Source organism: Nilaparvata lugens, chromosome 2 (assembly GCF_014356525.2).
Source record: "Nilaparvata lugens isolate BPH chromosome 2, ASM1435652v1, whole genome shotgun sequence".
Classification (NCBI taxonomy): Eukaryota; Metazoa; Arthropoda; class Insecta; order Hemiptera; family Delphacidae; genus Nilaparvata; species Nilaparvata lugens.
In genome coordinates, this window is record NC_052505.1 from 36,339,848 (window position 1) to 36,484,026 (window position 144,179).

Below are 144,179 nucleotides of genomic sequence, written 5' to 3' on the forward strand. Positions count from 1 at the left end.
TGCTTCGTCACTGACTCCTACATTGGATTTTGGCATTGTCTGACTTGAAATTTAAGAAATGGTTTCTTCCTTTCGATCTGTATTTAATTATCTTCCAACATGAATTAATATTGCCAAAATAGACTTCGGCCTATTTTTTACTGTCTTTCTCTTGAACTTGTGTTTGTCTCAATTCATGCTTATCTCAAAGGAGATGAAGTTGTTTTTGAGTTATTATCTCTTAGTAATGTTGAGCTTGATAAATATTCTGAATAATCATTTGATTCACTCACAGCAAATATTAGTTTTCAATTTCTGTAAGGAATATTAGTGTGTCTAACCTTGAATTTTTGTCATTCGGTATTTTCAGTTTGGCGAAAGAACTTTTACGTATGAGCCGAAATTAGTTTTATTTTCTTGTTATTGATGTAGTTTCTATTTTGTAACGTATAGGAGTTCAGAATAGTATGAAACTGTATTAGTTACTTATTAGTTACAAAGCACAGTATTATAAATTAATTCTTAACTTAACTCCTTTGGTATAAATGTTGCTTCTGTCATATAGGTTATTTTGTAGTGATGCTCCATTTTGAATTTTATTATTATTGATTCTTGATAATATATAATTTGTTTGCTTATTTCAAATAGGTCTCACATGTTCAGAATAATCTTTCTCTTAATTAGTTTTCTTTCTTGACACTTGACTGTAGTATTTTATTAGCTCACTAGCAGGGTACCCGTGCTTCGCTACGGGAATTAAATGATTAGACTATTTTTGTGAAATATTTATAACCTGAATTCTACCAAAGCCGTTATAATCGTTTTTTAAATCCATCATACAAACAAAAATTGCTTGCTGAATATAACTTGAATGATAAATTAATATAGTCTCGTCACTGTCATACAATTTTGTATTCGAAAAGGTACTCTCCCTCGATGAAAATGTTATTATATATAGGACCGTTTCAAGTTTCATTCAAATACATTTCTATAATACTTAGTTACCCAAAAATCGTTGTCAGTAAGTGTGATGATTAGTTGCGTTGCTATCACCTCAGTTTGAACAACACATTCAACTGCGTATTTTAAAAAACAATCAAAAGTTAGTGATGCCTTATGGTGTCACCCAGTTGCTCTTATGCACTCATCTTGACATCAGCGAATATTTTTATTGAATCATGCAATGTTTCCAAAATATATTGCTAAATGTTATAACCACAGCTGTTGATTTTCTCTCTTCCTCTCTTTAGTTTTCAACAAACGATGGAAATTTCTGTTTCAATAAGCTGCCACTTGGATGATCAATTTTTCCTATCAAGTTATCTCAGAGATGAGACTCAGCTTGAATTTTTGTATCATGGACCTACTATTTGCTAGGAGCATCTTATGATCTGCCCTCTATCGGTAATAAATAATGAAATTAGGCCACAGCTTGGCATGAAAATTATTGAGTCCAATCATTTGAATTATTAATTGATGTGTTGGAAGTGCTCTGTAAAATAGTAGACTGATTGCAGCGAATTTTGTGGAATATTGGGCGGAGCTTAAGAGGCAACCTCGACTTTATCCATTGGCAATTAATATTTCTCGTCGACAGTTATCAAATTAGCAGTGATCATGCTATTTTTGCTTTTGCTTGATGCAATTGGAAATAGAATTCCAAATCAAGTTTATTTGGAATTGGTTGACTCTCGTATCCATGGATCTGTTGATTATTCTGGAATTTCTGGCATAGCCTATCGCTTAAGCTGGTTTACACCGAAGTTATTGACAAAATGTTGATAACTTAATCCTTATGGATTCTATTAGATTGAACAGAACTTGACTAACACATATGTTCATCAAATGTTTACATTTTGTTAATAACTTTGGTGTGAATGCAGCTTTACTCTTCGTTTCACTTATTCAGAAGAGTAGAAGCAGCCAATCCACTGATTCTTTGTTCCATGGAAGTCCATTCATATATAAGAATCCATTCATAATAATTAGTCTAACATTTAATGTGGCTGATTTCTCATTTCCTAAACTTTACTAGGCCTACCATGAATATAAAAGCGGGAATTCTCAATTAGACATTTTAATGGTAATCTCAATAATAAAATTCTGATTTCAATAATTTCTATCTAAATTGAGAACTTTAGTATTCACTTGTGATTCATTAATATTAATATCAATAGATTTGTCTTGTGTCATGTAATGACATCAATATCGGGGACCGAGCTTCGCTCTGGAGTACAGAAGAATAAAGAAATGTATTTCGAAAGAAGATATTATAATAACATTCATAGCTCATACTGAAATGTTCTATCTAATCACAGTAAATTGAGATTAATTCCCAGAGAAATGCAAAAATTTCCCTCAAAAAAGCCGGTTGAATTTTAATCCTGATTAAATTCACGTAAACCAAATCAGAGAAGACCATATCAAAAAGATGGATCCACTGAAATTTATCAGGATTGAAAATAATACGGCTTTTTTGCAACCGACACTAAGTACCTGATTGAATGATTACAAAAGTTCAACAGCTGAGTCATACTTTTGACACAGTCCCAGACACATGAACTTGCTCACTCACTTCCATCATCAACAGACGACGAAATAATTATTATCAGCTGTTTTTCCAAGGATGAATAATAATTATCCTTTCAATGTCCTTCAGTGAGTCTTCCCAGGGATGAGACCTAGTGCAATCGAATTTTAATCTTATAAACCTACTATGATCTGAATTTCGTGAGAATCGTTAGAGCCGTTTTCAAGATCTAGCGAAATACAAACATATAAACATCTAAATATCTAAACATCCAAACATCTGAGCATCTAAACATATAAACAGAAACATAGAACAACAGACAAACCAATACAACAGAAGCTGAAGAAATTAGTCGCATTTCTATCACCTCACAATAAACATCAATTCAACTACCATATGTTTGGAGAGATTTTAAATTTATTTTACTATCATCCGGTCACTTTCTGTACCTATTCTTCCAGATGTTCAATGAATACACTGCAATGTTTTAAAATAAGATCGCTAAATTTGGTAACTCAACTGAAGCTATTACAATCTTTTCCACTTGCTCACACTTTCTTTCTCACGTTTTCAACAGAGTATGGAAACGTTTTTTGATCAGCTGCTACTTGAGGGACCAATAATCCTTTCTGAAAGAGCTTCAGCGATTTTTCCCAGAGTTGAGACCTGTTCCAAAATAATTTTTTTATCGCAAACGTACTCTATTCCTGATTTAATAAAAAAATGTTAGAGGCGTTTTCGAGATCCGTCAGACATACATACATATCCGCAAACACTCATATTCAAACAGAAATTGTTCGCTTAGTATAATCATAGAGAAACAATAGCATAAGTAGATATCCCATGACATAGGGCATTTATGTCGCAACTTTTACTGTTATCTCAAGCCGATAGCCCACGTAGTTCTTTCCCGTGAAGCTTTATGACGCTGGTAGTCTCTCATATTGTGCCGTTCATACACTCTTACCCGGTCAAAACAGTAGAAATCAACAATAATCGACAGTAATCGACTTGGGATAACAGTAATAGTTGCGACATAAACGCCCTATACCATGGTATATATACTTACGCTATTGTTTCTCTATGGTATAATTGACTTTAATGATTATGATTTCATTCAATGAGAGCTTATATCACGTAATAATAACAACGGGTATAGAAAGCGAAAATGTCAAACATAATTGAAATCGAGCATTGAGAACGGATTAAAACAGGGCTGCTTCGCCTCACCTTTGTTGTTTCTGATTTTCATGCATGACAGTCATATGTGAGAGTATAGGTGGAGGCCTATCTATAGATGGTTTCAAAATAAACGCTCTTCTATACGCAGACGATATAGTAATTTTTTCAGATAACCCAGTAATGTTACAGAGAATGATCAATAATTTGAGAAGATATTGTATGCGATGGAATCTAGAATTGAACATGACCAAATCAAAAATAATGGTGTTTAGGGGAGGAGGAAGACTGAGGAGAGATGAAAGGTGGTATTATGGAGAGGAAAGACTGGAGGTGGTGAAGGAATATAAATATCTGGGAGTTACTTTCACACCTGCTCTATCGATGCGTCCACATTTTAAAAATAAAGTAACAACAGCAAAATTTGGTATAAATAGTGTATGGCGTAGGCTTATCTTAAATGACGAGGTACCAATCTCTAGCAAGTGGCATGCTTATAATGCTACAAGCAGAGCAGTGGTGACTTATGCGGCTGAGGTGTGGGGTTACGTGCAATCGGAAGAGTTGGAAAATTTTCAAAAGTTTTTTATCAAGAAATTGCTATCCCTACCAAGAAATACGCCGAACTACGTCATTTACCTTGAAGCTGGAGTAGATACAATGTAGGTGAATACTTTTGTCCTACACTTCAACTATATATTGGAAACGCTTGCGCTGCCTGAGCATAGATTTCCGCGAATCCTCAGTGAAATATTCATCAAGAAGAAATGTGGTTGGTATGGAGAATGGCTAAGACTTTGTAGAGATAATAATATAGACTGGCCACATAATCTGCAGGAAAAGCGTGAGTGGAGCAGAATGGGTCAGCTATTGGTCACTAAAATTAGACAAACGGTTCGGGGTAAGTGGTTGGATGGGGCTAATGCTGCGCAATTTCATTCCATTTATGCTCTGTTGAATAAGGAGGAAAGTCTGATAAGAGAATATATAAATGATAGGAATAAGCGGAATTTTATAAGTATTATTTTCAAAGCTAGAGGAGCTCTATTCCCGCTGAATTACAGACCGGAAAGACAGGAAGAATCACACAGATGTTCAATGTGCAATAGTCAGGAAAACGAGGACATGTTTCATTTTTTAGGTAGATGTGAAATTCTAGGAGAGATAAGAAAGACATGGTTCAATAAGTGGAGACTGGAAAGAAGAGAGGTCATAGAATACTTGGATGGAAAGGATTGGAAACTTTTGGTGGGGTATGTGAGGGCGGCTCTGAGGTATAGAAAGCAAATAATAGAAGAGTTCAATTATTAATGCTTTAATTTTTATCCTTTAACCGTTGGTCATTCTCTCTGTGATAAATGGATTGTTTTATAAATATGAATCTTCAGTCGTGTATACTACTACCGAGCATCCATCACATATAACAGTAATATTAATTAGATAAAAACTGGTGTATTTTTTTTAATTTACTTTTTTTATTAATTTTTTTATTTATTTTTTTTCTCTATCCTCATATGAATCAGGTGATTGTTCAATATTTGACATTTAAAATCTATTCTTTCAAAGACAGTCTGTTTAGTTATGAATCGCAAACCAAGCCAATTTTATATATTATTTTTTATTACTACTGTATTATATAATTTATGAAAGCATTTTCTTTGTCTCAAGAGTTAAGTAATATAATTATCAAGTTCGGCACAACTTCGGCTGACGACAAAATGCCATGCCAAATGAACTGTTTACTTCTGATTTACTGTTTATTATTATTTCAATTTGTTTCTTTGTTTTCTACATTGAGAACTGTTTGAATCGTTTTGTTGAATAAAGTTCATTTTTATTCTATTCTATTCTATTCTATTCATACTGAATAATTGAAATTTCATCGGAATTGTTTAAGCTGTTCACGCGATCTGTCAGATATACAAACAAAATTAGTCTTGATAGAGTAGAATCAATTGATAGAACTCTCGTCATAAAAGTTTGTTCTATGAAACATAAAAATTATCTATACTCCCAGAAATAGAAATAAAAATATTTATTCTTATATCTATATTTCAATATCTATAAATCTGATTACTCTTTTTAAAATTATTCAACACGACATGTTCTGGCTATAAATAATGCCATTATCAAGTGATTGGAATAGTTATTTGTGCAACTAGTGCGCAAAGTGCCACTTTGCTGCACCGAAAGAAACGTTTACGCACGTTCTCGCACGGGCGAGTGCGGAATGATGGTTTCTTGAGTGCAGCAAAGAAACTTTGCGCACGTATTGCACATTAAATTTTTCCTACAGCTACCATACAATGTGAAAAGTCAGTAATAGACGGTGAACATGTCCTATACCGAATAAAATGTTTGTTTGTGTAAATCTTTAGTATTTTTAATGCTGATAATGAATATTGCAACCATTCCACAACAGAATTGTTCCAAATTCAGTCTAAATGACAATAGAATGAATATTATAAAGTTATATGAGATTCAATTATAATAATACTTCATCCACAAGAAGTCATCAGCAAGTGTGGAAATGGCCATATCACTTGTCTGGATATGTTTTTGAGCCATCAATGAGCCTCACAAACGTTAAGCTGCGTACACATATTCGCGCTTCCAACCAGCACCGAGCACGCTCCTCCCTCGTACCACCCTCGTACCACCATCGAACCACAGTCGCACCGCCCACGCACCCATCATGAACGTTATGGAAGATGTTAGATCTTCTCGCGTTCCCCGGTCGAACCACTGTTGTTCCCCGGTCGATCATCAATCGCTCTACTGGAGTGACGTTCGGTTGCGGAGCAGAGCGAAAATCTGTACGCACCTATATACTTCACTCTTGACTAACAGTTTAATATTCTCCTATCCCAAGACACGAAAGTTTTGCAGCAAAACTTTGCTCATACTTATACGGTGCCCATTAATTTGTTTTATTGATTAATTTGTCTATGCGATCGAAGCTGTAAGCTTATGTTTTAATATTCCTATTAATGTAAATAAATAAATAAGGGGTAATATGCCCAGGACTGATTGAGGATTAGGCTAGTGATCAGCCCTCAGGACAGACTTAAGTCTAACCTGACCATTCTATGAAATTTCCATGTGTACTATTATGCAGAAGACATATAAAGGGAAAGCTAAGATTAATTTGATAAAAGTGAATTCAAGAGCGGATGCAGAGAATAAAGGTTGCTAGTGCAGGGCATTCCATTAGTGATTTGGAAGGAGAATGTGGATAATCAATGGATGAAGATGGTAAGCGTGAAGATGGTAATAATAATATATTTGATGATTTTTTTTTGTTAATCAATTGGATCGATCAACAATTGAATTTTCGATAAAGAACTTTGGTTTCAAAATTGTCTCTACTCAGTGACCAAGGCACAATCTAGAAAAATAATTTTTATCACATATACATCACTCACAATATATGTGATAGAAAGCCCCAATATGGAACAAAAGAGAGTATGGGGTCATAGTATAACACTCACATCATAGAAGCATTATAAACTGAATAAATTGCAATTTTAAAAAATATCTTAAAATATACCCAACTATTCTCTCCGATTATAGGAAAATAATGTGGAGTTTGGAAGAAATTGGAATTTACCACACATTATCCTGTTTTAAGTGTTTGAGAGTTTAATTTCTAGAATAGAAATGCCCTCCAAGTTGGTTGGAGAGGTTGTCATCCTTACGTAGTCTTTCAAACAGGCATTCAACCAATCCACTTGCCTTAGAGAATTATCATTTTTTTAGAAAGAATATATATTGTAGGGTACTTATAGTATGAATTCATAATCTTACTTTTCAATTAATGATTCATTTTTATTAAATACATTATTATTGGATCATGAAAAGTTGGTTTTCCTTTTCACAAATAAAAAATAAAGAATGAGAGATTAACAATAAAAGAACAAGTATCATTTGAGAATTCCTCTCACAAATTATAAATGAGAAATATGTGTTTCACAATACGAGAACAAGTATTCAATACAATTCTCAATAATTACTGGAAATTCCCCACGCAGTATGCATGCTTTAATATTCACCCTTATATTTTGTTGTAGTTTCTAATTAGAGAGATTAAACCAGAAAACTATTTCCTGATCAGGCCTGATATAAAAGCCATAATTTTTCTGAAAAAAGAGTTCTCCTCCTAATAATAGTTAACAATAGTTAACACTCACACTTCCTCCTAATCCATCACCTCCTTCTTCCCCTTCATCTTCCCCTTCTTCTTCTTCTTCTTCTTCTTCTTCTTCTTCTTCTTCTTCTTCTTCTTCTTCTTCTTCTTCTTCTTCTTCTTCTTCTTCTTCTTCTTCTTCTCTTCTTCTTCTTCTTCTTCTCTTCTTCTCTTCTTCTTCTTCTCTTTCTTCTTCTTCTTCCCCTTCTTCTTCTTCTTCTTCTTCTTCTTCTTTCTTCTTCTTCTTCTTCTTCTCTTCTTCTTCTTCTTCTTCTTCTTCTTCTTCTTCTTCTTCTTCTTCTTCTTCTTCTTCTTCTTCTCTTCTTCTTCTCTTCTTCTTCTTCTTCTTCTTTCTTCTTCTTCTTTTTTTCTTCTTCTTCTTCTTCTTCTTCTTCTTCGTCTTCTTCTTCTTCTTCTTCTTCTTCTTCTTCTTCTTCTTCTTCTCTTCTTCTTCTTCTTCTTCTCTTCTTCTTCTTCTTCTTATTCTTCTTCTTCTTCCTTCTTCTTCTTCTTCTTTCTTCTCTTCTTCTTTCTTCTTCTTCTCTTCTTCTTCTTCTCTTTCTTCTTCTTCTTCTTATTCTTCTTCTTCTTCTTCTTTCTTCTCTTCTTCTTCTTCTTCTCTTCTTCTTCTTCTTCTTCTTCTTCTTCTTCTTCTTCTTCTTCTTCTTCTTCTTCTTCTTCTTCTTCTTCTTCTTCTTCTTCTTCTTCTTCTACTACTACTTCTTCTTCTCCTTCTCCTCCTCTTCCTTCAGCTCCTCCTCCTCCATTTTTATCTTCATTTTATTCATCTCCATCTTATTCTTCTTCTGCTATTTCTTCCTGTCTTCTTATTCTTCTTTTTCTTCTAGGAGGAGGAAGAAGAGGAGGAGAAAAAGAAGAAACAAAGAAATAGCAGAAGAAGAATAAGGAGAAGAAGAAGAAAATGAAGATGAGAATGGAGGAGGAAGAGGAAGAGAACGTGAGGAAGATGAAGAGCTGAGAATAATAGTGGAAGAAGAAGTGAGAATAAGGATAATAATTATGAGAGGGAAAGAAAATGATCAGAAGTTCTTCTTTTCTTCTCTTCTTCTCCTTATCTGTCATATCCCATCATCACTCCTCCTTCTCTTATTATTATCATTATTATCATCATTATTATCATCATTATCATCATCATTATCATCATCATTATCATCATCTCATCCTACTCTTTTCTACTCATGATAATCAAATAATATTTTCTTCTTATTTTTTTCATTATTCTTATCATCCACCTTTCCTTCTCCTTATCATATTAAAGAACTTCTCATATCAACAGATTATAGAAAAATAGAAATATTATTATACATATTCATAATTCAGCTCTAGAGTTGTCAGAGCAGAAAAGAAAGCTACATGTCACAAAGGAATGAAATTGTTTGTCTTTTATAATAGGCCACTAATTGGCCTTTGGTTGTGCTTGCAATATTATTATTGAGGCTTCCTTAGAAATGAGTTGAAAGCCAGGCAGGCTGCCAGATGCAGCTATAAAAAACCGGATCAAAAGACTGACACTCTCCTTCCATATTCCCATGCCAGCCCACTTTTCTCCTTCCACTCATTATAAGCCATTACAAGCGACTGTTGACATGCTTATGCGATCTGGTGGGACAATGCAGAACTAACTTATGCGTGATATTATAAATGCACTACGTTGATATTCTCATTATAGGAGATTTCTCTGATATAATCCAATATACACAAGCAGTTATATTCAAACACCCCAGTTCATCAAAGCTAAGAAATGTGTTATCAATGTTGAAAATCTTTCTGATAAAAAGTGTTTTCTGTGGAGTGCTCTAGCCTATTTTCACCAGAAACCAACAAATAACACAAATAACAAACAGTGAAATATTTGAGCAAATTTGCTCACAGGCTGAACACTCGCGGAGTTAATTTCCCAACCACCGGTCGCGACATAAAGAAATTTGAAATTCTTAATACAGACATTGCAATTCATGTTATTGCGTATGACAACAAAAAGTTTTTCCCCTATCGAACAAGCATATTCCATATGCATGAATACCACATTAATCTTTTAATGTTGAAAGGCGATGCAGGAAAAACACATTTTTGTTTAATTAACACCACAAATGGGAAAAACTGATTGTCGTGTCTTCTTTCTCACCTTTCGAAAAATGCTCATCAAGTGGATGTTTGTAATTTCTGTTTTCACAGATTCACAACAAACAAATCTAAAAATTGTGATGGGAAAGCAAATGTGATGAGACATCTAGAGCTTTGATCAAAGTTCCAGTCTCAGAGAACTTCATACCCAAAACGAGGTGAGTCAATCAAATTTAGAAAACTCGGTTTGACTTTGAAGAAAAAGTATTCAATCTACACGGATTTGGAAACATTTGTTGTGAATATGGATGGTAACAAATCTGATTGTGAGGATGTACCTATCACCAGAAGTTACACCAAGAAAACAGTGTGTCATATTCCGTGCGGGTATTGTTTCGTCATAATTGATATGAATGGAGATATCGCGTACGGCCTAGTACTCTATAGATCGAGTAATATCAATGAAAAGATCATGGAGAACTTTCTCAAGGAAATAATCAAACTGGGCAATTTATTGAGTGCAGATATAAAATGCGAAATTCCGATGGAGCATTTAAGTGAGCATCAGCAATGCGAATTTCAAAATGCTGATAAGTGCGGCCTTTGCGATAAAGTTTTTACCGAAACAGACACAAAGGTACGCCATCATGCACATGGAAATGGAAAGTTTTTGTGTGCTGCTCATGTGTTGTGTAATTTAAATACTCGAACTGACGATACAATTAGCTGTTACTTCCATAATTTTAGCGGATTTGACAGCCATTTTATTCTAAAAGCTCTCGGAAAATGTCAAAAAGGAATTTCCTGTATCGCCAATACATCAGAAAGATTTTTGACATTGGCAGTGGGGAAAATTGAGTTTTTAGATTCATAAAAATTTATGAATGAATCCTTGGAAGTATTAGTGCGCAACTTGGTAGATAGTACAGATATGGAATCGAAGTTCAAATGTCTGTTTTCAGTATTTAATGACCCCGATCTCAAATATAGGCAACTCTTGTTAAAAAAAGGAGTATATCCCTATTCATACATATCTTGCCCTGAAAAATTTGCTGAGACTTCTCTCCCTCCGATAGAATGTTTTTATAACGATCTTAATGATACACCCCTCTCCCCCAAAGAATATGAGCACACACAAAAAGTGTTCTCAACATTCAAGTTGGAATCTCTCGGCAAGTATCAAGATTTCTATCTGTGCCTAGACGTCATGCTATTAGTTGAGGTTTTCCAAGAAATGAGGTCAACGCTTTTTAGGTCATATGGCCTCGATGTGACTCATTTTCTTTCGCTTGCTCATTACACTTGAAATTGTATGTTAAAGTTCACCCGGGTTGAACTCCAATTGATTAGCGATCCCAATATACATCTAATGTTTGAATCAGGAATGTGCGGTGGTGTTTCATTTATTGGCAAGCATTATTGAGAAGCCAATAACAAACACATCCCTGACACATACGATCCCACAAAACCAAGTAACTATTTGCTTTATATAGATTGTAATTTTTTGTATGCCCACTCTATGAATCAATTCTTACCTTATGGAAATTTCAAGTTCCTCTCAGAGAAAGAAATCCATGCTCTTGACTTTACAAATTTGGAGAGTGAATCAGAAACTGGTATTGCTAGTACTAAACTGCTATTGTATAATAGAGTGAAATTCCCCCTATTGAATTGTTCTCCAAATACCAAACCAATGAGAATGGTCAAACTCTGACTAAAAAACTCATGATCACACTTTTTGATCAAGGGAGGTACATTGTTCATTACATGAATTTGAAGCTGTACCTTATACTCAGATTGCAATTGACAAAAGTACATCGCGTCATTAGCTTTTCCCAATCACCTTGGTTGAAGAACTACATTGAGTTCAATACCTGTAATAGGCAAGCCGCAAAAAATAAATTTGAAGTCTCATTCTTCAAGCAGATGAGTAACTTAATTTATGGAAAATCGATACAGGGAAATTGGCATCAATGTAATGTTCAAATTATCACAGATGCCACGCATCTAGATAAGTACATTTCAAATCCCCTATGTTAATGCTGGCAGATAATAAGTTCGGATGTGATTGCAGTTTTCTCATGTAAGCTGGAACTTAAAATGAATAGACCAATCTATTCAGGTTTCTGCATCCTAGATTTGAGTAAACTACACATGTATGAATTTTTTCTACTGTAAATTGCAAAAAATCATACCCTGACAACGCATCCAGCTTTGTATGACTGATACAGATAGCTTCCTCTTATCGTTGGAGACACCCAATGTCTACCAATTGATAAGAGATAATCTAGAACTTTTTGACACTTCAAATTACCCTGCTGAGCATGAATGCTTCTCCAATGAGAGGAATAAAGTTGTAGGGAAATTTAAGGATGAGGCAGCTTCAATTCCTTTAAAATCTTTTCTGGGATTACGGGCGAAATTGTATTCATATCTTGTAAATAATGAGAAGGAGGAAACTGTAAATAAGTGTGTAGCAAAAGGTGTGAAGACACATGTAAAAAATAGAAAACTTAGTTTTGACTTGTATAAGAAATGTTTGATTGAATGATGCCAACATATAGAAAAATGTAATATGTTGAGATTCTTCAATCATAACATACATCAAATTGAATGCGCAAAGGTTTGTTTAAGCCCGTTCAATGACAAGCGCTTCATTGCAGAGAATAGAATCGATACATTACCATTCGGTCACTACAAAATAGCAAACTGATTGCACAGATCAGTGTGTGTGTAACAAGGTAGTGACCAACACATCGAATTCTGTTTCATGTGTGTCTTCACACAAAGAAGAGTAATATTAAAGCAAAATTAGCATTGGAGCTTCACTCTGCTGCACGTGTAAATTACCCCACACGTAGATATGAGTTGAAGAATGAGAACAATTTATATCAATCGGATCTGATTGAGATGGGTAGCTTATCTAAATTCAATAAAGGATATCATTATATTTCAGTTGTTATTAATTGTTTTAACAAGTATGCTTATTGTATACCTTGAGAGAATAAGACTGCACAAAGTGTTTATAATGCACTCAAACCCATTGTTCATAAGAATAAACATATGCGTTTCTCCCAGACAGATGGAGGGAAGGAGTATTTAATTAGCATGTGAAAGATTTGTTAGATAAGTATAATATCGAGCATTATTCTGTTTTTACTGATAAGAAAGCTAGTATCGCTGAGAGATTTAATCATACAATAAAATCAAAAATATATCGATCTTTAACTGAACGTGGGAGTAAAAACTGGGTTAATAACTTACAAAATATTGTAGATGATTATAACAATACAGTACACAGTTCCATTGGAATGCGACCTGAAGATGTAACTAAAAAACATTGTAAACGCGTTTTAGAATCTCTAAACTCTGCATTTGATAGACAATTCAAATTAAAAGAGTTGAAACCAAAATATAAGCTAGGTGATATTGTGAGAATTTCTAAAAAGAAACAGATATTTGATAAAAAATATCTAATGAATTGGTCACTCGAATATTTCCAAATTGTGAGCATACATCCCACAAGACCTATCACTTACTCATTAGAAGATCTTAGTGGTGAGATAGTACAGGGTGGGTTTTATCAAGAAGAAATTGGAAACTCACATTTGAATGAATCTGAAAGAGATGTTTATTTGATAGAAAAAATATTGAGACGAGATAAGGATAAGTTGCTTGTGAAATGGATTGGATTTCCATAACCATCATTTATAAATCGAGAGAACTTATTAGAGTAAGATTGTAAATAATCAAAGTAAGATCATTATGTTGTAAATAATTTACATGGTATAATTTTACCGATTAACATTGTTGTATAATATGTTGTAAATAATTAGAGTAAGATCATATGATGTAAATAATGTACATTGTATAATTATCTATCCACATTTGTTGTGAATAATTATAGTAAGATCATATGATGTGAATAATGTACATTGTATAATTATCTATCCACATATGTTGTAAATAATTGGAGTAGGATCATATGATGTAAATAATGTACATTGTATAATTATTTATCCACATCTGTTGTGAATAATCATTGTAATATTCTTTACATTGTTTTTTAAATAAAAACAACTTGAATTGAATGTTCGCTCTTTCATTTCTCATTTTGTCATGGAGAAGTGTGAAGTAGTAGCATGTGGTACATGTCTAGATGTTGAATGGGTGAGTACATGTATGTGTGTCACCTAGAAACGCTTCATTAGCGGGTGAACCAGACACATGAAACAGTTCATTCTGTTTGTATATCTCACTTTCTCAACATGAACAAACTCGTCATTGTAATAATTGCATAAGAGGTAATGATGGTGTAAGAATGGGGCATTGATACCACATAACGCTAGAATTCTCATTGTGGGCCCATCTGCATGTGGTAAAACGAATCTATTGTTCAACTTGATTTTTTCCAAAAATGGATTGAGATTTAAACATATTTATTTAAATACTAGAAGTCAATATCAAGATAAGTACTTGTTTTTAAGAGAAGTCTTTTCAAAAATGAAAGGTATTGAATTTCATGTGAATGATATTCCCAATAACATTCCACATCCAAACAATATACCACAATATTCTCTAGTTATATTTGACAATTTACAACTTAGTCACACACCTCCAATAAGGGATTATTTTACTATGGGTAGACATCGTAATATTGATACAGCATATTTAATTCAAAGTTATGGTGCAACACAAAAACATTTTACTTTAGATAATGCAAATATGATTGTTATATTCAAAATTGATCAATTATCACTCAAATTAATACATAGAGACTATGTGGGTGAAGATATTTGCTTCAGAGATTTCAGTAAATTTGTTTTCAAATGTGTGGAATTCTGAGAAGCATAGTTTTCTTACTATTATACTGAATGTGTAGCTAATAATGGAAAATATAGGCAGGGTCTGGATAACTTAATTGACATTCAGTAGAGAGTGAGTAGCAGTTAAAGAATGAGGATGTCTTGTAGAAGACAAAATGCTAGCATTGCTCTAATCGATAAGATTAAGAAATTGAGGAAAGTTCTTAGAGACAAACATAGAAGCATTGTACATTTTGAAAAGCAATCTGACGATTACAGAGAAAAACTTTTTAAACCGATTATCACACCTCTAGTTGAAATGGGGAAAACTAAATCTTCTCACCAATCCGATCAGAGTTCAATACCAAAAAAGGAGGAACAAGAAGAAGAAGAAGAAGGGGAAGACAAAGAAGAAGAAAGTATGGATCTAGGAGAAAACCATTATGATATTAGTGAAACAATAGAAGTTGCATCACCATCAGCAGCTGAAAAAGATCTAAGCATGAACGATTCAAGTATATATTATTCAACTAGGCTTGAGAGTGATACAAGCAGCAAAATAAAGAAGATAAGAAATCAAGTGCTTGCACAATATTTGTATACATTTCATAGTGAAAAATTGGATAACTCGATTCCTTATGGAATTTCCTATGATTCTGACCGGAAATTATATTTTATGGGTGAGATGGTTGTTAGCTTTGATAACTACTTCTTCTATATTGATAACGAAAAAGTCCGAATTAAACACAGTCTATTAGAACTGTTATTTTCCCAAAGACAAAGATCTATGAATAAATGATGAAAAATATGTGTAAATAATGAATAAGATCTAAATAAATACAAGAAGATTTTATCAATAACAAAAGTTCATTGTGAAATGTAACACTGGTGTAAAGTCTCGCTCAATTCAAATGCTGTTTCCTGTTAAAAAAAGCAAGTAAGAGAGGTTCAGGGTTGTGAAATTTGCAAAAAATACTTCTAGCAATAGAATTCACCAATATTATGACAACTATGATGAATTGGTTCAGAGACTTCATTTATTAAAATCATCAAAACTTGCTGGACACTCGGGTCATGATGTTGAGATTGCATCGATTATAGAAGAATTATGTGAAGGTAAAATTATTGTTTAGTTGCAGAATGAGCGTGCACAGATTCGGAGGTAAAAGCGAGAGAGTCGCTGCAGAGAAAGAGATTGTATGGAATGAACCAGATCTTGACAGTTTCAGTGAGAGAATAATCCAGGCAATTAATCAACAGGGTGTTAGTGAATCTCTGCACTCGTATTTAGATTCACAATAATCTAATGTAGTTAGAATATTGGATTGAATGAGATCGAAAAGGAACACATCTTCAGTACATTACAACAGCTATCTGACAATATTGATAGGGTAGTTAAAGAGAAATCTATCAATTTGGAGAATTCTCTACATGATCTCAAATCAACAACAGAGATATTCAGATCGCACTTGAATACAATCAATGATAATAAAGTTGACAAGAATTACTTGGATGAGAAATTGAAAGTTATCTCAGACAAGATTAAAAATTTGCAAGTATTAGATAGAAATTATCTAAATACCAGATTGAAACAGCTTAGCACAGAACTTTTTACTAGAGTGAATGAAACTCATTCATTATTGATTGATAAGGAATATTTTAATAAAACTGTGCAAGCATTGAATGACATTGTTATAACAAAACAAGAGTTTAAAGATCAATTATCCACAATGACTAATACGATAAAGACAAATCTTATGAAGGGGTTTGAACAATTTGTTTCAAAAAACGATTTAAATACATTGCTATCTACGTTTAGCGAAACTTATGTATTGAAGAATGATCTGAGTAGTGGAATGCAAGCATTTATTGAGAAAGATGAATTACAAGCTACAGTCAAATCAATTCATGAGGAAATAGCATCTTCAATTAAAAATACTGAGAATGATGAAGTGACAAGATTACAATGTTCACCTGCATTTACCAATTATCTCACTTTATTTATGAATAGAATAGCCTACCAAACAGTTTGGAACTACACGAAGGTAAGTTTTCATATGAATTGGATTGAGGCAAAACAGCATAATTTGACAGAAGATCAAGTAGGTGATTTGATTACTGATAAAATGGGTTTGAGTATCTATGGGAATGTTCTAAAACCCTCAAGTTAGAATCACATCAATCTTTAACTGATTTCACTATGCAAATTGCTTGTGAGAAATTGCATGAGAAATAGATAGCTACATTCTATTTCAAAGTGAGAGAGTGGTCTCTACTTCACAATCATTTTTTCCAAGGTGAAACAAGATTATGCATGAAACGTGCTAATGGTCGAATTCGAGATGAATCAGAGCAGAGATGCATTTGTCCTTGTAAGCTCTGTGAAGTAAAATTGCAAACGTGCTAATGATCGAGTATTTAATTAGGCCGGAACCGCATTCGTCCTTGTAAGGTCTCTGAACTGAAATTTTGAAACATGTTAATGTTCGACCGAGAGGAGAATTGGTGCGTAATGATAACATCCAAGGTTGTCTCAAAGGAAGCATGTATATGATTGAAATTAGTATATCCTTATCTATAAACGTTGCTACATTGTGCTGTGAGATGAGTGAAAACTGCAACAAGAGATGACAAACTTTGATATGTCAATTTTCAATGAACTTTCATTGGAGATATATCCCATTAAAGCATTACATAATGTTTTCCAGTTTGATTGGTTCTATGTTGAGAATGTACGATTTTGTGAGAATGGTTTAATTTATATCAATATAGATTCAGAAGACAACTTTGAATTCACTATTATTCTTCCGAAAGAATATTCAACTGTGCTGAATACACAGAACATAAAGAGTTTTAAAAGCAAAAGATGGGATTTGAATGTTATTGCTGGACATGTTTTCTTGAAAGAATGGTAAAATCTCATCCTAGTTGTCAAGTACATCTAGAATTTATGACTGTAAGAAGTTCGTTCCACTTAAATCTGGCAGAAGTTCGTTCCACTTGAATCTGACAGTAGATTGTTTCTCTCTCTCTCTCTCTCTCTCTCTCTCTCTCTCTCTCTCTCTCTCACATATCTCTCTCTGCTATAAATCATCATCAAATAGACTGTGACTAAATGTAATTGGGCATCACTGAATGTAATTGGTCATGACTATCTATAAATGAAATAGAGCATAACATAGAGAGAGAGAGGGTGTGAGAGAGAGAGAGAGATAAATGAAATGGAGCATAACATAGAGAGAGAGGGAGTGAGGGTGTGAGAGAGAGAGAGAGAGAGAGCATCATTGGTATCATCTTCTTCTTCTTCTTCTTCTTCTTCTTCTTCTTCTTCTTCTTCCTCCTCTCCTTCTTCTTTTTCTTCCTCCTCTCCTTCTTCTTCTTCTTCCACCTCTCCTTCTTCTTCTTCTTCTTCCCCCTCTCCTTCTTCTTCTTCTTCTTCTCTTCTTCTAAGGAGTGAAAGAGGGGGCAGGGGAGGTGCGGAAGGAGCGGGGGTGGTGGGGGGTATGTAGGATGGGTGCGTTGGGGGGAGGGGGGGAAAAGTCACAAAAAATCATCTACAATCAGCAAATAGAATCTACTGGTATTCATTATAGTTGTTCTACGAAAATGTGAGTAGAGATTTTTCGGGGAGTTGAAGAACTGAATAACTTTTTTTGAAGTGTGAATATTTATGTTTCAAACCTAATGGATTCATTATTGTTTTGAAAATATAACAATCACAGCTTTAGTATCACTAACACGACACGAGTAACCTAACCACAAAAGTAAATAACGATATAAAAATACTTGATTCCTTGAATATAAAAATAGTTGATAAATGTTTCCAATGTATTCCAGTTAAAAATAAGGCATCTCACACATAAAAAACCGTTCATGATAACTTGAATAGAAATAGAATACTGATATTGAATACTATCAAAACTTCTTGTTTATTTACTGTTCATTATCCAATATCTCGCGGTAATAATCAGCTGTTTTACAAAAATTTTCAGCCAGCAACATAATATTCAGGTTTACCAGCATTTCTTTCACTTTGCCGCACTCTACCAATATAAAGTGTGTTAAGTATTTTGTGTTGTTATGTTGCAAATTTGGAGTGCGGCAAAGTACTTTGCCACACTCAAATCTACATTCCCGCACTGGGTGTGGGAATAAGGTATTTTGCGTACTATAAATGATGTGGGAATGAGCACTTTTTTGGGTAACTGTAGGAAAAAAATATAGATAGAAGAAATTCGCATAAAAAATACACGCCAAAAATGTCAACAGCTGATTGGGATGGCTGCAAGATAATACACAAAGTATTAAGAGTACGCAATTAATACTTTGCGCACTAGAGCGGAAGAGAGATTCTTTGCGTTCTGTAATCAGTGCAGGAATGGTCACTTTTCGAGGTAACTGTAGGATAAATGAATAATAATATTATATTCTCAGGAATAGCTCTGATTGAAGTAGCAGTGCCCAATCAATTTTTCCCTGATAAATGCATTTTAATCTTCAACTTGGTGCCAACCTAACAAAGTTAACTCAACTTAATGCCAACCTGACAAAATTATTAATTTGGTTACCAGTTAACAACTGTTTCGAAGAGGTACTCTCTCTAGATTATAGTTCTATATTAACATAATTATGGTATGGACCATATACATATGGTATATATTATATTCCAATTATAAATGAGAGATTGAAATAAGAAGAATATACTTGCTAAAAGACTATCTTTAAACCCTTAAAAACCACCCTTAGAGTTAAAATATTGCCAAAACATTTCTTATTGAGCACCTAGGACTTATAAGGAAGCTATATTTCAAGTTTTGTTGCAATCCGTCCAGTAGTTTTCCAGAAATCGTTATCAGTGAGTCAGTGAGATAAGAATTTTATAAGTATAGATGCAATTCTAGTATTGACTGCCACTATCTAAAACTCACCTAAGTTACCATTATCTTATCTGTTTCTGTCCTGTTTGCTTAGTTCATTTGTTTGCTTACTTCATACACATCTAATAATCATATTTTCTAAATTGTTGTACTTGTAATTACTGATCTGAGAAACTTAAGCTAGAATTTCTTTGCAAATCGCTTTGTCTTTTGAATCAAGAAAATTGTTGATTTTTTTTTATGTTGGTTTTTGTAAGTAGCGGTGGACGCATCCTTTTAACTACATATGTTTTGTAAATTTTAGAATACTTAAGTGATGATAATGGTTTATTATCACTCGGGTATTTCTTACCTTTGTCTTAATGATTGTTACTGAAAAACATTTATCATTTAAGTATGGATTACTTGTGTTAATATTTTAAGGAACAAATTTAGAGTTTTCACTTTCTGTGATACTCAAACTTTTCATTTTTTTCATTATTAATCTTTTTTGAATGATGAATTGGCGAATTTTGATCTGATTATTCTTTGAATGGTCATGACCAAATTTACTTATGTTACTTGTCCCTTTGCTTATCTTATACTTCTTTTCCAAATTTTTGAGTGAGTCTGTGGAAGGGCCCGTCTACTTTCTCTCTCTTGTTACTTGTTTTCTTAGCTTAAACCTCATTTTGGCACATTTTTTTGTTCCTACTTTCACCCCAGTGGAGGAGGTTGTACCAAAATAAATTCTCAATAGTTAACTATAATTTGAATTCCGTCATTTCAATAATTAGAATCGAATTTTGTCAGTTTATAATTCATAAAAGATTTATACGTATGTATTTTGTTTTGCAAGTTGGCAAAGCTGTTGTTGAACAGCTTAACTATTACGCTGGATTCACTTCTGAATGCTACGTCACTGACTTCTACATTGGATTTTGGCATTGTCTGACTTAAAATTTAGGAAATTGTTTCTTCCTTTCGTTCTGTATCTAATTATCTTCCAACACGATTTAATATTGCCAAAATAGGCTTCGGCCTTTTTTTACTTTTATGTTTCGATTGAGTCTTTTTTTAAAACCCAGATGAGTTTTTTGATTTAATTTATGTTAAATTTATGATTAAATTGGGGATATCTTGAAACACAACCTGCTTGTATAACAAATGTTACTACTGGACCATGAAATTTGAGTAAACTGGACTAAACATCGTGAAGACACAACACAGTAAAGTACTATATATTTCTTCTAAATTGTTGTACTTGTAATTACTGATCTGAGAAACTTAAGCTAGAATTTCTTTGCAAATCGCTTTGTCTTTTGAATCAAGAAAATTGTTGATTTTTTTTATGTTGGTTTTTGTAAGTAGCGGTGGACGCATCCTTTTAACTACATATGTTTTGTAAATTTTAGAATACTTAAGTGATGATAATGGTTTATTATCACTCGGGTATTTCTTACCTTTGTCTTAATGATTGTTACTGAAAAACATTTATCATTTAAGTATGGATTACTTGTGTTAATATTTTAAGGAACAAATTTAGAGTTTTCACTTTCTGTGATACTCAAACTTTTCATTTTTTTCATTATTAATCTTTTTTGAATGATGAATTGGCGAATTTTGATCTGATTATTCTTTGAATGGTCATGACCAAATTTACTTATGTTACTTGTCCCTTTGCTTATCTTATACTTCTTTTCCAAATTTTTGAGTGAGTCTGTGGAAGGGCCCGTCTACTTTCTCTCTCTTGTTACTTGTTTTCTTAGCTTAAACCTCATTTTGGCACATTTTTTTTGTTCCTACTTTCACCCCAGTGGAGGAGGTTGTACCAAAATAAATTCTCAATAGTTAACTATAATTTGAATTCCGTCATTTCAATAATTAGAATCGAATTTTGTCAGTTTATAATTCATAAAAGATTTATACGTATGTATTTTGTTTTGCAAGTTGGCAAAGCTGTTGTTGAACAGCTTAACTATTACGCTGGATTCACTTCTGAATGCTACGTCACTGACTCCTACATTGGATTTTGGAATTGTCTGACTTAAAATTTAGGAAATTGTTTCTTCCTTTCGTTCTGTATCTAATTATCTTCCAACACGATTTAATATTGCCAAAATAGGCTTCGGCCTTTTTTTACTTTTATGTTTCGATTGAGTCTTTTTTTAAAACCCAGATGAGTTTTTTGATTTAATTTATGTTAAATTTATGATTAAATTGGGGATATCTTGAAACACAACCTGCTTCTATAACAAATGTAACTACTGGACCATGAAATTTGAGTAAACTGGACTAAACATCGTGAAGACACAACACAGTAAAGTACTATATATTTCTTCTAAATTGCGGTAAGCTGCATCATCAAATTTCTTCATTCTTTTCAACTACATATTCTCTTCTCTTCGCAAATTAGAATCTTGGAAATTATTCAATAAGTCGTGTGAAATTTTAAAGTTGTGCGCTACTTCATAAATTCATGAACTCTAAATTTAAATCTATATCAATCGTTTGTAATTCTGTACTTTGTAACTAGCATAGTTTCTTCTCAATTTTCATATTTGTTTCCAGGAATATATATTATTTTCTTGACTCTCTCAAATTTCGAATTTTCTTAATCTGATTTCTGTCATGATATTGAGCTGCTGATATGATCCGCCGACTCTGGGGTTCATTGCATTCTTTCTCTTGTTTGCAAGTAGTTCAGTTCCAATTAAGCCGCGGCCGAATTCACATTTAAAATCTAGAGGTAGCCTCGGGCCTCGAGGGCTCAAAATTAACGTGTGTGTTGAATTTGTTTGCTGTTTAAGTTTGTTAATATGTATTATTTTTCGCCGTGAGTTAATTTGAAGTAGTTTATTAATTATTTGAAGTGAATATGTCAATGTTTGTTTAAATTAGTAAGTTATCCGGGAGTAATCAGTGTAGTGAAAATTTCTAAATAGTGATGAATTTATAAATTGATCGATTGTTAGTGCCATTTTCTAGCTCATGCTAAAGACCCTTGAATGACCGAGTCCCTAGTATCATACATTTGTAATTGAGAAATGAGTAAAGTCCACGCTACCTTCGTGAACAGTTAGAATCCAAATAAGCAGTTAGCAAAATCTTACATGCAGTCATCTTGAATTTTTAGAATGTGCAATGAACCGATATAGATTATTTTTGTTATTGTCCAAATTTGAATCAGTTTTATTCATTTAATAAAATTTTTCAAGTTTAATAGAATGCTGAAGTTTGTTTTTAATAAAGTCCCATGACTCGCCCTTTAGAATTAAGGAATCTCTACCCCCATTCTGGGTTGGTTACAGTGTGATGTGGTAATACTTCATTTCATACTGTCTTTCTCTTTAACTTGTGTTTGTCTCAACTTAGTGCAGTCATGCTCATCTAAAAGGAGATAAAGTTGTTTTTGAGTTATTATCTCTTAGTAATGTTGAGCTTGATGAATATTCGGAATAATTATTCGATTCACTCACAGTAAATATTGGCTTTTAATTTCTGTAATTGTGAGGTTAGTTTAATAGAGAGATTTAATTCCAGTCCCGGTAATAGCCTAATTTTTTTTGTATTGATAATTCACATCTCTTTTGAATTCCTGATTACATATTAAATTTATTTCTACTTTGATTTTGGTACTGATATTGTTTTGTGATTTTTTGCTTGTAACGATTTTCTAGTAGACTGTGGCATTATTTCTGTTGTAGTATGTGTTACTCAACATATTGGAGGACGTTGTGTAGTCTTTCCTGTTAGTGTATTTTTTTCTGGAGTAAGTGGCTGTCGTGTACATGAGTGAACGAAGCACTACTCAGATGTTATCCTCATGATAAAGCAAGGAATATTAGTGTGTCTAACCTTGAATTTCTGTCATTTGGTATTTTTGGTTTGGCAAAAGGACTTTTAAGTATGAGCCGAAATTAGTTTTATTTTCTTGTTATTGATGTAGTTTCTATTTTGTAACGTATGGGAGTTTAAAATAGTATCGAACTGGATTAGTTACTTGAGAATATTTCTTGCGCCTAGTTGAATTCCTACTAGCGGTCGTATTGTTACTCTCTCAATTATTCATAACCTAATAATAGAAACAAAGTGCTATTTCTCGAGTAGGTAAAGTTCGGCGTTATGGAGTGTGTTAAATGTCAATCGGAGATAATGAAGGATGGTGCTAAATGTTCAGACTGTCAGTCTGAATACCACTTGACCTGCACTGGTCTTACTACTCGGAATAAAAAGTGGAAGTGTGATAAGTGTGTTACACCAGCCACAGGAACTAACAAAACAGTGGATCACGAACCATCGAACGCTGCATTAATGAAGGCAATCATCGATTTCAGGAAGGAAACAAACGAAAAGTGGGATAAAAATAGGGAAATGTGGGAACACATGGAGGAACAATTTCAGGAAATCGAGAGTAAGTGTAATGAAACGAGTGAAACCGTCAACGCATTGAAAGAAGAAAACGTCCGTCTGAAAAAGGAACTGGAAAATGTAAAAGATAACGTACAGGACCTTCAGCAATATACGCGTGAAAATAATATCCTGATAACCGTTGTACCTGTTACTCACAGCGAGAATACTCTGGAAATATTGAGTGATATAGCCCGGACCCTACAATTGAACTTTTACAACTCAGACATATGTGCGGCGCACAGGCTACAGGGTAGGAGAGGAGACGCGACACCGCCGTCCATTATAGTTTACTTTACATCTCGAATTACTAAAAACATAAGGCTTAGAGCAAGAAGACACAAGGGCACACTCACAGCACATGAACTCAGACAATAGTTTCCTGAAACTCAAATCTACCTCAATGAACACCTCTTACCTGAAACGAGGGCTACTTTCACCGCCGCTAGGGAATTGATGAAGGACGGGAAGCTACTGTCAGTATGTACATCGGACTGCAAAGTGATGGCCAAGGTTTCGCCGGAGCAGCGCCCCTTCCGGATCCGTGATGTGGCACATGTGGACAGCTTGGGCGGCGATCCAACCAAGAGTGTCAGCATCCAAGACAACACCCCCAACCACAAGCATCATTTTCCCCCACAGCAGCAGTGAGAGGTGGAAAGTGTTAAGTAGTGATTTTAGTGACTTCAAATGCCGTATCGTGAGTTACTTTTTTTTTATTTTGAGTTATCATCACATTTTTACATTTGATACTGTCTGGCTCTATCTAACAAGCAAAGTGCTATGAGAAGGGTTAACTCGAAGTCTATACTGACTAATCATTATCAGTTCAGTCATAAAATATATCTCAAAACGCTATTTAGCATGCCATTGATTAATTTGTTGTCGTTCTATATTCATACTTAGTAATAATCATCCGTATATTAATCATACCTTGAAAAAATCAATTTATAATATGCTAGAAGGCTATATACAAGCATATGCATCTTACAATATTGTTCTTATATCCTCTCTATAGCATGTTGTTCTGTACACTATAACTAGATAGGAGTAAATTAATTTATTTGATCAATAATTGAAGGATATCCATCAACAAGAAATTAACATAATTCGGATGACATTAAGCCGCAAATTATTGCATTTCTATTGATTATTAAGAGTTGCTTTGTACTTTATTGAAATTGACTCCCTAATCGCTATTCAAACGTATCCCTAGCGCTGTGCATTATAGGAAATACAATACAATGCAATAAGCTTTTACTCCGTTAAAATAATCAATCTACAACTTATTTTAGCGAGCTCCGATTTATTGTATTGATAGTCATAATATCTATATTCTAGGGGTTCCCCAAATGACAGCATGAAATCGGCATATACTTCAATTTCTTGAATGTACATATATATAATCTCTCAAAATCTCTGGCACAAGGCAGTTTTCTAAAATCTTATCTACAATACCGACGATAATTTTTCCCTTAGTATTATCACAATAAAAATGAACTATAAGTTCAGCCGATGTAAAATTGCGCATGCCTCAAACGATCATAAAAAAAAATATATGAAGTAATTTTGAAATCAAACCGAAGAAGGAATATGAGGTAATTTTGTAGTCTAGTTGTCTTGTAAATGATAATTATATGGAGCTACCTCTGTACACTCTTCTGGATTAGTAGTACTCTGTTTTTTCTAGTAATAGACTATATTACAAGCAACTTATTATTAATTTCAGACTTATTTGATTGAATAATTATAGTGAATGGAATTATAGCACTCTGTGTCTCGCCAGATGCCTCTAATCTTGAATGGCATATCTAATGAAAAAACTGTATGGAGCCTCTGTTTCGACGAATTCGTAGATGCTAATAATGATGTGTTAATTTATAATTGTGCAATAACAGTTGAATCCGTATGTTTAGTTGAGTAGCAATAATTCAATTTTCACTTTAACTTTTTTAATTATTCAAATTGGCATTGTTATTCTATTGTTCCAATCAAATAACTGAACCCAGTGTCATTTATAGCATTCAACGAGGTTTAAAATATAAAACTGCTATGAGATTCATTCACATAAAATAGCCGGTAGTTCGAGTTCGGCCAATAAGCCTTGGTTCTTGGAATCAACGTTGCTAACAACAATGAATAGTTTGAGTGATGATGAGGATGACGATGGCTCTTCCTTTTCGGTTGGGGGTTGCGCGAGCTTTGACAGTTTTTCCGAATATTCCACATTTTCCAATAGTGCCGGTCTTGACAGCCAAAAAATTTAACAGACTACAACCTTGAGAATATAAAAATACATAATTGTGATAATCCATTGAGCAACCTATGTACGTGTGAAAGCATAGAGAAAGTGGACTCATACAAGTATTTAGGAGTTGTTTTTGACAGCCGAATGAGATGGTCAGAGCACATCTACCGCCAAAAGTGTAGGGTTTGCAAATTAATCGCATGCTGATTGAGCTTTTCGCATGCTGACTGACATTCTCCATGAGATCGAAATCAAAATGGCCTACTATGCTTATATTCAGTCTCTCCTCTCCTTTGGCATCATTTCTAATTATTGCACCAATCAAAAAATGAATGATAAAATTTAGATTTATGGAAGCAATCGATTGATAGGATAATTTACAAATATAACAAATTATATCGCCTCAAGTATAGGCTAACAATTAAAATACATAAATTTAACGAATAAGAATCTCACTAGAAAATTGTAACTTTTTAGAACAAGGTCTTTATGGTGAAGGCATAAGTAGTCTGTATTTACCGACACCACATCGTTTTTTTACCACTTTTCCCCACCTCACCACTCACCCTGCACCAATTCTATGTACCCCCCACCATCCCCGCTCCTGCCACACATCCTCCGCTCCTTAGAAGGAGAAGAACCTCTCTCTCATTCCCTCCCCAGGACCTTAGAATGAACCTCTCTCACTCTCTCCCACTCTCTCTCTGTTATGCTCTATTTCATTTATGGATAGTCATGCTCAATTACATTTATAGATAGTCACGGTCCATTTGATGATTTATAGGAGAGAGAGAGGTGTGAGAGAGAGAGAGAGAGACATTCTACTACTGACAGATTTAACTGGAACATCTTTGTCTAAGACATAGATTCAAGTGAAACTCTAACTCTCAGATTTTTACCGAACCTCTATTTGTTAATTGCTTGCTTTCAATCCATCAGTTAAATTCTAGATGTACTTGACATCATTGACAAGTACGAGGGGATTTTACCATTCTTTCAAGAATACATGACCAGCAGTAACATTCAAATCCCATCTTTTGCTTTTAAAACTCTTTATGTTGTGTGTATTCAGCACAGCTGAATATTCTTTTGGAAGAATAAAAGTGAATTCAAAGTTGTCTTCTGAATATATATTGATATAAATTAAATCATCCTCACCAAATCTTACAATCAAACTGAAAAACATTATGTAATGCTTTAATGGGATATATCTCCAATGGGAGTTCATTGAAAGTTGACATATCAATGTGTCATTACTTTGTTGCTGCTTTCACTCATCTCACAGCACAATGTAGCAGCATGTATAGATAAGGATACACTCATTCCATTCATATGTCTTCTGAGAGACAACCTTGGGCGATATCATTACGCACCAATTTTCCTCCCACTTGAACATTAGCACGTTTAAAATTTCAGTTCAGAGACCTTACAAGGATGAATGCAGCTCTGGTCAAATTCATCACTTGATCATTAGCACGTTTTAAAATTCTACTTCACAGAGCTTACAAGGACGAATGCATCTCTGCTCCAATTCATCTCAAACTCGAGCATTAGCATGTTTTTCCCACAATCTTGTTTCACCTTGGAAAATCCATTACAATTGGAAAAAATGGTTGTGGAGTAGAGAACACTCTCTCTAGAAATAGAAATAGAATGAAGCTTTCTATTTCTTAATGTCATGCGATTTCTCCCAAGCAACTTGCATAGTGAAATCAGTTAAAGATTGAAGTGATTCTAACTTGAGGGTTTTTAATTGAAGATGCTATTTCCTCACGAATTGTTATGACTGTAGCTTGTAATTCATCTTTCTTAATAAATGCTTGCATTTCACTACTCAGATCATTTTTTCAATACATAAGTTTTGACAAACGTAGACATTGTTTGACAAACAAGACATTTTGACAAACAATGTATTTAAATCGTTTTTTGAAACAAATTGTTCAATCCCCTCCATAAGATTTGACTTTATCGTATTAGTCATTGTGGATTATCGATCTTCAAACTCTTGTTTTGTTATAACAATGTCATTCAATGTTTGCACAGTTTTATTAAAATATTCCTTATCAACCAATAATGGATGAGTTTCATTCACTCTAGTGAAAATTTCTGTACTAAGCTGTTTCAATCTGGTATTTAGATAATTTCTATCTAATACTTCCAAATTTTCAATCTTGTCTGAGATAACTTTCAATTTCTCATCCAAATAATTCTTGTCAACTTTATTATTGTTGATTGAATTCAAGTGCGATCTGAATATCTCTGTTGTTGATTTGAGATCATGTAGAGAATTCTCAATGCAGAGATTCACTGACACCCTGTTGATTTAATTGCCTGGATTAGTCTCTCACTAAAACTGTCAAGATCTGGTTCATTCCATACAATCTCTTTCCTCGCAGCAACTCTCTCGCTTTTACCACCGAATCTGTGCACGTTCATTCTGCAACTAAACAATGATTTTACCTTCACATAATAATTCTTCTATAATTTATGCAATCTCAACATCATGACCCGAGTGTCCAGCAAGTTTTGATGATTTTAATAAAGGAAGTCTCTGAAACAATTCATCATAGTTGTCATGATATTGGTAAATTCTATTGCTGGAAGTATTTTTTGCAAATTTCAATAACCCTGAGCCTCTCTTACTTGCTTTTTTAACGGGAAATATCATTTGAATTGAGCAAGACTTAACACCACTGTTACGTTTCACATATCAACATCTATCCAAATGTTATTGATGAAATCTCTTGTATTTATTTGGGTCTTTTTTATTAAAGAAATATGAATTTGGTATTTGGGTAAATAACAGTTCTAATAGACCATGTAATTCAGAATTTTTGGCTATCAATATAAAAGAAGTAGTTATCAAAGCTAACATTAAACTCACCCATATAATATAGTTTATGGTTAGAATCATAGGAAATTCCATAAGGAATCGAGTTATTCAATTTCTCACTATGAAATGTATACAAATATTGTGCAAGCACTTGATTCTTCATCCTCTTTATTTTGCTGGATGTATCACTCTGAAGTCTAGATGGATGAAATATACTTGAATCATTTATGGTTAGATCTTTTTCAGCTGCTGATGGTGATGCAACTTCTGTTGTTTCACCAATATCATCATGTTTTCCTCCTTCTTCCTCTCCTAGATCCATACTTTCTTCTTCTTTCTCTTCTTCTTCTTCTTCTTGTTCCTTCTTTTTTGGTATAAAACTCTGATCGGATTGGTGAGAAGATTTAGTTTTCCCCATTTCAACTAGAGGTGTGATAATCGGTTTAAAAAGTTTTTCTCTGTAATCATCAGATTGCTTTTCAAAATTCAAATCTTATCAATTAGAGCAATGCTAGCGTTTTGTTCTCTACAAGAGATCCTCATTCTTTTACTGCTACTCACTCTCTACTGAATGTCAATAAAGTTATCCAGACCCTGCCTATATTTCTCACTATTAGCTACACATTCAGTCATAATAGTAAGAAAACTATGCTTGTTAGAATTCCAGACATTTGAACACAATTTACTGAAATCTCTGAAGCAAATATCTTCACCCACATAGTCTCTATGTATTAATTTGAGTGATAATTGATCAATTTTGAATATAACAATCATATTTGCATTATATCTGGTGAAATGTTTTTGTGTTGCATCATAACTTTGAATTAAATATGCCTTATCAATATTACGATGTCTACCCAAAGTAAAATAATCCCTTATTCGATTGTTTGTTTGTTCCCTATAGAGTCGAAAACTACTTGACAGAACTGCACGAAACTTTGGGAATATGTTGTGTGAATATTGGGGATGGTTTCTGACCAGAAATTCTAATAGGGGAGCCACTAATGATTTTTAATTGATCTATTTTACAGACCTATGTTATGGAAATTTTCGGCCGAGCGGCTACCGAAGAACGGAAAGATGATCATGATTCAAGATCATATTGAGATAATATGATTTTTCATCTAAAGTTACCAGCTGTATAATAAACATGTCACCCTGTGATGAATATTTTGTACTGGTATAAGAACGGTAGTTTGGAATTGAGTTAGTGTAGTTGATTGGTCCCAGCTGTAGATAATTACTCCTCACAAGACCTTTACAAAAAAAATATCACTACCTTATCATTGAGAAACTGGAAAATGTTGGGAAAAATTATTCATCTCATGAAAGAGAGTTGTTCGGCATATTGCATTTTCTAATTTTTCTGAAGAATGACAGCCTAATTAACTCTTTTTTTATTGAGCTTAGCTTATATTCATCCTAAAATGGAATATGGAATCCTGTGTAATTCATCGTACATCACATATTTCCTGGACCATGTATTGACAGTCAACAACACTATGAAAACATTAAACTCATCTTTGAAACACTGATTCAACCTATCTATTTTTTTTTCTTTCAATTCAAAACTTTACTGATGGATATTACTATAAATTGATTGCGAAGAATATGTTTTCGGATTAATAAATGCTGCATGACTGAGCACATAGGAATTCCGTATTGCGATGTGAATGGAAATATTGATTGTCAGATAGGATTCATGATTCACCAAATGATAAAGTCAAGTGTGACATGAGATCCATTGACTTTTTGACGGTATGAAGTTCGATGGGTAAGCTAGTTAATTATAATGAATCAATTTCAATTTAAAATATTTGTGATTTAAATAAAGTGAAGCTCTTAATTGGTTTTTCAAGTCGCTTTAAAATTGAAACGTCACAGGCATATACCTCAACATAATCTTCCCCTTGGCTAGTAAAACGCCAATACATCGATGACAAATTTATTTATTCATGATTGCCTTACATTATTCCATCCTGAACTTCCGATGATATTGCTTGGAGGCCAATTCTGCTACTAGACCAAGCCGTGTCTTGAACAATTTATATGAACCTCCAAGAACAAAAGTTGATTTTTCTCCCTGATAACCCCAAGGGTGAAAAGTACTTTCATACCGTGATGAACACAACAAGAGAGAAAACAAAAATAAGGCATTTCATGCCAGCAAGATGAAACTATGATAGATAATAGGAACATAGTAGGCTACAGGTGAAAAATTTCAAGTATCCGACATGTCACATATTTATGACCAAGACAAAGATAGTAATAATAATAATAATAATGATAATAATAGTAATAATAATAATATGAATCATTGACGTGGTGATTGAAAATCATCAATTAAATTAATAATAATGTAGCTTTAGAATCATTCTTATCAACATATTGTTAAATCTTAAAAAACAAGAATGTAGTACGCATGAAATAACAGACAACATTTAGACCTGATTGCTGCCAAGATAATATTGAAAACCACTATAAATGAAAAGTAATGTCAGAAATACTCACATTAAGTACTCAAAAAGTAATGAAACCAGATTCAAAAAGAGAATTTTTAACTTACTATTTGAGGGATAGCTTTAACAAACAAATTGGATAAAATATCAACCTCACATGTCAATACATATCAAGCTCACATTAGAATCAATAATAATAATAACAATATAGCAATTCACTGAAGTTTAACATACCAGTAGAGAGCAAAGAACCAGTGAAATGAAAAGAACGGCACAAGCTTTCATGATTGTTTATGAATTATCTATTAATCTTGAGAAATGAACTCAAGAAGTTGGCAGCATTCAGCTTTATAAGAGCCAACAATTTTTATGTTTGGAGAATAAGAAACAGATGTTGGAAATCTATTCTTCTGATTATAAAAGATCTCTTTCTAGAAGTTGGTTATCTTTCCCATTATTATCATTCATAGCAATTGTTAACCTTATACTACTTATTCTTTTGTTCTATTATTCATTGTAAATCTTCAACTGTTATTGTTATACTATAAAGAACTATAATGCAGTTTACAGAACTCATTCCCCACAACCAGACTTGTTGTCTTTGTGAAGAATATTCACTATGCATATTGTCTCTGCTGCTGTATTCATTTCCTTTTTTGTGAATGAAAATTATTTAAATTTGAATTTGAAATTGGTCGAATTCTCCACAAAAGAATTTTTACACAGTAATTCTTTGAAACATTCTGTCATACAATAATGAAATATGAATCAGTTTTGTAGATGAAAACTATTGATACCTCAATATACTTGGTTGTTATAGTTGTGTTTTTATTTCACATTTTTCTAGTATGTTGATTTTTTTCTCATTGGTCAACTGGGTATTCTGTAACTTTAGTATCGGTAAAGTATTACTGACTGAAGTGAGATTCTCATTAATGAATCTGATTCACAGCATTTTATTTGGATTTTCGTTCAATAATAATTATTAATATATTGGCATTTGTAAGTTTGGGGTTGTTTCAGTTATTTGATTGTGCTGTTGCACCAACTGACAAATAGAAGGAGTCAGTGACGCAGCAAATTGGTGCGTCTGCACAAATTAAAGGAGATGGTGATAAACATTACAACATGGCATCGTACTAAACAGAGAGTACTGCTGCTGCTGCTAAACAGCGTACCACTAATCAACACTGGTCATGTAACGCTGTTTGCTTATCCAGCGCCCTCCACTACTATAAGCAGTACCAGCGACACCAGTTGGTTCGTTACACCACCTCACCAGACCACGCCACTTAATTATCAGTTGAGCTCTTTGGATGCACTGAGTGGACGCAAACGAGCAATCCACCACAATGATGCTAATTCTAATCCGATTACTTAATCCAATGTGAGCTCATATAATAATTATTGTTATTACAATATGAAGTGATAATTAAGTGTTATATTTAAATATAGTTTGGTGTTTTAATTTCTCTAAATTCAAAATGTTCAGCTTATATATATTTTTTAACGAAAATTGAACTTGAACGTTTTACAGTAGAAATATAACCTATTTTTTGGACATTTCATTAATTCATCAAAATTTGGGAATGGAATAGATTTGGGCCAAGCCTGTTGTTCCTTCCTGATCATATTTATATGATTTGTGATTCTGTCCATGAATAAATAAATAAATAAATAATTATTATATTAATGTTAGTACTGTATCACATGCTTCCTGATTACAATAAATTATTACAGTAGAGAGGCCCAGGGAACTTAATGCAATGTTTATTATGTGAAAATAGTCGGTAGAAATGAGTTTGATAGGTAATTTTTTAAAGGTATAAAAATACACGCTATGGATTTAGTGGTTTGCTTTTTTGATTTGGTCCTCTATTATTCCATCTCCCTTATTCTTTTGTCCATAACTTCCATTTTCCTGTCAAGCGTCAACAATCTTGATCTATCTTTTCAACAATCTTTTAAACCTACAGTAATGTTTATTCACTATATGATCTGAATGTGTATGTATCTGCTAAGAAATTCTTGAGCCTCTACTGCTAGCTAATGTGAACTGATATCTTCTTCTTCTTCTTCTGCTTCAATCGTCCGATTGGTTGGCAGCTTTCCATCTTTGTCTGTCCAGAGCCAGCTGTTTTAGTTGGGTATAGCTCTGGACCCCAAGATCCCGGGTTATCTGCTTCAAATATTGTAGCCGGGGCCTTCCACGAGCCCTTTTGTCCACTGATTGCACCTTGCAGTATTGTTAGCGTGAATTCGCTGTGTCTTATAATATGTCCTATCCAAGAATGCCGTCTGTCCCTAAGAGATTTCAATAGAGTTTTTTGTGTCTCTCCAGCCCTTTGAAATACTTCTTCATTTGTTATTCTATCGGTCCATTTTATTTTCAGCATTCGCCTTCAACACCATACTTCAAATGCATTAATTGCCTTTTCTTCCGCCTTACCGATAGTCCATGTCTCTGAGCCATATAGTGCAATACTCCAGATACAACTCTTTATAAGTCTCTTTCTCAAATCCAAATTCAGACTTTTGGAGAAAATCACATTCCGTTTATTGATGAAAAAGGCCTTGGCTTCTCTTATACGGCGCTTTATGTCTTCTTTGTCTTTTCCATCCTCTGAAATAATGCTACCTAAGTATTTAAATTTTTTTAATTGTTTGAGGGCGTTATTCTCTATCTTTACTATTTCAAAATCAGGATTCTTGGAGCAGATCATCACTTCTGTCTTAGCCTTATTTATCTCCATGTAAAATTCATTTTTGAGAATGTCATGCAAGGTATTCAGTGCTCTCTCTAGATTACCTTTATCTTGTGCCACTATTGCAATATCGTCTGCAAAGCGGAGCATTTGCACTCTTAATCCATTTACCTTGATTCCTGAACAATATTCCTTACATTTATTGACAGCCTGTTCTACATAGATATTGAACAAAAACGGTGACAAACTACAACTGATATAATAATCAATAATTAATAGATTATCCAAATCAATCTATCATTCACAAGAAACTCAGAAATAGAAACAATAATCCCAATATTTTTCTAAGACATGTCTGATAAATATGAGTTAGTCGGAATGTTACATAATTTTCTCACAAATGGACCAAATTTAATAATTATTAGGCTACTTTTAATTAAAAAAAAATCTGGTGTGGTACACTCACACAATTTTCCTTGCTTATTGATCTATAAGCCTCATTCTTAAACGAGAATAATTTAGGGGGATTACATTATGCCGATTGGCGGCTAAATAATTAAAACTACGATTATACTATTGTTATTGTGTTCAGAGTACATTCCCCTTTGTTCGAATTATGAAATTTTAGGATTTTTTGAAAGTTGTCAAAACAGCTGTTCTACAAATAAAATATCGACATGGGTTCTTTTTGTGCCGTGCTATGAATTTTGAAAGTTGATTTGGAATTTAGAATTTAGAAGCACACACAATATAACTTAATAAAAGGGATTCTTGATGAACATACCTAGTGCTAGAGAACGGGAATCCAGAAATGACAAGAGAGACAACTAAATAGAGAGAAGATATCAACTATATTGTCACCTCTTACAGATAAATTCAACAGTTAATGAAACAAAATGAAGTTACATCATGAAAACCGAAAATAAATTTAGAAAGTTATCTCTGATATAGATAATTTGGTAATAACCTACTTTGTCTGCTTAACATTGAAAACGTTTTAGATTGAATCATTTGAAGCTTAAAGGACTCTAATTTCAGAAAGAAGAATAGAAAGTTATCATGAATATTTCTCAGAAGTTAATCATAAATAACTATACATATGTTATGAAAAGATCAACATAAAATTCAGGAAACTCTCAGAACATCCAGAACACACTTGGAAACCTTTAAAACACTATCAAATGTTAATCATATCCATTCTTTATCTTTATAATTATTATGAAAGCAGCAAAGACAAATATTCCTAAAAAATCACATCACGGAGTTCTACCTTGGAAAACTATTCAAAAAATATATGTCATCAAAACAAATTTAGAAAAGGTTAGGGTCCTTGAAACTTCTTTTGATCCTTTACAACTTTAAGACCAAAATTATTTTAACATTAATTTATCAATAAGGGACCTTTAAACATTTCATATACTAATCCAACCTTTAGTTGTTTAGTAGATTATCAAATCTAAATTTAAAGAAAACTGAAATTCCCAGCTGGATCCTTACAGAGAAAATATGGCCTCACATTTCAATGTAAAGATACAACCGAAAATCTACTACTCAAACCAAATTAATGAAATTTGTAAACTATCCATCCCCAATAATATCTTAAAGTTACGATTTAACAAAAGTCTAATTCCGCACGTTTTAATTGATGGTTAGCACATTTTACACCCCTCCCCTTTTGAAAGTCTATGGTTACTAAAACCCATTCTATCACATCCGGAGTTCCTGGGACGTTCGTTTAATTTGGAAAAAAGTTGTTACCTCAAAGCTGTTTCTTCAATTCAAATTTAGGCTCGGTGATTGATCTCTACCATCAGGAGACAGCATACCCCAAGCTTCTAGGACTGCCATCGATTCAGAGGCGTCTCAGCGGCTTAAAGACGCACGTTCATGAACCCGTAAATTGATGGATTCTTACGTTGATCACATACTTTGATGAATCCATACTTTGACCGCTGTTAGAATAAAAAAAAATTAACTAGGATAATACAAATTATCTCAACTTCAGTTATATAATAAAGTCAACCTACTTTAGATTATTTAAAACTCAAATCAATACTTATTACTTTAAAACACAAATAGACATTACCTACTTCAATATCTTGATTTAATAGAAAAGAATTTATTTGTAATTAGGGTCATGCCCTTTATACAAAGAAGTGAGTACATAGTATCCCATAATAGGCCTACATAAATCACAAGTTGATTGAACAAATTTTCATAACAAGGTCCTTCGAGTATTGTTGTTAGTTTAGTCAGTTCTCTTACATAAATTACATATATAGTGTAATTTAAAAGAATAAATTACATGATAGGTGTTTCCTTGAGTATCAAGAAAGTTTTTCATTAGAATCAACAAACAAATAGAATCTATAACACAAAATCCTGATAGAACTCATAATAATATACTATAAACATCAGTCAATTTGGATTTAAACAACAGTAATTGAAATTTAGGTTGATAGCTTCCTCTTCAAAAATAATTTAAATCAAAAAATATCTTAACTCCTACTAATAGGTATTCTAAATTTCTACAAAACATATATCGTTCATTTTCTTCCAACATTTATCGGTTTGAATTACCGATATTAATTCAGATCAAAAGGACTATTCTCAATTATTACACTTTAATTACGGTACATTACAATAAATACTTTGATGAAAGCTTTCATCGATAATAATTTCCTTAATTATATTATAAATCTATGACGTACCTTTAGTAGCGGTTATAGGAGAAAAATCTCCATTGTGAGGTGACAATTTGATACTCTCTCTCTTCTTAATTAAAGCAACTACTGAGGTGAAAAAACTAAAAATGCTTCTGGAACAAAAGGTTCCAGAGTCAAACACTAAAAAGCCTGAAGCTGGCATGGAAGTCATGATTAACAAAAAATATTGATCAGACTACATTTTGTACTGCTTATGACAGAGGACAGACGCTGAGTGAATGCACTTCGCTTTTCTCGTCTTGCCGTGGACAGCTGTGTGATCGTCCATACTAGATAGACCTAACCAACGTTAACTGTGATTGGGAGTTACTATTTTCTAGAAAAATTTCCACCAATAGAAAGGAATGTTACAACTACAATTTAAGATACATTCTCCCACCAAGTGACAGCTATTTTTCCTTGACAGCTATAAATTCCTTGCCTTATAAGGTCCTGAACTTGACTGATACTCCAAGAAAATCGTTGATTTTCTTAGTATCGTAACTTCTATGCACACACTTACAGAGTCAACACTACACAACGCAGAAAAGCAAGGGTCATGAACTAAGCTGATACTCCAGGAAAATTGTTATTTTTCTCAGTACTACAACTTCTACGCACACACTGACAGAGTCAACACAACAAAACGCAGAAAAGCAAAACAGCAGAATCCATTTTCACAACAGGTCAACTTCTCAGGCTAATTCGCATAATTCTCATCACTCACAATTGTAACAATGAATATTGTAATTGTAACAATAAAATATCGACATGGTGTTCTTTCGAATAAACTGCTCTACCTACCTACCTCATGCACGAGAAGGAGGTTACAAAGTAAATTTCTCAGGGATGGGGTGGACCCTCTGTTAGTTTCTCAGGGAGGAGACTCATTCCAGTTGATAGAGCTGATATATAACTATACAGGGTATGGATTAAAAAAAAATCGATCAAGTCATCTTTGAGAAAATCGTGATAGAAATTTAACAAAATTCATTCTTCTCAGAAATATTACGGAGCTCCTGCAATTTTCCCAGAAATGAGACTCATGTCAGTTGATAGGGCTTTTATATAGCTATCTAGGGTATAAATTTGAAGAAATCTGTTAGAGCCGTTTTCGAGAAAACCGTGAAAAACAGGTTTTTCAGCAATTAACCGCCATTTATTCCGCCATTTTGAATTGAATTTTATTGAATTCCTTATTGTCGGATCCTCATGGTATAAGGACCTTAAGTTTGAAATTTCAAGTCAATCGGTTGATTAGGAATGGAGTTATCGTGTTCACAGACACAGACACACTCACACAGACCAACACCCAAAAATCATGTTTTTGGACTAAGGGGACCTTGAAACGTATAGAAAACATGGAATTAGGGTACTTTAAATTTTTTTGGAAAGCAATACTTCCCTTATCTATGGTAATGGGGCAAGGAAAGTAAAAATTAGGGTACCTTAAATTTTTTTGGAAAGCAATACTTTCCCTACCTATGGTAATAGGGCAAAGAAAGTAATAATATGATTTATTATAGCTTTTGAATTCAAAAATTCATTTTCAAAGTCGAAATTCCACATAAAATATTCAAGAACATTGCACTCCTTATAAAAACTTCTAAAATTGCCTATCCTTTCATATGGATATTTGGTTGGGGAATACGAATAGGACGTGATGACTTCACGTCAAATACATGTCACTATGAACTGAGCCGCTTACATTTGGAAACAAATAGGCTGCATATTATTTTGATCAGAGCGAACTATTGAGCCAGGGACACTCAATAGCAGTTTCAATTAATATTTCCCGAAATTGATTGTTTAGAGACGATCAACTTCAGCAACGACATGTTGTATGTTGTGTATCTATCAGCTTCTACATTTTGAATTAGTCAAGTGTATTTTGATTGAGACTGATTGCTTGGAACTGTGGACCTATTAAATGATAAAGACCAGACAGCTTCAAGAGAACAATGCTGAATAATTTGTTATCTTCACTCATTTATGAGAAATACTGAATTAAGTTCATCACAATCTGGAAAACACGCTCGAGACTGACAATAAGACCGACATGCCATAAAGCTAATATACGAGTTTCATTATTTTCAACTTCCGACTGGCCAAAAATAAGAGACGAATGTACATGAAAGAATCATTTTTCACTCGAAGCCACTTGAACTTATGATTATTCTCCAACATAATTGCCGTGAAGGTCGATGCATTTGTCATACCAGTGGACCAGCCTACCAAAATCCTCTTCATAGTATACTGCCGCCAAGTGACTTTAAGTAGATTATGACGTTGTTTTGGAGCTTCTCGTTAGTTTGGAAGTTCTGCCCCCAAAGTTGTTTCTTAAGTTCTGGGGGAAGGTTGGAGTTACTAAGTGACCAAGAGTGACCGAGTCTAGTTTATATGGTGGGTGATCGAAATAATCCCGATTGGTTAGTTGGAGAAGCCGTTTGGTTACACCAGCACTGAGTTGTCATTGATCACGTCGATTCCGGAAGTCATTTCAATTTTTTGAAACCAGTCACGCACAAAATCATCAATCATAATGTATCCTGTGTGAACTTGAATCATTAGTTTTATACTTCATTAGATTTATGCTGAACAATGATTTGTTAGGTTTAATGAATAATTAGATTTATTTAGATTTACGCTGAACAATTTATGCCTTTTGCTTTCAAAAACAAGTAATGCTACGCAACAACCACTTGGCAGTAGACTCAATGTTGGCAGCTATATTTCGGATCTATACTGTTATACTCGACACCATTAACTGACGATCTTGCCACACCAATTACAGGACGTTTTGTTAAAAGTATGAGCTGATCAGCTTTTCTGTGTCTTATGATATGTAATCGGACGTTAAAAAATATGACCCTCGTACATTCATTATCCTATCCGACTCCAATGTTTCTTATCTGTAACTTTATTCGTTTCTCATTAACTTATCAATTCGGGAGCGATTATGATTATTATTCCAATGGAGGTGGTGAAACAGTGGATAGCCATTTCTGAAAGGGATGTAACAGCAAAATACTCACTATCTCGCATGTTTAAACCAGTTTATTTTCAAAATCCATAAATGAATAGATGAATTAATACTGTAATCGGGAAAACTGAGTGACTCCTGTTTGTCATTCAAATCTAACCGGATTGTATTGGAATTAATCTCATACCTTCACAATTAAGTGATTTCTCTATTTTTGTTCTCTCATCTTGTACGAGTATGACAGTATAATGAAATCAACAGGATGATTCATACTGAAATAACTCAAAACGTTATTTTTCGATTAAGCTTGTTCTCACCCATTAAACATTCTTATTCCCTTTCCAAAATAAAATATTCTCAATTAGTGTGATATAATATATAAACATAAACTTTATTCATTCTGTGTACTAGTGCACTAATTTGAATAGTATGAAAAAACCATTGTAAGAAGTATCTACAATATTTTGTAGATACAATAGTTTTCAGTTTCCACAATATTTGAAGAAACTACAATCTGTTGTATCTCTATTCATTTCGAAAACATTCTTGTAAGTTTATTATTGTGTACTTCATTATTATTCAACACTATAAGATTTTTCCAAGGCGAGTATCCATTCTTCAACAATACATTTCTTCTCAACAAATCTCATCGAATTATGCTACTAGGGAGAAATCAAATGGCAGAGAGCTTGTTACCACTTAGTATAGCACCTGAAGCTTTAGACCTTGCATAAAATTTTCTCAGGTTTATTTAAAACTTTTTGTAGTTAAAATGTTTTGTTAGTATGTTTTAAGTATTCGCTATATATTTTAAGGGTGGGGACTCTCCCCCCCGTGGGGCGGTAACCCCCCCCGTAAGCCATAACCGGAAAATAAAAAAAATAACGGAATCGTATTTTACATATTATTTGAAGAAAAAAAACCTCCTTACGACTTTTCCTGAAAATGCTTTCCCTTGGAGTTACAGCGGTTTGAAAATTTGAATTTTCACCCCTCAAATCCACGGTTTTCCCTTAATAAATCTAAAAGTACACGTCAGAAAATGAAGTTTAATGGCTTAAAAAAAAGCTAATTGAAACTGGAAAAAAATCAGCTTTTTTTTTTATTTTTGCGGCTATTGGGAAAATAGTTACAGTTCATCAAAGATGGCGCTGTCACTGACAACTCTCATTTTTCACTCTTTACCCCACATTTTCTCAGAAATGGCAATTTGTACACAAAAAGTTGTAAGGACCTTTTTTTTGAATATTTAAATTTGCTTCAATTTGAGACCAGTTAGAGGTCTCTAACATTCTTCAAAGGAAAGTTATGACCAAAAAAAAAAAATCTTTTTTTTGGCCGGAAGAAAATGGCCTGTGGAAAGCGAGGGAAATTTCCGAACTGAAAATCCAAATAGCAGGTGCTTAAACATATAATTTCACATACTCACACAAATTTTGATGTACTTGCTAAGTACACTTTTTGATCCAGACATTTTATGTAATTCGAAACGTGCATTTTTTCAACGAATGTTACAGTTTTCCAGAGAAAATAAGAGTGGGAAATGTATTCAGTATACAATAAAATTACACATATGTTTGCCGCCATTTCCACGAGTTTTCCGAAACTTTTTTTCCCCGTGTAGGACCCGCGTATCTTATAACATGGCCATTCTTAGCCCTAAATTAAATTTTAAATTTTAAATTAAAAAATAAATTAAATTAAATTTTGCTCCAATTTTGTCCATAAATTTTAAGCTGAGAAGTCTTGTATTGAAAAACAAAAATACTAACGACAAGTAATTTTTTATAAATAAATTCTCAACATGAAAATTTTGTTTTTACTTCTCTTTCGTTATAAAAAAACAAGTATTTTATCTTCGGCGCCCTGTTATGATGCCGATCATAGAACGTGTTCGCTAGAGAGGAGTCTGGATTTCTATTGTTGTTGGATACTTGCGCAGTAGGGTACAAAAAAAAATTTTTATTAAAACTTTTGAAACATCGGAATATCTGTTTGATCATGCTAATACTTTCTTACTGCCAAATCGAACTGAAGAACAAATTTTTGAGGCAGGAAGATATATGGTTTTAGCCTACTATGGTGCACAGTTTCAGTCCATCAATGATTTCAGGTGCCATTCTTATATAACTGGTGTTATAAGAAATACTATCAGAGGAAGCTTGAAACTAGAATCTTTAATACCAACTGAAGATGCTTGCTTACAAAATTTTAAGCGAACATATTTACAGGTTCAAACGTGGTTAGGACAGAATCTAGACACTACCCAATGGGGTTGGGAAATGAAAAACTCTTTACTGCTTCCAATTCCAATGGAAAAAGCTGCAGCTCCTGATGAACTACTGAGAACTTTATTTTGCAATTGTGAGACATGATGTGGATCCAGATGCGGGTGTAGAAAGGGAGGTGTACACTGTTCACCAGCTTGCTTAAAATGCAGAGAATTTGGTTGTACAAACAATCCACAACCAATCCTCAACAACAACGCTGACATTCTAGAACAACAATTAGCAACTCCTATGGGAGACGATAATACTGTTTGAATATTTTAAATAATGTAACTTTTTAAACAATTTAAAAAAATTGTAAAAATATTTTATTTATTAATAAAGTGTACTTTGGTTTCATTAATTATTGTTTCAAATTATTTTTTATATCGGTACCCTTTAAAATAAAAAAAATAAAAAAATTTCATGAAAATCGAATGCAATTTAGCACTTTTGCCTTTAAGGGTTGCCCTTTGACCCATAAAATTGCAGGGAAAATCAAATTTATAAAATTTTTGTTCTAATTCTTTAAGTTGCTTCCCATTAAAACAACATTCAAATAAATTTTTATGATAATTTAACGCTACATACACATTTTGCCCTTAAGGGCTGCCCTTTGGGTTTTGGATGATGGAATATATAAGTTTCAAACATTTCAATTCATTTTTTAAATCGCTGCCCTTTTAAACACACGGAGTAAAAATTTTATTGAAATATAACAAAAGTTACCAAATGTTGCCCATAAATGTGCCCTTTTCAACCCTTACGTTGGGCTCATTTTGTATCTCACATTGGTATTTAACTAATTTTTAATATTTCAAAAAAATTTGGGCCTTTAATTAATTATTTTCGCATTTTTTTTCGAAATTTTATAACTTTTTTTTATTTTACCCATTTTTACCCCTTTTTTAACCCTTAAAGGGTTAAATTCAATTTTCCCCGCCCTGAAAACTTATAGCGTTTTTTCTAGACATCCTAACGAACAATTTGAGCTATTAAAGATTAAAATCGAGGCTGTGGTTTTTTTTTGTTTCACTTTTCGATATTTACGGTTTCAGGTGCTATACTAACTTCTGCTCGTTTGCGAGAGGCTTCCGCTTGCGAGGTATTTGCGCGTCGAATGGCGCTCAGAGGAATTCGACAAACGCCCCCTGCGATTTTGGCAGAGCGCAAGAGTGTCTCTCAATGAATAGTAAGGCGGGCGCAGCTGAAGCACGTGTAATGTATTCGGCTCTGTCTGTCCTCGGACTTGGTCGGCTTAGTTTGATTGATATCAGCAGATGGAGCAGCCAATTGCTGTAGAGGAAATCGATCCCCTTTGATATTTCCCAAATGAAAATACGAGTGCGGTTTGTAGGTCAGTGGGTATGGTGGAGGCATATTGAAATAAAGGATGAATTACAGCTGGAGTATGCCTCTCTGAAATCAAATACGATTTGTGACTTTCAAATGTGATTTCGTGTTTGGAAATAGTTTTCTTGATTTCAAACCTTATAAAATCCTATACTATTAAACGAGCAACTTCTGTTTATATGTTGTAACGTATTAAAATTCGATAAGCAAGCAAAATCGCTAATTGAGAGAATTTTATAGGTCTGGAGCAAACAGCTATTCTATTATCGCCAAATGCGATAACAGCAAGTGAAAGATTAGATAATAACGGGTACCATGGCTAAAATTAGAACAGCCGAATAGAAAAGAATTTTATTTGCTATTTATTATATTATATAAAGTATTGGAAATTTTGAGGTTAGGCTTTAATACCTACTGATCGGCAACCTAATAATCGATCAAGCCTATAATGTGAAATCTAGCTAGACACCTTGGCAAAAATTTGTTGTAAACAAATAGTATTCAACTAGAGAATTTGGAAAGCACATGGCTACTTGTTGTAGAGGGAAAAACAACTTATAAATTCCAAAAATATTCATTATCTATAATGAGCATGAATAAATACACAAAAAAAAAAAAAATAAATTAGAATATTAAGGAAGTAGGATACTCATAGGCGCATGGATACATTTGTGAATTTGCATGAACCAATCAAATTACAGTAGAAGCTCTCTCAACCGACCCCTACGGGACCGGACCTTGGTCGGATAACAAAAAAGGTCGGTTAAACCGAATAATATTGTAAATAGTCGTAATAGGTGTTAAAATCATTCAAACACGTGAAAAAAAGCTTTTAAAGACTGTTCCTAAAGTTTTAAAACTACTGTAGCCATTACTCACTCAATCATTAATTTTATTAGCGAATTATAAAGATATAATGTGGCTCTTGTTCACTGGGTAAATTAATTTATCTGATTCCACCAGAGGCCGAACCTTGAGACCTGAGAGATATATATTGAGAAATATACTGAGATCTATACATATTATTATATTGGAGATTTATGATTTATCAATTGTTTATTTTTATGATTTTTGGAAAGGAGATATATAGTGAGATTTTTAAATCGACAAGCAGCAGCAAGTCGATATCTGAGCTGCATAGAATTAATGCATATGATTAATGAATTAAAAGCACATGGTAACGTTTCGTGCTGAAGAACTAGTGAGCTAATCTGTGATATTTTATTTTTGATATATTTGTTCTTATTTTTATTATTTTTTACTTGTTGCTCTATATATTTCTACATTTATTTGTTCATTGATATTTTCTTGTACAATATATGTATCAAATTTTTTATTGTGTATCCTTTATTTATTCCTCCACTTCCATGCATGACCAATCTCATATTTATTTATCGAGTTATAATTATTGAAATATTAAGAAAATTACCATCTGACTTTATTCTTCACTGAATAAGTTGGTTCAGTCAGCGATATTTAGCATTGATAATCAAATCTTTGGGAATAATACATTCCAGAGATTTATATAAATTGTACAAGAGCAGTGAATTGCGGGAGCTCCTGAGCTAGCCTATAAGAATTTTGTCTAAGTTGTATTCTAAGAACCACAACCAGAGTCATAAAATTTTCTACTCATGCTTTACCGACTGCAGCCAAGCCAGGCAAACCGTTATTCACAAAAATAACGTTACAATGTTTATATGTTCAGATTTTTATATGTTTATGGATGTTTGGATGTTTATATGTTTGCATTTCACCAGATCTTGAAAGCGGCTCCAACGATTCTCACGAAATTCAGAACATGGTAGGTTTTATAATATAAACATTCGATTTCCCTGGGAAAACTCGCTGAAGGACATTAAAAGGATAATTATTATTCATCCTTGGAAAAACAGATGATAACAATTATTTCGTCGTCTGTTGGTGATGGAATTGAGTGAGTGAGTTCATGTGTGTGGGACTGTGTCAAAATTATGACTCAGCTGTTGAATTCCTGTAATCATCCAATCAGGTACGTAGTGCCGGTTGCAAAAAAGCCGGGTTATTTTCAATCCTGATTAATTCCAGTAGATACATCTTTTTCAAATAGTCTTCTCTGATTTGGTTCATGTGAAGTTAATCACGATTAGAATTCAACCGGCTTTTGTGCAACTGGGCTTTCGTGAGGGAAATTTTTGCATTCCTCTGGGAATAAATTGTGATAGGATAGAGCATTTCTGTATGAATGTTATTATAATTTCTTCTTTTGTAATAAATGTTTCATGCTTTTGTACTCCAGAGCGAAGCTCGATCCCTGATATTAGAAACTTAGGAAGTGAAGGTGAACATTTTTAATGAGAAAACATGAAGAGCCCAATACATAACCTTTAAACTTGAGTGTTGATAGGGAATAACATTGGGTAATACGGCAAGGTAGAACATCCGAAAGGATTTCTGTGCCGATAGAGGCCACAAGATTAAATAAAATGAATGAGATCAAATATGATAAGTTTTGATAATAATAATAATAGAAACATTAGTGGAAGTTATCAATGTTAAGGTAAGTGGAAGTTAATGAGTTAAGTTACTGAACTTATTTTTAAGTCGATAGCATCATTTCAATTTCCGAATCAAACCATATGTTCCAAACAAATATAGCGATATACATCCTAGTTCATAATGAACGATAGAGTTTATAACTCACACTGTGCCGAATACCATGAAGAAAGAAACCAGTGATGTATGGAAACATTGCTGTACTTGAAATTGTTGAATAGAACTGTGCACTTGGAGGCGAATTCGAACGAAGTATGACAAATTATTGGAAAATGGGTATCAAGCATAAGAGTAATTTCATGCTCAGGAAAAAATCAAGACATCAATGAGTGATGATGGAATTCTGAGTCTGAGTGATGATGATGAGATTCAGTGAGAAATATTTCACGGTGAGAAAAGACAATTAACACATTAACTGAATTTCACTGAACTACCACGAATCAGCACAGTTCTCTCCATCAGAGTATGGGGAAACCTGTAGTTTCAAAAACATTTTGGAGACGTATCATACCATTATTTCGTTGTCTGTACTTCGTACTGTCAATGTCTAATTCATTGTTGGAATTGGATCATTTTATCTAGGTCCTTTCCTATATCATATCGTGCCAAATGAGTCTTCTACTTCACAATTTTCTTCATGTTTCCATTGAAGACCAGTATAGGATGTGTAACGTATCAGAATCTGATGGGTAAATAAAATCCCCACTTGAAAGAAATTTATAGGTCTAAGTGGAATAAAAGGCTAATATTGCCAAATGTGATAACGTTTTTAAAGATTGAATAATATCAGGTATCATGGCTAAATTTATAACGGCCGAACAGAAATGGAAATAATTTGCTACTTATATAATATTATATAAAGTATTGAAAATCTGAGGTTAGGCATAAAATATCTATTGATTGGCGACATAATGATCGATTGAGTCGCATAACGTAAAATCTAGCCAGACACCTTGGCAGAGATTTATTGTAACTAAATGGTATGCAACTAGAGGAATCAAAAATGCACATGGCTAATTGTTATAAAGTGAGAAACAACCTATAATCATTAGAAAATTATATTGCATGTAAAAAATGTACTAAAAACCCAAGATAACAATAAATTAATGTATTAAGGAAGTAGGAGGTTCGTAGGCGCATGTATACTGTAACAAATTTGAATGAACCAATTAAATGGTAGCAATTGATGGGTGGTAATAGTGAGCCGATTCAAATATATTTGTATATATTTCTATAAATGATAAGAGTTTATGAATTATTGTTGTTCAGTTTATGTATTGGATATGGCCCGAAGACAGATATAATGTCAGAAGGGTGACATAAGTAATAATTTAATACATTGGCACGAACTATTTGAGCCTTGAATGGCGTAGTAACAAATTATTAAAATTTTATGTAAATTTGCAAGTCGGAAGTGAAAATTGTGAAAAAGAAAGTAGAACTTTCTACTAGAAGTAGGAAGAAGAAGGACTACCAGGAATTCGGATCGCCATCAGCAACTTATAAAAAATCCAGCACATGAGTAATAAATAGTTGAAATAAGAATGGGGCCCCCTCAGTGCTTTGAGTGAAATAAGGAATAAAAGCTAGCTTGTTGGAAAGGTTTTAAATATTAAGAAATTAATAAAAATACTTGCGCAAGTCTTAAAATGGTATAAGAAATATTTTATTGAATAGGAAAGAGTCAATTTATAGATCAAAGGATACATCAATTAAAAGAATATTAAGTTCTAAGCTAATAATACAAATGTTCACATGATCATTGATTTTTTAATATAATTTGTAATAATATAATGTAGCTCTGGTTCATTGGATAAATTGATTTATCTATTTCCATCAGGTGCCGAATCTTGCACCCTGAGATAAATAATTTATTATAGAGAAATTTATTGGGAGCTATAGAAATTTATATATATTTAATTATTGATTTGTCAATTCATGATGCTCTGATTTGGGAAGTAATATATAAAGTAGGATTATCCAAATCGACAAGCAACAGCAAGTTGATGTCAAAGCTACATGCAAATAAATGCATATGTTCAATGAAGTGAAAAGCACATGGTAAAGTTTCGTGCTATAGAACTGAAAAATAGTACTGCTCTGTGATATTTTATTTGATTTCGTTCTTGTTTCATTATATATTTTGTTGCTCTATATATTTGCTATATTGATCTGACTTTGAGATTATTCGTTTAATAAATGTATCAAATTTTTCATGGTGTACCATTCATTTTATTCCCCAATACCATAGGATACAAATTATATATATATATATTTTTTTTTTTTTTTTTTTTTTTTGTTAATTATCAGTATTAAATTATTGTTAGAGCTCCTGAATGAGCCTATTAGGATCTTGGTGAAATTATACCTAGAAAACCACGACCAGATTTTATAGTTATTAATTCTCATGCTCTACCGATTGATGCCAAGCAGGAGGCAAAGCGTTATTCCATCAAAAATAATGTTACAATACATACATTTTATTTTTCTATTTGAAATTCTCTATCCTTTTTTCAATAGTTCCTAATTCTAGAAATAATACTATAGCTTGCATGATAACTTGGCATGACATTTATAATATATTGAGTCAGTCAGCTGTGTCTGAGCTGCTACAAAACATCTGATCAATTGTAAACAAAAGTGTAACCTCCAAAAGTTCAATGGGCAATTCATAAATGATTTGTACTCAATTTGCAAAATGATTATAATTTTATTAAATAATTCTTTGGAAAAAATGCATAGTACAAAACGCTACTCCTATCTTAGACTCAGCTGTTGATAAGGAAGCCTTATTGCTCGGGTGCTAACTGTTCGTTTGGCAAACCTTTCATTTTATAAGGGTAATTATAATTTTTCCAGTTAATTCTCCTCTTCATGAGATTTACTCAAAAGATTCATCACACAATGTATGACAGTTAATTGATACCGTTCTAATCTACAATAGAAGGTTGCCTCTATCAACTAATTATTTCGAAGCAATTAACAATTCAAATAGAATTATATTGTTATTTTGGTGTTATCCTAATCGCAATATATTATGGGGCTCTTTGAGTGAGTTACAATAATTGTTCTTATTTGTGGGAATACTATGTGAGAGGGTGCAATAACAATAATACGAAATGAATGACATACGAGTAGCACAAGATGATACACCAATACAAATGCACTTACCATGTTGTGCATTATATTATGTTATTTATATCTTATTTCTATTGTATTTTATCATATTGTAGGATACCTTATATTTTGAAATAAGATTCCCCAAACTTACTTCATAAACTTCTGTTTATTTATGTTTTTACAACTCTCTTTTTCACACAACATAATTCTTTGAGCCCATTTCGATGAATGAATGTTTACTTTTGGTGAGTTTGTTACTTCAATTAATAACTTTTATTAATGTTAAGATCATGTGTGAGATGTTAACTTTGAAAATGAAATAATTCCTACAATCAAGTCTAGGGTGATGGAATATTCTTTTCCTTCAGATACCTTGAAAAGTTCCCATTTCTGCACTGATTGCAGGCCGCAAAGAATTACTCTTTCGCCACACTGCACAGGAAGCGGCTGTTTTCCAGTCCCTACGTACATCTGAAAGACCTTGTTTGCAGACCACTCTCGTCTGACGTAAGAAACAGGTTTCTTTCCGGCCTAGGTCGGAAAGAGTACTCTTTCCAGCCGCTAACATGGAAGTCTGTAGTTAATAAGTCATCCACTAGATTGGGTGAGTGTCAACTTTCTTCATCTGAAGTCGCCATTATTTCAGCTCGAATTTTGAATCAAACTAATTCAGCATTTGCTTCGCAACCATTTTTATTCAATTATTTATTGTCTCAGTAGGTCAGTTGAGAGCAAATGGGTCTGCTAAATGGAAGATTGATGTGGTTGTGAGTTCCAAACCATCCAGTCTCTTTTTTTTAATGAAATTATTATTCATATAATTTTGACAAAATAAATATTCAAAATTAATTAATTAATGATAGAAATATTAAAAATTTTTAAAATAGTAATAACAAGTTTTATTTTAAATTCAAATTTCTAGAATTAAGTTACAAGTTTGAAAATTTTAAATCATAAATTTGAAAATTTAATTCGGTTCAATTTTCAATTGATTATTATTTTTATACTTCAAATTTTATTATTTATTCATTATTTTAATTAATTATTCAATTGGTTGATAGATTATTCAATAATAAAAATTGATCTTTAATTGATTGAATTTTCGAATTAATCAAATAAATTATCAATTATAAATATTCTATTGAATTATTAATTTCAAAATAAATCAATCTGTTATTAATTATAAAATTACACAAACAAAAATTTGATGGATTCCAAGACATTTTACCCATAATTACTCACTTTTCATATTCAGTGGGAAAAATTTAATGCGAAATATGTGTGCAAAGCTCCTTGGTAGCACTCACCTCCGGCTCATGAATGAACATTTCTTTCAGTGCAGTGGAGTGTTCCTTTGCGCACTAGATGCACAAATAACTATTTATATTTCTTTCACAAAACAGCGATTTATTTTGTGCAGTATTTATTTGTTGTAACTGCAATTTGAAGCAATTTACACAGAATTATGAATAAGAAGCACTGCTTTATATGAATGCGGAAACAATGCAGCTTGGTTGCTGCTTTGGTGAAGCAGTTAGGCCTTCCTCGGAAAACTAAATAGCCTACTCCCGCAATTTCCCACATGTAAACAGCGTATCAGGTGTCAAGAAAACGCATTTTTCCAACATTGAACTACAGGAAAAGTTGTCGGACCACTCTCGCGCGGACACCAGTACAAGAACAGGATAGTGGAATGGTGGCTCTGGTAAATAGCCCCGTCTGCTTCCCTATCACATGCAAACTTTGAACTGTTAGCAGTTTGGAGAGACAAGGCAAATATTGACTTTATATCCGGATTATCCTGTTTGCTCTCATAGCACATTCTCGGCAGCAGCTGCTAGCCAGCCGCCCACCTGATACAATTCCAGCAGCGGCTGCCTGCTTCTGCTGTCTCCAGTTTGGGCCGATTGGGTCCGCTCCAATCAGTAAAACTGCTGAGCATTGCTTCCAATATGGTCTGCTGAAGACATATAAAGATGGCAAGTGCTGTCAGTAATGAATTACGTATTCAACTCTTATTTCCATGAACAAAATGTCTGAAAATCTTTGGGAAGGAACTCTGATCTCCCTGGTACTGTTTTTTTGAGATTAAAACATTTTCTGAGAAAGGCTACGATGGGCAAAAATGCAAATAATATGTTTGAGAAATAAATGATGATGAATTTTGTATCCTGGTCCTGTTTCTTATCAAAGACATCATCTGAAACAAACTGTAGTGGAAAGATACTTGATTCGCTATGGTAAGCAATCGTATAAAATAGTATGATGTTTGTAGTAGCAGGAGTATCATTTTTTCGGGAATAAAGATGACTTGGAGTATCCTAATGATAAAGATTTCTTCATATAATGTATGATATTCTATGATGAGCACAGAATGTGAAACGGTGTAACAGAAGAATGATCTTACTGTAACTTACAATAATGTATATAACACTTGTCAATTCATCACATTATGAAAATAAATACAGTATTGTATTCAATCAATTCATCACATTATAAAATACAGTATTGTAGGATGCAAACTCACAGCCTTCCTTTCATTTTCTGAGATTATTAGTGTTTTATTTCTTGGCCTGCATAAGAAATAAAATCTATCTTAATTCCAGTTAATAATAATCTCTTATATTTTTTCATTCTAATTTTTTTCTCATTTTACTATAATCTGAATTTGTATAAAACATTACTATCATTATTATATTCTCTTTGCTTATCTTTTTCTATCGTATTATTATTTCATTTTGTGATTGCCAGTGTTGTTTATGGAACTCTCCACACGTAGACGATGAGTCTTTGTGGAGGAATTACTTAATATTGTGTTTGTTTCTTGTTTCACTGCAAAATACTTGTTAAATACTTGACAGATTAACTTAATCGCAGATAAAGGTTACATTTTATTCAAATTCGAATTCGAATTCAAATATTCTTTTATTCCGTCAATTATTTAACAAGTATTTTACAGTATAACAAGAAACAAACACAATATTAAGTAATTCCTCCACAAAGACTAATCGTCTACGTGTGGAGATTATTGGTGTTGTTGAACATGCTGATTGATGCAACAAAGCAGACAGCAGCAATACAGTGCAGCAGCGCATATGGTGAAGAGCACATTGCTTATCAAAGTTGCAAGCTCTTTATTGTAGAAGCAATTTTTCGGCGTTGATGAATTTTTTGAGTGATAATTCCTGATCGATCAAGTCATCAAAGGAAATGTGTATTGATACGCTGCCTCAGAATGTCATCAGGCCTTTTTATAGAGAATTAATATAATTCTGATGCAGCATTAGTGATAAACGTATCCCCCTCCTCTCACTCTCTCTCCAATGGCGCTACATCCCAAATCGGACTTTGCCTCCAGCCGTCTCTATCCATTGCTGCACCCTTCCATCACCTTACATGTAGCATTTCCCTAGCGTCCTTTGACACTCTATCCTTCCATCGCTCTCTTGGTCTTAGAACAGGTCTCATTCCTCCTGGCTGTCCCACGGATACCTTACTTGGCACACGTATATCTGGCATCCGTTGCAAATGTCCTGCCCATCGGCACATCTCATGTTGGCCGATAGTGGGCATTCTCTATAGAGTGTTGCTAACTTTGCATTAGTACGCCACTGTCCTGCCTCACACACAGGTCCATATATTCAGCATATTTTCCTTAAATACATTTAACAGGTCTGCTGTTCTGGCTGTAATTGTCCATGCCTCACTTCCGTGGGACACCACTGTCCTTATAATCCATATTTATAAAAGCGAAATGGCACTCACTCACTGACTGACTCACTCACTCACTCGTAGAACTAAAAATCTACCAGACCAAAAACATTCAAATTTGGTAGGTATGTTCAGTTGGCCCTTTAGAGGCGCACTAAGAACGGATTTTGAAAAATCTCCAAAAATACGCCCAAAATTTGCGTTTTTTTTCTCAGATTTATCGAGAACAAATGAACAGAAATCGTTCAAATTCAGTACAGATGCTCAGCTAGGGTGTAATAATGTTGTGTTGGAAGGAATTTGCAATAACGTGGAAGATACGCCCAAGATTAACGTTCTCCAGCGTTTTTTGGCTTTTTCTCTGATTGATCGAAGTGAAGCTGAGGTCTTATAGTTTCGACTCGACCGGCTTTTGTCTGTTTGTTTGTACCGCAGTTACTGTCGCAGTTATTGTCCGATTTGGATGAAATTTGGTATGCAAGTTCTTTGGAACAAGGCGCAGAATCGTATGTGTAACGATTTTTGATAAGACCTCTGGTTTTTTTTAATATTAAAAAACAGCAAACTAACTTCCATCCAGAAAGGATGTGTCTTTGAAGATACAGCAATTCATTTTCATACTTTTTCGCATCCATTGTTACGAGCACATGGTAACCGAGTCGGTTAGACTCAAGGCGAATAGAGAAAGAAAAACCTTTCTCTATCCGCCTTAGGTTAGACTGTGGTTACTCACACTGTGGAAAACAGGTTTAAATCCTCGTTCCAACCAGTTTTTTTTTTTTGCAGATGATACTAATATTGTTTTATCTGATTCCAATAATCTGTCATTATAGAATAAACTATTATAATTAGATAGAATAATTAAATTGAATCATATTATTATTATTAATAATAATAATAAATTGATTTATCAAATTAATTGGACACATTATGAAAAAATCTTTATTGTATTGGAGTCCAATACTGCAGTTGTAGAGATAAATTTGTATGTAAAGGTATAAGGTAATTTTTTTCTTTTTGTGTAGTTGAGAAGTTGATATTGTGGTAATTATTCATATTAAATTAAAAAGACTGAGAAATTATCAAAAACTCACAGATTCATTGATACTTGGAAAGAGCGGTTTCGGTTAATACACCATTGTCAATCTCTGATGAAGACCAAAACTGATCTTTAAATCTCTGATGAAGACCAAAACTGATCAATAAATCTGTGGTTTTTTGACAATTTCTTAGTTTTTTCCATTTAAAAGGTAAGTATTTGATAAAATGGTACCTCCTTGATAAGTCCGGTGTCTCTGGAAACAGTGTCTCTAGCACTTTCAATGGAGAAAATAATAGATGACATGACTAAATCTTTATAATATATATACTGTACTTACTGTACTGGCCCTTCTCATTAGATTGAAAGTTGTATTAATAAGCGAGGTCGACTGTTCGCAGAACTACTAGTTTATCGAGAACAAATGAACAGAAATTGTTCAAATTTAGTACAGAAGCTAAGCTAGTGCTGTGTTGGGAGGAATTTGGATTAACGCTAAAGATACGCCCAAAATCTGAGTTTTTCCAGTGTTTTTTTGTGCTTTCTCAGCTTTATCAAAAACAAATGAACGTGAAATCTTCAAATTTACTACAGTAGCTCAGCTGGGGTGTAATAATGTTGTGTTAGAAGGAATTTGGAATAACTAAGAACGTATTTGAAAAAAATTCCAAAGATACGCCCAAAATTAGCGTTTTTTGCGTTTTCTCAGTTCTTTCATGAAGTAATAGACAGAAAATGTTCAAAATCAATACTGAGGTTTAGCTTGGGTCTAAAAACTTTGTGTTGAGGTGACTTTATCATTTCATCAGAGATACGCCCAAAATCAGCGTTTTTCCAACGTTTTTCTCAGCTTTTCTGCGTTTTTACAGTACTTTGATTTTCTTAGATCTTTAAATGAACCTTCGATGAGCAAGCTTCATTAAATTGTGATTTACTGAGGGCCCTCTTCAATAACTTTTTTCAAAATGAACTCACGTGTCAATTTTTCACAGTTATTGATGGCAATCTGGATTCGTCTCGGTGTCCTCAACCTTTTCTGGTGGGCTGCTGTCGTCCACTCCAGAGGGAATATTTTAATTTAATGACTCATGTCATACTGCGACATCACTGAGTCTTATGAAATCTATTTTTCAATTACTGAATCAAACTTGAACTTTAACAAAAATTATTTAAAAGGGATTTAGTCTGGTGCTCTCATAATTGGTGGGTGTCCCTGGTGACCTCTGGCAAGCAAGTGGGTATGGGTCTTTCCCTATTCTTCCTCAACGATACTTCCATCTTTTTGATTTTCATAAAATTTAAATATCCTCTCCCATTGGTGAATTTTAAATACTCCGCTATGACATAATTTAGTACTGTCGAATAGTCCATAACAAAACATCATATTACTATCAATTGAGTGAATATTTTAGTCTTAAACTCTTATTTTAAATTCATCACATATTTCCATACATTCTATAACGATTACAAATTTTCATGATTTTCATAAATACCACATGGAGATTTTGAATTGAATCGTTTTTAGCACCGGTCAAATACTGCATTGTGACTGGTACATCCCAAGACTGTAACATGTATTATTGCGCTTAATAAAGTTGAATCCCATTTTCTTTATCTTTTTGTTTTGTTTTTTATATTTTTGTTCATGCTCATTGATATAATACATATTTCTCTGCTTTCTTAATCACTTTTTTGTTCACATCTATTTTGCATGCTTGCTTACTAAACACTCTGATCCTAGCCTTAGTGAATGCTGTTTAGACGCAATTAATTTGCCACAAGGTGTCTGGCTAATTCTCAAATATACGGCTCGACCGATTACTAAGGTCGCTGACTAGCTAATGTCAAAGAACCTAACCTCAAATGGTATATAAATATATATTTAATATTATTGAATAAATTGCAAACAGACTTTTATTCTCATTTGGCTGTTAATAATCATAGCTTTGAGAGCCGTTATTATCTAATATCTAGACCATTGACACCGTAACTGGTGATAACAATTCCCAGCTTCTTGTGCTGAGACCTATCAATTTCTTTCCAATAATAGATCTTGGGGAATACCCAAATTTTATTGTTATACTATCTAATTCATGTCAGCACAATATCTTTCTCAACCCCACAAACTCAAACGAAATATTGACAATCACAAATCAGTTAAAAAACAAATATACACCTGGCCCTGATAACCTTACAAACCTTTCATAAAAAAAATTGCTCAATACATAACTGAACCCTTAGAACATATATATATTCAATAGATGTTTAAATGAAGGGAACTTCCCAAAAAAATTCAGAGAAGCCAGAATCATTCCATAAGCTAAAACCGGATATATAAAAAGCCAGAAAATTATAGACCTATAAGCTCAATAAGTGATCATACTGTCTTAATGAAGAGCAGTGAACTGTGTGAATCATAGTCACATAAATTGTTCGAATGAAGCCACTGTAAATGTGACAGTTGGCAATGACAGTACAAACATAAAACTCCAATGATAGTTCAGAAAAAATGAAGAGGACCAGACCGTGCATTTAGCAATAATGCCAGAAATTCATGATCAATACAATAATCTTGAAATTGGCCATCAAATTCAAGATTGGGGAAAGTGAAAAAACCAAGAACAGAATAAATAATCAATAGATTAGAGGTAAGCGCACAATAAGAAGGCATTTGATATTTTACTAAATATGTAATTGAAGAAATCAATTGAAAGGTATTATCATGACACAGAGGTACGTCCAAAAATAATAATAGCTCATTAGAAATGTTGTTTAGTGAATAAGCAAAGTAGACAAAATAAATTGAATTTGCTAAAAAACGTTGAGCAATACTGAAAGGCTAATGCTAATTTTGTATATGAGCTTAGCGCATATAATATTTAATAAATGATAGGTAATATCACAATAATGCCAAAATCAAGTTGAACTGGGTGCAACAAATCTTGAATAATTCGATTGGTAATCGAATAGGCTACAAACGAATACAGGTAAAATGAATACAAAAATATATAATTGAAAATCATGGCCAGCAATTGATAAATTAGCACTGTTGGTTGGCATAATAAAATGTATCTAAGATTAAGTTTGAAGGGCCAGCAGGGTGGCAATGGAATGCTCGAATATTTATAGGCACAAGGGCCATAAAAAAGGGTTCAAATTCAGATATGATAGTAAAATGCATAGCATAAATAGACAGTGCTAGAAGCTGTAAACATGTGTCCTTAAATGCGAGAGTAATGGGCTCAAAATCAAATCAGCTTGAGTCTAAACAAATTAGCTATAGATACAGGTGGCCAAGGAGAGCACAATGGGCTCTGAAATACATAAATTCAGTAGAATTTTGAAAATAAGTACAATAGACACGATGGATCTTACAATAATAATTATCTTGACATGAATGGCCAAGGAGAGCATGATGGGCTATGAAAATACATAAATTCAGTAGAATTTTGAAAATAAGTACAATAGACACGATGGGTCTTACAATAATAATTATCTTGACATGAATGGCCAAGGAGAGCACGATGGGCTCTGAAAATACATAAATTCAGTAGAATTTTAAAAATAAGTACAATAGACAAGATGGGTTTTGCAATAATAATTATCTTGACACAGATGGCCAAGGAGAGCACGATGGGCTCTGAAAATACATAAATTCAAGTTGTACAGTAGTATAAAATAAATGAATTATTAAAATAAGTGTCAAGTTTAGGTACTCAGCTTTGGTGTGAAGTGAGGTTTTGTGAGACAGTGTAGGCAGACTCAAGAAACAGCATTGTCTATTTGTAGCAATAAAAAAAAGAGAGTTCATATTAAATGAAAACTAGAAATATATTTGAACGTCAAACTGATTTGAGATGCCTAAAAAATTAAGCAATAATGTTAATTTGTAAGTAGAATTGAAGATGAAAAGCAAACGCCATGATGAAGCAAAACGGAGTGCAGCGTATAGACGAAGACCGGATTCATCAGGTTGGGAAATGGATTAAAAACTGAACATATGGTGAAAGGTAAGAATAAGAAAATAAATGCACCTAACATAAATATGCAATAAATGAGAATAATGAGCTACCAAAAATATAAAATATGAACAAATAATAAAATGTAAAATTAATCTACATAAATCAATTACAAAGTTGGTAAATGATTGAAGAGGCGCTGAACTAGTCGAGTAAGAATCGATACTTGTCAGTCAATCAGATGGATCGACACAAACAAGCAGACGACAAAATAGCCTCAAAACATGATATGGGCAAGTGTATTGCGAAAATTCAACAATAAGTAACTTTTCTAAAATATTGGAATAAATAATGAAAAACAGAATTATGAGTTTTTTGGAAAACGAAAATATAATAGATAAAAAGCAGTTTGGTTTTCAAAAAAATAATTCTACTAAAGATGCAGTGGATGACTGCAATGCAATAATTTTCGACAATTAGCAATAGCAATAGAAAAACTCTTGCAGTATTCATGGATCTATCAAAGGCTTTTGATACCATACCTCACAACAATTTATTAAACAAATTGGATGGGACTGGAATTAGAGTCATAGCAAATTATCTATTTGCCTCATACTTAACTTAACGTGAACAATACCTACATCTCCATGGTCAAACTGATATTAAATATACATCAGGTTTCGGCTCGCCTCATTGTTCGGTGTTATCACCAATTCTTTCTCTGTTGTATGTGAATGACCTACTCAAAATAAACCTTCAAGATTGCACCACTCTGTCTTTAGCAGATGATACTGTATTGATCGTCAGTTGCAAAAGCTGGAAAGAAACCTTTAATATAGCAAATAGAAACCTAATTACAGTTAGAAAATGGCTGCAAGACCATATCTTGACTTTTGATGCTGACAAAACTAGGTACATCGCTTTTTCACCCAATATAACCCGATAACCAGCAACATATTTGAGTCTCACAATAGGAACAGCAAATAATCGCAATGACACTACAGATAATACAGAAGTTCAAAAGACATTAGAAAGGGTGCAAACAATTAAATGTCTGGGTATACTATATTAGATCAACATATTAAATGGAACAAGCACATTGATTATCTATGCTCAAAGCTGAAATACTTAACCCTCAACTGGTATGGTGTCTTTGGGGTCACACTCAAGGTATGGTTGGGTCGAAAATGACCCCAAATTTGAAAAAAATACTCTTAGATGTATAATTAAGTATTTATATTTAAAATCAAACAAGAACATAGTCTACTTGTTGTTCCAAGACCATTTACAATATGAAATTACAGTTTAAAAAATATTTATGTTGAAAAAATCTGAAGCATGTCAAGAATGTGCAATACTATTTTTGAAAAAATAAAAAAAATACATCCTGTTGAACAAAAGTCTCTTCTGTGCTTTTATGTCATAGAGTATGAGTCCATCTCCAAAAAAACTGTAATAACATAGTTTTTATCAGTTCACAAAAAAACTGACATAGGTAAAAGTTATGTACTGAAAATTTTCAAAAAATCTTACATTTTGTATGGAAATGTTCTCTCTACTTGTGTAAATCCCAGTTTTTTTATTGAATATAATATCCCTGATGTTCTCTTTTTATGTTACATTATTTTTTATAAAAATCTTTTACACATTTTTTATAGATTCACAGATTGAATCCCCTTTAATGGTATGGCTGGGTCAAATGTGACCCAGCCAACGATTATTTTTGTTTCTGAACTTATCTTTCTGTAGAATTGTATTAGGGCCTAAAAATCATTTACCTTCATGAAAGAAGTAATAATATTATCAATAATAATAATAATAATTACACAAAAAGCCAATTACACAAAAAGCCAATCAAATTTAATTGGTATAAAATTACATCATTTGATGGAACCAATGCAACAAAATCCCAATATATGGTGATTATGAGGTTATTATATCATTATGTGATATATAAGTAAGTAAGTAAGTAATTGATTAAGTAATAAGTAATATATTATGATAATTACGGTGATTGAATTTAGTTGACCTTTATGTAATTATCTGTAAGAATAACTATTGAAAGTATGGTTGGGTCAACCACGACTTCATCCTAGTAGGGAAATTTTCCTTGAATTTAAGGTCCCGACTATAAGACATAATTATATGAAAAACATAATACTTTATATTAATAAGAATAAATCTATTTTTGCTTCACACATTTAACCCCTTAATACACATCCCAACAATAGATTCAACACAGAACTCATCAAGCTAACTATATGCAGGCACCAATTTATATATTATTGCAGCTACATTATAAATCAGATTCCAAACGATTTTATAGATAAAAAATCTCACCTAATTTACTTAAAGGTGTAGAATATTGGATTGAGCAGAATATATTCTTTAAGCTAGTAGTATTAAGTATATTATACCCAACAAGCATTATTGTTACTAGAAACTGTGAGCGATTTTTTCAGTTTTCAGTTTTTCAGGTTCAGTTTCTTAAACCATGTATGTGATATATTGTCCCACGTCATCTTACAAAAGTTTGGTTTTATTGTATTTGTTTTCTCTTTGCGAAAGATTGACAGCTGTCATGATAGCTTCAAGACGTCACAGTAATTAATTGGATTATCACTTTACCATAATAATATGTAGTATTCCCAGGTTTTTTTTCCAAGCATTTGCGATTTTTGTAAATTAGTGTAATACTTTCTTTAACATTACCAATTTTGATTTGTATATCAAGTACTTGAAGCAGAATAAGTGAACTGCAACTCACTGCCAACACACAAGGTTTCTTATGTTGGCAGTGCCAAATATTACATTGATAATATTGTCATACTCAAGTTGCAATCAATGTCTATTTGCATTGTATACTCTTGTAATTATATTGTTGAAGAATTTATTTGTAATTTTTGGCAATAAATTCAATTCAATTCAATCTTCAACTGTCAATATGAGGAAAAAGAACTTCTTCAATGATCCTTGCTTCATATTATTCTTGGAAAGTAACTTTACGAAACTCGTAGTCTGTTTATGAGAGTCATTGATAATATTGTCATACTCAAGTTGCAATCAATGTCTATTTGTATTGTATACTCTTGTAATTATATTGTTGAAGAATTTACTTGTAATTTTTGGCAATAAATTCAATTCAATTCAATCTTCAACTGTCAATATGAGGAAAAAGAACTTCTTCAATGATCCTTGCTTCATATTATTCTCGGAAAGTAACTTTACGAAACTCGCAGTCTGTTTATGAGATTCTTAAAGCTCCCATCCCAACAAAATAACCCATATTGTAATCTTGAATGTATTAAATCATATTATAATAATGTTTCAATCAAGAATACTTTGAATTTATATTTCCTTGGGAAATATAAATTTCTGATACAACTTCTATTATGAAGTGTGAGTTGATAGAACTATAATGTAGAATGGGATGATAGCTAAGTAGAAAGTTGCATAAGTATGCAGTTGTCATATTATTCCGTCTTCAGCTTTATAAGTTGACAGCATCATCTCCCAATAATTTTGAAGTGCGAATGGACTTAGTATCCGCTCTCCGATTCTGGTTTGAGGTGCGGTGGAAGTCGTTTCGCCATTTTAAGTCGGGGCGGCAAAAGTTTAATCCGCAAGTTTTCCAGATGGATGCTAATTCGATAAAAGGATTCAGTAGAAGGCCGGAAAGTTTTGGCGAAGAGGAGAGAGAGAGTGACGAAGGGGAGAGAGAGTGAGTAAGAGATTATAGAGTATCAGCCGGTTAGAACAATGTGCTGGAGCGTCGATTGTGGTCCTTCTCTTTATGAATTCAGGTTAATCGAATTCCTTGGAATAAAGCTTGAGTCCGGTGAATTATCATTGCGGCCAGGTAATGGAACTCCATCTCTTCTTTCCCACTTTTCTCCGTGGATTCTTTCCCAACCACATCCTGGCATCTCTCAAGATTAGCTATCTCCAGTTATAACTATTGTGTAAGTGAAAACACGCTCATTGGGTAACTGAAATAGAATGCTATGAACATTTTTTCGTTGCACGTTGTTTGAGATATTCTACTCCAATTTTTCTTTCTATATGAATCTGATGTAAGTAGAGAAATATTTCTTGAGTAACTTGGAAGTTATATTATAATCGTTCCTTTTGTAATACATTTTTTTCCAACTTATTAACTAAATTTTTGCTTTTAGAGTTTGATTTTTGTCAAGGTTCAAAGAACCAGTGGGCATCGTGTAGATTTCGATTTCGATCAATGATACTAACCAGCTGTTAATGATATAAACGTCCTTTCAATCGTCATCTTGGTGAACCGAAATCGAGACTGTTAACTTCCATGTTTTATAATGTGTTTTTACTACATGATGGTCGCAAGCATGACCGTTCAGTTCTTACCCAGAGGTTTTTTCGGCTGACATCAATGTTTTCAGTTTCACTGAAAAGGGAAAAGAATAATGGCTTGAATAATATTGTGAATGGTTTAATGTTTTTCAGTTCCCAACTTATTTACAAAGTGGTGCATAGCTTTTTGATTCATGAAAACCCGACTCAGACCAAAATTTAAAGACATCAGTCTACATCTATTTTAAGTGATTCAGGATACAATGAGATAATTTTTGGCTCAAATGGGAGATACAGTCTGAAATATTGAAACTGATTGAGTATTATCTTTTATTGTATTTCATCTCGGATACACAAATAAATATGATTTTGACTTCACATTCCATATGGTAGTCCTATTCAGATAAGTGAGATTTAGTGGATTTATTCAATTAGGTATTTTTGAAAACGGAATGTACGAGATCTTAAATAAATATTAGAGAGCTTGGAAATTGGAGAGATATATATTGGAGAGTATATATATATATTAATAATAATAGCTTGGAAGCTCTCAAAGTTTTCTCCTGTATCTCCAAGATACAGAGGAGTATTGATATGTCGCTTGAACGGATAGAATGATGGAAACGTTCCTGTTCATCGCAAGCTTTGGATTTCTGAGAAATGGGGATTGAATCATTCGTCATGAAAAAACATCCTACGCGCTGATTTTTCTTTTAAATCGGCGATGTCTTTTCTTCGAAAAAATCTTGAAGTTCGACCAGCGGTAGTGATTGAACAATAAGAAAAGAATGGAGGATTCAAACCCCGAGTACCACTTACAAGTAGAACACGAGAGCCGTTCATGTACATGTCCAGAGACTAGAGCTTGGACCGCTTCCAAATTCTTGTGTTCCTTTCAAAAACTCTTTGAAGCATTATCAAACTCAGAGATGCTCTCGCAGCACGGAGGCTGGATGGCCAATGCGAAATAAGCTATAAAGTTCAACAGGGAAGCGATAGCAGCCGAAATGAGATAAAGAAAATAGCCCTTGTACTCATGTTTCGAGAATAAACTCCAAAAAACTGCTTTGGACAATTGAGAGAAAATAGCCTTTGCATTCACATCCTGAGAGTGAACTTCAAAAAACTAGCTTGAACAACTGGGGAAGACTAAGCGCCAAAAGAATTTTACGAAAGCATCTTTTTTAGTAGTTTACGAAGACAGATTGATACAGATACTTAGAGATACAAGAAGTGATAAAAACCTGAAATCATTGAACGATCTCTGCAATGGAGTCAAACAGTCTCTCTTCTCAGATCGATATCTCATCTCACCTATTTTCTTACTATCTCACTTATTTCAATAATATTGAATGAGAGAATAGAAACTTAGTAACATGACTAAGCGCAAAAGAAGCTTGATACATGTGGTAGTGAAGATATTTTTTTCGTATCCCAAATAATAATTTTAGATCTAGTAGTGTTCACATAATTCAAGCAAATATAATTCAATCACATTTTTAATATAATATTCAATCTCTTAAAACTACTTCGCATTCTCGAATGCAACAAATTAAACGAACAGAAATACAATCCAAATATACCAAATAAAATAAAATTTCTTCAAGAATTATTGCGATCATGCATAACAATCCTCAAAAATCTTATATAATAACTATAAATATGACAGTATGATAGCAGTCTTCCAGAAGATTCCTTGCAGTTCAATACCACTTCAGCACGAAAACTTGAACAGCATCTGAACGTATGGGTTCTTGCTCAATATCACTTCAGCAAGAATACTTGAACAACTTCCAAACTTGGTTTGGAAGCTTAAGTTCTTGCTCGATTCTCATGCCCTTTGGATTTTAAAGAGATTGTGCGATGACAATCTTCATCGAAACATTCATTTGGTAGGTTTTCCGCCGCAAATTTTGTTTGCATGATCAGTTCTAATCAAGGAGGAATTGAGCGATGAAAGTTGGCATTTCTATTCGTTGCGTTGCCGAGACGTGTGGGTAGACCACAACAACCCTTCTCATTCTAACCGCTAATTTAGTCCTGCATCCTGAAGTGAACTCACGCATGCCTTCTCCTGAAATCCTGTCCTTCATCCACACACCTCTCACTCACTCATTCTCTCTCTATACTCCTCTGTTTCTCTCCTCCTTTCATTTCCCTTATCATCCTTTCTCTCTATCACATCTCTCCCTCTCTCTCACACACGCTCCCTCTCACTCACTATCTCTCCTATTTCTCTTCCTCACCCTCTCCCTCTGCCACTGTTCATTGCTTTTGGCCTCTTATGCGTTGAGCAATTACCTCCAAGTCTCTACATGAGGCAGCTAATTACCTCAGGAAAACACCGCATCCGAACAGATACGCCGGATGAATAAATTCACCCTCAAAGACACGGCAACTGTCTGCAGTCTGTGAACAAAGCGGCAGCTCTCAGCTCCTTCTTATTCTGCTAACAAGAGAGGTGTTAATGAACGCCTGAAAGACGGATTGACAAGATGATTCAGTTAAAGGTGGATATTTTTCACAAGAGGAAAGCTTCAGGCAGAGACCAATGTGTCCCCGTTGTGGCATTGTCCTTGACTCCAAAGGGAAGATTGGCTCCATCAAACTGGAAGAATTTTCTTTTGCAAAAGTGAGCAAATGGAGTGAAGATTATATCCTATGTTTTTCCGCCAATACTAAACCAATTTTTACTCAAAAAATCGGCAACTTTTACTTCTTCTGTCATTACTTCAAGAAGTAAAAATTTCAATACTGTTCCCATTCTTTATAAAGATTTTTTTCTATTCCTTCCAATCAATTCAAAGCTAATTCTACTCGAACTTCTCAGAATAGCAGCATTGTTCAGTAGTTTTGTCATTTTTCTATATTATCATTTAAGGTGATCGAAAAGGTGAAAAAGGCAATTGAGTTGTATGCTGAAGAACTAGATTAGTCAGAACAAGTTTTCAACTGTTATTTTGTGTTGTAATAACATCTTCTATTTTATAGTTCCTCTGTACATTATAAGTATGTGCAGTATACAAACATTGTGCCCATAACTTTGAAAAGACCAATCATCAGATTCAAATGGTAAAGGAATAATCTACATAGCCCAGTTTGAAGTCATCTCTTAAATCGTTTACACTCGCTGGCTTCTCACTTGTGTCTCAGACTGGTGTCCTTATGTAATGAGAGTCTTAACAGTAATTAAATTATCACCAATTTCATTAATCTACAACCATGTTATAATGTGAACATTACAACAACACAATCAATCCCATAATAGGGGTTTTTCTGCTATGAATTTTTAAAACTATTCTATAATGTGCACAATGCAACTACTTGAATATTATGACACAATTTCTGATTCTGATAGCAGGTTTCAGATTATCAAGAACCTATTCAGGTTGACAAGTTTTCAATTAGTTTTCAGTTCGTCAAGTTCCAAGTACATCGAGTTCTCATATTGTCAAGTTCTCATTTAGTGAAGTTTTTAGTTTATCAAATTTTCTGTAGGAACGTCAAGTTTTCACTCCGTCAATTTTTCAGTATGTAAAGTTTTCAATTCACCATGTTTCCAGTTCGACAAATTTTCAGTTTATAAAGTATTCAATCCGTCTTTTTTCAGTATTTCAAGTAGCTTCTCACCTATTTTTAATTCAATCTTTTCTAAGGTTTATTTCTAACCTTACAAGTCAGCAATGTGATACTTTGCTTGAGTGGTCGTAGATAAAATCGTGTATACCAAAGTTTCATGAAAATGATCTCTAAAGCACTCGTGAGATGTCTAAGACACGCATCCGCTCACTTGTGTCTTAACTCTTTATCTAACTCGTGCATTAAAAACACTCATTATAAAACTTATGTATAGACTACGATTTTATAACGATAACATATTTTCGTAAATTAGCTCAATTCATGTTGAGTGATTTACCAATCTAGTGATGGAAACTCGAATTTCAGAAGTAGAGAATAATTTTTCAAATCATTTTCTTGACAATTTTCATTGTAATTGCAAGAAAAACAAGTAAATATAATAATATAAAGCTGCAGAATCTTTTTTGCTCCCACTTCACCAACACTATTGTCATCTATGATCCAACTCAGTCTAGAGTATGAGGTCTGACGTACCAATTCAGGACTATTTAATTGAGCCCACATTATTCATCGTAGCTTTTCATTCAACAGACGTATTCATTTAATACTGTATTTTGATTTGTATGGTCGTGTTTCGGGTGAAATTCAAGAGCATTTATTTAGACTGTGCGTTTTGAAGGGCTCGTCTCTAAAACGCCTCTACTTTCTCCAAGATTCCAGGTGAGGCGTACATCAATTATTCGCCAACAATAAATCTCTAATTGAATCGAATAAATCAGTGCTGGCAAGTATGATAAACAGAGTGCGGCGCACCCTGCGTGAGTGATGACATCGTTCCATATTCTGTCAGTGTGAATGTAGTCTTATTTTCCAAGTGATGCTGATTTATTTATAACGTAAACTGTTCGCCGATTCTGACGTCGACTGCACTTGGGGTGCTGAGTTCGGGATATTCATTAGAGCACGCATTGTGGAAAAGCACAAAGGAATTTCCACAGACATCCTGTCACGTGTTCCCTCACTCCCTCCCAAACCACAGCCACCACTCATCCGTCGCACGTAGTTTGCCATGCAGCTAACCCCCCCCCCCCCCAAAACACACATGGTGATGCGACGTCTTTTCCTGCCAGACCGCTTTCACGCCTGCCCGCATACCTTCTTCCTTCAACATCCAAGTTCATCTCGCTGAATACCTAGCACCTCTTCTTCGATCACTTTGATTCCATGCAAAACTTTCTCTATTCAGAATGGACTAGTATGCTGATTTTCAATAGAGTCTCTATTCAATTATTGCATCCACATTACAGTACATTTTTGACCAGGAATTTATTGTGGTTAACTGAGAATTCAACCACATGACTAATAGTCTGAATTCGGAAGTGGAATAATATTGAGAGTTCGCCGGGATTTTTTCTATTGCAATCGATTTAATGATGGGTACTTGCAGCCTGCTTGAATACCATATTTACATTTTCATTTTTCTGTACTTGTATTTTTTATAACCCTTTTCTAGGAGTCCAATTGAGTTTGGATGGCAGTCCAAAACCTCCATTTCTGGGGGTGTGATCTCTATTTACCATATACATTGATTAGGTGTTTATTGCCCTTCTCATAGTTGATTAATTTCATCATCATGAATTCACGTTAATCATTGCACATATTGTATATTTGTATATTTGTCAATATTTTTACCTGTACTTAATTGCATAGCTATCTTCCTTCTTATTGTTAACGTTGTTCTTTGCTTTGCTCGAGAGCTGAGTAGATATGCCCTGCTGCGCTTGTCCTATCCCTGTCATTAGCCAAAAATGGAACTGACTTATTTCTTGTCCATTTTAGCAGATGGAAAGGCTCTTTCAATTTTCAAACTACTCATGAGAAGTATCTGTGATTCCAAACAATTTCAAAATCGATATCTTACGACGCGAAAAAAGAAGAAAAAAGTAGTAGTAGTAGGAAAAGGAGAAGATATTTCATAAATTTTCAGTAGTATGATATTGATAATAATAATATTATTATAGAATATTCGTAATCGATTTCAACCTTACAAGTAGAATAATCGAATAATTATCGGTACAAATATTCAAATGAACGCATAGAGAAAAACAGCTCTCTCTCACTTCCTCTAGCCCTCTTTCTCTCGTTGAAAAAACAGTGCCCGTTCAAAATATTAATGTATAATGCAAATTATCTTGGTGTGAGAAAGTGAGTTTTCTATTATAATTTGCATTATGGACTGAGGTTTTTTGTTGTACACGTCAGTGGTGCATTGTTGTTGTTGCTTGTACCATGTCGGGTCGTGGTTCTGGTATCGGCCTCTGACAGGAGTTAAGAGTTCAGGCATAGAAGTAGGGTACAGGGTTTACCTTGATGCTGAGTCGGTATCTGAGTCACTTTTATCGGGACGACCAGTTTTGAAGTTGAGAGAAAAAATTGCGCGCCTAAGCTGCATGACGAACGAGCGGCTCTGTATGCACTGTCCTCTCTATCATACTCTCTCACTTCATTTCTATCTATCTCTCTCTCCCAGTTTCTCTCATTCCCGAAATGTCCTTTGGTCTGAGCGGGGCCATTCATTTTCGGACTGCAGAAATTTTTCAAACTCACCATACTCGAGCATTTTATTGTTTCAACAGTCTTCGTCTCATCCTCGTTTACGGCCACTTTGTCATCTCGGCTGCGGCTCTGCCAGCCGCATCACGTCCTACTAGAGACGACACCGCTGTTGGAAAATGTTCAATTCTTATCATCCGTGAATTCAAAAGTTGAATTTTGGTATTAGTTGTTTGGATCGATGATTTTTTAAGTGAAAGGATGAGTGGAATTGAAATTATTGCAAAACAGGAACAATACACAAGAATATAGTATAAATAGATTGAAAAAATATAAATAAGGTATAATATCATTCATAGAAGTGGAAAATACTGTGGAGAAAATTATATTGATTAATTTCATTAATTTATACCATTTATTCGAATCTTTCTATTTCAAATTACTCGCATTGAAAACATCGCAATGCTTATTATATTTATATAACATTGAACCATTATTGAATTGAAATCGAATTGAATTGAATCTTAAGCCGTTCTCCTGGTGACAAATGATTTTGTCGGAGAAGGCTTAGTTGTTGGAATTGTGGTAGGCCCTGAGGTCTGCGGATTTTTAACTGATCAATAATGTGATCCTAATTCTAGTGGTTTGAGGGTCTTGGAATTAAGAACATAGATATGCGGTTGACTGACTGCTCTTATAATAATGAAAAAAATATTACAAAATACATCTTTACATGGATAATCTAATATTCAATCTGTCTTTAAGAGACCAACACAACATGTCTTTAAGAGATCAAATACTCATGTCTTTAAGAGACCAAATACTCATGTCTTTAAGAGACCAAATACTCATGTATTTAAGAGACCAAATACTCATGTCTTTAAGAGACCAAATTTACGGGGGCACATCTGATATTGTAGTGGGGGGTATCAAGTACTTATCTAAGATATGTAGTCCTCGAGTCCGGTGTCCAGAGGGTGATGGATGAGGATGAAGGGTGATGGCCTCCAGGCATCGGGCTAGTGGCGTCAGATCGAAGATCGTCTTTCAGCCCCGCACGGCAAGGTCAGATGTCCGATATCACCGGCCATCTCGGTCGGCGAATTCGTAAGCCATCGTTCGACAGCAAGGCATATTTACAGCTCGGTCCTCGAATGAGTATTCAAGAATACACACACACAAAAAAAAACCTGCAACACAAGTCACAACTACTTAGTAATGCTAGAATTTCTCAAGAAATCAACCAGTGAGTATTCCAGACTTTACTCACAATTACAAAATGCCAGAGATATGAATAATTCGATCATAAAATAATTGAAAAATTTATTTAATTAATTGAATAATTGTTAAATCAGGGGTTGTTACCTGATACATACAAGATACATCAAAATAAAGACAATACAACAATACTATAAAATATTCATTACTCACCCTTAAATGGGTTTTCGACTGTCACTAATCCATAGCCTACAATAATAATAAAGTGCAGCAGTCAACCGCTCTAAATTAAATAAAATACTTCATAAATAAGTTATTGAAGAAAAGATAAGCAATTAAAAACTGATGGAATACATGATTCCCGATTATATAATTTTAGTCTCCAGGAGAGAACAAAAAACTGTCTGGAAAAGACATTATTCAATCAGGCCAATAAATAATTAAGCTCAGAAAACAAAATACAAAAATACATGATTCCCGATCATATAATTTTAGTCTCCAGGAGAGAACAAAAAACTGTCTGGAAAAGACATTATTCAATCAGGCCAATAAATAATTAAGCTCAGAAAACATGTCTGTACTCTACAGAATATAAAAGCGGTCTCTTGTTCAGGTCTCCTTGTCGACCGAATCAGGCTCAAAATAGGTATCAGGGCTGGCAATGAAGCCAGAAAAAATTACCAATTACAAAGGACGTGGTGGGGACGACAATAAATTTCCCTCAATAGAACGAGAAAGGAATATAACTAACAAAGACAGAATACAGGAAAATTGCCTCAGTCAAAGTAGAAGACTCAGCAATAGAATGGACGTTCAACTGATTTTTTATGATGATTTTGCGTCTACAATAATTCTAAGTACTCTAGGAAAACGTTGGAAAACAATAGAGGAAATATTAGAATTTAATTACGTCATGAAGCTACTCCGATACCGTAAGAAAATCACAATGTTAATCCAGCACTCTAATAAAATTTTATCTTGGAAAAGTTATGATTTCGAAAAAAATAAATTTCGGCACAATCTTACACGATAATAATGTGTGTAACAGCCTTTTCTAATGGCATAGTATAAGAGGCATTTCATAGGAAACGTTTCAGTGTCTTAGTATGAGCTGAAACATATTGTATTGCTTTATTGCATTCATAAATTTGATTCTTCCTACAGCAAATAATGAAAGCCTCCAATGATTTAGAAGGTTTCTTCTGCGTTTCATTTGAAAATCATTTTTTTTATTGATTCAACTTCAGGTATTGCAGAATTATTTTTCTTACTTTTATATGTCCAGCACACACCTTTTAACGAATCGTTTTTCATTGTGTCTGTTTTTGTACTGTAACTCTTTATTTCAATTGTTGTCTATGTGGTATCATGTGTTGTAGGTTGAATGAAATGAATTGAGTATGCCTACCCAACTCGACAATGATTCTATTCTATAAATTGATATCCAAGAATATTCATAGTTGTAGGCCTATCAGTGCGCTACGTAGCAACGAGAATGTGCAATATCACCAACTCGACACGGTTCAGCATATAGGAATCGAGTGAGCATACTGTGGAGGGGAGATATTAGCAATAATGGAATTATCTCTAATGCAGCGCAGCGCCAAGAAATAATTCATAGCGTCTGCGACTCCAGCTCAAGGATTATATTATTAAAATGCAAGAGCACAGGCAAACAGAATTTGGAAACGAGCTGCTCAGCAATCAGAATTGCGCTGTTGTTACGGATAATTAGTTGCACCATGCTGACCTTTAAAATTGATGCAGACTGCAACAATGGTGTATTTCCCATTAACGGAGATGAGATGAGTCTCTGTGATGTACGGTTGCTTTGTGCTAGCACATATTGGTACTGACAGATTGTGTACTGGATGAACACTGTCTATATGTGATGATGATTCAGATGAACAGTCGAGAATTCATCAGTGGAGAGCTAGTGTTAGCTTCATTCTATACATAAATATTATTCCTGATGAACGTTTGATGTAGATATTATTTGTAACTGTTTTCAATTATTGAAGATTGGTTGTGAAGAAATATGTAACCGTAGTCTACTAAATATTCAGAGGAATTTGTTGAAACATGCACATAGAGATTGATAGGCATAAAATTTGAGTGAAAGGAGTGAGAAATTTTATTAGAGGGAGAGAGAAAAGTTAACAAAAAGACAGAGTGAAGCTTGATGGTTATTATGCTTTACAAATTTGATGTGACTTCTATGAATAAAAATAGTCAGTAGAGCGGTTCTTTACAACAAACAGAGCTTTGTTTGACTTCCACGTCATTGGGGTTTAATAGCGTTTATCTGTGAGATGTGTGAAGAAGTTAATAGTATATTAAAATATTATTGTGTTGGGAGAAACAACTGTAAGAAATAGAGTAGTATTGGTAGATACAATAGTTGTAATAAAGGTTACTGAGATGAGAAAGTAGTTACAGGGCCGGATCCAGGGGGGGCAGCGGCGGCATGTGCCTCGGGCGCCGAGTTGAAGGGGGCGTCAAATTATAGCCAGCATTTTCCTATAAAAATATAAAGGTTACAAAAATAATAACTGCTTTAGGCGTTTATATCTGACATTGTTAATTTGTCATACAGCTCTGTGCACATTCTAGATTTATTTCACTAGAATATTTTGGCAAAACCAACAGAACAAAATAAGAAGTATTTTAATAGCCACAGTATACTTCGGCTGTATGAACTAGCCCACTTTGTTCCATGCTCAGCCCACTCATTAAATTTAGTTAATTCAGCAGAGGCATGTGTTGAAGCACAAATATATTTTGGAATTGTAAATAGCCTTTACAACTACTTTCATTGGTTAACATCAAGGTGGGAAGTTTTAAAACAGCATGTTCCTCTTTCATTAAAATCAGAGATTAAAACAAGCGATGTTCGGCAAGAATTGAATCTGTGGAAGAAACATACAAGTTACGAGTTTAATTACGAATTAGGTTCTTCGAGTTGGTGGTTGTAATCCATCCTAACCTAAAAAACGTATAATTACAAAGTAGATCCTAGACCCCCATTCACATTCCCCCATACAGCTCCGGACCATCATCCCTAGAACATAAACACCATAGAGTAAATGACATAGTCAAAAATGACTAGTGTAATTATGAATTAGGTTCCAATACATACAAGTTATGAGTTTAATTATGAATTAGGTTCTTTGAGTTGGTGGTTGTAATCCATCCTAACCTAAAAAACATATAATTACAAAGTAGATCCTAGACCCCCATTCACATTCCCCCATACAGCTCCAGACCATCATTCCTAGAACATAAACACCTATGAACCTCCATCCCCCGACCCACAATCCTAGATACCGATTCACCACCTTCATCCCCCACATCCGTTGATAGTGATTTATATATAGAGTTGAATACTGCATACCATACTAATACAATATTGTTTTGCATTGTTCCAGTTCTCATCACTCTGCATTCAACATGCATGCTGCCAACATTCAAGTCGTGCTCTGCCTCATGCTGGCTCTTGGAGCCTATTCACTGGATCCAAAGTATAGGAGTGAAGACTTTCTAGCATCCAGGGAGCATGGACTGGATACATACAACATTTTCCACATCCGGCAATGTCTGATGTCATCCAGCAAGTTCAACCACGACCTTGCAACAATGTACAATGATGTCAGCAACTGGTACTTAAAAATCGCAGGAGAGCATGAAGTGGGGAAGGAACTGTGTCACAAAATCCACTGCGCATATGATCTGCGCAACTGTCTCCACCCATCATTCACATCGCTGGATTTCCTTGAAGCAGTTATTACAAAGTCAGTCAAGGTGTGCTCATCCTACTGTCAACATGGGCTGTCAACAACATCTACATCCAGTACTTCAATCAGCAATGGCGCCAGCAGACCCTGAATCACCATGTCCTTGCGGTGATTGCATTTTTGTCATGAGTGCAAGGTGGAGTGTTGAGCCACTCACTATCGCCACCGGTCGTCCCACTATCGCCACCAGTCGTCCCACTATCACCACCAGTCGTCCCACCATCGCCACCAGTCGTCCCACTATCGCCGCCAGTCGCCCCACTATTGCCACCAGTCGCCCCACTATTGCTGCCAGTCAACCCACCACCGCCACCAATCATCCCACCAGCTGAGGCCAAGACGGTTTCAACTTGGCAGTAGCCCTCATCATACCAATCAGTTAATATCAAATGTATTACCATTTGTAATATGATAATAAAGAAATGAACCCTCATTGGCTGATCCACTGTCTGAAACTAACTCTCATGTATGAAATAAACCTAATGTTATGTGTTAACCATTGATTGAGAGTTTCATTAATTCAATGTTCAACACCTCATCCCATAGATAATAATAATAGTAGGTCAGAATCTTGCACATCAATATAGATGTTTCCTCTAGGTCAATACTGAAATAGCATATAGTTGAAGCTAGTTAATAGATATCCATTATGGTGTAGTGGTTAGCGGCGCCGCTTTCCATGCTGTAGGTCCTGGGTCCAAACCTTCAGGGGTAGAGATTGATGTAGGGTCCCAATTGATAAGGTAAGTATACAGGGTTGTATACCATTACACCATAATGGATATCTTTTGATATTTTGCATCTTGGTCAACCTATTGCAACATATCAATAGATATTTTCATTGAAAGCATAACAACCTAATTTCTTATCTATATGAGGAAGTAGGATAATCAATAATAACAAATGGCTCATTACACATAGTATTTATTGGCAAACATATAATTAATCTTCAGTATTGAATAGAATATACAGCTGAAGAAGTCTTCTCCTCGGCTATAATCATTGTTGGTGACATAACGCTCAACTGATGGCTTATTCCTTTCACGAACAATGCATGGTCCATCAACTTCATCATATCCCCCAGTAGATGGCAGTGGCATAGGTATGCGTACAGCCTTGTAGATGCTAATCTCAAAAGCTGAATCACCAGATGTTCCATCCTCCAGCCTGAATCGTTTCACATGTCCTGTGCTCTCAATTTTTGTAAATCCTGCAAATTTGATCTCCTTTTGACCCAGTCCCAGTAGACATTTAGATTGTTGTCCGCATATAAAATCACACTTGTAGTATTGGTCCTGATTGAGAACACTCAACACAATCTTCACATCCTTATCCCTCCAGTTGGGTACCTTCTCAAGATTAACAATAGCAGCCATTCTACCCTTATCCAACTTGAAGAAAGATTTTAGCAGTATGCAAGTATCATCAAACATGACAGTGAATTCCATTGCAAGTCCTGGTGGGCAATGATGCATTGCCCTCTTGTTGATATTATCCTTGATACTCTTCATAGTTTGCATGAAAACTTTCAGCAGGAAACATTTCACATCAGTGGAGGTCACATGAGTATTTCTCAATGGGTTGTGAAGATCATTACATACAAAGAAAACGTTTCTATCCTTGACTGTATCAACAACAGCCTGCTGCTTCTGCCTGAGTCGTATGCATGCACAACTATGAGATTCACGATCTGTACAAAACTCTAAATGTCCACTCTCCTTGAAAAAGTCACTCAATGTCATTATACCATGATAATTCAGTTCAGCTTCAAGCTCACTCACTGCATTAAACAGATAAAGTTCACGTTCACTGTCTGACAACATTGTAAGACTGAGTGCATTTTGTTGTCAGCATCATCTTTAATACTCTGCTTGCTGAGTGGTGGGGGTAACCCATTTCCTGTTTCAATAGGTCTGTATGACGTAATACAATAGCTCTATGTGAACACATAGTGTGAACTTTACTCAAAGAGGAGTGAGGAGGAGGATAAATGATAGAGCATAGAGTTGATTACAATATTTCTTTTTATTGATAATGCAAATGAGTATTAACAGCATTGAAAAATTGCGACAGAAGGTTCTATCTTCTAACAAAGTTCTATTAATCCATCCATATAGAGCAATAACAATTTTCAATGAGCAAAATAGTTGTGTATTTGACAATCCATCAATGTTGCTGACGTTGTTGGTTGACCAATCTCCAAACGTTGGAGATGATAGCTTGTTCCGCACCATGTCGAGTAGATGATGTTCTGGGCAGTATATGCCATCAATCTTCTTGATCAGCAACTCCAAATCAGGTATAGCAGGAAAGGAATATGGCGATGATAGGTCCAGGTACTTCACATTGTCCAATTGTAGAATTGTATCCAGTAGAGTAATCTGCTTATATCCATGGACAAAGATTTCAATTGGACGCTGCTGGTTCTGATCCAACCACCTTCCAACTGTTCCACGCACAATTTCCATCAAAGCTGAATAGGGAAGATGTTCTGTCCCACAGTCTGACCACCTGAGTCCATGTTTAGCTTGATGTATACAGTTGTTGGCGATGATTTGCCTGCTAGTCTTGAGCAGAGACTCAGAGTAGGGAGGCTTGAAAAAGTAGTGATGAGTAGTCACATGATGCTCATCATCCTGCTCCAGGATAGCCATCTCCTTCACAATAAACTTGTTGTCCAAACCTTCAAAACCTTGAAAGTCCATCAGGTATAGTGGTAGTGGCCCAAAAATGTTTTCCGCTCTACTCGATGGCCAGTCATCTACAGCACTTTCTGCTGTAATGTAGGAGTCGTCATCATTGAGTCCAGTTGTACTTGTAGAGGCATCTTTCATCAGTGGTCGCCCACCAGTAACACAACCCACCACATCCTCCTCCTCCTCATGCGAAAACAGCTCCCCCTCCTCCATAAAGAGTCCTTTGTATCCTGTCATGACTGGCTCATTCATTGTCTCGAGCTCAACTGAGCAATTTATTGCTGTGCACTGACTATATATCTTTTTATACTGATAGTACAAGGCCTGACATTGGCCGATACTCTTTAGTCATCTCATGAATCATCATACAGTGGGCAGTTGTATTACCTGGAATGTTTTCAGATGCTTCAAACTCAATCCTCACATCGATACTTCCAGTTTTGAGTGACTCATTTTGGCGGGAGCAATCAAAAGCAAACAGCATTATTTTTCCATCACCAATGGCATTCTTTTCAAACAGAGGGTTGCTTGCAGGAGCATTACCATGGTTGTAGATTCCATTGAAAGCTGCATACATGTTGTAGATGTGATTATCATCACCATCAATGCTCTCATATGGGTAGTATCTGTTGTTTAAAAACACTCAAACATCCTTCATATTACACTTGTCAAAGCGAGAACTGTTGGCTGCCGCCACACCTTGTCTTGCAGTCTGTAGCCCAACCACAATGTATCGTGGCTTTTCAAGCTGTGATGTCGAGTTGACAGTCCATGTATGCTTTCTTGTCTGCGGTAACGTTGGATAAGTATACAACTCCCAATGTTGAAATGGTATACTGATGGGTGTGTCATTCTGTACAATCTGTAGCAGATGCAGTTTCACATCATCTGCCACTTCCACATAAGGCATTCTCCACAAAAGCTTTGTGATTGCTACATTGGTAGCAGCAACATTCACACAGTCATGAAAGTTGGGGCTGACCCTCAACACCTGCTCTTGTTTCACATTGAGTAAAATCTGTCTATAGTCTTCGGCAAAGCCTAGCAGATATCTCAAAGGCACATCCATGATTGTAGTGTCAGCTCCATTGGCGGCAAAATCAGCGAATCCAGTGGTTGAACTAAACTTGTAGCCAGCTCCTTCCATCTTGGTCCACTCATCGCGTTCAAATGTAACAGCATTCTTCATTAGGCTGGTAACTCCAGGATTGCGTATACCATCCACCTCCACACCATTGATTTCATAGTGTATCTCTGAAAACACATTGCTGAAGAATCCAGAGACACATGGAGTTCCGGCCACAGCAGCTTTGGCAGCTCCAATCACAGTATACTCCAAATGTAGATAGCTCTCCGATGGCGGTGTGTAAACATCTTGCTGTTGAATTGGAATCCGTATCTCGTCATTGGCATTATAGCTTACAGTATAGGGTGCATGAGAATGGTACTCAAACCCAATGATACTGTTGTCCGATGACGGTCCATTCTGTGTCACATCCAAAACTCCCATCTTCCTATTCTACTTGTATCTGACAGCCTCGTTCTTGCAAATACTTGATGCTCCTAGATGTTAACCTTGTCAAGGTTGAATGCTGAATGAATCTTTCTTTCCTTTTATCTTCTTTTATAGGTGAAGGAGGATGATGATGATGATGGAGAGAAGAAGAAGGAGGAGGATGGACTGCAGCCTCCATATCCAATCCTTGATTCCACTTTTCAAATAACAACACCATTTCACTTGCATTGTCTCAAATGTAAAGCAATATTTATTTCCTCGCCTCTATTATTTATAAGACGACCGTACTCGTCGACTACTTGCAGTGTAATGCTACCAATCTGCTTGATGTCTATGGGTAAATAGATTACATTCTGCACAGTCACCACCATTTTATATCCTGGATCAACGTTTGGGTAAAACTCATAGATCACGTGATCTGTAATTCCATAAGAGTAAGATCCAGTCACAATGTTGCAGGTGATGCGTATCACATTAGGCCGACTGATTTGTACAGTATTATCACTTCTAGTAGATGTGTTGGGCTCTATGAACTGGGTATTGGTAAAACCCAACAGTTTCCCTATTGAATCTTGTGGTCGTAAATCCAGCTTGGCACTGCTCAAAACTATACACTTTAAGGTTGATGGATCTACAGTCACCTGGAAATCAACATCATTTTCCGACAGCCTTTGTGCAAGCAAGTCAGTAATTGTAGAAAATTCAAAGCTACCTGTTGGTAATGATACCTGATGCAGAACCAAATCCTCCTTGTCAACGGTAGTAGCTGGCATTCTCCTGTTAGTCCTTTGAGGCAATACTGTACCATCCTTATCATCATCATCAGACTTGCCAGGTTTATGCTTCTGATGTTTAAGCACCTCGCTCCAATACTCTTCAAATCTTGCTTTAGCCATACTCCGTAGCTCATCATGTGTTATCTCTGCACTAGTAACACCCTTCTTAGAAATTCTATTACTTGCATAAAAATGTAGTACATTATTGAAACCTTCCTCAATATTGGGTATTGAGTTGCAACTTGTAAAGCTAATCAGACCAATTTCCCATTCACCACTGCTCACATCAAGTGGTGGATAAAAGTCACTCTTTAGTATTGATGTCCTACCTCCAAAACACAGCATCATTGTTGTTGCCTGCTCAACATACAGTTGCACAATGAGTAGCAATCAGCCTACACTCGTTATTTATAGGGATGGAAATAATGTACAAGAGAGATAGTGAATCATTTATTTATTTTCATCAATCAAAAATTGTAAACACAAATGCCCACAGATGTGTGAGTAAAGATCTTCCTGCTTCTGATCATAGTTGTACTCAATCCTCGATGCTGGCTCCAGTCCTTTGTGCATATAGTTGATAAACTCCTGTGGCGGTCTCAGGTTGCCAAATCCATCAAAGTAGTGAGACACATCATCCTTCTTCACATAGCACACCCAATGTGTGCCAGCTCCAGTGCTGGTGTCCAGGTTGATAATGCCGCATTCTCTCCTCCAGGGTCCATTCAAAGGTAGATCATCCCGCATAAACACTCCTCGAAAGTGCTTTAGCTTCAGTCGACATGCATACTTGTAGAGATCAGCATCGGTAAGGGCTCAATCAGGTAGGGCAACTAGCGTCTTCTCTTGCCGCCACATTGACGGCGATGTGCCCCATTTCCCTGCGTCCTGTGCTGTTGTCTCAGGTAGAGTCCTTTACCTTTTTTACCAGAACATCTCTTTACTCGTTTTTGACCACGAGTCTTTGTTGTCTTATGTCTCTCCTCCACCAAACTTTGCTTTAGCCTTCATGATGCTGGTCACTGCTAGTGCTGCAGCCTTCTCAAGTGCTCCTGCGTCTGCAGATTTTACCACACTCCAAGCTTGATCTGCCAAAATGTTGTCTGCTACTGCTCTGCTCGATGTATCACTGCTCCTCGAGTAAGCAATGTTGTGCTCCTTACAGGCTCGATCAAGACTATTTATACCGGGATCACCTCGTGCCAACCGCTTCTCTAGCTTTGTACCAGGTCCACAGTACTGGTAACCAGGGATGTGAAGTTCAACAGGTAGAATGTCAATTGCCTTGTTCACCAATTTTCCAGCACTCTTTTTAACTATTGAACCTGCAACTTTTGCAATTGATGACAGTACCCCTCTTCCCCGGTACTTCCTCTCTCTCTTACATCCAGCCATCTAATGTTTCTTAACGGTTTTAGCAGCTGGTTTTATACTTTTTTTGGTGTGGACAATGTTTGTGCGGGTGGTGTTGTAGGAGGGGGTTCCGGTAATCCCATAAGATCTATGAAACATTTCTTCATTTCATTAGGTGACAATCCCTTCATAGTTTTAGCATTTTTCGGATCTAACACAATGTCTAAATACAATGAAAACATTTTACCAGCAAACTTAATCAGCCTCTTCTCAAGATATCGATTGTTCACTCCATCAGTAGGCTTAATTGGATCCATCATATCAGTAAGTATTGAATCATTGAGACTTGTAGATACCTGTGATGTGGTATTGTCCCTTATCTTTGGCAGCCACATTGAAATCAGTTCTCTACATGTTGAAAAGTTGACAGCATCCCTGTCAGCACGTGGATTTCCCAAATTGGTCAAACGCCTGTAGCAAGCATTAATGTTTCCTATGGAATCCATGACTTGACTGCTATACATAAGCAAAGCAATGTCTCTTATATAGTGAAACTAGTATGCAGGATTAGCAACTATGTAGCCACCTTCTACCAACTCTTCTAAAATTGAATTGATTTCATTCTCATGTCCAGTGTTGCCAACTGCCTTGGACTGATCCAATAGTTTCAGCCTGTCCACAAGTTCATTGGGATCATTGTAGTAGACGTACTCAATCTTGGTACAGTTGTTTGCCACCATATTGAATGGCGCCACAAGTCCTCTGCCACTGACCTTGCTATATTTGGGTTTAGCATTATTGAGCAGTTTATGGATCACTGTTCTATACTTTGTATCATTCGAGTTTTTACTCTTACCATCTGGATCATGATTTTCCTTATACAAGTTTGTAATGTGTAATATCTGAGTGTATGCCACCTCATCAATAGCCAATGGAGTAATGGGTTTCTTTTTGAAAATGAGTTCACAAAGTCCACATGTTGCATCAAATCTAGTCACGTTTGAAGGATTGTTAGGGTCAGTCAGAACAATCTTTCTTCCATCACTTCCAAAGATTAACAGTTTGTTACCCAAATAGTAGTCATTACCAACAACTTCTGGTCCATATGTTTTGTCAGAGCTGCTATCACCACTCATAGCTCTATGGAGATAATGCCCCACTGGTGTTTCAGTCAATCCAACCTCGGTCATTGCTTGTCGAATCCTCTTTTGGCTGCTGGTTAGTAATGCTTCCTGAGCAGTAGCACCCTCCTCCTCCTCCTCCTCATCCACATCCATCACATCACTTTCATCATCATTGGCACTTGCAGATGGCCACAATTTGCGTGCAGTACTCAAGGTACTTGGAACTGGGCTTAACTGCGAAGCTTCTCCAATTCCTTCAAAGGTCAAAGGAGTCTCCTCACCAATTTTGGGCAGACGTCTTACCGCTTGTTTCAGGGGTCGGGACAGCAATGGTGTAGGTGGCGGTGTATGTGGTGCATGATGACCTACAGGAACTGCAAAACGTCTGCGATGTGGGCGTGGCTCTGGAGATTGTTCATGTAGTGGTTGTGCTGCTGCTGCTGCTGCTGGCTGTGGTGGTGGTGGTGGTGGTGGTGTTGCCAAATGCTGATTGAGAACTTCAACTATATTGTCAAGTGGTTCAGTTAGTGGTTTAAAGTGTTTTGCATGCTGCTCCTCTGCCACTTGCCTTCCAAGAGTCAGTTCCTTGTGTTTCCTTTTGATGTTACGTCGCAACTTTGCAATTGCCTTGATGGTTGGTGCAATCTCTTCTACAGTCTTTTAACAGTGTCTATTGCTGGAGACGTCCATCTTGCTCAACGTACCAAAATATACTGAAGCTCAACTGACACTATGGATCAACTAAATATGTATCAAGCCCATTCCTGTAAGGCCCTCCATTTCTGTCCAATGTCCGATCAATCACTAGGAATGAGTGTGTACCCCCCACTGACCAAACCTTGTTACACATATCCTTAAACTGATCAAAGGTCATGTCAGCGCCGACATGATCTCGGTACAAGTGTTTCATGTTTAGCTCATCCTGTTGAAACATGACAAGAAAGTTTGCATTGTCACGAATCAGCTGTTTTGGAATGCGGCTATAGGTCTGTGCTAGATAAAACACATCAACGTCACTGTGTCGGCCTGCACTAAAGTACTTCCTGATGGTATCCTGCTGCTCACAAATCACATCGTCAAAATAATTATTGAGTTGGGTGGCAGCTCATGCGGGTCGGGTATTTCTTCACTTGTATCACACTCGACATAGTTTATTCCATTTCCTGCAAGTCCTTGCATGATTGTACGGAGCAGCTCATACTTGGACTGGAATGTAGTCTTTGAAAAAAGGTAGATGTTTGAAAATTGAATTCCTTTCTTATTAAAAAGCATATTGAATAGTAGGTTGGTTTTGCCGCAACCAGAAGGTCCACATATAATACATCTTATATGATTGGGGAACAATGGTCCATGACGCTTTTTCTTTGTATCCATTCCCACCAAGCCACACCCCCTAATCACTTTGTCAAAATCGATAACTCTAAACTGGTTTTTCTGTTGCACAACCTGTTTCATCTTACACAAGATCGTTCTTATCAATCCATGAGTCATGACTGGAGCTATATCCTTTCCAATGTACCAACAGTTTATTCCCTCTTTTCCTCAACACTTTTTCAATTTCGAAAACACTGGGCACTTTTGTCTTTACAATTTCTTCAGAATAGAATCCTCCTTCAATGGGTTCACCTCTATAGTCCTCCAATTCATAGGTTACAGGCACTGTAGGTCGCACACGTCTTACTGTGAACAGTTCATTAGTCCAATTGGCTAATATCCCTAATGACAATATCCCTTGTCAAACGTCTTTTTATACTTGCTGATTCTCACTTTATCACCAGGCTCAATACTCTGACTGGGACCTGGATAAAACTTGTTTTGAGGTTTGCTGACCAACTTTTCCTTATATTCTTGCCTTTGTTTGCTGAGCCTGGAAAGCAACAGCCTCTCATGCTTCTTGCTCTTAACGTCAACTGGCCGCATACCTGTCGTTCATTATACTCTTTCAAGAGTGAGGTTGGGATGCCTGTCCACAAATAGGTTCCTTGTTCAGTAAACTTTGTCCACATAAGATGTTTGAGCGATCTATTGAAACGTTCAACTATAGATGCTTTCTTATCAGAAAAAGTTGAATAATGATTGATGCCATACTTTTGCATAAGCTGTTGAAACTTACTATTAAACCATTCCTTTCCGTCATCAGTTTGCAAATTCTTCATGGGATTCTGCACAAATATAGGCTGCATTGCCTTAACCACTTCATCAGCTGACTTGCTTTTAATTGGTATAGCAAAAGCAAACTTACTAAGACAATTGATTATTGTAATAATATATCTATAGCCATTGTTCTGTCTTGCATATGGTAGCATCTCCACAAGATCAGCCTGATAAAGATCATCAAGACCTTTCACAGTAACCATTCGTGTAGGGAACCTCCTATGAGCCTGCTTGTGCAGCTCTCTCGCTATAACAGTCTTATCCATACTGACTGATAAAATCTATGTCATCAACTTTAAATAGTCTATTATGCTAATCCAAACATTCTCCATATCCTGTGGAAGAGGATAGAGATTGCAACTTTTTTCTTTTCATAACCTCTACACTTTGATAGTGCAGGATGTGAGATGTATCATGCCTTGTACTCTTACTTCTACATGATTCAGAGGTTTGAGCAATAAATAAATAAATAAATAAATAAATAATCATTTTATTTGTAAACGAGCATGTTATGCACATACAAATAGAGTTGCTATCTGATTAGAGCCCATAAACAACAAAATTATTCATAGTGATCACAATAACAATACTATAGGTACAAAGTTTATAATATAATATGAGAATAATAGGCCTTTAACATTACAAATAGAAACTTTACAAAAACATAAGAAGAATAACCAACAATAATTATTAGTTCTTAATCAATCATCGAGCAATATCAACAACAAAGTCTATAATTTTATTAAAATGTGCTTTACGCTGTACATACACTCTAAACTTATACTTATTTATACATCAATATTATCCTGTAGTTTCCAGAATTAAATTTCGAATATTCATAGCGTTAATCATGTAATTGTAAATATCCCTCATTTTATTTGCTGTTATATTTGAGAGAAGAACTAGAGTTTTATCTTCAGGATTGACTATGTTTCTTACATATTTGGCCAAGAACTGTTGTCTCAAATCAATATACATCGGGCAACGTACCAGGACATGAGTGGGTGTTTCATCTTCTCGCATGTTACAAAGTGGACAATACTCCATACTGTCTATGTATATACCCCTGTTCTCTAAATAAAGATAAATTCCGGATTTCGATGCCATACGTAATTGTGTGACTAATCTTATACATTTAAACGCTGATCTTATTTGAAGCTGGTCGCCTAGAGCAAAATTGGGATTTAAAGCCTGGTAGAAAGGGAAAGAAATGGAGTTGAATGCTTCCTGTTTGTCTGCCTCGAACAATATTGCACCATGTCTACTAACTATATCCCATTTCATCCTACCAAGCCGTGTCAACCAATTCTCCGCCTGATTCCAATCAGTATTGACATAAGCAAGAGTTAAATGATGTTTCACCAAATTCACCCAGTTGAGAGTATTTCTGTTTTGATAGAGCTGACTGTCTGACAAAAGCATGAGCTTCTTAAAACAAATTTTGGGGTACCTGTTTTCTGGCATGCCTAATATTTTTATCAGCCACGTTAAAGTTTTAAACATAATCAAATTAACCAGTTTAACCCTTCCTGTTTCTAAACGTAGTGCCCAGCTCGGTGTACGTCTACTCAAAAACAACATTCTCTTGAAAAATCCAAGTTGAACTCTCTCCACCTGCTCAGCACAAGCCAACCCCCACACTTCAGTACCATATAACGCCGTTGGAAGAACAACTGATTCAAATAATCTTATCTTGCTATCCCAAGTATCCGAGCGAGATTTTCTGAGAACCTGTAACATTACTTCACTGACCCCCTTAGATTTAGTTAATACAGATGAGCAGTGTGTATTAAAGCGGCCTGAGGAACTGAATTCAACACCCAAATATTTATATGTATTGCATACTTCAATTTCTTCTTCCTTATAATAGAATGATCTATTCCTTTTCAACCTGCCCTTATGAAAAGGGATTATCTTCGTTTTAGAAATGTTAACTTTCAATTTCAGAGATTCACAATAATCTTCTAAGCATTTAATTTTGTTTCGCATGTCGGAAGGACAATCTGCTAGATGACGACGTCATCTGCATACAGAAGAATTAGAATATCAGTAACTCCATCTATGTATATTCCAGATAGACCTCTAGCTCTGAAAAATTCCTCAATATCTGAAATATACAATGAGAAGAGAAGCGGGCTAATCGAGTCCCCCTGCAATACGCCCTTACCTACTGGGATGGATGCATTCATATGGACCAGCTCTGCTCTACGATAAAGCTCGCTAAGAAATCTTACAATCTTACTACTAACTCCCACGTTTCCCAGCTTGTACCATAAACTAAAATGGGGTACACCGTCGAACGCAGCCTCATAATCCACAAATAGTGCATAGATGGGTTTATGTCGCAATTCTACATGTTGAAATATTATTGAATGTAAAACAAATATGTTATCCATGCAGCTGCGATCCTTTCTAAACCCACTTTGTCCTTCTGGGAGAACTCTGCTATTCTCTGCCCACCTCGATAAACGAATCTCAACTATTCTCGTTAGAATTTTTACAATTGTATTAACTAGGGCGATTATCCTATAGTTACTTGGCTCATTCGGATCTCCTTTTTTATGTAACACGAACATTAATACTTTGCACCACTCGTTTGGGATAATTTGACCATTGAAAACCTTATTGAGTAAATTCAACAAATAAATCTTCCAGCAATCTGGTAATGCTTTATAAAATTCATTAGTTACATTATCAGAACCAGGGGCTTTCCTATCTTTTAAACTACTCAATACATAATTCAATTCCACCATACCGATATCTGCATCGAGTGTTGGGTGGGTTGCATCTATAAAAATTGGAGGCGTAACAAATTCAGAAGTATATCTATTGATTAAGAACTCAACCCAAACTTCACTGCTGATACAGTTTGTTATTAGTGATTTTCTTTTGAAAAACTTAACTGCCTTCCAGAATTCATTTGATGATCGTATGTTGGAAATTCTTTTTTGCATATCAGTATAGTATTGATTTCTCTTATTTCTTAATAATAGCCTATATAATTTTTTAATAGTCAAATATTTTTCAAGACTTTCTCCTATGAAATTAACTTTTTTAGCAGCTCTATAAGCCTGACGTACAAGTCTTTTTTTATTATTACAATCTAAATCATACCATGGCTTATTCCTAAATTCAATTGAACCGTTAAAATTCTTTATCATATCAAGTGAGTTAGCCTCATGCTTTATAGAAACAATTAAATTACAATAATCGCTATTCGAATCATCGGAGGTATTTTCTAATCTATCTGATAAAGTCATTGACAGTTTGTAAAGTTCCTTTTTATCTGAACACCAATTTAATCTCTCTTTGCTTTGTATGTTTTCGTCTACTCTACCTGTCACTACTCCTAAATTGGTTTTAACGATAACAGGTAAATGGTCAGACGATAACACAAAATCCGAAACTATCATATCTGATACTAATTCAATAGAATTCGTGCTGACCCAGATGTAATCAATTGTACTTTTTCCATTATTGTTAATAAACGTATAATTGCCAGGAGAATCGCTTTTTGATCTTCCATTCAATAAAATGAAAAGTTTCTCATCCATAAAATCTAAAAGCTTTTTTCCAACAGTATTTACAATTTTATCACATGATTGTCGATATGGTAGTAAGTTAGAAAATGTTAATATATTATCATCTATACATTGATCCAGTTCACCTAATCTACAATTAAAATCCCCTCCAATAATTACAGGGAAACTTCTTATCAAATCACTATTGTTTTCTATAAAAGTGTATAATGAATTCAAATCTGCACTTAAATTTTGCGTTCTAAGATAAACAAGACCTACGATTACTGTAAATTGTTCAAGTGATAGCTTCAAAAAAATAAATGAATCTGAGGTTTGAGCAATAAGAGACAGTTGATTTGATACGATTATATTGTAGTCATACTCTAGTACACATTGGATACAAAGAATATTATCAGACATATATAAATAACATCTTAATCATCAAGGTTTAACAGCACATAGTCAAATAATGGTCCTAGATTAGTACACATTTCACAAAATGCATAGCTAAAAGGAAAGTTCAGAATCATCATCTGTCTATTGTGACAAGGATGAAGTGTAGCTGTTGGGAGTGTTGAAGAAATCACATCAGCAAAATTCTCGAAAGTTCCAAAAGGATCATAATATCCTTCTCCAATGTTGAATAGTGGCTCAACACTCCACCTTGCACTCATGACAAACATGCAATCACCGCAAGGACATGGTGATTCAGGGTCTGCTGGCGCCATTGCTGATTGAAGTACTGGATGTAGATGTTGTTGACAGCCCATGTTGATAGCAGGATGAGCACACCTCGACTGACTTTGTAATAACTGCTTCAAGGAAATCCAGCGATGGGTGGAGACAGTTGCGTATGCGCAATGGATTGTTGACACTTCCTGGCATGAGGTATGACGTCACTTTTCAAGCAATTTTCTCAGAATGCTGTACTGGGATGCATCACCATCTATTTTATAGTCATTGGTCATATCAGCAAGCTCATCATTTGATAAGGGACGTGACCATTTAGCAGGGATAGTACTGCTTCCTGACTCATTGACTTTATCAATGAGCTCATCATGTGATGAGGAATGTAACCGTTTAGCTGTTGTAGTACTGCTAGCTGCCTGAACCTTGGGAATTTCATGAGAGTCAATCATCTCTTCCTCCTCATCCTCCTCCTCCTCCTCCTCCTCCTCATCCTCCTCATCAATGTGTGCTAGAGTGGGGATCTTGTAATGTCCATGTGCAAGAGTTGTAATTCCATCATCTAGAATATACCTCTTCTCATCAGCTTTGCTCAGTGCCTTCTTTCTCATGACTTGGGTCATGATCTGGTGTTTCCTAGTGCCAAACATCACTTGTTCTCTATAGATATCCTCATCACCATATAGACAATCTAGATAGTCTTGGAAGCCTATGTAACGTTCAGCATCTGGATGCATTTTTGAGAGTTCTCGCCCAAGTATTGGTCTCCTCACTCCTTTAGCTTTCTTTATCAATCCACTTGTCAGCTGATTTGGATCACTATTGTAACACCTACAGGCATATAGCTTCGATCGTATGCCTACATACTCAAGTGGCGCTGGGCCAGCATATTCATCTTTAAACTTGCCAAGCACCATTTTGTTTGCCGAGTAGCATGGGTGGTCTGCAGGGTACTCTGAAGTGTCAAAGGTATCTTTCAGTTGTTGGTTGTTGATGATGTCGTTGTATAGGTTCTCAGTTTTCACGATGTAGAATAAGCTGTCAGTATCCTGATAAAGCAGTTGTAGGTTCTCTTTGTACATAGGTTTCATCACATCGTAGTGGAACTGGTACATAAGGGTCTTACTTATGTCCAACACTGTCAAACCAATGTAGACAGGTTTGTTCAGCTTTACTTTTTCCTTATGCATCGTGACAGCGCAAATATTCTCACCAAATATGATGCGGTCCTTGTACACTGGTCGAGCAATCAGTTTCTTCAAACGCTTCTCATCATTCACTAGCTCCATGCTCATTCTTTTTCGCACATTCTCCATCGTCTTGCCAAAAACTGCGTTGTTCATGAGTTTGAAGAAGTTTTTCTCAAACTTGTTCTCTGACTGTTGTCGAAGTCTGGTGTTTAGCATGATGTAGGGTGCTAGGAAGTCCTCCTGCTCAAACCTTACACCTCGATGAACTTTAGTGATTTTCAATCCATGTTGTACTGCCTGTTTTAGGGTGCGGTAATGACATACATATCGTTCACGGTTGCTTAGAGCTGTCATGAGTCGTACATGATTAGATTTAAGAGTTTTTTTGTTCTCTGCTAGGAATGGGAAGTCGTTGTGCTCATCATTCAATTCGGAAGGGTACTCAATGTCTACCTCCAAGATGTAGCCAATCTTTTGAACATCTCCAACACCCTCAATACCTCTGCTCACCCCCTCCAACTCATCTTTCTCCATCCACTGGAATTTCCGGCATGGAAGTGGTTGGCACATTGCCCAGCCATACAGGTTGTTCGCATCTGTGTACAGGAGATATGATGTAGGCTTCTCGGGGTCAATAGGCGCTCCTGTGTAGGCATTGTTGGCTACAGCATGACGGTGTATACAATTTGTTATTCCTCCTCTGATACCTCGCTCGATAAACATGTACATGTCATAGTCAGTAAGGAGCTCAAGCTCGACTTTAGTATATTTCAGCATGACATCAAAGGAAAAGCCTGGAGATGTAAAGTAGTGAGCACAATCCAAATCATAAGTCTTCATGCATACATCGCAGAAGCTCTCAAAGACATCAGCCAACAGGAGAACATCTGTTTTCAAGTATAGGTCACTGTATTCTCCCAGAGTTCTACAACTGAATTGGTTCCACACAGTTTGAGCATGTTCATAATCATCACTGCTAACACCCTATCAACCAGCTTGCTGAAAAATGCCTCTTTGGGTGGTAGCAATGTTTCTTCGAGTTTCTGCCATGAATCGCAGTAGTCGTATGGAAACACTCCTTTCCTTGAGACAAGGCTCAATTTGTTTCCAAACACCTTGGCAGTATGTGGCAGCACTTTGGACAAGTCTTCTGGATTCGATGCTGATTTGACTAGGTTGGTGACCAGATTGTCTAAACTATTAGGCATAAACCGGAATGTATCGATGAATCGAAGGTGCATTTTTGGAGATATTTGTTTGGTGAATGATATATACTTTTCCGATGAATTTGGAATGACAGACAGTCGATCCTTATCTCTACCCAGCTCTGGAATGATGAGGTGTGTATCGTAGTTTGAAGAGTTGTGGAGAAACACTGGTATGAATGATTGTTGCTCTCGCTGCAGGTTGCATTTACGGCATAATGCATTCCGGTAGATACCAGTTATATGACAATGGTCATACACCTTATCTTTATTGAACCGTTCATTGCAGGCCTCACAGAAATCAGCTGCATTATGTCGTTCTTTCTCTCTTTTGGTTAGTGGGAGCAACTTGATATTCCTGCAGTCAATTGCCTCATCTAAATCTTTCGCATACATGGTGAGGGTCTTCATGAAATGTTTGGCGGCATCAGGACCCCTGTAGACAATCGGCTCATGAGGGATTAGGTTAGTGATTGTCAGCCAGGAATCTTCCAAATATGGGTCCCGCACAAAGTATAAGCAGTAACTCATTGCCCGATGATACTGGATAACTTTGGTAGCTTCACCAATCCATTGTTCATTGTCTTCATCAGGTTTCTCCAGGATGCACTCAAAATCAGTGTATGCTACAACAGGTACTCTATACTTTTGCACATGTTTCTCAAACTTCAAGGTTGGAGGTTTACCATCTTTTCCAACCTGTGGCATGATGATTCTTGCTGTATTATTGCTAGCACAATACTCCTCATGCTCAGCCATCCTGCGTTCTCCATCTCTGTTGAGGGTGTAATGGGTGAAACATCGTTTGCAGATGATAATTCTATTTTTACGTTTTGTGAGTTGGGATCTTACAAGTCTTTCAAAATTTTTAATGTAGCAGTAGTGGCTATTTGATTTATGTTCATTGTCATCCTCAAGGGTGCTGTTTTCATCATCATCCCTACTCTCACAGAGGAGGAGAAGATCAAAGTGATCTGCCTTCATTGCATTTCCAACTCTTCTTGGAAATATAACGTTCTTCTCATCCACACCATAAATATTAACTGATACCTCCGGATTATCTTTCTTAAATATATCGATTTGACTGATGGTAGTAGGAAATCCAATGCCTGAAAAGTTGTATCTCTCTTCCAATTGATGGTATCGCTCATTGACTCGTTCAGGATGACTGCCTTGTACATGTTTGGCGGGGATAGCCCATTTGGAACATTGCTGGTCCATGTTTATAGGATTGATGATTGCCTTTTGTGCTGATAGAAGAGGTGGAAGACTGATGTAGGATGATCCACGCAGGGAAGTATGTTTGCTAATCCTGATGAGCAATCCATCGATGATAAGCAAACTCCATCCACTGGAATTTCCTTTGAATTTCGACTCCTCATCCAGTAGGGTCATGCACGCTTGCTTGATGATGTCTGGAAGATTGATGATACTGAAGATGGTGTAGTTTGGAGTTTTGAAGGCGACATTCTGAAACTCTTCTTGATCGAAGAAGGTCTTATCAAGGGTGCTGCGGAAATATGTTGCCTCCAATACTAGATTGAACTTCATTGCTCCATGTGTCTGCAGTTGTTGACTGATGATGTGAACAATTTTATCCTTCAGACTGCTCAGAAAGGTGTGGAAATCTTTGGCAGGCTCATCCTTGTATGCATTATTGTAGTATAGAGTCGTGAGTCGGGATTTGATTGCCTCCTCCAGGACAACAAACTCGTCTACTGAGTTTGCTGTTTGCTGACATCGTACAGCTTTGCTCATCTGGAACAATGCAAAACAATATTGTATTAGTATGGTATGCAGTATTCAACTCTATATATATATATATATATATATCACTATCAACGGATGTGGGGGATGAAGGTGGTAAATCGGTATCTAGGATCGTGGGTCAGGGGATGGAGGTTCATAGGTGTTTATGTTCTAGGAATGATGGTCCGGAGCTGTATGGGGGAATGTGAATGGGGGTCTAGGATCTACTTTGTAATTATACGTTTTTCAGGTTAGGATGGATTACAACCACCAACTCGAAGAACCTAATTCATAATTAAACTCATAACTTGTATGTATTGGAACCTAATTCATAATTACACTAGTCATTTTTGACTATGTCATTTACTCTATGGTGTTTATGTTCTAGGGATGAAGGTCCGGAGCTGTATGGGGGAATGTGAATGGGGGTCTAGGATCTACTTTGTAATTATACGTTTTTTAGGTTAGGATGGATTACAACCACCAACTTGAAGAACCTAATTCATAATTAAACTCATAACTTGTATGTATTGGAACCTAATTCATAATTACACTAGTCATTTTTGACTATGTCATTTACTCTATGTATTGGAACCTAATTCATAATTTAACTTGTCATTTTCGAATTAAAGTCATTTTAGAATTTAATTTTCAGTCTCAAACCATCTACTTCAAAATTCTACTCTTATGAACTTAATTGTTAAATCATGAATATAATATAAATTTATATATATAGAACTATAAAATGCACTGGTACTTACTCTTGATGTTGATAAAGATGAAAGTGATCCAAAACCAATATACTAAAATCACACACACACGTACTGGTGGTACACACACGTACTGACGGCACGACTGCCCAAGACACAATGTCCCACTCAGTGTTGCTAGTCCAACATTTCCCAATTACCCCCGCCAGAGCAAAAAATTACCCGCATTTCGTCAAGATTACCCTCAACAAACTAAAAATTCCCTAATCAACAAAAAATTCCCTATTCAACCAAGAATTCCCTACTTAGTTTCCACTCCACATGTCGAAAAACATGAGAAAATATGAAAAATAATTTTCTTGTGGAACAGATTAATATTTTCATTCTCAATTACCCGGTTTTTACCCTCAATCTGCCATTAACCACAGCATTACCTGCTTTTTGGGTAATTACCCGCTTTTTGGCAACACTGGTCCCACTCCTTGCAGAACAACTCCTTTTATACCCAAGTTCAGGATCCGGAGGGAATTTTTTTCCCCTTTTTCCCTTTTTTCCCATTTATTTCCGATTTTATGTGTTTTTAATTCTTTTTAATTTTTTTTTTTTTTTTTTTTTTTTAATTTTTTTTTTTTTTAATTTTTTTTTCTGATTTTTTTGGTGACCTTGAGATTAGGGTGGTTGACCTAGATGACCTTGAGGTTAGGGTGTTTGACCTGGATGATCTTGAGGTGGGTGTGGTTGACCTGGATGACCTTGAGGTAGGTGTGGTTGACCTAGATGACCTTGAGGTGGGTGTGGTTGACCTGGATGACCTTGAGGTGGGTGTGGTTGACCTGGATGACCTTGAGGTTGGTGTGGTTGACCTGGATGACCTTGAGGTTGGGGGTGGTTGACCTGGATGACCTTGAGGTTAAGGAGGACTCTGGGACACTTGTGTCCCAGAGTCCTCCTTTTATATCTACTAGCATGTTCCTCTTTCATTAAAATCAGAGATTAAAACAAGCGATGGTCGGCAAGAATTGAATCTGTGGAAGAAACATACAAGGCCTTTTAACTTTATTACCGTATCATCAACTAGGGAGGTGACTATTTCAGATGATATTGAAGAGGCAAAGTTTTTATCTTGCAACATGGACATAGCAGAAGAGTACAAGGAAACAAGGAAACAAAAAAAAATGGCAGAAAACGCACATGAAGATGAAGGTACAAATTTCACGGGAGAAGAGATTTTCCGAAGATCACTATTTCAAATTTTTGACAGAATTATTACTGAGCTGACGAACAGGTATGATGCATTGAAAATATTATTGCTGACAAGTTCAGTTTTTTGTGTGGGGCTCATATTAAAGCACTAGACGTTGAAACTTTGAAAAGTAATGCTAAAGAATTGGCTACAACCTATGCAAACGATTTGAACAAAGAACTTATAAATGGAATCGAGAGTTTTGAGTTTCATGCGCTAACTGTAGAAGATGAACTGGAAGACGAAACAGCAGCATCTTTGCTCAGAATATTGTGCGAGAGCAAGTTGGAAGAGGGCTATCGAAACATATGTGTAGCTCAAAAAACATTTGTAACACTTCCAGTTTCTGTGGCATCTGGAGAGAGAAGTTTCAGTAGATTGAGACTCACTAAGACCTATTTTAGAAATACCATGACCCAGGAAAGACTAACAAATTTAAGCATAGTAAATATTGAACATGAAAGGGCTTCTTCGCTTTCTTTTGATGAAATAATAAACACATTCTCAGTAAAAAAAGACGAAAAATTAGAATCATTTAGGAACTTAGTAGTATAAAAAGGCGCAGTGCGCCAGACTTCCCCTTTGGATAAAAATGAACCTAACCTAAGAAAAAAAATTAACCTAACCTAACCTAGCAAACCTAACCTAACCTAACCAAACCTGAGGTCAAGGTCAAGGTCAAGGTTAAGGTCAAGGTCAAAACTTCAAAAACTTCGCAAAAAAAAGAATATTTAATAATGAAAAATCAAAAATAAATCAGAAGACCCCCCCCCACCCACTTGGGAAGCATATAAATAATGTGTAGAACAGTTGAGGAGCATCAGTGCAGTGTTTTGATCAGCAGAGAGTGCTCCCCGATTCTGTGCCAAGTGGTTTCTCATTATTTTCCACAGAGGATGTATGTTACTGTGTGTGTTTAGTAGATTTTTCATACTTGTTAATATTATTGTTATTATTTCATACTTGCTGCTGCTATTATTGTTGCTATTGTGCCGCTATTGTAGGTGTTAGTGTTCAGTTTGAGCACACAGCTATATGGCTGCCCTAAGCCTCTGCTGCACATATTATCACAAACACCCGGCAGTGTCACACCGCTGCAAGTTGTAGCTCCTAGTTACTTGCTTTCTTAGCATATAATACTAGTTTTGAGCACATATACACACACTGCATTATTGCCCACTGCTAATAGCTCATCTGCCCAGTGTCAACAAGGCTTAGAGCATTCAGTGGAGCACTTGTGTGTAGCTCCTAGAACTGGTTTCGTGAAGCAGCATAACTGTTACTGGTATGACTCACCAGTACTAGTGTAGAGCACACACAGCCTGTATCAGTCTGCTACATAGTCCTCGATCATCAATTGTGCAAAAGAGGTTAGTACACAAGTATCCATCTTATTATGAATATGTTTTCTGTATGTAGAAAGATTTGTCTGTGTGTGTCATCATATTTGTCCATTCAGCATAGCTATTATATAGGAATAGTTAATTTAACAAGAGATATCCATCGTGGTGTAGTGGTTAGCGTGTCTGCTTTCCATTCTATAGGACTCGGGTTTGAATTATTCATAAGGACCCAGGTTCAAATCTTTATTGTATATATATATAGGGATGTAGGATGTTTGGTTAAGGAATATAGGTATGTAGAGGGGTTAGCATATAGTTAGGTACATGTACTGACTGTTGAACCATTACACCACAACGGATATCTTTTCCAAAAAATAATAACAGATTCTAAGAACTTTATCTGAAAAAATGAATGACCATAGTATTGTGACCATAGTTGACCACAATCCTAAAGTGTAATAGTGTAATGTTGGAGATGCTTGGCTAGTCTTGCTGCAGTTGACCCGATGTGAGGGCTGAAATGTGCTGTATGGGTGAGAAATTGGCAAGACCTTGAGACTCAACCTCTTGCAAATTTGGGGCTTTTATGTGACATCACATTCCATAAGCGGGCTGGCATAGCTCAAATTGATAGTAGCAAGCAGCAATATCGATAAGATAAGATGCCAGCCAGCTATTACTTCAATTCATGCAGCTTTAATATGATAAAAATTCATTTCAATACCTTATTATAGCTGTCAATTTATGTCAAGTTATATTTTTAATTATTATTATATACTCTCTCTCGGAAAGGTATTCTTCAAATTATCCTTTTACCTCCATGTTCATTATCTAGTCCTCTTACATTGAGAGTTCTCTCTTTTACAATTGAGGGTGCTTACCCCCACCTCCATAACTTTGGGGAAATATTGGCTTATGGCGTTATCTGCCAGAGTAACGGGACTCTCTCCTGGCAACTGAGAAGGAGCTCGGCCTGTTCTTGTCACTCTTCTCCTAGACTTCTCGGGACTCACTATCGTAAAAGTGTGTGGATAATCGAAGTGAATAAACAGTTCAGTGAATACGCGTGTAAAAGAAGGCTGGCGGACAGAAGACTAATGCTCTACCGGAGGATTGCTGTCCGGGGACAAATGCTTAAAAAAAATTGGTGAGTCCATTCAGATTTATCGAATTGAGGACCCTTAGGTCAATCCCAAAATCTCATTGGTGAGTCCATTCAGATTTATCGAATTGAGGACCCTTAGGTCAATCCCAAAATCTCACAAAATGGCGCCCGAACAGGGACTTTAGGAGGGGGCTCACTGTGAATAATATTATCAATGAAAAATGATTTCCAGTTGAAAAAGCCTTCAGTATTTTCTTGGTAGATTTTCCATTTAGAAATACTATCAGCATATTAATTTATCATGATTCAGTATCAATTTAGATTAATTGAAGATCAAGTTACCTGAGATAGAATTCACCATTCAAAAATTATTGGATTTATTAGAATGATTTATAGAGCACACCTTACCGAGAGAGAAGTTTACACCTTCGGGATAAATTAAGTAGGCTATATCTGTGATATTCATGTTAATCCAATTGAGATGATTATTTATTTAAGATGATTATACAGTATTATGATTGACTAGCAGAGCTCTACGATCAATAAAAAAATTATTATTGCAGGTCCTATCCTACAAAAAGCCTGCTGTTGTTAATATTAAAACATAATACCTATTCTAGTCATATTGAATTGGATTTAGATTTAAAATTCTAAGGAAAATATATTATTTTCATCATCAATAAATCGTAGTTCTATGATGAGAGATGATTATCGCCAATCTTGTCCTGCAAGAGCTTGCAATATAGTTGTGATAGATTCAAGGCTATTCTAAGGATCTACGATTGGAATAATGAACCAAACTGTGATAAGTCTATAATAAAATAATTATTTTAAGCAGACTTTATATAAATCATTGATTTTTATCATTCATTAGAAAGTTTATGGAGAGTTTCTTGGGAAACTTTATAAATAATTTATCCTAATTCAGTATTATAATGCCATTATTATATAAATAGCCTTGATAATTATGTATTCTATGTTACGTAGCCCTATATCACTAATTGAGATATTGTTATTCATTGATGCTTCATCAATATTATTGACATATAGTGATGAATATATGTGTTATCTAGATCAATGCTAATATTCTATCAATTATTGTAATATGATATTATAGACCTTGTCGTGATAACCAATTGATTGAAAATATTAATGAACAATCATGACTTGTTGTGCATACTTCTATCATGCAAAGATTATTTATTTGGATAAAGATCATAATTCAGGAAATGTTTATCAATGCCAATTTCATTAGCATACTATAAAGCATTATTCCGTTTATTATCAAGGCTTATGATAGTATATTTTCATTGAATGCTTTATCATTCACTGTGCTGCTATCTTAGAAGAGCATACTACTACTACATGTTGGGATTTTGAACAGCCAAACGTACAAACAATGCAATATTTAAGGTAATATTTATTAATGCTGGTGTTATATTGGCATAAGAAGGAAACTATATTGCCAAAATTGATAATAATATTTTATTGATTGATTTCATGAGTATTATGGTATCACAATATGCAAATCATGGTAATGTGTTTGTTATTTATGCTAATATTTTCAGCATATTATCATGAAGTGCTGAATATTATCAAAACTGATTTCAATATCTTATTAGAAGTTATTTCATTGAATATTATATTATTTTATAAGACCTCAATACAACAAGTTTGGAAACATTAGAGAACCAAATATTGTGAATCTTGTTAATGTTCTTCAATCTTAGTACTGTTAGTGTATGACGAGGTATAATAATATTATCAGAGTTCTTGATAATATTTTATGGAATGCTTATTTGTTTAATGTTTTATTGTTCTATAAGTAGGGCATATCACTTGCATTCATGTGGGATGGAATTTTTGCAATATCTTCTATTCCAATCAAGCTTTCAATTAATGAGCAATAACCGTTTAATTTCCGTTGCTTAGTATAATCATTGTCGATCATCGTTGACTGGTTGACTGACTTATCTTATCAGCTATCCCACTTCACTTCAATTGGAGACTTCTTCGTTGTTATCTTTGCTGTAATCTTTGCTGTTTGCTGTTCACTTTGATTATTCTTCATCGTTGGGATTGTTCAATTATTTGTGGTGATTGTCATTTGAGAAACATGGGGAATGGATTGACCACTGTCGTCAGCACAGCTGCGGACGACTCACCCGGCAGACATCCATGGTCCAGTAGTCCAACTTTCACACAAGAGATCCAACAACGCTGGCCGTCCACTCATCTCGATGCGGCAGTGGCACTTCAGGAAGGAGCGTGTTTCACCAGACTGTCGGCTGCAGAAGCTTTTTCTCCACAGAGGGACGTCACACTGGCGCCTCCTGATGATAAACCATCTTCTCATCGCGAGACTACCGAGATAGGAGCTCAACAATCGAATCAATCAACTTCATCAACCATGGCAGATAGTATGCTGGACTTTTTGAATGAGATACACGATCAACGGAGAGCGCATCAGGAGGATCTAGAAAGAAGTCTGACCAAAATATTTCGAGAAGCACATATGGACATGAATACATGATTGGACCATATGCAGGAAAGCTTTCATTCACAAGTGATAAGCCTAGCTGAAGTTTCACAGAAGGAAGTGATTGGAAAACATGTGGAAATTGGGAAAGTTTTTGTCAGTCAAGTGGAGTTGACTCAAGCGTCAATAGAGTCTCAAGCTTTCAAAGAAAATGACAACTATACGCCCTTACAAACTCTGTGGAGGCTGGAGTGGATTTAACTACAGCCAGTCATAGTCTAGCTATCGACTTGAAAGTTGAAGAGATAGAAACAACACAGCTCATCACCACTAAGGAAGATGATTCAATCCAAAGGGAAGTTGTGTTGCTAAAACATGATGATTCAACTACATTTACGAGGTTGGAAATCTCTACTAAAGGTCGGGATGTATGTCAGCTGAACTTCATAAGCCAATTGCAAAGCAATCCTTCGGTATCTTTTGAAAAAATTGCACGAGAATTGTTGATCGAGTTTCATCCTACTTCTGATTCCCTTCGAAAATGGAGAAAGGGTTTCTTTCATCTTCGCATGGGGCCATACACCATTGCTCAAGCATCCAGCCAAGGTGATATCTGCAGGGTGATGTCTGTGAGCGCTTGGTCTAACTTCAGGAGGATCTTACTCCACAGGAGGCTGTTTCCTTTCAAGATTTCTGCTGAATCATTGACCTACCAGAATCGGAGTGAAAATTCAAATAAGTTGGCCATGGAAATGCAGTCTTTGTCATAGAGGCCTCTTCATCACCGTCGTCACGAAAGTCTCTTCACTTCATGAATCATCAACCTACGACTCACATGGAATGCAAGTAATAAAGAGTAATTTGTTTGCAGTATGCTCATATTATTGTTTTTATTCAGATATTTAATTATCATATTATTATATTGTAAGCCTATATGTGAATGTAACACTAAGGCGAATTTATGTTACATTTCTGTGTTATGGTACCAACTTGAGAATTGTCAAGTTGTGTGTTGTGTCTCCTGCTGCCCATTTTAATGTATAACACGTTAATTAATTGTGATATATTTTTTCGTGAACTTGAATATCATAATATTCACTATTCAAGAATATTTTTCAATTGGAGCAGAGCTCCATGTACTCTATTCTTGAGTTTTGTGTTCACTTGATGTTATGTGATTGTGCAGCAGGACAATGTGATAGATTCTGTGTTAAATGTGGAAATATTATGTTTCATAATGTGCCAGTGCAGTTATCAGCACCCTAAGTGCACTCCACTGTTAGGAGTAGCCCTTCTGGTTTTCAAAAATGGAACATTATAAAACCAAAGCTTCAATTTCGAATCTGAAATTTGTCCTTTCGAAATACTTGAAGAGTTTCTCACATAATGCATTAGATAACTGCACAAAATGTTGAATTAACATGCAATGCACATAGTTGCATGAAAGGACAATTTTGATACTAACTGATCTTGTATTTACACTGATTGAATGATATTATCAACACAGACAAAAAAAATTAAAATTAAAAGTTGGAGAAAAATTGTTAAATCAATAGCAGCAATGTGCAGTAATAACAAAACATCAAGTGATAAAATTAAATAACAAAACAAAGCAAAAAAAATAACAAAAATTAACCAAAAAAAAATGTCTGTGATATATTGTAAACTCGGTATTATTATTGTTATTAGCATTAAGATTGGTATCATGTTAAGATTATTATTATACTTGTTAGATGTTATTTAAATGTATATTATTTGCTATTATCAGCATGTCCCACTGTAAGGAAAATGAGAAAGTGAGACGATTGGAAGATACACACAGCCAATAAACAGAATCGGGTTGAAAGAAATGAAGAAAATCTGGCGAGTCAGATAAGCAAGTAGAGAAAGATTAAACATGAGATAGAAATGGAAGAATAGAGCCCAACTCAAAATGAACACATCCAAGAGAGAGAAATAATCAATTGAAAAGACAAGGTTGTCCATGGAATGAATAATGAACACAGATTTAAAATTTGCAAACAGTTATAATTGAAATTGGAGAAATCAAAGACAAATTAAGTGAGTCAGAAATGTGACATAATGCTCTAATTGTATTTAGTTTGTAGGAATTGTCATTGCAAACTTATGTGGCATCACAGATGTTGTCATGTTGGAGATATTGGAGTATGGTGGGCCAGCAAACTTAGTATTGCATCTTCTTGTATTATTTGGGATTTACTTTTCTTTTTTTTCAGGTGAGTGGGGCTTGTTGCCCACTTCACTAATTATTGTAATTGCTGTGGAGAGAATTCCACTTGTCAAGTCGAAGGGCTTGGACCCAGACTTATATCAATTTTGTACTGATGGTTGATTGTTTCCCATCTTGTACTACCACAATCCTAAAGTGTAATAGTGTAATGTTGGAGATGCTTGGCTAGTCTTGCTGCAGTTGACCCGATGTGAGGGCTGAAATGTGCTGTATGGGTGAGAAATTGGCAAGACCTTGAGACTCAACCTCTTGCAAATTTGGGGCTTTTATGTGACATCACATTTCATAAGCGGGCTGGCATAGCTCGAATCGATAGTAGTGAGCAGCAATATCAATAAGATGAGATGCCAGCCAGCTATTACTTCGATTCATGCAGCTTTTATATAATAAAAAATCATTTCAATACCTTATTATAGCTGTCAATGTATGTCAAGTTATATTTCTAATTATTATTATATACTCTCTCTCGGAGAGGTGTTCTTCAAATTATCCCTCTACCTCCATGTTCATTATCTAGTCCTCTCACATTGAGGGTTCTCTCTTTTACAATTGAGGGTGCTTACCCCCACCACCATAACTTTGGGGAAATATTGGCTTAAGGCGTTATCTGCCAGAGTAATGGGACTCTCTCCCGGCAACTGAGAAGGAGCTCGGCCTTTTCTTAACACTCTTCTCCTAGACTTCTCGGGACTTGCAATCATAAAAGTGTGCAGATAATCGAAGTGAATAAACGGTTTAGTGAATATGTGTGTGAAAGAAGGCTGGCGGACAGAAGACTAATGCTCTACTGGAGGATTGCTGTCCGGGGACGAATGCTTAAAAAAAAATTGGTGAGTCAATTCCGATTTATTGAATTGAGGACCCTTAGATCAATCCCAAAATCTCACAGTATGCATAGACCAAATATAATGATGCTCTAGCTTAGTACATAAAGGAGAGAGAGAGACAGTTCTATAGCCATGGTACTGATGCTAATTATATTATTTTCAGATATGGATAGGAGGAAGAATTTTGTCTCAGGCCAAGAACCACAATCCTACTGGCAGGATAGGTTTAAAAACAAGGTCGTGCAATATTGTAAGCCAGTTGGCAGAATGAAGCAACGACGGTGGGGTCAGGAGGAGGAGGGGTATCAGCCATCCCCATTCAGCACTGAAACCCCTAACTGGGATGAATTGTTATCCCAGATGAGGGAGGAGGAGAATCGACCCTCCCCATTCTGCGCTGACAATCCTAGCTGGGGTGAATTGCTGTCCAAACATCAGGGAGGTATTCATGCACATATGAGGCCAGGATGAAGAGGATGGAGATATATAAAATGGTGCGAAAAATAAATTTATCATTTGAAACAAATTTGTATAGCTCTCATATAATGTATCACTATTGCTCTCAAATAATAATATGATTTAGGTTCATTATGGTCTAATAGGAAATTCTATAATCCTGTTTTATGAAACATTATCTTACAGGTTGTAATACTATGGTCTTCAAATGCTATCAGGTCTACTACAACAATATAAATTATAATCATAAATAATACTTATGAATGTTGTTCATGCTATGTTTCAGATGAGCAAAGTGCAAAGATGTAGGCAACCGCCAAGCAGTCCAGGCGAGCTTGTTCTGCTGGAGAAGGCGTTCAAATCCAGCCTTTGGACATTATATTATAATAGCGCTCACACGGAGGCACCTGCCAAGGACTTTCATACCTTCCTGTTCAACTTGGAGAAGAAAATCATTCACACCATTGCACAGCAATTCATAGAACATGGATACCTCAAGTTCAACCTTGTATTGGAGTCAACATATTTCTGCACAACACTTGATGATAGCAACACCGAGCAGGAGGAGTTCCAAAATGTGGCCTTCAAGACACCAAACTACTCAATCTTCAACATCACAGATCTTCCCGACATCATGCATAAAGCAGTGAGCACTCTACTGGGAGAGAAAGCAAAGTTTGAAGGAAACTCAAGTGGATGGAGTCTTCTGATCATTGATGGACTCCTCATATGCATAAGCAAGCTCACACCACTAAGAGGATCTTCCTTTATCGAGCTACCGGCCAAAATAGCAGCATGCAAAGCCATCATCAACCTGAAGAATAGTGATCAATATTGTTTTAAGTGGGAAATCCTTGCCAAACATGTTGAGGGGCATGATCCTCAACAGATCAATGAGAGATATCATCAGCTGACTGAAAAATATAATTTCAACAGAATATCATTCCCCACCAGCATCAATCAGATTAATTGTTTCAGAAAGGATAATCCAGGAGTGTCAGTCAACGTCTATGGTTTGGATGAGAAGAATATCATATTTCCGAGAAGAGTCAGCAAGGAGATGTCTGATAACCATTTTGATCTTCTCCTTCTATGTGAGAGTGAAGATGATGATGCAGACAGAGAAGACACCTTTTTTGAGGATGAGGAAGAAGTAAAAGTTAACAGCCACTACTGCTACATCATGAACTTTGAAAAACTCGACAGATCCCAGCTCACAAAGCATCATGGAAATATCATCATTTGTCACCGATGCTTCACCCACTATTTGACTAAAAGAGATGGTGAGCAAAAGATGAAGGAGCACAAACAGTTTTGTGCCAACAACAAGTCTGCAAGGATCATCATGCTGAAGTTGAAAGAGGATGGAACCCCACCAATTCTGGAATTTGGAAAATACTTTGGAAAGTATAGACTACCCTTGGTGGCATATGCTGACTCTGAATGTCTGCTTGAGAAGAGTGACAAGGATAATGAGCAATGGATTGGGAAGGCAACCAAAGTGATTCAGCATCATAGAGCTAACAGCTACTGCCTCTACTTTGTTAGAGATAACAGCTCAATGTCATCATGGTAAACAATCACCAACCCCATCCCTAAGGAACCGCTCGTCTACAAAGGACCTGATGCTGCAAAACACTCATGGAGCAATCAACTGCTGGAGAATAAACATGATTCCACTCTCTAAAGGGGAGAATGCTAGACACAATGCTGCCACCAATATTGTGAAGCCTGTGAGAAACCGTTCAATGATGATAAGGTGTACAATCACTGTCATATTACAGGGTTCTATCGGGGTGCTCTGTGACAAAAATGTAACCTTCAGAGACAACAGCAAACGTTCATTCCAGTGTTTCTCCACAATTCGTCAAACTATGATACTCATCTCATCATACCTCAACTGGGCAGCAATAGAGAAAAATTGACTGTTATTCCATTGACATGCATAGACTATGTACTCTCCAATGAGCAGTATATAGAGTATGCAAATGATTTACTCCAATTCATTAGAGATGCTCTCAATGAATTCGTTGAGAGCATCTCTGATGAATTGGAGTAAATCATTCACACACACCCTAGGCATGGCCATTTCATGATAGCCTCCTGACTGTAGAAAAAGATAGTTGTTGTAACTCTCCCGATAAATGACAGTCCGTGCAGGTCTCCGAGGCTAGCTCATAGATGGTACGTAGCCGTATGTAGCCGATGATAAAGACCATCTGGTCCCATGCCTTGCTATACTGGGCAGTGGAGGGTACACAATCAAGCAGCAGATTCTCCATCATCACCAGCATGTCCAAAACAATGGTATGTGGATTTTCAAACAAGCTGTTGATGATTTTGATTGCCCCCATATAATTATGAGGAAGGACAGGATAGTGGCATCGCTGGACACATCGCACCAATCTCGCAAGCTCCACTTGAAGAGCGGTGATATTGAGAGAACCTCATCCTCTGCCCCTACCCTGTCATTCCCCGAAAATGGGCGGATGCTCTCCCATCAGATTCATACCTGCTGCTACTGCGTCGTCCAACCAGGGTAATGCGTCGGGTGCTGCTGCAGCTTCAGGGTTGTCGATGTTGATGACTGCAACCTCTGATGCCACCGCAGCCATGGGGACGCTGAGCGCTGCTTCCAGCTCCTCCAGCTGTCTGAGGACTTCTTCTGGAGAACCCGGCAACACAGGGGGTAGGATGCCTTTTCTGCTCCTGGACGATGTTCTGCAGGAGCAGTTCAAGGTCTTCATTGACAGGCATCTCGACCCCCTCTTGCATCACCACTGCAGCTGCTGCAGGGGCATCTTCGATGATTGGCTCAGGCCCCTGTGCCCTAGGCTCGAGGGCAGGCTGCTGCTGATGCTGAGGGCGGTGACAATGGCGATTCACTTGCCGGGCACGTTGTTGTTCAAAACGGGTGACGCCATGGGTCACCAGTCGCTGCTGGCAAAGGCATCTTCCCTCCTGTTCTCGCGGGTGCTCCCAGAGTCATTGAGAGGCAATCGCCTGTAGCTTCTGCTGTCCTCTAACCTCGTTGACATGGGCGTCCCCATCAAAGCTATTACCACTGGATGACATTGTGGCAGAATGATACACACACAGAGAGAGAGATACTAGAAGCTAGAACTCAACTGAAAGTTTGAGAGCAGTATGAAGTTGGGCTAGTACTCAACTGGAAGTTTGAGAGCGGTATGGAGTCGGATAGATTCTTTACCCATTATAAAGGGAATCCCTACTCCATTATATAAAATATTTTGAAGATTGAGGTTAGGTATATGCATTCAGTGATCGGCGACCTAACGATCGACCGAATCAAGCAACGTAGAATCTGACCAAACCCCTTGGCAGAGCTCTATTGCAACAAAACGGTATGCAATTTGAAAGAACACATGGTCACGTGGCTAACTATTAGGAAGCATGAAATAAATATTAGTATATAGTATATTAACTAGCATGTGGAGAGCATAATTAAAAAACCTAATAAAAATAATTAAGTGTATTCAGGAAATAGGAGGTACCAGGCGCATGAATACTGAAACAAATTTGCATGCACCAATAGCACAATGGCAGTTAATAGGCGGCAATAGTATGCCAATTCAAAAATATTTATATATATTTCTATAAATGTTTGGGATTTATGTTAAATTATTGTATAGTCTATGTTATAGAGATGGCCCGAAGGCAAAGAAATTATTAAACACACAACCTAAGTAATAATTTGATATTTTTTGTACGATCTATTTGAACCTTAAATGGCGGAGGACTAAGATATTCAAATTTTATGTTAATTTGAAAGTCAGAAATAAGAATTGTAAAATTGAGAAAGGAGATCCATCACTCGCCAGCCAAATGCCACCATGAGAGGACCCTAAATATTTTAGAGTGTAATACCTTGCTATAAATTGTAAAAGCTAAAGTTAGATTGAATTATTAAATTTCTTAAAGGACTTTGTGATGCTCTTGTAAAGCAGAAGTCATTTTCAATTTCAAATATTTTTGTAACCCCTTGGAAGAGACGATTCCGGCTACCATATTCCAGGACCACCAGGAGTTGGATCGACATCGGCGGCTTATAAGAAGATTTTCGACACGTGAGTGAGAAATATTGAATTAGTGATGGGCGCCCTAGTGCTTCGAATTTATCTAATAATCAAAGCTAGCTCGTCGAAAGGGTTTTATTATAAATTAAGAATTTAATAAAAAAAATACTTGGGCAAGTAAATATAGTATTAAAGGTATTTTATTAAAGGAGTAAATGGATCAATACATTTCAGAAAATTCTATCGAATCAAAGAAGTATAAAATCTAGGCTATTAAAACATATTCATATGATCTCTAATTTTTGCAATATAATTTGCGATAGTTTGTTATAGCTCTAATTCACTAGATGAATTGCTCTACCTATTCCATCAGGTGCCGAATCTTGCACCCTGAGATAAAATATATATTCAATACAAAGAAATCTACTCAGTACTAGAGAATTTAATATATATATATATATATATATATATATATATAATATATATATATATATATATATTTGGATTATTAGTTGCCAATTTATCAAGTTGATCTTAAAGAACCTATTTTTAATTGAATTGTCCAAGTCAACAAGTATTAGCAAGCTCATATCGCAGCTACATGCAAAAGGATGCATATGATTTTAAGATAAAGGCACATGGTAATGATTCGTGCCATAAATCTAGAGTATAAAGTTTAGCCTGTGATATTTTACTGATTTCAATTATTGTTCCATTTTTATTTTTTTTATATTATATTTATCGCTCTTTATATATTTTTGCCTCGATCTATTTTTGCATTATTTGTTAATATATGTATCAAATTGTTTATGGTGTGCAATTTATTTTAATTCCTCAACACTATAGTATAAGTATCGTATTATATATATATTTATTTTTAATGAATTACAAGAGTTATAGGGGAAGCTCATATCTGGGCCTATAAAGATTTTATGAGACTGAATCCTATTAAAAAACCACGACCTAATTATATAATTATATCAAATATTTCATGCTCTGCTGACTGATGCCAAGCAGGAGGCTACTCGTTATTTAAATATAAAGAATAACGTCACAATGAATATAGAATTTTTAAGTCAAACTGTTTTGTTTTGACAGTACTATCAATACTTTGATATGATAACTTGTTAACCAATCACCCTATTAGCACCATGCTATGCAAAAAAGCTGTATAATCATAACTTTCAAGATGCCGACATCATGGTCCAAGTAACTTGAAAATATCCTGTTTCGATGAACTTGAGGTCATTGTGCTATGATAAACTAGTTTGGTATCATGCTGCATGCAAAAAGTTGTATAATCATGACTTTCAAGATGCTGAAGGTTGTAACTGCTGACATCATGGTCCAATTAGATTGAAAGCATCCTGTCATGATGAACTTGAGGTCATAGCAATATGATAAACTGGTTTATTATCATGCCACACAAAAAAGTTGTATAATCATGACTTCCAAGATGCTGAAGGTTGTAACAGCCGACATCATGGTCCAATTAACTCTAAAACATCCGGTTATGATGAACTTGAGGTCATAGCAATATGATAAACTGGTTTATTATCATGATGGAAATACATGGTATACCCAAAAAACAGGATGAAGATGTAACAGAAATCATTTGTAGAATGAGCGAAGCATTAGGACACAAAATAAAAGCAGATGCAATCGACATTTGTCACAGACTTGAACAACGAAATGAAAACCTACCTCCACCAATCGTTGTCAAGTTCGTTCGTAGAACAGACAAACAAGTAATATTGAACAAAAGGAAAGTTACGAGGCAGTTTTCTACAAAGCAGATGGGAGAAACAACGGACCATCCAGTCTATGTGAATGAAAGTCTAGCACCTACGCGAAGAAGGATTTTCACCATGGCGAGAGAGATCTTCAAAAGAGGCGACATCAAATACCTATGGATCAAGGAAGGGAAGATTCTAGCTAGGAAAGAAGACGGAACACCAGTTATTGAACTCAAGAACAGTGAACAAGTGAAAAAGTTGAGCGTGATAAGTGCATCTAAGCAGCCAGGTAACCAAGAAAATAACAGTGTCAGTACCGTAAATAAAAATGTCATCAGAGATAAGTAGCAGAGAAACACTAATTATTCATCAAAATATACGCGTTCTGCGAAGTAATTTCGATTTATTCTTAGTGCAAATGAGGAAATTAGAAAACAACCCGCTAATAATAGTCTTGACAGAAATATGGATACTAGAGAATGAAATAGACTTATATCATATAGAGGGCTATTCCGTACATGGTAATTTCAATCATAACTACAGAGCAGGAGGAACTTTGGTTTATATAAGCAGTGAGATAACGTTCAAAACAAAGACAATAGTTTTTATTTCAGCGGACTGTGTACATATATCTTGTTCATATAATAATTTTGAATTTCAGTTGTTGGCTGCTTACAGGTTGCAATCAAACTCACCCAAAATATTTCTTAACGAATTAACCTTGTACTTAGAAGAAATATTTAATATTAACGAAAACAATGAGGTCCCTTTCTTTTTCACGGGAGATATAAATATAGATCTTTTTCAGAACACCAGAATTATTGACGATTACAAATATTTAATGAATAGTTTTGGATTTGAATCACTCAATACTGATTACACTCATAGGTCCCGATTTTTCAACTCTTTAATATATCATCTTTACTTAAAATCCGGCAAAAATAGAACAAAACTGAATAAAATTAATCTAATTCCAGAAATACTACATTTAGATATAACTGATCACAGTACAATCATACTTAAAGTTGAAGGATTGAAGAGATCCAACGAAGAAGCAGATACAAATTATAAAAAAATATGCCTAATCAATTACCGAAAGTTGAATAATATTTTATCATCGATTGATTGGGATAGAGAAATACCAGCAGTATCAGTTGATGAGGGATGGGAAAATTTCATTGACATTTTAAAAAGCGCTATCAAAGATTCACAAGAAAATCTTCTTTTAGAAAATAACTTGACACAGAAATATAGGTCGCCATGGATAAATAGTTATCTGATCAAGCAAATAAACTTAAGAAATGAGTTATACAAGAATGTTATCAAACAACCTAATAATGACGACTTAAAACAAATATACAATACATTCAAAAATAACTTACGTAATGAACTGAGAGAAAGAAAACAATATTATTATTCAAAACTGTTTAGAGAAAGCCAGCGAAACATTAGAAAGACGTGGAAAACAATTGACGCGTTAATAGGATTGAAAAAAAATAAAGAACCACTAAAACTGATTGTTGATGAGCAGGGAAATAGCATACATGATAGTAATAAAATTTCTAATTCGTTTAATTCTTATTTTCTAAATGTTGTGAATAAAATGAATGATGAATTAGAACAAACCACATTGCAAACCAGGGAAGAGTCTGCTAGAATATCAAAAATAAGGTTTCCATACAATTCTCCAACAAATTCAATTTTTCTCCACCCTACAAATCCGGAGGAAGTAGCAAGTACAATAAGAAAATTGAAAAATAAATCTTCGCCAGGTGTAGATGGGATAAGCACAAGCATGATTTAAAAAACTTACATGAATTATTTGAACAAATTAACCGATCTAATTAACCTAAGTATTGCCAAAGGAAAATTTCCAAGCATGTTCAAACACAGCGTAGTTATACCTATTCCTAAAAAGCCAAATTGTAAAAACATAGATCAGTTCCGCCCAATTTCACTTTTACCGGTTTTTTCCAAGATTTTAGAAAAAATATTCAAGATTAGACTTGAAAACTTTTATAAAAATAATAACTTTTTTAGTGATAACCAATATGGTTTCCGTGAAGGAAGAAGTACAGAAGCGGCAATTAAAAATCTCATTTCAAAAATAAATGACAGTTTTAGTGTTAATAATAAGTGTGCAGCTCTGTTTCTTGATATATCTAAAGCATATGATGCAATTGATAAAAACATGCTTCTAAAAAAACTTGATTTATCAGGAGTAAGAGGAATTGCCAATGATTGGTTAAGATGCTACCTATCTAATAGGAGTCAAAGGGTCAGAATTAACAATACGTTGAGTGAACCGGGGACATTACCATAGGTATTCCTCAAGGATCAGTGTTATCAAGTACTTTATTCCTGGTCTTTATTAACGATTTGACGGATGGTGACTTACAGGGAAAGATTACATCTTTTGCAGACGATACAGTTATATTTTATTCGGCCAAAACAAATCAAGAACTTAAAAATAAATTAGAAATGGATCTTAAGCACCTTAGGTGGTGGTTTTGCGAAAATAAATTAACTATCAACACAGACAAATCTAATATAATACAATTTAATCTTCAAAACACGGATCAGGAGTTAACTGGTATTTACTTCCATAAATTAGATTGTGCGCAACAGGTGAATAATATATTGTGTAACTGTGAAACTATAAAACAAGCACGTACAGTTAAATATCTGGGCCTCATATTGGATAGTAGGCTCACTTGGTCAGATCATGTACAGAAGATAAAAAATGAGTTATTTGTATACATAAGGAAGTTCTATTACCTCAGACAGTTATGTCCAAAAGAAGTATTGTTACAATTATACCATGCAATTATTGGTTCTAGAATAAATTATGGAATAATATGCTATGGGAGTGCATACAATGTTCATATTAAACCTGTGATTACTGGTCAGAAACATATATTAAAAATAATTTGTAATAAACCTAAACAATATAGTTCAATGATGCTCTTCAGAGAACTGTCAATATTATCAGTGAGACATTCTTTTCTATTCAAAGCATTGCTGGATTTAGCTGAAAATAATTTCGATATTCAACAGATGAGAGAAAGAATAAACCTCAGGAATTCACAGGACATTAACCTCCCAAAACCAAGATTAGAACATTCCAGACGACACTTCAAATACATAGCTATAAAAATATTCAATTCACTTCCAGTAACAACAAGGAAAATAACGTCACGTCAGTTATTTAGAAAAGAAATCAAGAAATTCATTTTACAACTAGACAACCCGAATGATTTTTTTACTAAATTAATATAGGTCTAAATTTAGTATAATTTACACATTACACGACATGAACACTGCAACAATCAAAGATCATTGAACTCACAAATCCCGTCCGGTATGCGTAAACAGTAAGACAGTATCAAATTTCAATCACTGTATCTTTCTTCAAAACGCATTCATTTATGGTATAATTACATCAGCACTTTGAAAAAAAACGAAACGTTAACTATGAATAAAATTGAACTAAATATGAAAAAAAAACAGCAACCACTCCGTACATAGTTTTAAGTTTTGTGTAAGTGTGTGTGTGTGTGTGTGTGTGTGTGGTGTGTGTGTGTGTGTGTGGTGTGTGTGTGTGTGTGTGTGTGTGTGTGTTTGTGCGCATGTGTGAATGTGTGTGCGTATGAATGTGTGCACATATGTGAATGTGTGTGCGTATGAATGTGTGCAAGAATGATTATAAATATTGACATATTGATTTATTTCAATATAATACCATATTCAATTATTATGTTCTTCATGATATGATATTTAAATTTGTATATAAATATTTTATTATATATATTCAAGTGTCCCCACACAGGGTAGCCTATAGGGAACACATATTAGAAATTAGGAAACAATATTGTATTTGATTTTTGGAATGCATTTGATTGTATAATTATTTTTTTTGAATAAAGAATTTGAATTTGAAATTTGAAATTTGAATTTGCTGCGCAAAAAAGTTGTATAATCATGATGTTCAAGTTGCCAAAGGTTGTAACAGCCCAACATCATGGTCCAATTAACTTGAAAACATCCGGTTATGATGAACTTGAGGTCATAGCGATATGATAAACTGGTTTATTATCATGCTGCACAAAAAAGTTGTATAATCATGATGTTCAAGTTGCCAAAGGTTGTAACTGCCAAAATCATGGTCAAAATTAACTTGAAAACATCCTGTTATGATGAACTTGAGGTCATCATTGACTTGCAAGATGCCGACATCATGGTCTGATAAACTTGTTGCTTATATAAATGTTCATATCTTCAGTATGGATAAGGCAGTGATAGCGCAAGAGCTGCACAAGCAAGCTCGTCGGAATTTTCTGACAAGAAAGGTTACAGTCAAAGGTCTTGACGATCTCTATAGGCTGACCTTGTTGAGATGATACCATATGCTTGACAGAGCAAAGGTTACAAGTACATTATCACAATTATAAATTGTCTCAGTAAGCTTGCATTTGCTATACCAATTAGAAATAAGTCGGCGAATGATATTGTTGGAGCTATATCCCAACAGCATCCAATGAGAAATCTGCAGACTGATGATGGGAAAGAGTGGTTCAATGAGTAGATATAAATTGCCGGTCCTGGGACAACATGTCCCAGAATTCCCCATTTAACCTAACCTAACAAACCCAACCTGACCTAACCTAACCTAACAAACCTAACACAACCTAACCTAACCTCAAGGTCAAGGTCAAGATCAAGGTCAAGGTCGAGGTCAAATTATCAAAAACTTAGAAAAAAATGGAAAAAAACTTGGAAAAAAATTAATAATGAAGAATCAAAAATCAATAAAAATAAATCAGAAGGTCTCCCACCTACTCTGGAGTATATATAGTATTCACAACAGTGGAGGGGACCATCACTATTCACAAGAGCCATACAAGACACATCTGTTCCGTTCTAGAACCTGGCATTTTAGCCTTTGTGAAAAAGTATCCTAGGACACACGGTCACCATTTAGATATTCAATTGTATAAAAAAGGTTAGTACACATGTTTTTTATTATATGTTTTGAAATGAGATGAAGAATTTATTCTTGTTCCACTCATAAAAATGAATATGTATTGATTAATTTATTATTATTTAGGCTTCATACCTGTTGAGCTCTATAAACAAAATGTCAGCAGATTCAATATATTTTGTGAATAAGTATGTATCTACTTGTGAAGCTCAATGAACAATGAGTCAACAGATCAATATGATTGTAGACAATGAACAGTGATTAGGTTCAGTCTGCAGAACTTACTAGTAACTTCTTCCAAACTAACCTTTCAATGATTTTGAGTATGTCACCTCATAATGTAATGCATAATATATTCTTTGAATAAGTATGTTTCTGCCTGTGGAGCTCTATGAACAATATGTCAACAATTGTAGACAATGAACTGTGGTTAGGTTAGGTCTGCAGAAGTTACTAGTAACTTCTTCTGACCTAACCTAACCTCAAAATATCGATTTCAGTAGCATATATATATATATAGTAATTGTGTGCTAAACATATAGATTGAGTGCAAGACATGTCATTCAAGATGACTGTATCACTCTAGATGATCACCACCTACATTGCATCCTATTATTAATATGCTTGTACATATGTTACAGATGAATAAAGCTACAAGATGCCAGCAGACCAGCAGCTCATCAGGAGAGTTTTGTACATTGGAGGAGGCCTTCAACAACAACCTTCAGACACTCTTCTACAACAACAACTCTTCACCCAACCCAGCAAAGGACTTCCACTCTCTACTGAACAGCCTGCAGATGAAGATCGTTGATGTTATAGGTTGGGAGTTCCAGACACATGGTCCAATCAAGGTCAACCTAGTGTTGGAGGCTACATACCAACGCAGCCACCTTGATGAGAAGAACTTTGAGCAGGCAGAATTTCAAAATGTAGCCTTCAAGACACCAAACTATTCCATATTCCATGACAATGATCTTGCAGGAATTATCAGGGAGGCATGCAAGGAGCTGTTGGAAGGAGAGGCCAAGTTCAAGGGCAACTCTGATGGATTGAGTCTTCTCATCATTGACGGTCTCCTCATGTGCATCAGCAAGCACAAACCACTCCCAGGATCTTCCTACATCAAACTGCCAGCCAAAATAGCATCAAGAAAAGCCATCATCAACCTGCCGAATAGTGATCAACAATGTTTCAAGTGGGCAATCCTTGCCAAACATGTGCAAGGAGCACACCCTGAACAAATGAATGAGTGATATCATCAGCTCGTTGAAAAATACAATTTCAACGGAATTTCTTCCCCCACCACCATCAATCAAATTGACAGTATCAAGAGGGTTAATCTGAGTATAACTGTCAATATATATGGGATGAATTCCAAGTGTATTATTTATCCGAGACATATTGCAAAAGAAATGAAGGAGGATCATTTTGATTTACTACTCCTCCATGACAATGATGGTAGCGAAGCCACCACCACCACCACTCAGGACAGCAGTGAAGCCACCACTTCCACAACTCAGGACAGCAGTGAAGCTACTAACACCACTACTTGTGAAGAAGAAGAAGAGGAAAATATCAACAGTCACTACTGTCTCATAAAAAACTTCGAAAGACTTGTGGGATCTCAGCTCACTAAACACCAGCACCACATCATCATTTGTCGTAGATGCTTTACACACTACACCATCAACAATATTTGTGAGCAGAGGATGAAAGATCATGAGGAGTACTGTGCCAACAACAAGACTGCTAGAATCATCTTGCCTCAACTCAAGGAAGGTAGAAGCCCACCAATAATGAAATTTGAGAAACATTTGAATAAATTAAAACTACCATTGGTGGCCTATGCAGATTTTGAATGTCTACTGGAGAAGCCTGAGGAAGAGCAGCAATGGATTGGGAAGGCAACCAAAGTGATCCAGTGTCACACAGCAATGAGCTACTGCCTCTACTTTGTTAGAGATAAGAGCTTATTTCCATCATGGCCATCAATCACCAACCTCATCCCTAAGGAGCTGATTGTCTACAGAGGACCTGATGCAGCCGAACACTTCATCAAAACTCTGACCATGCATTCGAGAGACCTGGATGAGGCAATTGATCATTGTCAAATAAAGATGCTTCCACTTTTTGAGAGGGAGAAAGCCAGACACAATGCTGCCACCAACTGTGAAGCCTGCAAGAAACCATTCAATGGTGACAAGGTGTATGACCATTGTCATATAACAGGAGTCTTCCAGAATGCTTTGTGTAACAAGTGCAACCTTCAAAGATGTTGTACAACATTCATCCCTGTTTTTCTTCACAACTCTTCCAATTACGACACTCACTTGATCATACCGCACCTTGAAACTGATAAAGAGCAGCTGACTGTCCAAACACATCATAAAAGTACATATCATTCACCAAACAAATTTCCCAGCAACTGCACCTAGGATTCATCGATACCTTCAGATTCACACCAGACAGCTTGGACAACCTAGTCACCAACCTTGTCAAGTCTACTGAAAAAGTGTCAACAGTGCTACCACATACAGCTAGAGAATTTGAAGACAAACTGGAATTGGTTTCCAGAAAGGGTATGTTCCCCTACGAATATTGCGACTTGTGAGAAAAACTAGAGCAGACCTCACTATCACCAAAGGAAACGTTTTTCAGCAAGCTAACTGACAGCCACATCAGTGATGAGGCATATGAACAGCATACAATGAGCATCAACAAGTTTGGGAGAAATTCGACTGCAAGACCCTGGGAGAGTACAGTTATCTATACCTAAAAACTGATGTTCTCCTTCTGACCGATGTATTTGAAAGCTTTAGAGATATGTGCTTGAAAAACTATAACTTGGATTGTGCACACTACTCCACATTTCCAGGCTTCTCCTTTGATGTTATGCTAAAGTATACAGAAGTTGAACTAGAACTCCTAACTGACCACGACATGTATAACATGTATCATTGAATGAGGCATCAGAGGCAGAATAACAAAATGTGTTCATCGACATGCTGTTGCCAACAACGCCTACACAGGAGCGCCTGTTGACCCTGAGCAGCCCACATCATATCTCCTGTACACAGATGCAAACAGCCTGTATGGCTGGGCGATGTGTCAACCACTGCCATGTCGAGAGTTTCAGTGGATGGAGTTGGAGTTGAGTTGGAGATGGAGTTGAATGATGAGTTGGAGGGGGTGAGCAGAGGTATTGATGGTGTTGGAGATGTTTAAAAGATTGGCTACATCTTGGAGGTGGATGTTGAGTACCCAGCTGAGCTACACGACTCCCACAACGATTTTCCATTCCTAGCCGAGAACAAGAAAACACCAAAATCAGGATCGTTGAGATTGATGACAACTCTAAGCAACCATGAACGATATGTATGTCATTACCACACCCTTAAGCAAGCAGTACAACATGGACTGAAAATCACTAAAGTTTATTGAGGTGTAAGGCTTGAGCAGGAGGACTTCCTAGCACACTACATCATGCTAAACACCAAACTTCGACAACACTCAAGGAACACATTTTAATTTTTTTTCTCAAACTGATGAAGAATGCAGTTTTTGGCAAGACAATGGAGAATGTTCAGAAGCGTATGAAGATGGAGCTTGTCAACAATGAGAAACGTCTAAGGAAACTGATTGCCTGACCAACCTACAAGGACCACATCATCTTTGGTGAGAACATCTGTGCCATGACACTGCACAAGGAGAAATTTGAGCTGAACAAACCTATCTACATTGGTTCGACAGTGTTGGACATTAGCAAGACCCTTATGTATCAATCCGTCTACGATGTGATGAAACCAACATACAAAGATAACCTGCAACTGCTCTACCAGGATATGGACAGCCTATTCTACATTGTGAGAACCTCTACAATGACATTGTCAACAAGCAGCAACTGGAAGACACCTTTGATATATCTGAGTATCTGACCGACCACCCATGCTATTCAGACACAAACAAGATGGTACTTGGAAAGTTCAAGGATGAATATGCCGGCAGAGCTCCTCATGAATATGTAGGTCTACAATCAAAGCTGTATGCCTGCAGATGCTTCACCAAAGATTTAAGTCAATTAAAGAGTGGTTTGATAAAGAAAGCTGGAGGAGTGAGGAGACCAATACTCAGAGAAGAATTGTTGAAATCCCACCCAGATGCTGAACGATACATCACCTTTCAGGACTACCTTGACTGTCTCTATGAGAACAAAGAAATCTCTAGGAAGCAGGTGATGTTGAGGAGCAATGATGATGATGATGATGATGAAGAAGTTGATGAACCATCTGCAGAAAAGCTATGCCAGAGTGATTATGAGTAACAGCCATTATTAGAGAACTGAAAATTATATAGATAAAACGATCTCATACAGAATGTACTTTAGGATACTGATAAAGATTAATAATTGCTATAACATGACATCAATGCTTTTGAACTTTGGCAGCCATGACCAAATAAGATCTTTGCATGTGATCAGATTTATAGTGTCACTATCATTTCAAGGATTTGCCACATTAATCCTTCACCACGCCTGTGGTGAGCATTGATATTACCCAAAGTATCCATAATTCTTCCACCCATAAGAGCCATTGTATATGGAAGGCAGTGTGTGGTAGAAACACTCTCAACTGCATGTCAAGTTGGAGTAACAACCTTCTTCTTATATTACAACTATTGTGCAGGCTTGTCAACTATGTAACCACCTTCCACCAACTCTTCTAGAATGGAATTGAATTCATTCTCATGTCCAGTGTTGCCAACTGCTCTGGATTGGTCCAACAGTCTCAACCTGTCTACAAGTTCATTAGGATCATTGTAGTAGATGTAGTCGATTTTAGTAGCATCGTTTGCAACCATATAAAATGGTTCCACCAGTCCTCTCCCACAATGCTTACCATTCCTTATCAGTGGGTAAATTGTCTTCCTGTACTTGGCATCATTGGAGTTTATAATACATCAAACTGGGTCATAGTTTTTTCTATACAAATCGGTCAAATACAAAATGCATTTGTATGCATTTGAGTCAGGTGATGTAACAAGTTGATTGTTAGGCTTATTTTTTAAAATCAGCCCACATAGTCCAGCTGTTGCATCAAAAATCATCTTATGTTCTTCATCTGCAGGGTCAGTCAGTTCAATCTTTGAGCCATCACTTCCAAAGGTTAGATGCCTACTACCCAAATAGTACTTGTTTCTAACTAATCTTGGTCCAAATGTAGTATTTGCACTACTATCATTCAACATTGCTCTATAAACATATGGACCCACTTTGGTTCCACTCAATCCACTTTGAGTATAAATGTTGTACACTTCCTTAGGACTGCTGTTATCCAACACTGCCTCAAATTCTCCTCCTCCTCCTCCTCCTCTCCCTCCTCCTCCTCCTCCTTCTCCACCCCCTCCTCCTCCTCATCACTCCAAGTCCTAGTCTTGGACAATAATTTTCTTGCAACTGCTGAAGTACTTGGAGCCGGAGTGGAGCCTGCTGCTTCCCCAAATGATTTATAGGTTGGTGACTCCTCCTCCTCCTCCTGCTCCTCAACAACTTCTAGTTGTGGTGGTAATGGACGTTGAACACGCCTGGGTCGGATTGGAGTTGTTGGCAGTGTACGGGGTATAAGCCGATGTTGTTCTGCTAATGGTGGAGCCAGTGTTGCTGAGCTGGAGGTGCATGTTGCTTGGCTGGAGGTGGTTGCTGCTGGGCTGCAGGAATCTGAAGAGTCTCGATAATTTTTTCCAGTGGTTCAGTTAGTGGTTTGAAATGTTTTGTATATTAAACAAATTATCATTTAAGTTATGTAAGTAGCATAACCTTTAGACTGTGTATTCCAAATTAAGGTTTGAAGCAGTTTTGGGCAAACGCCTGTTTTTTTACCTGAATTGTATTTGCATATGAATAAATAAATAAATGAATATTGTTTCTCTGTCAATTCTCTTCCAAGTGTGAGCTCCTTATGCTTTCTCTTGATGTTACATCTTAGCTTTGCAATCTCCTTGATGGTAGGAGCTACCTCCTCCAATGTTTTCTGACGAGGTCGAACCATCCTGCTTGCCCCACAATAACAGACTGATACTCTACTAGACTTACACCTCAACAAAATAGGTGTTGATACCATTTCTGTAGCGCCCAGCATTCTTTCCTGATGAGCGATCAATGACAAGGAATGGATGTGCAGCTGACGACCAAACCTTGTTACACATGTCCTTGAACTGATCAAAAGTCATATCGGCTCCAACATGGTCTCTATAAAGATGCTTCAAGTTCAGCTCATCCTGTTCAAACACGATTAGAAAATTTGCATTGTCACGAATCAACTGTTTTGGAATGCGGCTATAGGTCTGTGCCAGATAGAAAACATCAACATCACTGTGTCTGCCTGCACTAAAGTATTTCCTGATGGCATCTTGTTCTCACAAATTATGTCATCGAAGATAATTATTGAATTTGCAGGCTGTTCATGTGTTCAGGTATTTCCTCACTTGTATCACACTCTACATATTCCATCTCATCGCCTAGTCACTGCATGATGGTTTTAAGGAACTAGTACTTGGACTGAAATGTAGTTTTTGAAAAAAGATGTATATTTGAAAAATGTATTCCATTTGGATCAAAAACATGTTGACCAGTAGATTTGTCTTACCACACCCTGAAGGTCCACATATAATAATAATAATATAATAATAATAATAAGTCATTTTATTTGTTTCGACAAACGCCATTCAAATGAGTTGAGTTGATAGGCCTACATAATACATAACAATAGATAAAATATGTTTAAAAATCAAATACAGACAATCATCACAGTATTACATGCAAATTCTAATAAAAAGGTAACAATAGAAATCAGTAAAATGAGCAAAAATGACCAATTATAAGAAATATCACAAATAACAATAGCAATCACTTTTAGACGTGTAAAGTAGAGCTACTCTGCATTCCTCCTAGACAGAGCTTTCAAGATATATTCATATATGTTTACAATTTTTTCATTATGAAAATTAGAGAGGAGAATCATGATTTTATCTGTTTCCTGAATAACATTATTGGTGTAAGGAACCTAAAACTAAACCTAAAAAGGAACCTAAAAAAAGGAAAAGGAACCTAAAAAAAGGAAAAGGAACCTAAAACTTGATACTTCTTTCCATCAATATAAAAGAAAGTAGATGACACTGATGATGTTCTCAATTGTGATATACAGCGGATTAATTTTATTGGAAGTTCAAAATCTAGCTGTTCTCCTCTTACAAAGTAAGGATTGATAAGTTTATAGAGAGGGCATCTTTGGGACAAAAACGCACAATCTATGTCCTCCTCTTTTACATATCTCAGATATGTATCTCATAACTACTAAGAATGCTATCCCTGTTGTTCACTAAGTTGATTGCATCAATTCCATTGTCAATGAGAATATTTTCGAATTGGAAGGACTCTAATTCTTTACGAACATGTTCTATCCAATTACCTTTAAAACTTACTCTTAAAAGGAGGCGATAGCAAATAAATGGAAACCGTGACTCTCTCAAGTTCACTATTTTCACAAGCCATGATAAATAACTTTTAAATATTTGAAACCTGAGTTTTGGCCTATTTGTTTCTAACTTGACACACCAACTCGGCGTTGAACAGAGCAGTAGAAGCAGGCGTTTTAAGAAAAACAACTGTGCTATCTCTACTGCTTCTTCACAATTCAAACCCCAAACCTCCGAGCCATACAGACATGACGGTATTACAACTGTATCTAATAACTTCATCTTATCTATCCACTTCACTGACCTTACTTTAGATAAAACATCTATCGCCACCGCTGATTTAGATTTCCCCCTATTTATTGCTCATCTACACATCTCAGAAAACCCACCAGATGATTGAAATATAACTCCCAAATAATTATACTGGCTACACATATCTATTTTATTACCCCCTAGCAGAAAATTAGCTTTATGACTTTTGCTTAAGCATCCTTTATGGAAAGTTAGAATTTTCGTTTTGTTTGCATTTACCTTTAGACCTACTTCAGAGCTATATTGATCCAAACATTTTAATTTATTTCTTACGTCAGAAATACTATCGGCCAATATAACTATGTCATCAGCATACTGTAACATTAAAATATCGTTGTCCCCATCAATATTCAGGCCATGTAACCCACTCTCTCTGAAAAAAGCTTCTATTCCTGACCTATAGAGAGCGAAGAGCAGTGGACTGGCGGGGTCGCCCTGCAAAACACCCTTGCTCATTACTATTGGCTCAGACTGACAACCCCGAGACCGATTTTCCACCACTAATGTGAAGTTACTGTAAAGGTTTTGGAGTACATTGATAATTCTCCTACTAACTCCAAGTCTCATCAATTCTCGCCAAAGCAGATTGTGGGGGACGGAGTCGAATGTGGATTCATAATCCACGAACAGTGCAACAGTGCGTACACTTTTCTCTATTTATACTCCATATAATATTTCACTATTGAGTCTAATACAAAAATATTGTCCACGCATGATTGGCCCTTATGAAATCCTGACTGACTCTCTTCCATCACTCCGCTCTCATCCGCCCATAGCGTTAATCTATCAGTTATTATACCGGTGTAAAGTTTAAGAATGCAATTCGCTATAGCTATACCTCTGTAGTTCTTGGGATCCAGTGTACAACCTTTTTTATGCAACAAAAATATTTTAAGCCCCGCCCAGTCTGTTGGGATTATGCCAGTCTCTAAAATTGAGTTAAATAAACTTATCAACATATATTTTCCTTCGGGAGCTAAATACTTGTAAAATTTGTAGGTATGGAATTTTATCCAAGCCTGGCGCACTATTATTTTTCTGCCTTCTCAATCTATTCTCCAGCACTAACAAATCTATCCTTCTATCTAAAATTGGATGTTTCACATCACAGAATACACAATACTCTTTAAAAGAAGATAGTTCATATTTTTGTTTAAAATATCTAGCCCATTCCTCCAAATTTATACCGTTGTCATCTGTTCCTCTTCTACCTTTGAACACTCCAACTATTCCCCAGAACTCTCTCGTATTAGTAACATTTTTGAAATCTTCTCTTAGTTTTTCATAGTATTGTTTCTTTTTCTGTTCTACTGCATTTTTGTACTCTTTTTTCTTGTTAATGGAATTATTCAGAGCGTTCGGAACTGGATTTCTCTTCTTGTAATCTCTGTATGCAGAATGTATTGTGATCTCAGGTATAAAATAAAGGCAGTCATTCTATTCTATTCTATTCTATTCTATTCTATTCTATTCTATTCTATTCTATTCTATTCTATTCTATTCTATGCTTTACGCAACTCTCTCTTTAATTCATTGCAATGCTTATCGAACCAAGGTTTGTTTCTAAATTCGTTGACTCTCATAGCATTTTCCACCATACCCAGAGATTTAGCCCTTTCTATTATCCCTTTCATTATCCCGTCGGCCATATTCTGAATATTTTCACCACTCTGATTGAAGCTAGACGGAACAATCAAGTTTCTACTATATTCTAGTTTAAATGAATCCTTCCAACGAAATATTGTTTGTCGTGCCAGCTCCTAATATCCCATTGGATTTTATTTTAGTAGATACAATAAGCGGAAGGTGATCGGATGTCAATACAAAATCAGAAACTTCCAGATCTGATATAAAAGAGAAACTCTCTAAGTTGATCAAGACTAAATCTAAACTACTCCCGTTAGTACTATTAAAAGTGAATTGGCCCGGAGTATCACTTCTACACCTGCCATTTAACACAAAAAATAAATTTTCTTCCATAATACTAACTAGTTTATGAGCATTATTTGAAGCACAACTGTCTCGTGATACTCTATCCGCGCATAGTTCTGAGCTACTGAACACTTCCCCACCTAAACCCTAAACATTGATTTAATTCTCCTATTCTCAAATGAAAATCGCCACCAATCACAACAGGAAAAAAAGAGAGTAGTAATTCGTTATCACTTAGACAATCTTGTAACTCATCAAGGGTATTTGCTACCGTGTCAGGTTTCATATAGATTGAACAAATAATTATACTACCTATAGGACAATCTACTTTAACCATGATAATGAAGTCTTAGGCGAAAACCAAGGACGCTTGATGACGCAAATGATTTTTCACTAACACAATTAAACCTCCACTAGCTCTACCTCTTATCTATTCATAAGCAAATACAATTCAGGTAAAAACAACAGGCATTTGCCCAAAACTGCTTCAAACCTCAATTTGGAATACACAGTCTAAAGGTTATGCTACTTACGTAACTTAAATGATAATTCGTACACAATTTTGAGTCCAAAAAATGTATCTACTACAATTTTGAATTTATTAGATTGATCAATTTCCAAATATGAATCCAAACAAAACTCTTCCTTCACAATATTGCAAAAAAATATTGGAAATTTCACTCAAATCCACAAACTCATGTAAACATCAAAACATAAATCTATTAAACTACTCCCGTTAGTACTATTGAAAGTGAATTGGCCCTTGATTGCAACTCTTTCTTAGCTGGCACACTAAAACAACTGAAACTATCAAATGATTTAAAATTAATATTAGAGTTCACTAACCAACTTTCACTTATACAAATAATATCATTTTTTTTAAACTGTTCTGTTTGAGTTATATCCAAGTTTAGAAAGTTTCTAATACCATGACAGTTCCAATAAAGTATTTTCACATATTCTAGAGTTGAACCTACCTTGATTTGATTGGTTTTTGCATTTGTTACCTGGTTGCATGTACGGCTTCCACCTTCCTGTACTGGATTCCTGTTCGACTCTCAGCCAGCCTCTCCTCTCCTCTTCGTCTGCTATTCAGATAGTGGCCGACTCCCGTTCAAAGATGTCTTGGTCCGCGAAGTTTTTGAAATTTTATTGCTCTCTAGCCAAACTCTTACTCCAGATATTTTTTTTGTGATGGTATTGGAGGATTTTTCCAACTCTTCCTTAGACGTTTTTCCCGCTAATGGAGTATTTGAACGGAGCACCCTTGAAGTATATTGAGAGTGGATACGCGAGCTCTTGTCTAATTGATGATTTTGTCTCTCATTGGCTGGGTTATCACTTTCTCTCTCAGCATGTACCGTCACTTGAACTTCTCTCTTCGGACTCGATTCTAGAACTATCTCATTCTCTGAAACCACAGTAGATGTTTCACTCGGAATGACAATTTCTGATGAATTTTTCTGAGTTATTTGAATAGTCTCTTCACTGAAAATTTGTTCGGATAAAGTTGACAAATCATCAACTGGAGTTGAGTTCACGAGAGATTGCACCCCCAACTGCCCCTCTCCTTCACCCTTCACATTCTCACCACTTGTATTTTTGAATTTACTTTTCAGCTTATCCAGTGTAAAGGGATGCCGATTGACTATTAATTTGTCGTATTGCAAGATAGCATGTTGCCCATCGCTCCTAGCCATTAACAGGAATTTTTTCAACTCTTTCCTTATTTCTCTCACCCGAGTGGTAAAATCTTCCTCTATGCCTATATTACAGTCTCCCAATTTCTACCTGTTATTCAAAATCTCCATCTTTTTCTTAAAATTCCAAAAGGTCCACATGTAATGCATCTTATATGGTTGGGGAACAAATGACCATGCGGCTTCTTCTTATTGTCCATTTCCAGACCACAACCTTTTACCACACGATCAAAATCAATAACTTTGAACAAGTTTTGCTGTTGTACAACCTCTCTCATCCTAGATCAAGTCACTTTTGTCAATCCACGAGTCGTGACTTGAACTGTATCCTTTCCAATGCACTAGCAGCTTGTCCCCTCTCTTCCTTAAAACCTTTTCAATCTCAAAGACACTTGGCACTGTTTTCTTCACAATTTCTTCAGAGTAAAACCCTCCTTGAATAGGCTCACCTCTATAGTCTTCCAATACATATGTTACAGGTACTGTGGGACGTACACGTGTTACTGTGAACAGCTCATTTGTCCAATTGGCTAGATATCCCTTGTCAAAAGTATTTTTATACTTGCTTATTCTAACCTTGTCACCAGGCACAATATCCTGATGAGGACCTGGATAGAACCTACCTCTACACTCAGCATTCTTCTTCTGTAACTCTTCTCGATAGGCTTTATGCTGTTTACCGAGTCGGTCGAGTAGCACTTTCTCATGCTTCTTCTGCACATCTACTGGCCGCATACCTATTGTTCGATGAATCTTGGCATTATACTCTTTGAGAAGTGAGGTTATAATGTATGTCAAATGATAGGTTCCTCGCTCAGTGAACTTGATCCACATTAACTGTTTAAGTGTTCTGTTGAAGTTTTCCACTATAGATGCCTCCTTATCTGATCTAGTTGAGTAATGATTCACATTATACTGTTTCACAAGTTGTTGGAATTTTGTATTGAACCACTCTTTACCATCATCGGTCTGTAGATTTTTTATTGGATGTTTTTCAAAACATGCATAGCCCCAACAATGTTATTGGCTGACTTATTCCTAATTGGTATAGCAAATGCAAGCTTACTGAGACAATTCATGATTGTAATAATGTACTTGTAACCTTTGTTCTGTGGAGCATATGGTATCATTTCAACAAGGTCAGCCTGATAGAGATCGTCAAGACCTTTTACTGTAACCTTTCTAGTTGGAAAATTCCAACGAGCTTGTCTGTGCAGCTCTTGCGCTATCACTGTCTTATCCATACTGGCGATATGAGTTTGTTAATTAGCATTTATATAGGCAACAAGTTCATCAGACCATGATGTCGGCATCTTGAAAATCAATGATGACCCCAAGTTCCTGCATAACAAGATGTTGCCCAGTTTATTTGATGTCAGCGGAAGTCATGATTAACCAACTTCCTGCATGAAGATAAGTTTATCAGAGTAGGATGCTCCCTATTGTATTGAATGACTAACAGTATAGGATGTAATTTATGCTTCATCTAGAAGTTGAAGGTATGGAATAAAATGTACAACAATTGTGGTATTACTTGATGTTTATTCACAGTGTATGCATGGAAATATATAGAGTGCACAAAAATAATATTCAAGTCCAAAAATATCAAGAACTATCCAGTGATACAAATCTCCTATTCGATTGCTTATTTCGCAAAATCTTCTGCTGAACACGAATTTCAAGATGACTGCTCCCTCGCATAGATCGGTGCAGCTTGACACTCCAGCGTCGTGGAAGATGTATGTCTTCAAGATGAATGTCTCCAAGAAGTTTTGAGCCGTTCCAAACGGTTCAAGCAGGTCCTTATCTCCAAAGTTTAGGAATGGTTGTATGATCCATTGGTTACTGGTTACTAGTAGACAGTCTCTGCACTCACTCATGTCTGCTTGCTCCACTGCAGGCTGATGTTGGTACTGGGTCTGGCACAGTGGCAGGAGTTGTAGTAGCAGCAGTACTAGATGGAGTAGTACTAGCGGGAGTTGTAGTGCTAGCAGAAGTTGCAAGTACTACAGACTGATGATGGCGTGGTATTTGAGGACTGTAGTGGAGATGGCAACTTTGCAACATTTACACCGAGAAGAGCTAGCAACATTTTCGGTCCACTACCACTCTACCTGATAAACTTCCAAGGATTTGAAGGACTGGGTCATGATTTCATTGTGGAGGAGATGGCAGTACTGGAACGTGATGATAATTATCATGTAACAACTCATCACTACTTTTTCAAGCCACCCTACCCAGATATGCTGTTGGAATCTAGTGCAGTGCTTGACAACAATTGTCTACATCAAGCTAAACATGGACTAACATGGTCGGTCAAAGGAGCCGGTCAACAACATCTTCCCTACAGAGCTCTGAAACCAATTGTTTGCGATATGATTGGACGATGGCTGGCTGACAGCAACTTGGGACAGTCAATCAAGATCTTTGTCTATGGATATGGATATGACACAATCGCTCTATTGGACAAGCTGCTGCAGCTGAATGATAAGGAGAATATAGAGTATGTCGACTTGACATCACCCTATCTCTACTACAAGATACTGTACCTGGAGGAATTGTTGAGGACTAGCGCTGGACATGGAAGCTACTACCTGGAGCATTACCTACTCAACTATGTGGAGTCTGTGCGGAAGAAGCTGACTGGATCAAGGAAGGAGCCTATGGATGCACCACTACTCTGCGCACTCAATATTGTGAACCCAATCCATGATTGGATTATGAAGACAATGCTGGAAGATAGATATTTTTGTCGTAACCTTTTCATGTCGACAAAAGTTTGAGATGAAGATGGCAGCTGACTATGACTTACATAATTGGTGTAATTATTTGAAGCAAGAGGGCTAGTCCTATCGTCCTGGTGAGAAGAGTGTGATCTGTGTACTAGTGCTCTCACGATTATTTCATTGGGTTCAACTGATCCTCGCAAGAAGCTCTCATCTCGATTGCCCACTCCCAACTGACAACAGCCAACAGCCAACAATAGAGGTCTCTCCTGCAAATTCGACCTCCCCAACAGTGTTTTATCTCGAACTATCTTGTATTTTAGTGTGATTTATGAGTTCTGCATTCATTTCAGCACAGTCAGCTTTTAGCAATGATATTATTGCATCCTTTTCCACGAGCTCCCTCCTCATTTAGATTTCGCTTTTCATAATATCTTCAACCTACATTCTAAAATTGTTTATTTCACTCTCCACTTGCTCTTTCATATTTAAAGACTCTTTAAAACATAATGCTCCCCTTCGTCTCTCCTCTCCTAACTTCTTCAGCTGCAAATTTTCTGTTGAATAGTTTGCTAGATTTGATTGAAGATCATTGTGTCCAGGCGTCCAGGCGATTCAACGTACTGACGAGATGAGGAACAACATCTATTATGGCATAACCGGAGTGTCGAATTGCTATCACACTGAGTGCACTATGAATTTGTACAGCAAAATCTATCACCTCATCGTGCATGAAGCCCTCGTTCAAATGCTGCATTCCTTCCTCCAAAGTCATTCTAGACAAATCGTTTCGTACCCGTCTGGTAAGCACCATTTGAAATAATGAATACTGAAGTATATCACGTAATTGATCAGTAGATTAATGATATATGAGGATTGAAATCAAAGTGAGTTGGAGAATTATCTCATTCAAAGGAAAAGGTGAAGAAGGAATAAAGGAAAGCGCCAAGAGAGCTTTCGTGGCAGGTCGAGATAAGGAAGCTCCTGAGAAACACAGGTTACAAACAAGGTAACTGGGATTGGAAGGATGATGATACTAATAGCATCTCTGAAGGCCAGAACAAAAACAATCTTGCAAAGAACATTCCGGATTGAAATTCGACAGAATGAAAAGTATTGGAACGTATGAATGAAAGACAAACAGCCGACAAGCGCGTACTTTCCAATTCAAAGTTTCGCGGTACGAAAGACTGACAGCTAACAGACCAGCTGCTCTCAATATTTAGAGTTAGCGGTCGCCCTGGCAACGAAGCCCGTGATAACAGAACAGCTGATTGAGAGCCAAGTGACAAATAAGCTGTTCGAGCCGACACCCGGCGTTATCTCGATTTTCGTTCAATGGGATCACAAACCCAATCTCACTATTCTACACCAACACTCCGTGTAAACAATAGCAGGCGAAAACCAGCGACAAAAATGAAGTAAATCAAGCAGCAGTTCTAGTGCAAAGTATTGTAAGTGCAAAGTATATTTACAGTTTGAAATAACATCATAGTACCCTTTTTGAAGAGTTTTCAATATAAAATAACAGATTAAAAACATGAATTGAAACAAAACTGTTTTGTACTATGATTTTATCCTATAATTTTTATTGTTTTTCAATAATATATTCATGCAACAGTAATATTCCACTATAGGCTACTAGTATCGTGATGTAGAAATAACATTTAACCAAAGAAAAAACAGCTGTGCTTAGTGAGATAAGTTGTGTGTATTTTTTGGTTCAAAATTTTATAAAATAACTTGATTAATTCAATATGAAGTGATAATTGAGTCTTTTATTTAAATTTAGTTTGGTGTTTTAATTTTTCCAAATTCAAAATTTTCAGCTTACATATTTTTGGACGAAAATTGAACTTGAACGTTTTACAGTAGAAACATAACCTATTTTTTGGACATGCTATTAATTATCAAAATTTGGGAATGGAATAGTTTTGGGCCAAGCCTGTTGTTCCTACCTAATCATATTTTTATGATTTGTGATTGTATCCACGAATAAATGAATGAATGAATGAATATGTAATGAAGTTATTTTTAACTCATGAATATCTCATAAAAATTGTTTCAATGTGATAATCAGCCCAATGGTTTTCGAAAGTGATTAGGGTATGGGATAAAATTCAGTTTCCAGAACAAGTTTGGATGGTCCCGAGCATAGCCATCATCCTCGAGTGTTTATCTTTTTTAATGAATCGACTGACTCCATTTATGTTGTTTGTAGCAAAGTGAGATCGAAGCCATCATCAATCAATTGGCATTAAGTTGTCAGCGCAATCCCTTTTTCGAGTAAGATAGGGAAAAGGGCCAGACACCGATCCATCTCCTATCGGCTGATGGTTTTTGATTGTATCTATTCCTTTTCTTTTCCTACCAAATTCTCTAGCTGCTTTTCCTTAGTCTCCCTGTGTTAACAATATAATTATTCTATCTCCAAGGTAGTGATTTTTCTTATGGTAATTCAATAATGATAGAAGAAATCATAGTGAATAAGAAGGTGTTTTTTTAGCAAATTATTAACCAGTCTATAATATTGATGATAAATAATGTTAGAACCAGTTTAATAATAAACTACTTGTAAACAACAGAAAGAATGCAATGAATTCCAGAGTCAGTGGATCATATCAGCAGATCAACATCATGAAAGAAATCAGGTTAATTTTCAGAAACTAAAATAAATTTTGGGACATTAAAAAAGTAAGAAAGAACAGATGTAGAATAATAAAAATTGAATAATTGAGAATTAGGTCATTGGACAGGTTAGGTCTAATCAGAAATCAGAAAAATTATAACCTTTCGTAAATTTAACTTCATTTAATGGGAATATAAGATATTCAATGAATTAGGAATAATGATCAGAATATAAAGAAATATTATAAGATTTTTAAAATAATATAGATGAATTTTCCAGAACATGAGAAAGTGATAAAAGGTCTACAAGCTAATTCAAGATCTACAAATTAATAAGAAGGTTTTAAACTTACCAAGCTGGGTTTCGAAAAAAGACTCAATTAAAACATTAAAAGTAAAGAAGGCCGAAGCCTATTTTGGCAATAATTACTCATATTGGCAAATAAAATATAAATAATAAGTGAAAATGAGCAGATATCATTTTCAAGTCAGACCAAAGCCAAAAATTGAAGAGAAGTGAGTGACGAAAGCACACAGAGGAGAATACAGCATAGCTACACAGGTGTTCAACAGCAGCTTTGCCAACTGGCAAAACAAAATACAGAAATATAATTCTTTTATGAATTATAAACCGACAAAATTAGATTTTAATTATTCAAATCACTGAATTAAAATTATAGTTAACTATTATAGAATTCAATTCTGGTACAATAATCGTTAATGTTGATATAGAGACTGGTGAGCTTTCATTTTTGAGGTGTATTAACACTCAAGTCGTATCGAGTTGAATATTGATAATTGAAAGAATAGTTATTGAATTATGAATATTACATATTAAGTTATAATATGAATTGAAATTTCAGAAAGGGATAGGAATTGTTCTAGTCTACAGACAGACAACCATTGCTTGTAACGTTTGCAACGTTTACACTTGTTCAGATGACTAATTTTCATTCATGAATTGTAGAAAATGTAACCTGACTTTCCGAACCATCTTATGAACTATAAGATGACACGAATGTTTCAAATTGATCAATGATTAATTTTTTAATAATTGAACTTCACTATGAAGAACTATAAGCTGAAAATTATTATACAATTTATCAAAACTCACCGAATCTAGATCACAGTAGTGTTATACTATCTCTATAATATTGCAGTGTTTGATGTATTGAAATAATGAGATAGGGGGAAGTTATCGAGAATAGCTACTGAAAGAAGATTGAATGAGCTAATCTTCAAATCTCACAATTTAATATAATAATGAAGTATTTCTACTAATTGAATACTTTTTCTACTAGGTACCGTTATAGTAATGGTATCTTTTTACTTTCCTTGCCCTATTACCATAGGTAAGGAAAGTATTGCTTTACAAAAAAATTGAGTTACCCTAATTTCAAGTTTTCTATACGTTTCAAGGCCCCCTGAGTCCAAAAACATGATTTTTGGCTGTTGATCTGTGTGTTGTGTGTGTGTGTGTGTGTGTGTGTGTGTGTGTGTGTGTGTGTGTGTGTGTGTGTGTGTGTGTGTGTGTGTATGTGTGTATGTCTATGAACATGATAACTCCATTCCTAATTAACCGGTTGACTTGAAATTTTAAACTTAAGGTTTTGAATTTCATACCATGAGGATCTGACAATAAGAAATTCAATAAAATTCAATTCAAGATGGCGGAAAAAATGGTGGATAATTACTAAAAAAACAATGTTTTTCACGTTTTTCTCGAAAACAGCTCTAACGATTTTCTTCAAATTTATACCATGGATATTTGAGCCCTATCAACTGGCATAAGTCTCATTTCTGAGAAAATTGCAGGAGCTCCGTAATATTTTTGAGAAAAATGGCGAATAATGACTAAAAAACCATGTTTTTCACGGTTTTCTCGAAAATGGCTCTAACGATTTTCTTCAAATTTATACCATGGATAGCTATTTATGAGCCCTTTCAACTGGCATGACTCTCATTTCTGGGAAAATTGCAGGAGCTTCGTAATATTCTTGAGAAAAATGGTGAATAATGACTAAAAAACCATGTTTTTCACGGTTTTCTCGAAAACGGCTCAAACGATTTTCTTCAAATTCATAGTTAAAAAACATGGTTTTTTAACTATAACGTATAGTTATTTAGCAGCTCTATCAACTGGCATGAGTCTTTTTCCTGGGAAACTAATGGGAGGTCCACCCCATCCTTGAGAAATGTACTTTGTAACCTCCTTCTCGTGCATGAGGTAGGTAGAGCAGTTTATAAAAAGAAAACAGTCATAGTCAAGATATTTCATCTGTAGAACAGCTGTTTTGACGACTTTCAAAAAAATCATAGAATTTCTCAATTTACACAAAGGAAGAAGTACTCTGAAAACAATTATATATGCACATATACAGTAGTCTGATCGAAGTTGCAAATATTTTGCAATCGTCATTATGTTATTCCTCTAAATTATTCTCATTTGAGAATGAGGCTTACAGTTCAATGAGCAAGGAAAGTTGTGTGAGTGTACCACACCAGATTTTTTATTAAACTTACTAACTTAGCATTAAAATTATCTTCCATAATTCAATATTATAATATAGTCCAGGCAATGAATGCTCAAGAAAGGTATAGAGGGGAAATTTGGGAAGACAATTTTTGACCCCGCAGTTCTGTTTAGGGTAGTAAGGAGGTGAACATATCAAAAGTCCCCACTCCTACCCACTGTGTTAAGGGGGTGGGGGTGGTTTGAAGGTGTAATATTACATTTTTTCTCAATTGGAATCGAATCTTCAATTCGAGATCTATAAAACTTTATAGTAAATATCAGAGTAATCGATATACGAACAACTTTTCGACTGAGAATTTATCGTAAATGATTGTGTTGCATGTTCCATGGTATCACCGAGGCTGAGTTGACAGAATTAACAGATAAATGGATTATTTAAATAGAGATGATATATAAAAATTTAAAATAATAGTTTCAAAATAAAGTTTTATTGAGAACAAATATAAAATGTGAATTCTAAACTTGTAATTTATAAATTTCTGGTGATGTGTCCATGTCGTAGACACTGATTATGAGATGTGGTTTTTGTTCTGACAAGGAGGCGTCCTTCTCTCTAAAAATGATGGCTGGCTGCGTGTGTTCTAATTTTGTGCTCTCTGAATATTTTTCTGTTTAAGTGAATTATTAATGTTTTAAATTGAGTTTTGAACAGTTTATAGTGTTCTATTTTGTCTATAATTAATTGATTTGTGTGTCTACAAGCCTATAGCCATTGTTTTTCAACTATATAACTGGATAAGTATTTAGCTCGTAATGGTTTTAGATGCCTAAGTGTGTTGTATATTGTTTTGTATATTGCCAAAATCCTTCTGAAGATTATAAGTTGGTTTGCTCTGAAAACTGGATTTCTCATTCATAGGCGATAGATCCATTCATAGTTTATCAAGAATCTATTACGTTGGAGCCGATAACTATCCTTAGGTTGATAGGTGAAAATTTGCTATCCAACCGATTTAGGAGAAATTGGTAGCACGGCAAATGTTACCCCTGTGGTGGGACCGAATTACAAAATAAATATGTCCCAAATGGTACACCATGAAATCCCTGGTTATAGAAATTATTAGTGGATAGATGTCTTGATAGGTTATGAATGAGATACTGCTGAATGGGAAATCGGTTCAAGAGAGATCAAGTCCTAATGAATATATTATCTGTGCAGACTAGCAAAATGGCAAACATTAAAAATGATCTGAATCTTATAGCATTCTTAACACAAAAGTTTGATGAGCAAAATGCTAGGTTTGATGAGCTAAATGCTAGATTTGATGAGCAAAATGCTAAGTTTGATAAGCAAAATGCTAAGATTGATAATTTGAAACAAGATCAAAGTGCTAGGTTTGATGATATGAAGCAAGAATGTACTAGCATAAGACTAGAGCAGGTTAGTATAAACCTTCTATTGAAAGATGCACATGAAACATTGAGTGATAATCATGAAGATGAAAACAAATTGAAGCAGGATGATAGTAGTGTTGAGATACAAGATCAATTAGTTCAAGTTTCAGATAATGTAGGCCTAGTTAATGTTATTGAAAAAGTAAATCCTATTGAGATAGTAAAATTGAGTAATGTAGTAGGTAGGGAGTTATTGAAGGTCAACAGTAAAGAAAGTAGTATTGCCAAATTGAAAGTTAGGAAAACAGTAAGTAAAGTGAATGTTTACATGAGACAGGTTTCTGTAGAGGTTAGGAACAATGTAAACAAAATGAATCTTGCTTTGAATCAAGTTGATGAATTCAACTTTCAACTGAAAATTGCAAAGGTGTATGCAAAGCATTATCTAGTGAACATGACTGACTTTTGTAAGCAAAATGGCTTTGTTGAAACAAATGAACCCATGAATAAAATCATGTTCTTGAAGAAAACAAAGCACAAAGTCACCATTGATGTGTTAGTATTCAAAGGTTGTTTCAAGTTGCTTATTTACAAGATGATGACTGTGAATCACATGATGAAAGGGTATTCCCCAGCACTATGTTATGATTAGGAATCCTGTGTCATGCCGGGATTCAGAATAGCAATGACCGTAAATACTACGTATGGTAAGAGTCCATAATTGTATCTTTTTTCTTTCCTGTAGCCTATTTTTCTTGGCCCTTAATCTTTTCAAATTTCGATTCTTTCCTGTCTTTGTGTAATGTTCAGTAAAATTCTTCTATGATGCATATCTTAACCAATCATGTCCATAGTCATTTAAATTTGTATTTTTTCTGAAATAATTTTGGAAGTTGAAATAGTAGCTTATTTTCCTAATCTTTAAATTGTTGATAAAACTTAACTTTTCTAAAATCTATCCATTGTAGTGTAAATAATTGTTTGCTTGCGGTATATTTTTTCATCATGTATTACATATTTTAATTATGTCTGTTTTTTTTTGTCAAGTATCATATTAGGTAATTAGGTTTTTCAGAGCAAATTATGTCCCATTTTCTTATTTTCAGTGTATTTTTATTAAATATACTTCCTTATGAAAGTTCAGTACTGACATGTAGGATAGGCTCTAATTAATCTTTCTCTTCCTTGTATTATTTAGGAAATTTATTTACCCAATTTTCTTTTTCTCTTGTTTGTATTTTGTAGGGAACTTATTTACCCATTATCCATCTTGATCGTCTTTGTATTGTAACCTTGAAATGTTTGTACTTATTATACAGTTTTCAAATTCTGAATTTATTTAAAAAATAAATGGTTCAATTTAGAACATGCTGAAATTTAATCTTATGTATAAATTCTTTTGTTATAATAATAAAACTTCAAAATTTGAAAGTATTAATGAATTGTGTCACCATATAATATGAGATGTATTAATGAAAGTTAGCTTGAATAATAATGTTTTCATTAAATAAAAACGTCTTGTCATATTATTAATTGAAAGGAGTTGAAGGTTAAAATTTCTCTAATGTTTTTGTAATTGATGTCTTTTTCTAAATTTTTAAAACTGTTTATTCTATAAATTTTGATATGATTGATTATCGTTTGAAATGGATGCTGGAGTGTATGTAGAAATTTTAGTGGGGTTTGTTGATTAGAATTTTGCTGGTATGTGATTGTTTTTTGAGATGGAAACCCATTATTGCCTAAAGAAGGAATAACAGAGGTTATGACTTAGAGAGGCAGTAATGAGATAATATTTTTTGTGTTGATTACTTATGTTGATTGCCATAGATGCAAAATAATGATTAATAATGTTGATTGCCATAGATGCCGATGATTACTTATGAATATTGATTGCCTTTGAAGCAAAATATTATTGATGTTTTGAATGATTTCTTGTTTAATGATTGATAGTAAAGTTTTGTCATGAAATGTAGTTTGTGTTTAGAACATTGAAAAGTCGAAATAAACTATAGTATCCAACAAACGATGATTAATAATATTGAATAATTTGCTTTTTATAAAATATTTGAACAATGAATAAATGGAAATGAAATTTTTTTTCTATTGAAATTTTGTAATTGATGTCTCCAAATTCCACAATATATGTATTGCTGACTGTATAATAAGATGTTAACAAATTTCAATTTTATATTGATTATATACTTAGAAATAATTTTCATGTGTATTAGATTGTATTGATAGCCTAATCAAAATTTTCCTTTTAGTTTATAAGCATTTTAAGATAACAGGTACAGCATGGACATTAACATTGAAATAATTATCACGTGAATCTCGAAATCGGCAACAAGTGAACGCCATGAAGAGTGTTAAGAACATTTGGGTGATTTTCGAACTAGTGTGACTCATCAATTGAATGCCTACACCAATATCAACGCCAATATCTACACTAATATCTACACTAATAACTACGCCACTATCTACGCTGATGCCTACACCAATATCAACGCCAATATCTGCTCTGATGTCAATATCAACGCCAATATCTACACTAATATCTACACCAATAACTACGCCAATATCTGCTCTGATGTCAATGTCAACGCCAATATCAACGCCAATATCTACACTAATATCTACACCAATAACTACGCCAATATCTGCTCTGATGTCAATGTCAACGCCAATATCAACGCCAATATCTACACTAATATCTACACCAATAACTACGCCGATGCCTGTGCTGATGCCAATGCCAATATCTACGCTGATGCCTACGCCGATGCCAATGCCTGCGCCAATGTTGATGCCAATGCCTACGACAATGCTAATGCCAATGCCGACACCAAAGCATACGCCAATGACAACGCCAACGCTTATTGCTGACCTTGTATCTCAAACTTCAACACTACCACATTACCTGGAGGTAATTGCCATCCATGTTCACGTTTGCAACTTTGAATTCAAAATAACAGTCACAGTATCATGAAAGAATTGATTCAAAAATCCTCTCCTAAATTATTCCTGTATGCAGAACTCTAAACCTTGAAAGCTGAAAATATCAAAAAACCAAACCTTACCTAAATTAATCCTCACCTAAATTAATCCTGTATGCAGCGTCTATCTCTTTTCCGAAAAACAAATTACATTGTCATTTCAAGCCTGAAATGTACATTGTATAATTACAAATATGATACAAAATTTATGTGACTCTGTATCGAGTTTGGTATGCAGCCGTCTACTACAAGCATGAGGCAATGCTAACTGAGATGTCACCTGTATCGAGTTTGATATGCATCAGTCGACTACAAGCATCAGCCCAACACTACGTGCATCCAGATCAGCCCAACACTACGAGCATCCGGATCAGCCCAACACTAACGTCATCACACTGGAGTCACACTTAACTGAAAATCATACTGAGTGCCTTAACAGACTGTTTTCCAAATTTGCATCGATAAAATCAACTGTGTCAATAGTAAAAAAATGAACATTTTTTGATTTATTGAAATGTTATGTGAAAATTAAATGTAACAATTCATCAATTCATAAAAAAAAAAAATAATAATAATAAATTTTTTATTCAACATACTAAAATTTTTTTATGCAATAAAAATTGAATTTTTCTATCTATTAAATTTATGTGCAATTTCAAAAAAAAAACTATTCTTTATATATTAAACTTTCTGTTGAGATATTTTCCTTTAAATTATAAAGCTAAATCAAAAGTAATTTTGATATTCTATACTTTGAAATATTGTTTGAAAACATATAACAAATGCTATTGATGAATTTTTATAATAATTTTCAATATTATAGGACAACATGTAATGTTTTTATAGAAAAATTGTTACTGTTCTCGAATTTACAATTCAAAAATTTCCATTTGGGTCAATGTAATTTTTTTTCTTTAAATTTTCAAACAGTAAAATTTTTTATGTCAAGAGGGGGGTATTTGTAATATTACATTTTTCTCGATTGGAATCGAATCTTCAATTCGAGATCTATAAAACTTTATAGTAAATATCAGAGTAATCGATATACGAACAACTTTTTGACTGAGAATTTATCGTAAATGATTGTGTTGCATGTTCCATGGTATCACCGAGGCTGAGTTGACAGAATTAACAGATAAATGGATTATTTAAATAGAGATGATATATAAAAATTTAAAATAATAGTTTCAAAATAAAGTTTTATTGAGAACAAATAAAAAATGTGAATTCTAAACTTGTAAGTTATAAATTTTTGGTGACGTGTCCATGTCGTAGACACTGATTATGAGATGTGGTTTTTGTTCTGACGAGGAGGCGTCCTTCTCTCTAAAAATGATGGCTGGCTGCGTGTGTTCTAATTTTGTGCTCTCTGAATATTTTTCTGTTTAAGTGAATTATTAATGTTTTAAATTGAGTTTTGAACAGTTTATAGTGTTCTATTTTGTCTATAATTAATTGATTTGTGTGTCTACAAGCCTATAGCCATTGCTTTTTCAACTATATAACTGGATAAGTATTTAGCTCGTAATGGTTTTAGATGCCTAAGTGTGTTGTATATTGTTTTGTATATTGCCAAAATCCTTCTGAAGATTATAAGTTGGTTTGCTCTGAAAACTGGATTTCTCATTCATAGGCGATAGATCCATTCATAGTTTATCAAGAATCTATTACGTTGGAATATACTATCCTTAGGTTAATAGGTGAAAATTTGCTATCCAACCGATTTAGGAGAAATTGGTAGCACGGCAAAGGTACCGATTTTTGGTTTCTCGCATAAAACTCAAAAACTATGTATCTTAAGGACTTGACTGCCATTATGATAAATCAAAGCTTACATAATTTCCAACAATATTTATCCTACAAATTTCTTTAAATCTCCTCTAGTTTTCAAGATATCCGCTCTTGAAGGTGTGACATTTTTGAAAAAACACGTTTCCCACCTATTTTTTTCTATTTTTGGTCTTATAACTTTTCAAAAATCTATGATAAAAATCCATGCTGATTATGAGCTTAAAAGACATTGAATTTTCTTCAATTTGATGTATAATTTCACACTTTTACGAATTTCCCTACACCTTTTTCAGCAGCTTTAGTGTTGAGTGTGAAATCTCCATTTTGCTACAATAGACCAATTGACCATGGAATTTGGAGGGAATGTTTAAAACACAATTTTTGACTTTGCATCTCTGTTGAGACTAGTTGAGAGGAGAACATAATATAAAAAGTCCACATTCCTAACTCATGTGCTAAGGGGATGAGGGCGGTTTAAAAGTTGCATTTTTCAGCGTTTTGCTTCCACGCTCATATCTTGAGAACAATGCGTTCAACCGACATAACTAACTATTCTATAAAGAAGGTTGATAAATTCTCTACACTTTTCCGTGGTGAAATTTTGTGATATTCCCAAAGTTCCCGAGATATCCGCTCTTGAAGGTATAGAATTGTTAAAATAACTGGTATTTATCCAATGTTTTGCTCTTTCAGGGCTTATAACTCTCCAACAATGCATCATCAGAACTGATGCATATCTTAGGATTGTAGAGCATTGAATTCTCTTTGGAATGATGTATCATGTCACTATTTCAATTATTCCTTCCATTGTTATAACAGCTTCAATGTAGGGGGTGGAATTTTCATTGCTGCAACAAGTGTCTACTCAGCGGTTCCACAACTTCAACAGAGGTGATAAAGATGCGCACTTTTGATATATTCACCTACTAACTAGTCCAGATTAAGCTGCAAAGTCAAAAATTGTGTCACAGACACCGCCATGTCATTGTCATTGTCAAACGATCTTTTGTGCAGCAATGAAATTTTCACCCCCTACATTGAAGCTGCTATAAGAATGAAAGGGATACTTTGAATAGTGACATAATACATCATTAATTTCAAAGAAAATTCTATGCTCTACAATCCTAAGATAAGCATCAACTTTTATGATGCATTGTTGGAGAGTTATAAGCCCTGAAAGAGCAAAACATTGGATAAAAACCATTTATTTCAACAATTTTACACCTTCAAGAGCGGATATCTCGGGAACTGTTGGGAATATCACAAAATTTCACTGACCAAAAAGTGTAGAGAATTCATCAATCTTTATTTTTGAATAGTTATTTATGTCGCATTGTTCTCAAGATATGAGCGTCGACGAAAAACGCTGAAAAATGCTACTTTTAAACCACCCTCATCCCTTCCCATCCAAACCTTAGCACATGAGTTAGGAATGAGGACTTCCCATATGTTCTCCTCCCAACTAGTCTCAACAGAGCTGCAAAGTCAAAAATTGTGTTTAAAACATTCCCAACAAATTCCTTTGTCAATTGGTCTATTGTAGCATAAATGGAGATTTCACACTCAACACTAAAGCTGCTGAAAAAGGTGTAGAGAAATTCGTAAAAGTGTGAAATTATAGATCAAATTGGAGAGAATTCAATGCTCCATAAGCTTATGATCAGCATGGATTTTTATCATCGATTTTTAAAAAGTTATAAGACCAAAAAAAAAAAAAAATAGGTGGAAAACGTGTTTTTTACTTTCCTTGCCCTATTACCATAGGTAAGGAAAGTATTGCTTTCCAAAAAAATTTAAGGTACCCTAATTTCAAGTTTTCTATACGTTTCAAGGTCCCCTGAGTCCAAAAACATGATTTTTGGGCGTTGGTCTGTGTGTGTGTGTGTGTGTGTGTGTGTGTGTGTGTGTGTGTGTGGTGTGTGTGTGTGTGTGTGTGTGTGTATGTGTGTATGTCTGTGAACACGATAACTCCATTCCTAATCAATCGATTAACTTGAAATTTTAAACTTAAGGTCCTTATACCATGAGGATCTGACAACAAGAAATTCAATAAAATTCAATTCAAGATGGCGGACAAAATGGCGGATAATGACTAAACAACCATGTTTATCACGGTTTTCTTGAAAACGGCTCTAACGATTTTCTTTAAATTCATACCATGGATAGCTATTTATAAGCCCTATCAACTGACATGAGTCTCATTTCTGGGAAAATTGCAGGAGCTCCGTAATATTCTTGAGAAAAATGGCGGATAATCACTAAAAAACGATGTTTTCCACGATTTTCTCAAAAATAACTTGACCGATTTTTTTTCAAATTCATACCCTGTATAGTTATTCATTAACTCTATCAACTGGCATGAGTCTCCTTTCCGGGAAACTAATGGGGGGTCCACCCCATCCTTGAGAAATGGACTTAGTAACCTCCTTCTCGTGCATGAGGTAGGTAGGTAGCGCAGTTCATAAAAAGAACACATAGTCGAAATATTTCATCTGTAGAACAGCTGTTTTGACGACTTTAAAAAAATTACGACTAGAATAATCATCGAATTTCACAATTTACACAAAGGAAAAAGTACTCTGAAAACAATTATATATACACATATACAAAAGTCTGATCGGAGCAAGGAAAGTTGTGTGAGTATACCACACCAGATTTTCAAAAATGTCACACCTTCAAGAGCGGATATCTCGAAAACTAGAGGAGATATAAAGAAAGTTGTAGGATAAAAATATTGTAGGAAACTATGTAAGCTTTAATTTATTATAATGACAGTCAAGTCCTTAAGATACATAGTTTTTTAGTTTTATGCGAGAAACCAAAAATCGGTACCTTTAAACCACTCCCACCCCCTTAGCACAGTGGGTAGGAGTGGGGACTTTCGATATGTTCACCTCCTTACTACCCTAAACAGAACTGCGGGGTCAAAAATTGTCTTCCCAATCTTTCCCTCTATAACCTTTCCTTGACTGGACTAATAAGGAAAGAATTGGCTTATGCATGTTCGGGTTAGGAATCATTCGAATGACGCATCATCACGTCTGAACTACTGAACTGATCAACTTGAAATTTTGCATAAAGATTCTTAATCCACCGAGGATGATCATAGGCATGTTTTCATTGCTAATATTCAATCAATTCTAATTTGATATTTAAAACAAACTTATGCAATTTGTGATTCAAAGTTTACGCAATGATAGAAGCCCAACATAACAGACTCTTCTGTAAGTTATTCCGTGGTGTTATGGTTTTTTTGCTGAAAATTTTCAACTATAATGAGAATTATTCACGTAAGTAAATTCTGAAAGAATAATAAGTATAATTATATTATTTTTCTATGTTTCCTTTGAGATAAGGAGGTTGCATTCCCCAACACAAAATTTTCTCTAGTGCAAAGCACGGGTTACCTGCCAGTAATAAATATAGCTGCGTCTATCAAATTTTCCCTGTTTTCTCGCAACAAGCTCCTTTTCTATCTCAGAATATTTTTAAGATAAGAATTCCCAGTACAGACATTTCAGGGCTCTTTTCCTTATCATTTTCCTCTAAGCAAATGTTTTTCAACATTCTTTGATGCTTTTCAACGGACAGTGTGAAACTGCCCTCTCCCATCTGATTCTCTCTGTTGAGATCTGAGCAGAGTGTTTTGCAGAAAGTGCTAATTTTAGGATATTTCCCTATTTTTCTAAACATTCGAAAAACTACTCTCTCGCCTGGGTTTGAAAGAGTGTTATCTTAGTGACTATGACATAATTCCTTCGATTATTTGAACTAGTCATAAGATTTCTATGAGAGATTTTCTCAAAATTAAAATACAGTTAGTGAATGATAATAAAAATCCCAGAACAAAATTAGTGACTATAAGTACCAGTCAATTGGCCGTCAGTCAAGTGGTTAATCTGGATAATAATCCATAGCAAACAGGATATTGCTTCAATAGACCTGGATCATACTTAACAAACGTAGCTTGTGTGAGTTGATTGGTGTTATGTGATCCATAGTCGCTATCTTAATCCTCCATAATATTATGACGCTCGATATCGAGGTGGATTGCCTGGTTATCGTGATATGAGCATGGACTACCGTCAATGAACTCAATCTCAATACTGAATCCATCCTCTCTCTCCTTCTCGTTCTCCTCTCTCCTCATGCGGTACTAAAGCTTATTATAGTTCACTGTGGCTTGAGGTTAGTATAACTATAGAATTATATGACGAGAGATTGAAACGTAACAACCCTTTGTGTATTAATTGAATTTCTGAAGGATAGATTATCAATAAACGATAGGTAATGTGAACGACGTAGAATTATGCAAAATGTGTGTCCCCATAAGTGTTTGTAATCCTGATGACCTCATCAAATTAAACACAGTACGATGAAATGGTATACGCTGTATTGACGCTCGTGATAAAAATAAAATTCTCTAAGTTTACTTTCAAACTCCTTAGTGACATATACGGTTTGCTATAGTATGCTTATCTCTTATTACTAGTAATTGAATTATAAAAAGGATACTTTCACTTAGTTAGTGTGTTTATTATATTAAACATCAGAGCGTTCCTCAATTAAAGAAATTTGATATTATTATAATTATTGAACTCAACTTCTCGACCCTACATAGTTGATGAGGGATAGCAAGACATAGTCGGAAATATTGAATAATATTGCTCTCTGAACATTCACTCCATTTACTTTTGTACATTAGGTCTATACTCACAATGGGCTACCTACAAGACTACAAATCAATACTTATGTGGAGAGAAATATGAGATTTTGATATCACTGAGATTTTAGCTCTCACTCAGTAATTAGTCAGACATCTCATCATAATATCAGACATCAAATTGAAGAAAATAATTTTTCATGCATAAAAACCAAAATCATACCAACCAAAAAGCCGTGATATTTTGAAGGTTGAACAACATTTTCACTTTTCATGATTCAAACAAAACTGAAAGCATCTCTATTTTGAGTTGAAAGCATGTGCATAGCTAACGAACAATGACTCCTCTTGACATCTGCCATGCAAAATTATTTTAAGCTTGCTTGTTTTATCATTTGATTATACTCGAAAATGTCAAACTCACTTGTTTGAGTTCAGCTCTCAGCCGAAACCTTTACTGATTGGTCAGATGGAATTATGCCCTATCACCATCGTTATCTCCAAAGCGTATGATGAAGGCAAAGTATGAATAACATAGTAAGCCAAGCTTTTTCACTCTTCCTGTTGCGTTGTTAGGATAAATCCATTAACTTTTAAAGCTATCGTTGTAGCGATACAGTAATTGAATTTTGAACATTGTTCGAAGTTTCAGGCTTCCATAATAATAATATTCGACAGGCTTTCTCATCCCACGAACTTGAACAAATATCAAACCTGAAAATAGCCTTCTCTAATCTCTGTTCATGGAGCTTCATCGAACAACTAATTAGTGTCATTATTATCTTGTCAATGTGTGTAGATAAAAAAATATAAATGCCGAGATTCATGTCAAAATGTTTTCCATCATATCATGTATGATCCAATTCGACTGAGAAGTATGTTACCAAAATGGTTTGCTGATTTCAATCAATGTTTCACAATATTATGACAATGGCCTGTTCAGAAAGGAACAAGCCTATGAACAGAATGTAAAGGATAATGAAAATTTCATATTTATTTATTTCAAAAATAGAGAGCGTGTTTTACTCGCTATATTTTTTGCATCAATTATAAGAATTTCAATATTCAGCAGACTGAATACTTTACCAATTCCACGAGGTTTGAATTCTGAAGTGGATTGCAGAGCTAAATTCAATTCCAATCGCTGAAATTAAATCGAGAGCAAATCAGGTTATTAGACGCATTTTTCACATTTCTTGAACCATTGCAGATTTAAAGATTACAATTTAGATTACATTCATTCTTAACAATTACTAAAAACTGCATTTTCTATTGTACTAATTGAGCTGTATTATTTTCACCATCATTATTCTGATGAAATAAAAACTTCAATCGAAGTATGACTTTATAGTACTCTCTCAACCTATGACAGCAAATAATTCTTAACTCCATTCCATCTATTTTTACTAGTAGTCTATTCCATCTCTAGTATTCAGAGAACTGAACAGCTCCATCACCTCTCAACATAACTCATGAAACTTTTGCCTCGTGTCGGATGCAAGTTGAAATGTCAAGAGGAGTACCTATTCAAATT

General features: G+C 35.2%; 1 protein-coding gene across 1 annotated transcript; it reads right to left on the bottom strand.

Annotated features, from left to right (window-relative positions):
• Nucleotides 1-124,249: 124,249 nt before the first annotated feature.
• On the bottom strand, nucleotides 124,250-124,705 carry LOC111047480. Its single transcript, XM_022333240.2, has one exon. The coding sequence runs from the start codon at nucleotides 124,703-124,705 to the stop codon at nucleotides 124,250-124,252; it is 456 nt and encodes a 151-aa protein (XP_022188932.2).
• Nucleotides 124,706-144,179: the final 19,474 nt, after the last annotated feature.

What these genes read in the sequence shown, in the direction of transcription:
- LOC111047480 (XM_022333240.2), bottom strand. Translation starts at nt 124,705, where the DNA reads ATGCGGCCAGTAGATGTGCAGAAGAAGCATGAGAAAGTGCTACTCGAC.